At 37.5% G+C, this 107,617-nt stretch overlaps 2 protein-coding genes and 1 long non-coding RNA gene across 3 annotated transcripts; 1 reads left to right on the top strand and 2 right to left on the bottom strand.

Moving 5' to 3' along the window:
* The first annotated feature begins 22,071 nt into the window (after positions 1 to 22,071).
* LOC135157613 (uncharacterized) lies at positions 22,072 to 30,037 on the top strand. Its single transcript, XR_010296610.1, has 2 exons — positions 22,072 to 22,181; positions 26,863 to 30,037. It is a non-coding gene; the product is annotated as an uncharacterized LOC135157613 (long non-coding RNA).
* Positions 30,038 to 61,040: 31,003 nt separating this feature from the next.
* LOC129282382 (uncharacterized) lies at positions 61,041 to 88,182 on the bottom strand. The gene is made up of 19 exons (XM_064113825.1): positions 87,595 to 88,182; positions 83,198 to 83,452; positions 82,188 to 82,383; positions 77,322 to 77,393; positions 75,229 to 75,265; positions 74,278 to 74,430; positions 73,192 to 73,264; positions 72,098 to 72,232; positions 71,369 to 71,430; positions 70,677 to 70,851; positions 69,514 to 69,669; positions 68,517 to 68,687; positions 67,717 to 67,893; positions 66,879 to 66,953; positions 66,140 to 66,295; positions 65,602 to 65,703; positions 64,711 to 64,839; positions 63,936 to 64,089; positions 61,041 to 63,260 (listed from the first exon to the last, which is right to left on the bottom strand). The coding sequence occupies exons 1-19, from the start codon at positions 87,773 to 87,775 to the stop codon at positions 63,194 to 63,196; spliced, it is 2,526 nt and encodes an 841-aa protein (XP_063969895.1). The 5' UTR covers positions 87,776 to 88,182; the 3' UTR covers positions 61,041 to 63,193.
* Positions 88,183 to 91,293: 3,111 nt separating this feature from the next.
* Positions 91,294 to 97,864, bottom strand: LOC135157600 (centrosomal protein of 290 kDa-like). Its single transcript, XM_064113884.1, has 4 exons — positions 97,678 to 97,864; positions 96,192 to 96,294; positions 94,651 to 94,773; positions 91,294 to 93,850 (listed from the first exon to the last, which is right to left on the bottom strand). Exons 1-4 carry the CDS (start codon positions 97,827 to 97,829, stop codon positions 93,692 to 93,694), a joined length of 537 nt encoding a protein of 178 aa, XP_063969954.1. The 5' UTR covers positions 97,830 to 97,864; the 3' UTR covers positions 91,294 to 93,691.
* Positions 97,865 to 107,617: the final 9,753 nt, after the last annotated feature.

The raw sequence follows: 107,617 nt of genomic DNA on the forward strand, positions 1-107,617 counted from the left end.
ACATTTTACATAGTTTAAAATGTTATAGAACCACTCTACAATGCAATACAATGAAGTATTTTCTGTGTCCATGAAAGTGATCTCATACGTATCTGTATACCCCCACTTCGCTACCGCCAGCTATTAATGTTATAAATCAGAAAATCGCAGAAGCAATATCAATTCTTTATACAGTATAAAGTCTATGAAAAATCGATATGGGTCAAGGTCTAAATATTGCAATTTTGTGACAACACTTTCGCAATAACAAGTCGTAAAGAATGGTAAGTTGCAAAAGATAATTGGGAAATGTCAAATCGAATTTTTCTATCACACCTAAAAGCCTATGATATTTAGACCACCACGTTATGTGTCCATTGACCTTTGTTGACCTATATTAAATCGGTAGATAACGATTGACCAGTTGTAAATATTATTTCGATATACATGTAGGTGACGTAATTATAACATATTTGTGACATCCATATACGTACGTACACGAACTCCATGCCATCCACGCACCAACACTCTAAAAATTGAATGTTAAAACAACAGTTGAAAGGTTGAAGAAGTGGCAGCCGTTTCTAAATGTTGCATTTATCATTTAAAATGGTTCGACCCAACAGTTAAAGTGATTGGTTAACATTGGTTTGACTTTTAAAAATCTGAGCTAGAAGGTCACACTTGTCACCTGTGTCTGTGATATGTTACAAAAATGAAGCCCAGAAAAAATTGCGTTCGAAAATAATTATTTAGTGCTTCAAAAATTGAAATATAAAGTGACCGAAAACACCATCTTAATTTCATCCCATACACTTATGTGTACTATTTAGGCGACTATAAGACGCATATTTACAAAATCGGGGTTTGCCTTTTAGTTTTAGCTTTTCATTCTCAATAATGGTTGTTTTCAGGGTTTATTAGTTCTAATACATGCACTTGTACACATGTTTCATCTTGGTTTGATAATTTTTTAAATCGGCTGCTCACAAAGTTAAACAATACCTTTAACATGTTGGATTCAGCTGTATACAATGGTGGATATAACATTTGAAGAAAGAAAAGTTGTCACTCCTACAACCCTTCTTGAAAATGAAATGTTAAACATTTAAAATTGTTGATTTAACATTTCATTTGTTAGAGTAAACAACAGTAAGAACAGAGGACGCATTTTCGATGGCAAATAATGAAGGAGTAAGCTAATGGAGGCAAATCACAGATGTTTCTTAGTATAACTAAGTATATAAAGCAAACTTCAATATCTGGAGTCTAGTTTGCATACATAAACAAACATGCATACCTAGTTGTTGTGCCCATGGCCTAACTAGCCTCTCGAACGTTTTCACTCCATGTCCGCACTCACGGACCCAAGAGGTAAATAAATTTGCGATTTTTTTTTTTGAGATTACTTATAAGGAGAGAGAGAGGGGGGGGGGGGCGGAGTAGCGACCAAGCTCCTGGTGCCAAATTTGAAATTGAAGAATGTGGTGAACAATTTCAGATGAACATTGTAAAATTAGCAACAAAACTGAGATTTTAAGGATTTTGAAGAATTTAACATTCACTCTTAGCCTCTCTGAAGTGTTTCTGCGAGTAAATTCAAGCGATTTTATTCAAGTTGCATCACTGCCATTCTGGATTAGTATCCAACCCGACTCATGGAAAGATGATACATTTGGACAATTAAAGCAATTTTGAAAACATGTATGACTAATGATAATGGATTTGTAGCATTTCCGTCATATTTTCTTGATCGTTTCTTCCTTTTCCCCTGATATGCATTGAAGCCTTTTTTCGAATGAATGATGGCAATATGATAACGGTTCTATTATTGTACTCTTTTTGTCACCATTCCTATGTTAGCATAACAAAAAATACCTGTAACATATCCTTCATTTTAAGGTCCCGCCCCAGCGTTCCCAGTCCGTTGAATGAAAATGTATAACTTGGATATGATTCAATTACGCTGGCAACTATGGGAGAACAGACTATCTACGTTCCTTACTCGAGAGAATATCATTTGTTATCAGTATTATCATATGCAGGATATTCGAAGCTCCCTATATGTAAGCAAATATCCAGTAGACATATATAAGTTGTATTAAAAAAACTGCTAAATTTAAGAGAGGAAATCGATTCATGAAAATGCGCCTATTATTCCAATTCACTTAGGAATACCAGCGCATATTATTTTCAGGGTTTTGTTTCTCGGTTTTCAAGAATAAGGGTGTTAGTATTGTATTAGCAACAAAACGAGCGTTGGTACATTTATGACTCTGTTTGCACATAAAACGAAAAGTGTAAACGTGTACAGATATGCAACATCCTGTCACCCCTTCAAGGAGACGTCCGCCCCAACAACAAAAAAATGAATAAAAAGAGAAAAATCGAAAAAATATAACCTTGAAAAGGTCATCAAAATCGGCTACAAAATGGGAAAGTTGTATCATTCTAAGATTTTGATTTATTAAAAACAAGTAATTATATGCACATCCTGGGCCCCGTTGCATAAACGTTTCCATTGTGGTTACTTTAATTGCCTTTTTATGGCAACTTGCATCAATCCTTGATTCTGATTGGCTGTTACCATGGTAATTACCATTGATGCGCAAAGTTGCAATATATGGGCACTGGTCAGTATGCAAACGAATGGGACGATGACGTCATCCACTCACTATTTCTTTGTGTATTTTATTCCATGAAATAAGTTTTTTTTTCTCATTGTCCTATGAAACAAAACTTCATGGCTTCTGCCTAAAAACATGTATAAATACAATTACCAAAAAACATTTTGTTTCAATAAGAGGGTCCTTGTTTTAATATCTGTAAACATTTAAATGCAATTCTATAATTCAAGAAAATACCTAAAAAGAAAGGAGACCCAAACTCTGTTGGTTCGATGGTACGCCAGTATAGTATTTTTTGGTCGTATTGTATATATCGTATAATACGATGTTACATTTACCATGATGTCATTTTTTATTAAAAGTCGTAGCAGAAGTAGTAGTAGTAGTTTTCGTAGCAGATGTATCAGTAGTAGAAGTAGCAGTAGTCTGGTAGTAGTAGTAGTAGTAATATTATTATTATTATCATTATTATTATTAGAGGTAGTAGTAGTAGGAGTATAGTAAAAAATAGGAGTAGTAGTAGTAGTTGTTGTAGTAATAATAGTAGTAGAAGTAGAAGCAGTAGCAGTAGTAGTAGTAGTAGTAGTAGTAGTAGTAGTAGTAGTAGAATAGTAGTATAGTAGTAGTTAAAGAAGACGGAAACAAAAAACACGAAGGTAGAATTAAAACATAAATCAGTACAATAACTGCAACAAGGAGGGGAAAATAGTATTTAAAAAAATGTGGAACTAAAACAAGAGCTAACAGAAGAAAAAGAAGGAGACAAGAAATCGAAAAAAATTGGAAAGGAAAGATATAAAATAAGAAAGAAAAGAAGAAGACTAATAATTATGACTAGAAGTCCAATTAGACAAAGAGGCTGTTGTGATAATAGCTTATGATAAAAATTGATATTATTCATTACTTAGTTCTATCAAGCTTCTACATTTATATTATTAAAACATTATAACACTCCTTTGCAAAATTCTAGGCATATTCTCGTGTCTCGTTTAACTTCATTATAACATTTAATTCCATTAATAGATAAACCACTGGTGTATCATTTAAACATGACCCTTGTCTCATTAAAATGCACTTAAAAGATCGAAGTCAAGCCATAGTTTACACGTGACGCATGGATCGAACTAATCACCAACAAATTAAATGTCAAACTTAACGCACGCATGCTGCGAATAGGACGTCATTCTCATAATGTTGCAATTGATAATCAATCGCTCCGCGGGGGTCGTGGTAAATAGAATCCCGCAATGCTAAATGGTGATTGGCTTGTTATGTAACGCGCCCTCATCGATATGATAAGAACCGGGAAGGTCAACTCCCATGACAGCGATTTCGGGAGTGCAGAAAATAGTAATATCGATTAACTGACGCGATGAATTATTTATACCATGCTATATACGAATCATAATATACATTTATACATGGTGAACTGCGATTACTGAAAACGAAATGATGTTCTAGTACTTTACTGTAGCAACAGAAATGAGTTTTCACAACTACTACGAAACGCTTTTTGGAACGTAGATAATATGTTGTCAACAGATCCTGTTTCTGTTCATGGTATCTCCCGTAGGAACTCAACGGGACAGCGTTTTGCTGGTAAACGCCAAGCTGGTATATAAAACCATAGTAGGTCCATGATAAAACCGATTACCTCGGAAACATTTTACGTCTAGGTTAATCAGTCATAGTGGCTGAATTTTGTACGACTTGATGCGAGAGGTGGCACAACTAAGTAGTCGCATTTAATCGACTGGAGGTCGTACGACACTTACACATGTGCTAGCGACCTATAGAGACCAGCCTTGCGACTGGGTGCGAAAATATATAGGCCATAATACTGTTGTAAGACCGATCGCAACACGGCTTACAACATTGCACTACCGTTGCATTCGCATGTATGCGACCTTTCCTCGGTGTTATACAAAATAGGCGTTAAGAATAAATTAGCCCCTTTCACAATTGACGTACGACCAGATTACGACCGCCTGCAACAGTTTTTTATTGTTGTTGCACGATTGATCTCTTGGTGTCTTGCGAGAACTCGCAGTCGTTGTAGACGATCGCACGTACTTGATGTGGTCGTGACTGGTCGCATCTAAACTTTGAACATGTTCAAAATCCAAACGCGATCAAATACGATCGATTCACTCGCATCAGGTCGTACCATCGGTCGGGCGATCATCGTGTGAGTGTTGTTCAACGTTGTACGACTTGGCGCGAGAGGTGGCACAACTAAGTTGTCGCATTTAGTCGACTGGAGGTCGTACAACACTTGCACATGTGCTTGCGACCTACATGTACAGAGACCAGTCTTGCGACTGGGTGCGATAATATATAGGCCGTAAGACTGTTGCAAGACCGATCGCAACACGGCTTACAACATTGCACTACCGTTGCATTCGCATGTATGCGACTGTTCCTCGGTGTGATAAAATAGGAGTTAAAAATAGATAAAAGAGAGGGCAGAAAATATTAGAAAAAACTCCACGAAATTAAAGCTATGGCTGCTATTACATTGCTATGAGTTCGAATAGACCTCACATCAATCACACGAACACTCGCACTGGTTTCATTCAAACGTACGAGCAATCGCATTGTCTAACGTCGGCTCTCACGACTATGCAATCAGTCGTGCAACACTCGCATGTGATCGCACGAGCACAATAGGAGCATAAGCGACTTACTCGTGCAACGGGTTTTACTGGTTGTTTTTGTAGTACGACAGCTGTTGCAACTGTGAAAGCCTCTGTGCGATCTTATGACATGACTAGCGATTGATGCCTGTTGCAGCCTGTTGCACGACCGAAAGGTCGCAAATGGTCGTACGTCAATTGTGAAAGGGGCTTAAATGTTCATTGGTAATTGTTTTGTGCGTAAGAAATGTTCACCGGTCGTTTAAAGTTCATCTTAACCTACGAAAAGCTTTATGAAATACCCACCTGGTGCCTAATCACATTCTTCTCAGAGGGATACTAGGGACCGATCCCTTCGGAGTACACTGTACAACCTTATGGAGTGCATTATAGCTCCTTCTGGAGTGAACGGTGATCACTCACTCATCTAAGAGTGATACCAGGTACCCGAATCCCTTCAGAGTGAACTGTACATCCTTATGGAGTGCATTATAGCTCATTCTGGAGTTAACCGTGATCTCTCACTCATCTAAGAGTGATACCAGGTACCAATCCCTCCAGAGTGAACTGTCCATCCTTATGGAGTGCATTATAGCTCCTACTGGAGTGAACGGTGAATCTTTTAGAAGCATTTTCACTACAAAAAGTGGTAAATTCTACTCTCAAAACATGTAAATCTCACCCCGGAAAGGAGTCATTAGGGACCAGATGAGGACAAGACAACCCAAACCACTTTGAAAGTGGGGGGGGGGGGGGGGTGGGACGTAGATTTACTCAATATTATAATTTAAAACACCTAACATGCACATGTGTATGTTATTGAATAAGAATTAATCTAAGCTCTGTAGATACATATTATTTTTGTGTTATCTAAAAGTCAAATGTTTTATGTGAATTTTCATTTCACGTTTATATTATATAAATATACTTGTACTAGTGGAGCTCGGTTCCGTTGTAAAACAGTTTTTATAACTCAGACGAACCAACCTTCGCCTTAATCAATTTTATTATTTGTAATGAATGAAACGAATAAATGAATGAATAAACATATAAGAAAATATGTATTAATATAAAATCTCATGGCGATTTATTTTTTACACAGCATTGGTGATTTTCTCCGATTGATTGGATTGATAAGTAATAAACTGGGCTATGAGATTTGTGTCACTAAATCTTGCTGCATTATCAAATAGCATTACGAAGTGACAGATTACAAGCTCTGTTTAGCTTTAGCTTCTCACCAACCATGCCCACACACCAAACCAAACTTGGTATTAACTGGTACTTAATCCGTCAGATAAAGTTGTTAATGGCTGACATATTTCAAATGACAAGTTGTCCTCTGAAAGACCCTTTTAAGAGTGGGGGTGGACACTGCTAAGCATCGTTTGCATATTTAACTTTAGTCAGCGAACACGATGGACGCATGATTTACTGATAAAAGAACGACTGATTGAATTTGAAAATATTTTGCAGAAAGATATCTAGATTTATGTATTTGATAATATGTGCCCAATATAAAAGAACGCTAGATAACATAGCATTAATTAGTAAGACTCACATAAAGAAGGACATATTATATATCTTCTTTATGCCATTCTCACTAATGCTACATATTTTAGCGTTCATATATAGCTATAGCTGATGTTTCGAGATTCATTAAGATATCGAAACATCAACTACATGTATGGCTATATGGAAATTGTTATTAATGCATTCTTAAAATGTCATAGTGTAATGTATTCGTTGTATTCTTTTCGTTCACAAATAATTATTTTAAGTTAGTTAAGTTTCAATGGAGCGTTGTAGCCAAGTGTATTATTCTTCAGACCTTGAACCCAAGGAAAGTGGGTTCAAATCCCAGCTGTAAGTAGTAGCACAGCTGTAAGTAGTAATTTGAATACTGCGATACAATGTGGCCTGCACCTTTTTGTTGACAAAGGAATCAATTCTGCACTAACATTGTGCGTTATTGCCACAACATTGATACACTCTATTTAACTAATTTGCAGTAGATTATTTTGTCCGTGGAGGATGTATGTCCGCGCGCGTGTGTGTGTGTTAGGGGGCTGTTTGATATGCCGCATAAGACCCCCACACACAAACGCACACACAAAACAAATGAATAAATGTAAATTTACAAACAAAAAATTAATTAAGCAGGCAACAAAAATAAACGAATCGAAACTATAATAGAACAGAAACGAAGGCAATCAGGCAAAACGAAGCAAATCTAAACAATACCAAAATACGGCAACGGAAAAGCGCACAGCAAAAACTGTGGTGTTAAGCGGTGTACATAGAGGACCACACCAGTTATTTTACTCCGGTGTTAAATTGATGGTGTTAGTTTAACACCTATAGATGTTATTACAACACCTTTGGTTGTTACATTTACACTCTTTGGTGTTATATTCAATCTCTAGGGTGTAATTTTAACACCAGAGGGTGTGGTCCTCTATTAACACCAACCGGTGTCAGTTTTAACACCACAGTTTTTACAGTGAGAAAACAAAAGCAATGTTAATAATAACAGGATAAGCGCAGTAATCGTGGGTCGGTATACTTTCATGACGAGCAATATTTAATGAAGCTCGTCAGGTATTTTCATTCAGACATTTTGCAAATATCAAACCGGGACAGAATACATTGTTTAATCAATATTCATTTCCATTCAATGGCAAACGACTCTTGTAAATGGGTTTATCATCATTTGAATTACACTGTAAAAATGATTATGATTACTGAGTTATAGGCCTGTCCACACGCAACTGTCCCCATACCTGTGAAATTACTATTTTCTTTTATAAATTATATGGGATATTACAATGCTGTCGGAGCCATCATTCTCGCTGAACAGTCGTCGGTTTTTCCCCCTTTCTGCTTTTTTGTGTATAATCCACGCTCAAAAATGTACTTCTTATCACTTGAATAATAATGGGGGCATTCGTCTCCCTGTGGTGCCACACCTAACGTCCCAGTGAACTTTCAGGGAGTACTTTGGGTTGAGTTCTGTTTCATAAAAATAATCATGATGATGTTTTCAAACTCTGCCGTGCATCACAAGCCTGAAAGGATCCCGGTCTCGATCTTTAAAGCTTTTCGTTTTTGGTGCGGGTTTTGTTTTGTTAGGCATGTTAGGAACCGACGATGACACAGTTATATTCCTCCTAAAAAATGGGGCAGTGTGAACGGATTTCATTCATCCGACGTGATGTCGGCACATGGTGATGTTAAATGGGACTACATCATGAAATTATTACCTTCAAGACATTTAGGCGCTAGTGAAAAGCGGTTACAATCAGAGAAACAGATCAAAATATATGGGAAGCAGTGTGAACGAGAGCAAAGTCATTAAAAGAAAAAATAAACAATAATGCATTAACAATTTAAGAAAGGGAAACAGTGCATGTAGAAAGGGTATATTATGTCCATTTGTCTGTGTATGGTTCATGTCGTAACGCTACTTCGCTCAATCAATTTTGTAATGTGATTGCGAGGATGATGATGATCATGATAATGCTGATGATGGTAATGGAAAATTAATGACTATTGTGATAAGGAAAAATAGCAAAAGAGAGGGGAAGGTGCGAAGCGTACGTAGCTTTTTTTTCTTCTTACAAATGTGCATGCACTGATCGGGAAAATGTCGACCAATTTAAACGTTTCAGCGTTCAAATGATAATAAGAAATATATCATACGTGAAACCTTTCTTTTATCGATTTGGATAATCATTTCATAATCATGTTCCAATCTCGTCATTTCCAAAGCACGGTGGTAGCATCTTCTTTTCAACTCCCAAAAAGCCTCTCGAAAGCTATAAAAAGATATAACTTTTTAACTGGATAACACTAAGATATCCGCTTTTATAATTCACTCCTCGCCCGTTATTAAATCATGGAGAACGTTTTATCTGTAAGAATATGTCAAAGCGAAAACAAAAATTCATTATTGTCATGCTTATATCAACCTTGTCGTTGTTTGTTATTTCTATAAGTCATTTTCCTCTTCATTCTACAGTTCTAGTCATCCCAACATTTTGACAAGGCAGGAGTAATTATCTTGTCAGTGACATCTTGCATAGGCCTACATTTTAAAATCAGATCAGAAAATTTTATTCAGAATAGATGGAATTAAAGGCATACTGTTACAACTTGGGTTGATCAATACCGGAAGCAAGGGACTCATACAACATTACGTCAGATTTTCTTTAAAGTAAAAAGTGCTTTGTACAGATGTACCTATTAATGGTCGAGTGATCAATGACTCGAGTACTATAATGACTTTAGGATATTCACATTTCCACTTGTAAATTGATCTAAAATCGTACTTATTTTTACACGTTTTATACTTTGTTAATCTGCTTGGATATTCTATTCCTTAAATCCTCGGAAGAAAACGTGAGTATTATATCATTAAGCTAATGGATAGGGAACTTGTAATCCGTGGAACGTCCTTCTATCGAATCCTAAATCTCACTGGGGTGTGACTCAGCTTCTGTACCACTGAACCCCCATGAATCTACCAACTCAGGATTTTGGCGTTCCAAACTGGTGGTATTCCGTCTTTAAACATCCATACATGCGGGTACTCGGAAATTCTGTCGAAATATTTTATTCAAGACATGCAATGTGCGTGAAAAAGACGTTACTAACAAAGTGCGTCTGCAATACTAATAATGACATCTCTATATTGCTAAGTGCATCGGGGTAAGACGTAATTTTACAAAAGTAGTAAGTTTGATCATTTCTGTCAAATCCATTAAGTATTATTTCCTTCACATCAATATGCTTCTTACGAAGCAAGACAGGTTTTAATATTTGACTTTATGAATTGTCAATGCTATATCTGTCTCGAAACTTTGGCTGCCAAAGCACGTATACGCGTCATAGAGACGGAAAATGCATTAAGAGTTTTATTCTTATTACTATCATGCGCATGATTTTTAAGTAGGTCTATAGATGTTCTGTGAGATCCCTACCTCTGTTTGTTTTAATTTTTTTTTTCCACATTTATTTCTGGGGGATTAGTTGGGTATCGGGAAGACTAAATTTCTACAAAAGTGGTACTAATTTTGTTTAAGTCGTTAATTCGTATATTTCAAAATCTTATTTTTCGGGGATTTTGATTAATATCTGGCCGAAGACATTTTCGTTCAAGCCATGGTCTTGATGAAAGCGTTTTTTGTGATTTTCACTGAGCAAACTTCAGCAAATCAGAGACAACATTTACAGTAAGTTATGAACATATCACGAAATACACTCTAAAAACAAATCAGTAGAAATGACTATTTAATAGGGTCAGCTGTGTGCAACTGTTATTCTAGTCATATTTGACTATTTTCTAGTCATATTTGACTAGAAAACAGTTATTTCTGACTAAAATACATGTCAGAAATGTGACTATCAGTGATTTCCATATCACTTGCACCCAGATGGCTATTAACATGATCATTAATCTAGTTAATTTGACTGACTTGTTTTAAGAGTGTACCTGCTTGACCCGTTTCATGAAATACTTCAACTGTATGTGCATTCTCTACAAGGTAAGTCAATATACTTGCAGTATACTGCTTTCCTAAGAAAGTCTGTAAAACAAGGTTAATCGTTTCTTCCATCGTACGTCTAGATTCGGTACAGTGAAAAGCTGACAAAGCTGAAAACCGATCACCTTGAACGTTGCCACGTGGAACATTGTATTAAACATTATTATTGCCTGGAAAAGACCAGACATTTTGCTGAAATGTAATACCTAATATATTTTGCTAATTTTTCTGCAGTTGCACATATTTCCCCTTAATCCTTTGTCTTGTATGTATCTATTTATACATATAGACACTTTTGGTGGTCAATTTATTTTATAATGTCCGTACTCATTTTAAAATCGTTACAACTGGCATTTATCTTTAATTTTAATTGCCACTTACTGGGGAGCGTTTCATGAAAGGACTTGTCGGACGTTTTATCTGACAAGTTTTGTTTTATCCGACAGTTACCATAGTAACTGTGCTTTCCAGCCAATCAGAATCAAGGAAAGTTGTCAGATCTGACAACTTGTCGGACATAAATGTTGATGAAACGCTCCCCTGATGGGGCTCAATACCCCACTCTTTCCTTTTATGATTGTCATAACATGGAGTCATCTTGGGGAGAAAATGACACAACAAAAAGGGTGATGTCATGTCACACCTACAAATCTGTCTGATGCTCTGTCATAGGTAATAATGTAATAACTTTCGTTGACATCAGGTCGATCTGGCCGATGTGACCGTTCCATTAAAGTGCATGTTGACTGACACAGTGAATCAGGATATGAGACAGATAAGGCGGTGCTGCACCATCCCGAGTTTGCTCAATCTCGAGATTTTAGCCCGATCAGCCCTCTTCGCGATTAATCTCGAGATTCAAGAAACCCCGTCTGCACCATCCCACGACAGCGATTCCTGCTCGAGCGAGGCAACAAGCCCGATATTACGAGCATGCGCACTTTCGGATCTTGGAGTTTCAACGGCCCGCGCTTTTGAATAACTTCCCGCGATATGCAAGCAATGTACTCCTTTCACTAGCACTTTCGCCGAATTCAACCGGTGTTATGCAACAATCCTCTCAGCTCAGCGAGTGAAGAAGTGATGTATTCTTCGTTAAATATGATGGCGGAGTAGGAGGTAACGACAGAGAGAGAGAGAGGGAGAGAAGGAGGAAAGAAATGCTATTTGCTCACATTTTGCGAAGGAATAAGACAACACTGCTGTCAGTGTTGTTATTGAATATGACCATCGTCGATGAGCGCCTCCCCCTTCGGTCTGGTCTCTCCCAAAATCCATTCACTGGTGGGACACCATCGTTGCTTATGAACGCTATTCGCATGTATAACGTTGACTTCCGCACGTGTTTATGTTTTGACCAAGGCGGAAGTGGAACGCGAATTGCATTATGGACTGACGTCATGAATAAATTACCCCGAGTCCAATCTCGAGTGCGTCTGCACCGACGAATTAACGGGATAATTCGTAAAATAGCGCGCTATTTTGCAAATAAACCCGAGTTGACTTGGGATTGCAATCTCGAGATTAATCCTACGAACTAGCGCGATAATTGCGTCTGCACCGCCAACTATCTCGAGATTTTTCAGATCGGGATAATTTGCCGGATCAGAAATAGCGCGCTAATTTGAAACTTCGGGATGGTGCAGACGGCCCTATAGATATTTAAGAGAGATGGGGGGGGGGGCGTAGGAAGAGAGGCACAGAGTATCAGTGGTGGTGGGATAATAGGGAAAAAGATTGGATGAAAAGGAGACTAGAGTAGCGTGCATGGTATAACAGTTTTATCTTAACTTTGAGGTGTACGTTTTGATCCACCACGAAGGCAAGCACTATGGGGAGGGAGGGCGTCTTATAAAAATATAGGATACATATGATAGATACGTACACCGATATGTCGATCATAACATAGAAAAGGAAAGGGCAAACCTTAAGTTATTTTATCTTCATGTGTTTTTGCCTCTCAAAGGGGAAAAAACGAAAAGGCATCGATACAAAAGTTCATTGAATGAATCACAGCCGTTCGGTCAATACCGCATTTTACGCTCACTTGGGTGCATTTCACACTCGACTTGGCCGCCCGTTCGGCCCCGACCGTTGCGGAGGTAGCGGTTGCTTATACACCACTGCCGGATGTCAACGGGCGAAGAAGCGCGCTAAATGAAATTATCCCCACAAACTGTCAAGACAAACTTTTCCGGTTGGCGGCCCGCGATCAAATGAGGCTGAACGACCGTCAATCGTCATTGATCACATTTTCATCTTGAAAGCAAGAAAATGAGAGTTGATTGCTCAGAATCGGTTTCACGTTCATGTGTCCCTGTATACAAAACATCCCTTACATTGATTCTTGAAAACAAATAAATAAATAAATGTCAGAAAGTAATGATATTGTCATTATACTTCCGAATACACTAAGAGAATTCAACTAAATTATTAAACGCTCTCCTTTGTAATACACTTATTTTGGTTTCTTCTATCTTTTTCTGACGTTGCCTCCACTACTGTTGTTGATTCGTATCAGCCGTTTGACTTTTATCGATGTTAAAGAGCTACTCCAGGAGTCCGTTTCATAAAGACTTGTTATAATAACAGATACACAATTTCTATAACGGATTTACTATCAGCCATTAAAATTGAAGTATCTAAGTAGCTTTTTAACTGTTATAGAAAATGTGTTATTATAAAAGTTTTATGACACAGGTGCCTAGATGAGAATGTGGTTTGAACAGAAAGAGTACAACCAGACAAATAAAACACTGAACATTTTTACCAAAATCGGACAAGGAATAACAAAGTTTTGACAATTCAAAACGAGTTCTCGCGAGGTTATTGCGGACATATTGATATCAGCTGTATGTGCGGGTGTAAATTGTTGTGGGTGCGTGTGCGTGGGGGTGTGTGAGTGTGTGAGAGAGTGTGGGTTATACATTATAAGTGACTATATGTCTGTATACTGCTTCACTTTTCGCATTTACTACGGAGACACTCTCTACAACCCACCAATACCTTTGAAAATACAAGTCAAATCACAATGGAGAGCTGAGAGGTCTTTGTCGAAAATTGTGGAACGGGGCAGCATCGGAATCTCTTTACTTTTGACAACGACAAATTTGCAATTGTTCGTCCGGTGCAAATCTTCGGAGGATCTACTGTCCCAGTCCACCAACTTTCGACAAAAGCCTCTCAGCTCTCCATTGTGATTTTAATTGCATTTTCAAAGGAATCGATGCGTTGTAGAGTGTGGCTCCGTAGTAAATGCGAAAAGCCTTTAGTATCTTAATGGCAGAATTGGCAATTTCTAGCTAAAAACTAAATGATAGTTGCTCGAAGGAAGTCAAAACTAACACATTATATTTTTCTATTTTTCAGATTTCTTAATCATTCCTTATTTTACTTCATTCTTTTTTCTGGCTATATGGTCAACACACAGGAAGTTCGGCCATATTTGTTGAGAACATTCATCCGAAATTACTTTTTCCTTCTTCATTTATCCATTGACGTCATTCGTACTGCGTTTTCTCCTCAAAATAATTATCCACGGGTAATTATTGCTTGAAGACCAAAGTGACTTTGTACAGGCCTAATTCAATAAGTTTCAAGATATGCAACTTCAAGCATCATTAACATTCATTTTCCAAATGAAGATTATAGTTTTGAGAAAGGTCCATGACCCTAATTAGCGTTTATATTGGCATCGTAGGTAGGTTAAAATCATTCGTATATTGAAATCCGTTTTAAGTTCCAATTGATTATAAGATATTTATTTCATAAATTTGAAATAATTGTTAGATTGACGAAACTACCTTCATGCTAAAATACAGATTGTGCCACTTTGTAAAGGTAAGACATTTTCTAAAATTGACTGGGGTAACCGATTTCTTTTATATTTTATATTTCATATTCCCTTTTTTATTTATTTATTTGTTGTAGGGGGGCTGACTTATCTTCTACCAAAATCTGATAAATGTGCACAAGGCTTTCAGATGTGCTCCACCAACAATGTAATCTTTATCATTTCATTAACAAAGTCAAGCGTCTAAGGTTTTTGGAAAACTATTTGAGTACTCGAATTCAATATCCCGCAGTGCATTGCGCTTGCCGAAACGGTACTACGTCAGGTCAAGAATATTAATCTCAGTAAAATTGGTATCTTTACTCAGCCTGCGGAAAACAAATACGTTCAGTTTGGCAATGTTGCCACCCTGCTTTGCATTTGATCCCTTGTGGGCTGAGGATCGATATACTATTATACGAAGATACTTTGTTTTTCGCTGAACAGACATTCGCCTTGAATGAGGTCGTAATAAAGATGACACGATGGAAGGAACAATTGAAACAACCTGCTTATAGTGACGATTTTAATCACTATTTCGTGTAAAAGGAAAGTAAGATAGTTTACATTTAGAGAGAAACCTTTTTTGAGCTACCACTATTACTACTGAGATCATGGAGATGGCGACCACTGGTATTGTAGGCCTCCTTTTTTTTTACTATGACTTTTACGGAAATAGATTGAAGTTTGACCTGTTTTCCTCGCTTAAGTCAATTCCTTTAAAATTATCGCGACTGTTTTTTTTTATACAGAATCCCTATGTTGTATTATAAGCATCGCTCAAAAACATATTTTGTTCTGCCGGTATCTAACCGCCATTTGGTCGAAGGCAGAAAGTACTAAATGATGATTGAATTCTGCCTCTCGTAAACAACTCAATCATAATAAAATTGCCATTAGAATTTGTTTTGTTTTGTGCTTGTTCCTTCCCCTCGTACACATCTAGTGTCTTTACAAGACGTCAGGCAACTAAATCTAATGGGAAAATAAAATACACAGAATACACTCGTGCACCTGTGCTTGAAACGTAACATCTGAAAGGACCCGAAAGTCAACAGTCAAGGAATGCATATTTATTATATCATTTTTGTTTAAGATATGTAATGTTGTATACGTGTATATCAATCTCACTCAATATGGATTTAACTCCCTTTTGGAACGTTGCCCCCCCCCCCCTTTTTTTTTAAAGACTTGATAGTTGATCATGGAACACGGTGTTATATAAACGATATCAGTAGAAAAAGACGAGCCAACTTATTTTTATCTTCTCCCCCTTCCCAGGCGCCCCCCCCTTTGAGAAGCAAAATTCAAATTTGAAATGTAAAAATGCCATTAAAACCGAGGTGTGCCCCCTCTTTTGAAATTGAAGACCTTTTTTTCTTTTTCTTTGCTTGTCAAATTTTTTCGGGTACGAAATATCCTTAATTTGTGGTTGAAAAACTTTTTTTTTTTTTTTTTTTTTTTTTTTTGGGGGGGGGGGCTTGTCTAAATATTCCTCCGAAAAAATTGCCCCCCCCTTTGGAAAATCCTGGATCCGCCCCTTCCCCTTCATCCCCCTCTTTCTTTCCCCTTTCTCTTTCTCTATCTCTTCTTCACCCTTTTCTTACATATCTTCATTTAATTTCCTCTGTCCAGCACGTCTTCTACGATTCATTTCGACACAATGAATTATCTCATTCAACTTTTTATCTTCACTGCTTCCATTGCGGAAGAATCTGCCGTTTCTGTTTCTTCAAGTTCACTCCGGAATATAATGTTCATGCACTATACAAAAACGCAACGCCATTTTAACTTATCGCTCGCTCTCTCTGTGCATGTACTGTATTGTCAATTACTTCTATTTCATTTTTTTAGTGAAGGGGAACTATTTTGTAAGTAGCCAAGCTTCGTGTTCTGACGGTAGCAGTGTTACAATTGGTATGACTGTATGAAGGATTCCTATAAAAAAAAAAGATTGAACGAATCGAAATTCATAAAACTCATGAAATTCAAACTAGGCTACATGTATAGTGGAATTAAAAGGATATTTTCAATGATTTACAATGATTCGGGACGATTATTCAATTGAACATTATCATGAGAACATAGACACCATTTTCATACCAATAAAATAGTAAAAAAACAGTTCATAGTCACCACCATACATCATATCCTCACAAGAAGTCAGAGTTACATATCGTGTTCCATATTTGTTCCGGCGACGATTGCTCCGATGGAAAATACCTACGTCTTGCCAAACATAAAATTTAACCTCTAAAACTAAATAAAACCTCATCCGCATCTTTACATTATTCTGAACCAAAAATTATATTACAATCCTAGCTCTAACCCTATGTCCTCAAAGATATTAAGACCGGAGCATAATATGTCGCCGCAGCAGAAAATCGATGTCCTTACATTTTTTTACTAGAACTAATCGAAAGGGGGGATTTTTACTAGAAACAACCAAAAGGGGGAAATTTGATTTGTAAAGATATGGGTCAATGAGACGTGGGTTCGAGTTTGATATAAAAATAATGTGATGAGACACCTTTTAATCACTTTTCTGTAAGGATGTTGGACATTTTCCTACTACTAGTAGTTCTAAATTGTGTCTTTCATTATTGTTACAGATATTATATTTCAAGTGCATGCTAAGAAAAATGTGTGGCTTCTCAGCGCCTTACTTTACAGCTAGAATAAGCCGCCCGACTAAGACCGTTGTTAGAGACTGTATTTTATGAAACCTATCAATGATGTGTCTTGACAAAAATGCTTCAATTCTATGTTTCCTTCTATATATAATTTCAATCTATTTGTGAGAGAGCATCTTTTTAAGCCCGATCATGGCAAGACCACGCGAATCTTTCTTGCATTCCCGTCACGACTTCCAACACCAATGTCTTGGCCGTGTTCCCCACGCCACCAACAACCCCAAACTTAGCTATCGGAAGAACGATCCGTCACGCCTCGGCCCTCGCTAATCTACCCGTCAGAAATGGGATCAATGGAGGTGTTGATGAAATCTGATGGCGCCTGTCACAGAGCGCACCGCAGTACACGTACACAAACAACCGTCAATGGCGTAACGTCCACGGGCAGTGACCGGGTGCCATGCGTACTTTTGTTTTACTGGTATTCGGTTTTGGAGAAGTTGCGCAAGATTGATTGTATGCATATTCGGCTCGCTGCAGTCACATCAACGAAACCGACTCCAAACCGACAGATGATGCATCATTCGAAATAACGTAAATACATTGATCGGTCTTGAGTGGGTGCGCTGGTGTGGATTTAGTATTCATTCATTTGACATCATTCAACCGGTAGTTCTAGAAAGGGATTTCCGCGGGCATCCTCACAAGAAATTGATGGTTAAGGGTTGGGTTAGCCAAGGATGAGCATAGCTTTAACGTGTATCAGTGACCTAACAATCGTTATTGATGACAGTCTAAAGCCATGGGATATATATATAAATATGTATACATATATATATATAAAGAGCGTCTTGTATGTTTCTATAAAAAAAAATGCAATGGAAAAGGTGATTGTAAAATATATGGTTTTGAATTTATGTTGAGTCACAATAATTATTCGATGAAGGTCGACTCACAACCAAGCCGAATATGTATAACCTCATTATTCTCGTCATAAATTAAGCAAATGCAATGGAAGCGAATGCTAGGTCAGCTCCAGGAAAGCGTAGTCGCTACAGTAATCTTAATCGATTCGCATAGGCCTCCTGGTAAAATGGATAGCATAGGTGGAGTAATTTAACATGTCTGTAGACCCTTTGTCATTCCACTCATAGCAACCGCTACAAAGTGATTGGTAAAATTTTAATTTCTATCTATTCAGCGCGTTTTGTGAAGTTCATCTTTGTAATTCGTGGAAGGGAAAGAAAAAATTGATGGTAACCATGGCAATGATCTTAGGAGGAAGCGAATGAGAGCGATATAGTGAGGGAGAACGGTGAGAGAGGAAAGAAGATAGAGGAAGTTAGGAGATAGAGAGGAAGGGATATCGAGGGTAGAGATTGAGAGAGAAATACAGCGAGAGAGGGGAGAGAAGGGTGGGTGGGTGTCTCGGAAATTAAGGAGTTAATAATAATAATAATAATAACGATAATAATAATTGTTTCTTATTAAGCGCTTTTTCAAAAAAAGTTACAAAGCGAGTCGAACATGCAGAGGGGCTTAAACATTACAGGTTAAATTGTTGGTATGATATAAACATGATAAAAAAGAGGGATACCAAATAGTTACGATTGCATTGGAATAAAAGACAATAGTAAAACACCAAACCCTTACAATATTAATGTTCTTCTGCTTGGATATCACCAAATAACTTCTATTCATCATCGTCATCATTATCATCATCATCACCACCATCATTGTCATCATCGTTACCATCATCAGCATCATCACCGCTGCCCACCACCATCGTAATTACCATTACTAATGCCAACATAATAATGCCCGAGAAAGGCATAAAACCATGCACAAACAGCCGAAGGCTTCTTTTGCTCAAGCCACGTGAGCGATTTGGAGGTTACTATTCCGTAGCATTGTCCCCCATTTTTTATCCTCTTGCCATGTTACAACGGGGTAAATAATTGATTATTGCATGTGTTATCATCGCCGTCTAGTACGCCCTTCGCCGAAGGGATAATATGAAATCAATAAGAACATGGACAAGTTTGTGATCAAAATGAAGGATGGCACGAAAGTTGAGATGCAATAGAAAATTGCTGTTAACCTCATCCAAAATAAGCCATAGGGAAGGATATAATCTCCAGTTTGAAAACAAGTCAAACGGTCATTATAGATATATTTCGCTGGTTAACATTATGAAATAAGATATGGAGCAGGATATCACCAGGAGTGATACATTTGTAATCAAGAGATGTGGGTCGCAGACAAATATCAAAGCAGGTTATACAAAATAGAGACACGGGAATAAAAAGATCGGAAGCAGGGCGGAGAGGTTCATTCGAATTGTTCAATTGAGGGCACACAGGCCATTAAAAATAGTGTCGAACGTTAAGTGTAGCAGGTAATCTGTAAATGGTGTAAAAGAGTTTGGTTGCAAAAGGGGTTAGGTCCACTTTGGACCATTCCGATAAAAATCATGTTTTTTTATTCTCACTTATTGCAATATTCTTATGCGAAACTAAATGTTCGTGATACCCTACCATGTGAACATAAAATTGGGTATAGAAGTAATCTACCTGTCTTCAATGTTTTTCTATGTTTATATTTTTTAATATCATTGTGGACATGACCCCTTTTGCAAGAAAATTGAAATGAATACAATCCAATGTATAAAAAAGTGATTTGTCTTTGCCACTCTTATTCACTTTTTAATGGGAATTTCAACTTGTCTTGAGTATTATCTTATAGAGATACTACAGATTTATACATTGAGACAAAAAAAAAAAAATCAAATTTGATGACAAATGAACCCAACCCCTTTTGCAACTGAGCTCTTAACGTACATGTATTTATGTGTTTGCATAAATGCATTTCTTCAATTAAATATTTTGTCAAAATGAACGTTTATGGATCCAATCTATAGTTTAGTATAGTTTTGTACTAATGTATACGCCCACTAGGACACCTCAGGGGACCGTTTCATAAACATTATTGTCCGACAAGTTGTCAGGTCTGGTGGGTGTTTCATAAAGCTGTTCGTAAGTTAAGAGCGACTTTAAGAACGACTGGGGATCCTTTCTTATGGTAAATGGTATGCACCAAAATGTTCATTCATGATGATGGTTTCGCGCGCGAGAAATATTTACCAGTCGTTCTTAAAGTCACTCTTAACTTACGAACAGCTTTATCAAACGACTCCCTTACATCTTTCTTTGATTCTGATTGGCTTGGAAGCTCTGTTTCGACGATAGAACTAATCAGATACAACCTCCGACACGTACTTTCATGAAACGCCCCCTTGCTAGATCATTTTCCTTTTTTTTCTCAATATTCACATCACAATATTCGCCCCCCAAAATGCAGTTCGTCCAGGAATTTGTACTCTTCAATAAATATCGCTTGGCCATCATTGTTTTGTTCTATATGAAAGCTTATATATGTCAAGAATGATAATACACACGAGTTTACCATGTCTACGGCAGGATATGTACTGTGTGCTAGAGCTCTTTAAGTTTAGTTCTCCTTTAACCTCATTTTCATGTAGAATCGAAGGCCCAGCATTTGATCATCTAGACGGTATAGATAATACTAATCCCTGTCCCATGTGAATATCAGCTCACCAGATTTAAAAAGTAAGGATAAGTATTCCTTAACAAACAGATAAATGCTATAAAGTTAAGCAGGCAATCCATACGTAGGGCGAAATGCTGGAGTATATATATTTTTAAGTGATTTTATTTCTTTGTCGGTGATTCGGGCGTGGGCTATTTTATTATCGGTATGTCATTAAGTCACATCCCAATCGAATCGAATTTGGAATACTGCCCATTTCATGCTTCTTCATTGGCACAAATGTGACATTTAAGCTAAGGTACAAGGTGAACACATTTTGTAAGCTTTAACATTTCTTCATGATCATTTTCTTATCATTGTAAATACCATGGCAGTACGGATGCAATAGAATAAATTTCTTTTAAACTGCCGCATAATATACTCTTTGACCAAATAAATGTAAACCGTTTGTGATTTTTTTTCATGCTAGATTTCCTTACATTAAATTGTCTAAATGCAACAAATTAAACCCAAAACGTGTAAGGGTATCGGTGCAGTCAACAAACTAATAAAGTAAAAAAAAGTAGAAAAACTAGTGTTTAGCGCAAAATTTACGTCCTCAAACATTTGCTGACACGATGTTTATTTGAACTTTATTTTAATCATTTTTTTTTGCTCCCCTAACTCAACATAACCAGCCTAATAACCGATCAAAACTATTACGAATTCCGAATGGTGTATCATTCGATTTTAAATCGGTTTCGTTGGTAACCGACTCCATAACCGATGTAACCGATTCCAGGTCCGATCAAAGCTATCACTTATTTTGAATGGCGTATCGTCGTTCGATTGGAATCGGTTTCGTTGGTAACCGACGCCATAACCGATTCCAGGTCCGATTGAAGCTATTACCGTATTTCGGATGGTGTATGATTTGGAATCGGTTTCGTTGTTGGAGGTGCCGTGGCCGAATGGTCTGACACTCCTGTCTAAACGCGTGAAAGTCCGGGGTTCGATCCCCGGCGACTGCACCTGCACGTGAGCAAGGCATTTTATCAACGATGCTCTTTTATCCTACATCCAAATGAATGGAAATGCTATTCTTGGTTACTACGTGTGTGCTGGCCAGAAAGAAAATGATCAGTCAATTAGCAGTCTTTTATGATAGTTGCCATGTGATATAGATTCATGCAAATCGTTTGACTAGGATGCATTATTCAAAAAGCTTCGTATTAACCTATTTATTTTTCACCATCATTTTTCTTGACAGTTGTTGGGCAGGATACATGAAGACTTAAGGCAGAAGACAAACCAAGCAGCTGATCTAAGAGACTCAAATTCAAGAGGGTATGAACAAGTGGATTTAAAACAACTTTCAGGTAGGTAAACTTCTGCTGATAGACCTAATGCGTGTGACGTCATATTTTCATAGCGCCCTCCCTCAGAGGATATAGGAATAAGCGCAAAAGGATTTGTCAGAGATGCGCTAGATGCAGATCACCAACGCATGCAAAGCAATGGCTTCAGTCTCTAAGATGGCGGCGCGACGATAGTCTGCAGGCACAGACCCTTGGTTTTCGCCATCCGCATAGTGCATAATGCAGAGTCTGAAGTAGTGAGACTACAGTGCCGGCCGCGGGAAACGTCACGCCCGAGCACGCAAACACCCTAGGGGGCTTTTGCGTCTAACCGAGGGTATTCAAGGGGAGCAGACGAGGGCGTTTTCCCGGGCCCGCAGTTTCCTGCGTGCTATATAATATTGGCCGTGCCCGCATTTATCCTCGGGTGCCCTAGGGTACGTACATTGCATTATGTTTTTGTTGATTTTTTGGCCTGGCTCGGTCGATCCGATGGTACATAGTGCTTTGTCGATTGTCCCGTATTTAATTTTGTGAAATCTGGTCACCCTGGCTGGAACATCGAATTTATTGTATTTCATCTAATCAATCAATCTAATTTGATGCATTAGGTAAACTTTTTTCCTTACGCCTTACGTGGGAGGCATACGTGTATCATACAAACTTGTTTTAAAAAAAATAGGACACAATTGTGAGTTAATGTCATGGAGATCAATTCTCTATCTTTTGGGATATTTTTTCCATACGCACCCATTCCTCTCCCTTCAGCGTAAACAATACACCTAATCACATCTCCTTATTGTGAACAGTGTAAGAACTAGAAAACATTTGAAACATTCTTCCCTGAGTTTAACGGGGTGCACAGGGTGGAATCCGGAAAGAAGAAAGAAAGGGATATCAACAAAAAAATAATTAAAATAGATAAAAGGCATTAATAAGCAGACTTGATTTTTTTGTAAATCAAAATTGACATGTTATTAACATAGTGAATGTTAACAAACATTAATGACAAACTTGAAATAAAACAGAATTATGAATATCAAGGGCATTTGCGAATTCTCATTATGTTAAAACAAACGTGCGGTCAATATTGGGATCGTCAATTCGTTGACATGGTTGATACAACCCTAATAAAGGGAATGAAAGGTGAAAACGAATACTAGTATGACCAAGATCATACAAAGTAGACGTGCAAAAAGCAAACACCAGCAAAACTGGTTGTGCTCATCGATTTTTTATTTGGTTCTTTTGTTATTGTCAACAGTCTGGTAGAGTCTTGCTCCCCGCCCACACATTTGATCTCCTTTGATCACATCCGCTTCCCAATTTATGACAGGATGTTCATAGAAACGAGGAGGGGGATTAATTTGTTGATACGCTAACAACAATAAATGAGGATGTTCTTTTCATTTCGGTTCAAATCGGGTCTCTAAAACCCTCACCCTATAAAAAATGTAAATTTACCTAAATGCAATAGATGTAACAGATTTATCTTTTTGCTAAAACATCTGATTACATTACCTGCTCTCTATTGCGGTTTTTAAGTTACATTGGTAGATATTCGAATTGGGAAGAGATGAAAGTGGTGGAAATAATAAAGGAGAAGAAGGAAGAGGAGGATGAGAAAAATGAAAAGGGGTTGCAGCTTCATAGTGAGAACAACCACATATATTTCGCGCAATTTTATATAAAATTATAGATGGGATTAAAACGAATATTAATATCCCTGATACACCTACATGATGATAATAACACGAATAATTGACGTCGAAGTAAAGATTAAACTATCATATTTACGAACTGCGGTTTTATATTGTTAGATTTGTCGGACATCAATTAAAGTTATAAACATTGTTTATTAATTTTATTTCAGTAAAGCAAGATTTTCCTTCGAAATATATTTTGTTATATGAATTGGAAATGATAAAACCAAGTCACAACTTGGTATAATACAGAATTCAGTGTTATATGGTAGCTAAAAATAATAATACATGACATTTGCAAAGCGCACTTTCCATCTTGATTGGATGCTCAATGCGCTCCAGAGCAAAGCAGCAAAAGCTATTTACATAATGTAATTATATTTAAAAAATTTTTAGCACATTTAGCTTCACTGTTTGAACACATACCCAAGTAAAAGTATGTTTTCGAAAGCTACTATGACGTCGTGTGTGGAATGGGTACTTAACGAGTTAATTATCACTTGCCGACAAAACAAGAATGGAGCTATACAAACCATTCTTTTGTTAAGAGTTTTGGTGGGTGCTCACGCAAACGCTAACTATCAAATCTAACAATTCTTTTCGGGGAACAACGGAATTAGTCAAACCAAGTTAAAGAATGAAAGCCCCGTCCCGGTTCACCTCTATATAGTCGAAAGTCCTTTTAATCATCACGTGTGAGCATTACTGAGTAAAACAAGTTTCATAACTAAGTACCGCAGAACTATATGGTATCCATATTACCATGAAACAATAAGCCCCCTCTATTTTCTCTTTCTCCCCTTTCCCCTTCTTTTCTTCGTTCCCTTCTGCTTCTCTCACTTTTTATATTTTCCTTCTCATTTTCCCTCCATCCCTTCCTATTTGCCTTTTTTATAAATTTTTCTTTCTTGAATGAGCGGATGTTAATTCGGGACAAGTTTTTAATTGATGCAATGAGAGCAGGAAATTGTGAGCAAGGTGAGAGAAAATAATTACAAGATTGAGCGTAAGAATGTTTAATACTTGTCATCAGTGTAAAAATGGGCAGATGCGAGTTACTAACGTATTTTCTGATATGAAAAACTGGACAATTTTATTATGTCTCCCTTCTGCCTTTCATTTAATATCCCCCTCCTTATCATTCTCTCTTTCTCATTCTGTCCTTCCTTTTCTTCCTTTGACTCTTCTCCCCTTCGATTTTCAATCTATTTTCTTTCTGTTTCACCTTGTATTTTGTTATCCCCTCTGTTTTCTTCTCGATTTTCACCTTTTCCTTATTTTTTTCTTTACCCCCTCTCCCTCTTTCTCCTCTTCGCCCCCCTATTTTCTCTTTCTCCCCTTTCCCCTTCTCTCACTTTTTTCTATTTCTCTTATGTCTTTCCTTATCGTCTTCAATCCATCCCTTCATATTCGCCTTTTCTTTCATTTTTGGTTTTTTCTTCTTCTCCCTTTTATCTGCATCTCGTAGATCCGCGCCTGAAAGGCATGTCAGGGTATATAAAGAGGATGACCATGCAGGGAAACAATAGAGTAAATAGTTATAGGACGACCTCCGGAATGTAGGGTCAACATCGACAAATACCTGCTCCTTTGTCAGAAACTCATTTACAATCACGACTAACCATGTGAGTGAATGAAATAACGGACACCACGGAAAGAATATTGATATATAGGAAAGGACCCTCTATGCTGGTCCCAGTGTGTAATCGAACACAATAAGTAATTCGGTGAAAAAGCCTAAAATCACAGTTATCAACCCAAAACTTTGTAATTTTCATAACAGATTTTATCCACGATAAATATTCGAAAACTTATGCTTGATATGAGATATAAATCACATGCAGTCTTGAATATGTCAAATCAGTCCTCTTCTTTCGACCAAGAATGCACGGCCGAACATCTTACAGAAACACCCTAGGATAGACGCGGGGTAGTCCCCTAGGGCACTCATGTCCTAGGGGAGCGGACGCGGGCGTCTTCCCTCGTCCGCTCCCCTCAAATGTCCGCTACGGGCTACCGCGTTCGCCCTAGGGGGCACTGTGACGTTTCCCGCGGCCGGCACTGTAGATTCACTATGTACTGTGGCTGCCACATACTGAGCCTTTGGCGTCTATAGTCTTTACTCTAAATCTGTTATTGGTTAAAGTGTCAAATATGAGTCTGTACTTGCACACTTGCGCGATGACGTCGATGCATAAGGTCTACTGATGTTACAGTATAAACATAATCGACCCAAAATCGAAGGGCGATATATCATTGGAAATAACACAATAGCTTTGATTCGTCTGAAGTCGGTTTCCTCTTGGTGTGACTGTCCCATTCATAAACACTGCAAAAACCCTGGTGTTGATTTAACACCAGCCCGAAATCTATATATGTCCACACCAAGTATTGAAACAACACCAGTTTGGAATCAAACAGATGCTGTTTTAATACTAATTGGTGTTGTATAAACACCTATCTGGTGTTAGACAAAAACGAAACTGGTGTTGTTTAACACTTCTCCGGTGTGCACATATATAAATTCCGGGCTGTTGTTAAATCAACACCAGAGTTTTCGAAGTGTACGTTCTAGGACAGATATGCAAATTGATCTTTAAAAAAGCGTAATGATGATGTTAATGAAAATAGTGGTGGTGATAATGATGATAATAATGAATAAACTTATTAAAATAATAGTAATAATGCTAATTATAACACGAAGAGGAAGAAGAAGAAGAAGAAGGAAGAGGAGGAGAAGGGAGAAGAAGAAGAAGAAGGAGGAGAAGGGAGAAGGAGAAGAAGAAGGAGGAGGAGAAGTCTAACAGAAGAAGAAGAAAAAGAAGAAGAAGAATGAGGAGGAGAAGGGAGAAAAAACGGGAAAAGAAGAAGCTGAAGAAGAAGAAAAAAAACCAAAAAAAACAAGAATGAAAAATCGTCTAACATACATGGACCGGACAGCTTTTTGTCTTTTTCACATCATTGATTAATTGTGTATCCCATCTTTCTGTTCCACACAGATAACGGTGCCGGATTACAAGTACACGGAGTGCGGCAAACGAGAGGGAAATGTATGGGCAGGTTTGGGCCTTACATGCTTAACTGCAAAAGGAGCGGGCCAACGATTTAACAAAAATATTTATTTGGTAATCACCATTAAAATATCTATTGAAAAAGAAAGTTTTAAAAAATCACAAGAAAAACAAATATTTTCTTTCTCCCTTTAGTTATGTTCATTTTTTCATCCATTTGTATTTTTGGTCATATTTCTCAATTGGCTTATTCAGCAACTTGTATAAAAAGCAGATTTTTAATATTTACTTTCAATTCAAGCAATGAGTAGCTTATTAGGCTTTTACTAGGTCTGTAGTAGAGTATTGATTTGAACGACGGCGGGGGGGGGGGGGGTGCTGGGATTTTTCTGGTTTTGTTCTTTCAGTCCAGTAAAATCCCGCCTAACTCGTGAAAATCATCCCACGCCACCTTTGCAGGGCATTAAAAACAATGTTTTTTGTTTGTTTTATATTTCATCAGGCATAAAAAAAATTATTTACTGAATATAATTTTACATTGATAGTAATTATACATGGTACGAACTAAGCATACATAAAATGTGTTTTAAGGGCAGAGTCCATCATATAACATCTAACGTATAAGTAAATTGTTTAACCAAAACATGGCTCGAAAATAAACATTCATAAAAACCAGAAGAAAAAAAATGAATAGTAAAAAAAATAAGATCATGCCTCTATTGCAAATTAAGATGAAGACATTATTTGCATCTTGAATAAAATAGAAAACATATTCATGCACCTCAATTATGAAGAGTACTTTGGAGAAATATAATTCACGGTATTTGGAGACAAATAAGTCCTTCATATACTTCTTGAGTTGTAAAATGTATTACAAATTCGTATATTTAAAGTTAGTGAATTCCAAATTTAGGTCCTTTACATTTTATTAATTTGTGGGCTAGGCCACTTCTCGGAGTGAATAAATGAAAATCAAATGATTGCCTAGTTGGATGTCTATAAATGTCTACATTCAAAGTAAAGTAACCACAAAACGATAAAAGTAACTGATTTTTGGTTAAGCGATACATAAAAACTGCAATTGGCATTTCATGAATATAGTTTTTTTTCAGTGTTTTAAGTCAGAAAAATACAGGATCAGCATGGTCAAATGTCCAGTATATTAAAGGAAACTCTGGTTTTATTTAACGTGAATAGGCCATGGCATGTACGTGTGCTACATTATAATAAGTACATATCAAATTTTGTTTCCCGACAACTGTTCGTAATTTATTTGATGGTGAAGTAAATATTGTAGTTTTTATATCATAGTTTTAGGGTAATTTTCATTGATAAATTGTACGTCGAATGTTTATGATTTGATGATATTTTTCGTTACCCAGAACTAAAGTCGAGTTCGAAAAAATGAGCACAATGTAATTTTATTGCCAAAGTATGATATGATATGCCATACTTATGGATAATCATGATAATTTTGTTTTTATTCCACTTGCCTCCTTGAACACCTTCTTATTCTGTCTCCATATTCGACCCGATCTAATTACACCAGATCCACCATTGCGTTTTAATTGATGCGGGTTTTTATCCAAATGGAAAATTTACTCACGTATTTTAGCATTCTAAGTTCACTTTAGAGACGAAAACTTTCTCTTTTTAGATTGATTTCATATTGTTTTCTCCGCCAAATCACGTTTGTTATATTGATCAAAATAGTTTATAGGTATATCTGTCTATTTGTAAATGGTATACGATTTGCTTTAGTTCTGTAAAGATACAAGTATTTCATTTTACTTGCAAACCAACAACATGCAAAGAAAGAGTCCTCCTCTTCTATACATCTTTGGAATCTGGGAGGAATTGTTTATTATTGATTGCATGATGCAGATGCTATACATAGATCGTGTTGAATTTATTTTAAAGCTGGTGTGAGCTTGAAATAATCAACGCCCTCTGTCGTTTCTGTTAGCAAGCTGTCTGTAGACGTAATAGATCGAGCGAACAGGTGATCTAGGCCAGCGTCAGTTCAGCTTGGCGTTTCATATTCCGCTTGCTTGCCGTATTCATCATTCTCTTTTTTTTACAGTACGATTAACCACAAACTAGGTCGCGCCCCAGAATTGTAAATATTTCCGATTTTCCCCGAATAAGGCTTCGGGGAAGTTCGTCATCTTGCACCCCTTTTAAAGCATTGTAGTTGCACACACACACACTCAAACACAATTTTGCATCGTTTGAAATACATTTGTCTTTTATTGTAAGATTCAAGACTATTTCTATGATCATTTTGATTGCATATTATTCACATTATATTATGATATATTTTTGTCTAATCTAATTTTTTTTTAATTTTCAACTAAATATTATTAAAACGTCACGAAGTCCACATATAGTACTCTTATTGATATGTAAATATCAAAAAAAAATGTTTTAGTGTAGTATTACAGCGTTTTACATTCGGTATGGAATGATAATCCAAATCCAGTTAATCGGTGGTGGCACCAGGATGGTATTGCGGCATGGGAGAGGGGGTTACCCACCCCACCCCTCCGATTAACTCCTGATTTTACTGACCTTCACAGTAAAAAAAAATAGCACGTTGTTTAAACCTGTCACTCTAACAACAAGTTGTTTAAACTACTTTGTAATTGTTTAAACTGTTTAGACAACTTGTTTAAAAAAAGTTTAAACAATAGTTGTTACACTGTAAAAACTTTGGTGTTAAAACTGATACCATTTGGGGTTAATAGAGGACCACACCCTGAGGTGTTAAAATTACACACTAGAGATTGAACATAACACCAAAGAGTGTAAATGTAATAACCAAAGGTGTTGTATAACACCTATATGTGTTAAATTAACACTGTCAATCTAAAACCCGGTGTAAAATAACTGGTGTGGTCCTCTATGTACATCGGCTAACACCACATTTTTTTGCTGTGTAGAGTGACGGGCTTTTACAGTGTACACAATTCGTTGGGGCCGGAATGTTCTACTCAGACACAGCGCGTTTCGTCAAATCAATTTACGTCATCATCATTTTTCTCTATATTATGCCCCCCCATACGCATTTTGAACATCCTGATGCCGCCTCTAGGTTTGAGCATTCTGACATTATATATCTGTATAAAAATATATATTAAAGATGGAAATCATTCTTAAAATACATGCGTTTTATTTTGAGTATTGTTATAGCTTAAAGTGTCATTTTGGTGATGGGTACATTATCATTATTGTTATTATTATTATTGTTATTACCATTACACATGTTGTAATGATTTTATTCCTTTGATTGCAAAATCCTGCAAGATAACCAACCAACAAACATCGTACGAACAATTCCATACCATTAATTGCTATTGTGCTATAGTCACAAGCCATTCAAATACTTTTACTAACACCGTACGATTTTCTACATAGCAATATTATTAACGGTATGAAATAGTTTGTACGGTGTTCATAAAGGCATCTGTGACCATAGCATATTAAACTTTCCGTGCTTACGGTCTACAAACGGACTAGAGAACACTAAGTTCGTATGGCATTCTTGAAAAGTTCTAACGAAGTGGTCTAATAAATCGTTCGTACGGCGTTTGTAGCAGTTCTTGTTGGTATTTGTGACCGAACTACACTGCAAAAACTCGGTGTTGATCTAACACCAGTCTGGAATCTATATATGTCCACACCAGAGATTCTCTGGTGTTGACATATATAGATTCAGGGCTGGTGTTGAATCAACACCAGAGTTTTTGCAGTGTATGAAGTGTGAATTAAAGTCGAGCTTACTACCGACGTGAACATGACAAACGAGCAACAGGAAGTTTTCGCAACCACTATACACAGACGCCTTTTGGAACGCAGGTAATCTATTGTCAGAAGCCCTTCTTGACTAAGCAGCCTTTGTCGAAAATCGGTGAATCAAAACAGCAGTGTCGTCCTGGATTCGGCATATTTTGTCGGCGGTCATCCGAATCGTCGTATCACACATACAACCGTGCGATGCAAACCCATTTCAGAGAAAATCGACTTCAAAGTTTACTATATTTTTCATACTTGGTTCCCCAGCCTTACTACATATTCATTGCTAGAAAAAGTACATGGTTGGAAAGACCAAGGCAATTGCTAAACATTGGTTTCTTTATTTTTACACAAACCTAAAGGATCCGAAAAAATATCGCAAAAGAGCAACATGCTTTTAATTTCGGTTTGAGCGGCTTAGATTTTCCCTGTACAAAAACGCCATAGGGAAAAGGCGATGCGACGTTTTGACTGACCGCGATTTCATTGCGCGTGGTCAGCCAAACCGTCGTATCGGCACTTGGCACTGTATTGACTTTGCACGTGAAAAGCGATACGATGGTTTGGCTGATCGCGCGCATTGAAATCGCGGTCAGTCAAAACGTCGCATCGCTCTGTTACCATGGTTACAGTACATGTTTCCAATAGGATTTGCGCATCGCCGTGTAAATCCTCTTATATCTCAGAAAACAAAATAACTTGCTGCCTAGAAATTTAGTTATGAACTAGAGTAGGACTTGTACTTTCATTCTATGCAAAAATCTCAAAATCGACGGATCCGAATCATCGGACGATCTGCTGTCATGTCCACCAACTTTTGGCAAAAAGCTTTCAGCTTTCCATTGTAATTTGACTTTTATTTTCAAAGGAATTGATGCGTGGAACAAGCCTCGACGTAGTGAGTGCGAACATTTTCACCAATACGGCGATGCCTTAAATACCGTGCGCATAAATTACTTTTAAATATTTGTGAAACGCCCCTGATGTTCAAGCGGTTTGAAGTCCTGGACATTGCTATGAGTGAAGAAAGAAGCAAGCATACCTGTGATTCACTTCAAAGAGAGATTTAATTGGCTGAATCCCAAAGATGCAGCTCTGTTATATTCCCAGTGCTTTTCAAATCAACTGGTCTCAGCCAACTGTAATCACCCCCCAAGCTCTGGACAGGTTTACTCTAATTTACCAAGTATTGAAATTCCTGGTTTCGCGCTAACATGGAATACATTGTAGGCCAGTGCGTCCCAGGAAAAAGGAAACCCGCTTGTAGAGATATATTTCACAATCATTAGATATGTTTTTGTCTCACCTGCATAGCAGAGTGAGACTATAGGCGCCGCTTTTCCGTCAACACCAAATCATAAACGAAGGTTAAGTTTTTGAAATGTCATCATAACATAGAAAATAAATAGACCTAGTTCATGAAACTTAGACATACGGATAATCAAGTATTACTAAACATCCTGCATGAATTTCACGTCACATGACCGAGGTCAAAGGTCATTTAGGGTCAATGAACTTTGGCCAAATTGGGGGTATCTGTTGAATTACCATCATAACTTTAAAAGTTTATGAATCTGATTCATGAAACTTGGACATAAGAGTAAACAAGTATCACTAAACATCCTGTGTAAGTTTCAAGTCACATGATTAAGGTCAAAGATCATTTAGGGTCAATGAACTTTGGCCAAATTGGGGTATTTGTTGAATTACCATAACTTTGAAAGTATATTGGTCTAGTTCATAAAACCTGGACATAAGAGTAATAAAGTATCACTGAACATCCTTTGCGAATTTCAGGTTACATGACCAACGTCAACGGTCAATGAACTTTGGCAATATGGGGATATCTGTTGAATTACCATAATAACTTTGAAAGTTTATGGATCTGATCCAGGAAACTTGGAAATGGAAGTAATCAAGTATTCTTGAAGAGCCCGTCAAATTTTCAGGTCACATGACCAATGTCAAAAGGTCATTTAAGTTCATTGAACTTCTGCCATTTTAGAGGTAATCATTAGATTGCTGTCATAACTTTCAGAGCTTATGAAAATAGTGTATGAAATGTGGATATAGGGGTAATCAAGTATCACTGAAAAGTTTTATGTCACATGATCAAGGTCAAATGTCAATGATCGTAGTATTGTATCATTATATGAATGGCATTTTTTTTTAATAATGATTTTATAGTAGTTTTCAAAGTCAGCACTGCTACTATATTGAATCGCGTGATGCAGGTGAGACTACCAGAGGCATTCCACTTGTTACTATAAATGTCATACTTATGGTAAGAGTGGAGTCTCATCTTTAATTTGATACCAAACGCTTAGCAAATCGTCCACGCATGGCAGGTTAAAAGCAATTAAATAAAATATTAAGTGATATCAGAAACCATTTACGCAGAACCTCACGTGCGACTCTGAATCCACTCTCATTCCAAGTTTACTAACCCGATTAAATCCATTATTAATGTTTGTACAGAATATCTACTAATTACATAGAGTGATTATAAATTAAGGTGTATCGGTAAATCATCAATTAAAGTTGTGACAGCAATCTAATAATTACCTCGAAAAGGGCTAACGTTCAATGACCTTAAAATGACATTTGACCTTGGTCATGTGACCTGAAACTTGCACAGGATGTTTAATGATACTTGATTACTCTTATGTCCAAGTTTCATGAATCACATTTATAAACTTTCAAAGATTACACATACCCCCATCTTGGCCAAAGTTCGTTGACCTTAAATGACCTTTGACCTTGATCATGTGACCTGAAACCCACACAGGATGTTTAGTGATACTTGATTATTCTTATGTCCAAGTTTCATGAACTAGGTCAATATAATTTTTAAAGGTATGCTGTCATTTCAAATACTTAACCTTCGGATGAGATTTGGTGTTGTTACGATGGTAATTTAACAGAAACCCCAACATGGCCAAAGTTCATTGACCTTTGACCTTGGTCATGTGACCTGAAACTCGCACAGGATGTTCAACGATACTTGATTACTCTTATGTCCAAGTTTCATAAATCCGATTAATAAATTTTTCAAAGTTATGATGGTAATTCAACAGATATCCCCAACTTGGACAAAGTTCATTGACCCTAAATGACCTTTGACCTTGGTCATGTGACTTGAGACTCAAGCAGGATGTTTAGTAATACTTTATTACCTTATGGCCAAGTTTCATGAACTAGGTCAATATAATTTATAAAGTTATGCTGTCATTTCAAATACTTAACCTTCGGATGAGATTTGGTGTTGACGCCACCGCCGTCAAAAAAGCGGCGCCTATAGTCTCACTCTGCTTCGCGGGTGAGTCAAAAAATGTACATATAAAAATGTTACTGGGCATGGCTTTTTACCTGCAATTTAAGGGCAAAGCCCGGTAGGTACATAATTCACAGGCCACTATCTCCCAGCCATAATTTAAGTATTACAAAAAAACTAAATATAAAAAATGTATATATAAAAATATAACTGGGTGTGGCCTTTTACCTACAATTTAATGGAGTAAGCCCGGTAGGTACATAATGAACAGGCCAATATCTCCTAGCCAGAATATACTTATTACACAAACTAAATATTAAAAAGATGTATATCTAAAAAAATATAACTGTGCATGGCCGTCACCTACAATTTAAGGCGCAAAGCCCAGTAGGTACATAATTCACATGCCATCATCTCGCAGCCAGAATTTAGGTATTACTAAAGCTAAATATTAAAAAAATGTATATATAAAAATATAACTGGGTGTGGCCGTTCACCTACAATTTAAGGGGCAAAGCCCAGTAGGTACATAATTCACAGGCCACCATCTCCCAGCCAGAATTAAGGTATTACTACAGCTAAATATTTAAAAAAATGTATAATTTTTTTAAAAAATATAACTGGGTGTGGCCCTTTACCTACAATTTAAGGGGGTAAGCTCGGTAGGTACACAATTCCCAGGCCACCATCTCCCAGCCAGATTCTAATTATTACATAAACAAAATATTTAAAAAAAAATTATATATAAAAATGTAACTGGGCGTGGCCGTTCACCTACAATTTAAGGGGCAAAGCCCGGTAGGTACATAATTCACAGACCACCATCTCCCAGATAGAATCTACTGATTACAGAAACTAAATATAAAAAAATGAATACATAAAAATGTAACTGGGCGTGGCCGTTCACCTACAATCCAAGGAGCAAAGCCCGGTAAGTACATGATTCACAGGCCACCATCTCCCAGATAGAATCTACTGGTTACAGAAACTAAATATTAAAAAAATGAATACATAAAAATATAACTGGGTGTGGCCGTTAACCTACAATTTAAGGGGCAAAGCCCGGTAGGTACATAATTCACAGGCCACCATCCCCCAGATAGAATCTACTGGTTACAGAAACTAAATATTAAAAAAATGAATACATAAAAATATAACTGGGTGTGGCCGTTCACCTACAATTTAAGGGGCAAAGCCCGGTAGGTACATAATTCACAGGCCACCATCTCCCAGATAGAATTTAGGTATTACTAAAGCTAAATTTAAAAAAAATGTATATATGAAAATATAACTGGGTGTGGCTGTTCACCTACAATTTAAGGGGCAAAGCCCGGTAGGTACATAATTCACAGGCCACCATCTCCCAGCAAGAATCTACGTTTTAAAGAAACTAAATTTAAAAAAAAAATGTATATATATAAAAAAGTAACTTGGCAAGGCCTTTCACCTACAATTTAAAGGGATGGTCCGGGCTGAAAATATTTATATCCAAATAAATAGAATAAAATTCGCAGTGCGAAATGCGGCAAAAGGGGCAAAGCCCGGCAGGTACATAATTCATAGGCCACCATCTCCCAGATAGAATCTACTGATTACAGAAACTAAATATTAAAAAAAATTAATACATAAAATGTAACTGGGCGCGGCCGTTCACCTACAATCCAAGGAGCAAAGCCCGGTAAGTACATAATTCACAGGCCACCATCTCCCAGCCAGATTCTAATTATTACATAAACTAAATATTTAAAAAAATTGTATATATAAAATGTAACTGGGCGTGGCCGTTCACCTACAATTTAAAGGACAAAGCCCGGTAGGTACACAATTCCCAGGCCACCATCTCCAAGCCAGAATTTAGGTATTACAAGACTAAATATATAAAAAAATGTATACATACAAATGTAACTGGGCGTGGCCGTTCACCTACAATTTAAGGGGCAAAGCCCGGTAGATACATAATTCACAGGACACCATCTCCCAGCCAGAATCTACTTATTACAGAACCGAAATATAAACAAATGTATATATAAAATGTAACTTGGCATGGCCTTTCACCTACAATTTAAAGGGATGGTCCGGGCTGAAAATATTTATATCTCAATAAATAGAATAAAATTCGCAGTGCGAAATGCGGCAAAAGGGGCAAAGCCCGGCAGGTACATAATTCACAGGCTACCATCTCCCAGATAGAATCTACTGATTACAGAAACTAAATATTTAAAAAAATTAATACATAAAATGTAACTGGGCGTGGCCGTTCACCTACATCCAAGGAGCAAAGCCCGGTAAGTACATAATTCACAGGCCACCATCTCCCAGCCAGATTCTAATTATTACATAAACTAAATATTTAAAAAAAATGTATATATAAAATGTAACTGGGCGTGGCCGTTCACCTACAATTTAAAGGGCAAAGCCCGGTAGATACATAATTCACAGGACACCATCTCCCAGCCAGAATCTACTTATTACAGAACCGAAATATAAAAAAATGTATATATAAAAAGTAACTGGGCGTGGCCGTTCACTTACAATTTAAGGGGCAAAGCCCAGTAGGTACATAATTCACAGGACACCATCTCCCAGCCAGAATCTACTTATTACAGAACCGAAATATAAAAAAATGTATATATAAAATGTAACTTGGCATGGCCTTTCACCTACAATTTAAAGGGATGGTCCGGGCTGAAAATATTTATATCTCAATAAATAGAATAAAATTCGCAGTGCGAAATGCGGCAAAAGGGGCAAAGCCCGGCAGGTACATAATTCACAGGCTACCATCTCCCAGATAGAATCTACTGATTACAGAAACTAAATATTAAAAAAAATTAATACATAAAATGTAACTGGGCGTGGCCGTTCACCTACAATCCAAGGAGCAAAGCCCGGTAAGTACATAATTCACAGGCCACCATCTCCCAGCCAGATTCTAATTATTACATAAACTAAATATTACAAAAAAATGTATATATAAAATGTAACTGGGCGTGGCCGTTCACCTACAATTTAAGGGGCAAAGCCCGGTAGGTACACAAATCCCAGGCCACCATCTCCCAGCCAGAATTTAGGTATTACAAAAAGTAAATATATAAAAAAATGTATACATACAAATGTAACTGGGCGTGGCCGTTCACCTACAATTTGAGGGGCAAAGCCCGGTAGGTACATAATTCACAGGACACCATCTCCCAGCCAGAATCTACTTATTACAGAACCGAAATATAAAAAAATGTATATATAAAAAGTAACTGGGCGTGGCCGTTCACTTACAATTTAAGGGGCATAACCCGGTAGGTACATAATTCACGGGCCACCATCTCCCAGCCAGATTCTACTTATTACATGAACTAAATATTTAAAAAAAAATATATATAAAAATGTAACTGGGCGTGGCCGTTCACCTAAAATCCAAGGAGCAAAGCCCGGTAAGTACATAATTCACAGGCCACCATCTCCCAGCCAGATTATAATAATTACATAAACTAGATATTTAAAAAATGTATATATAAAATGTAACTGGGCGTGGCCATTCACCTACAATTTAAGGGGCAAAGCCCGGTAGGTACACAATTCCCAGGCCACAATCTCCCAGCCAGAATTTAGGTATTACAAACACAAAAATATATAAAAAAATGTTTACATACAAATGTAACTGGGCGTGGCCGTTCACCTACAATTTAAGAGGCATAGCCCGGTAGGTACATAATTCACAGGCCACCATCTCCAAGCCAGATTCTAATTATTACATAAACTAAATATCTAAAAAAAAAATTAAATATGTAACCGGGCGTGGCAATTCACCTACAATTTAAGGGGCAAAGCCCGGTAGGTACATAATTCACAGGCCACCATCTCCCAGATAGAATCTACTGATTACAGAAACTAAATATAAAAAAAATGAATACATAAAAATGTAACTGGGCGTGGCCGTTCACCTAAAATTTAAGGGGCAAAGCCCGGTAGGTACATATTTCACAGGCCACCATCTCCCAGCCAGATTCTAATTATTACATAAACTAAATATTACAAAAAAATGTATATATAAAATGTAACTGGGCGTGGCCGTTCACCTACAATTTAAGGGGCAAAGCCCGGTAGGTACACAATTCCCAGGCCACCATCTCCCAGCCAGAATTTAGGTATTACAAAAAGTAAATATATAAAAAAATGTATACATACAAATGTAACTGGGCGTGGCCGTTCACCTACAATTTGAGGGGCAAAGCCCGGTAGGTACATAATTCACAGGACACCATCTCCCAGCCAGAATCTACTTATTACAGAATCGAAATATAAAAAAATGTATATATAAAATGTAACTGGGCGTGGCCGTTCACCTACAATTTAAGAGGCATAGCCCGGTAGGTACATAATTCACGGGCCACCATCTCCCAGCCAGATTCTAATTATTACATAAACTAAATATCTAAAAAAAAATTATATATATAACCGGGCGTGGCAATTCACCTACAATTTAAGGGGCAAAGCCCGGTAGGTACATAATTCACAGGCCACCATCTCCCATATAGAATCTACTGATTACAGAAACTAAATATAAAAAAAATGAATACATAAAAATGTAACTGGGCGTGGCCGTTCACCTAAAATCCAAGGAGCAAAGACCAGTAAGTACATAATTCACAGTCCACCATCTCCCAGCCAGATTCTAATTATTACATAAACTAAATATTTAAAAAAAATGTATATATAAAAATGTAACCGGGCGTGGCCGTTCACCTACAATTTAAGGGGCAAAGCCCGGTAGGTACATAATTCACAGGCCACCATCTCCAAGCCAGATTCTAATTATTACATAAAACTAAAAAAAAAAAAATAATAAATATGTAACTGGGCGTGGCCGTTTACCTACAATTTAAGGGGCAAAGCCCGGTAGGTACATAATTCACAGGCCACCATCTCCCAGATAGAATCTACTGATTACAGAAACTAAATATAAAAAAACGAATGCATAAAAATGTAACTGGGCGTGGCCGTTCACCTAAAATCCAAGGAGCAAAGACCAGTAAGTACATAATTCACAGTCCACCATCTCCCAGCCAGATTCTAATTATTACATAAACTAAATATTTAAAAAAAAATGTATATATAAAAATGTAACCGGGCGTGGCCGTTCACCTACAATTTAAGGGGCAAAGCCCGGTAGGTACATAATTCACAGGCCACCATCTCCCAGATAGAATCTACTGATTACAGAAACTAAATATAAAAAAAATGAATACATAAAAATGTAACTGGGCGTGGCCGTTCACCTGAAATTTAAAGGGCAAAGCCCGGTAGGTACATATTTCACAGGCCACCATCTCCCAGCCAGATTCTAATTATTACATGAACTAAATATATTTAAAAAAATGTATACATACAAATGTAACTGGGCGTGGCCGTTCACCTACAATTAAGGGGCAAAGCCCGGTAGGTACATAATTCACAGGACACCATCTCCCAGCCAGAATCTACTTATTACAGAATCGAAATATAAAAAAATGTATATATAAAATGTAACTGGGCGTGGCCGTTCACCTACAATTTAAGAGGCATAGCCCGGTAGGTACATAATTCCTGGGCCACCATCTCCCAGCCAGATTCTAATTATTACATAAACTAAATATTAAAAAAAAATAATATATAAAAATGTAACTGGGCGTGGCCGTTCACCTACAATTTAAGGGGCAAAGCCCGGTAGGTACACAATTCCCAGGCCACCATCTCCCAGCCAGATTCTAATTATTACATAACACTAAATATTAAAAAAAAATTAAATATGTAACTGGGCGTGGCCGTTCACCTAAAATCCAAGGAGCAAAGACCAGTAAGTACATAATTCACAGGCCACCATCTCCCAGCCAGATTCTAATTATTACATGAACTAAATATTAAAAAAAAATGTATATATAAAAATGTAACCGGGCGTGGCCGTTCACCTACAATTTAAGGGGCAAAGCCCGGTAGGTACATAATTCACAGGCCACCATCTCCCAGATAGAATCTACTGATTACAGAAACTAAATATAAAACAAATGAATACATAAAAATGTAACTGGGCGTGGCCGTTCACCTAAAATTTAAGGGGCAAAGCCCGGTAGGTACATATTTCACAGGCAACCATCTCCCAGCCAGATTCTAATTATTACATGAACTTAATATTTAAAAAAAATGTATATATAAAATGTAACTGGGCGTGGCCGTTCACCTACAATTTAAGGGGCAAAGCCCGGTAGGTACACAACTCCCAGGCCACCATCTCCCAGCCAGAATTTAGGTATTACAAAAACTAAATATATAAAAAATGTATACATACAAATGTAACTGGGCGTGGCGTTCACCTACAATTTAAGGGGCAAAGCCCGGTAGGTACATAATTCACAAGACACCATCTCCCAGCCAGAATCTACTTATTACAGAATCGAAATATAAAAAAAATGTATATATAAAATGTAACTGGGCGTGGCCGTTCACCTACAATTTAAGAGGCATAGCCCGGTAGGTACATAATTCACGGGCCACCATCTCCCAGCCAGATTCTAATTATTACATAAACTAAATATTTAAAAAATAATAATATATAAAAATGTAACTGGGCGTGGCCGTTCACCTACAATTTAAGGGGCAAAGCCCGGTAGGTACATAATTCACAGGCCACCATCTCCCAGATAGAATCTACTGATTACAGAAACTAAATATAAGAAATGAAAACATAAAAATGTAACTGGGCGTGACCGTTCACCTACAATCCAAGGAGCAAAGCCCGGTATGTACATAATTCACAGGCCACCATCTCCCAACAAGATTCAAATTATTACATAAACCAGATATAAACAAAAAATGTATATATAAAATGTAACTGGGCGTGGCCATTCACCTACAATTGAAGGGGCAAAGCCCGGTAGGTACACAATTCCCAGGCCACCATCTCCCAGCCAGATTCTAATTATTACATAAAACTAAATAAAAATAAAAAATTAAATATGTAACTGGGCGTGGCCGTTTACCTACAATTTAAGGGGCAAAGCCCGGTAGGTACATAATTCACAGGCCACCATCTCCCAGATAGAATCTACTGATTACAGAAACTAAATATAAAAAAACGAATGCATAAAAATGTAACTGGGCGTGGCCGTTCACCTAAAATCCAAGGAGCAAAGACCAGTAAGTACATAATTCACAGTCCACCATCTCCCAGCCAGATTCTAATTATTACATAAACTAAATATTTAAAAAAAATGTATATATAAAAATGTAACCGGGCGTGGCCGTTCACCTACAATTTAAGGGGCAAAGCCCGGTAGGTACATAATTCACAGGCCACCATCTCCCAGATAGAATCTACTGATTACAGAAACTAAATATAAAACAAATGAATACATAAAAATGTAACTGGGCGTGGCCGTTCACCTGAAATTTAAGGGGCAAAGCCCGGTAGGTACATATTTCACAGGCCACCATCTCCCAGCCAGATTCTAATTATTACATGAACTTAATATTTAAAAAAAATGTATATATAAAATGTAACTGGGCGTGGCCGTTCACCTACAATTTAAGGGGCAAAGCCCGGTAGGTACACAACTCCCAGGCCACCATCTCCCAGCCAGAATTTAGGTATTACAAAAACTAAATATATAAAAAATGTATACATACAAATGTAACTGGGCGTGGCGTTCACCTACAATTTAAGGGGCAAAGCCCGGTAGGTACATAATTCACAAGACACCATCTCCCAGCCAGAATCTACTTATTACGGAATCGAAATATAAAAAAATGTATATATAAAATGTAACTTGGCGTGGCCGTTCACTTACAATTTAAGGGGCATAACCCGGTAGGTACATCATTCACGGGCCACCATCTCCCAGCCAGATTCTAATTATTACAATAAACTAAATATTAAAAAAAAATAATATATAAAAATGTAACTGGGCGTGGCCGTTCACCTACAATTTAAGGGGCAAAGCCCGGTAGGTACATAATTCACAAGCCACCATCTCCCAGATAGAATCTACTGATTACAGAAACTAAATATAAAAAATGAAAACATAAAAATGTAACTGGGCGTGACCGTTCACCTACAATCCAAGGAGCAAAGCCCGGAATGTACATAATTCACAAGCCACCATCTCCCAGCAAGATTCAAATTATTACATAAACCAGATATAAAAAAAAATTGTATATATAAAATGTAACTGGGCGTGGCCAGTCATCTACAATTTAAGAGGCAAAGCCCGGTAGGTACACACTTCCCAGGCCACCATCTCCCAGCCAGATTCTAATTATTACATAAAACTAAATAAATAAAAAAATTAAATATGTAACTGGGCATGGCCGTTCACCTAAAATCCAAGGAGCAAAGACCAGTAAGTACATAATTCACAGGCCACCATCTCCCAGATAGAATCTACTGATTACATAAACTAAATATAAAACAAATGAATACATAAAAATATAACTGGGTGTGACCGTTCACCTACAATTTAAGGGGCAAAGCCCGGTAGGTACATAATTCACAGGCCACCATCTCCCAGACAGAATCTACGTATTACAGAAAGTAAATATTAAGAAATGTATATCTAAAAATGTAATTGGGCGTGGCTTTCACCTACAATTTAAGGGACAAAGCCTGGTAGGTACACAATTCACAAGCCACCATCTCCCAGCCAGAACATACTTACACTGTATTACAGAAACTAAATATTAAAAAAAGTGTATATATAGAAATATAACTGGGTGTGGATTTTCACCTACATGTACAATTTAAGGGGCAAAGCCGGGTAGGTACATAATTCACAGGCCACCATCTCCCAGATAGAATCTACTGATTACAGAAACTAAATATAAGAAATGAAAACATAAAAATGTAACTGGGCGTGACCGTTCACCTACAATCCAAGGAGCAAAGCCCGGTATGTACATAATTCACAGGCCACCATCTCCCAACAAGATTCAAATTATTACATAAACCAGATATAAACAAAAAATGTATATATAAAATGTAACTGGGCGTGGCCATTCACCTACAATTGAAGGGGCAAAGCCCGGTAGGTACACAATTCCCAGGCCACCATCTCCCAGCCAGATTCTAATTATTATATAAAACTAAATAAAAATAAAAAATTAAATATGTAACTGGGCGTGGCCGTTTACCTACAATTTAAGGGGCAAAGCCCGGTAGGTACATAATTCACAGGCCACCATCTCCCAGATAGAATCTACTGATTACAGAAACTAAATATAAAAAAACGAATGCATAAAAATGTAACTGGGCGTGGCCGTTCACCTAAAATCCAAGGAGCAAAGACCAGTAAGTACATAATTCACAGTCCACCATCTCCCAGCCAGATTCTAATTATTACATAAACTAAATATTTAAAAAAAATGTATATATAAAAATGTAACCGGGCGTGGCCGTTCACCTACAATTTAAGGGGCAAAGCCCGGTAGGTACATAATTCACAGGCCACCATCTCCCAGATAGAATCTACTGATTACAGAAACTAAATATAAAACAAATGAATACATAAAAATGTAACTGGGCGTGGCCGTTCACCTGAAATTTAAGGGGCAAAGCCCGGTAGGTACATATTTCACAGGCCACCATCTCCCAGCCAGATTCTAATTATTACATGAACTTAATATTTAAAAAAAAATGTATATATAAAATGTAACTGGGCGTGGCCGTTCACCTACAATTTAAGGGGCAAAGCCCGGTAGGTACACAACTCCCAGGCCACCATCTCCCAGCCAGAATTTAGGTATTACAAAAACTAAATATATAAAAAATGTATACATACAAATGTAACTGGGCGTGGCGTCCACCTACAATTTAAGGGGCAAAGCCCGGTAGGTACATAATTCACAAGACACCATCTCCCAGCCAGAATCTACTTATTACAGAATCGAAATATAAAAAAATGTATATATAAAATGTAACTGGGCGTGGCTGTTCACCTACAATTTAAGAGGCATAGCCCGGTAGGTACATAATTCACGGGCCACCATCTCCCAGCCAGATTCTAATTATTACATAAACTAAATATTTAAAAGATAATAATATATAAAAATGTAACTGGGCGTGGCCGTTCACCTACAATTTAAGGGGCAAAGCCCGGTAGGTACATAATTCACAGGCCACCATCTCCCAGATAGAATCTACTGATTACAGAAACTAAATATAAAAAATGAAAACATAAAAATGTAACTGGGCGTGACCGTTCACCTACAATCCAAGGAGCAAAGCCCGGTATGTACATAATTCACAGGCCACCATCTCCCAACAAGATTCAAATTATTACATAAACCAGATATAAACAAAAAATGTATATATAAAATGTAACTGGGCGTGGCCATTCACCTACAATTTAAGGGGCAAAGCCCGGTAGGTACACAATTCCCAGGCCACCATCTTCCAGCCAGATTCTAATTATTACATAAAACTAAATAAAAATAAAAAATTAAATATGTAACTGGGCGTGGCCGTTTACCTACAATTTAAGGGGCAAAGCCCGGTAGGTACATAATTCACAGGCCACCATCTCCCAGATAGAATCTACTGATTACAGAAACTAAATATAAAAAAACGAATGCATAAAAATGTAACTGGGCGTGGCCGTTCACCTAAAATCCAAGGAGCAAAGACCACTAAGTACATAATTCACAGTCCACCATCTCCCAGCCAGATTCTAATTATTACATAAACTAAATATTTAAAAAAAATGTATATATAAAAATGTAACCGGGCGTGGCCGTTCACCTACAATTTAAGGGGCAAAGCCCGGTAGGTACATAATTCACAGGCCACCATCTCCCAGATAGAATCTACTGATTACAGAAACTAAATATAAAACAAATGAATACATAAAAATGTAACTGGGCGTGGCCGTTCACCTGAAATTTAAGGGGCAAAGCCCGGTAGGTACATATTTCACAGGCCACCATCTCCCAGCCAGATTCTAATTATTACATGAACTTAATATTTAAAAAAAATGTATATATAAAATGTAACTGGGCGTGGCCGTTCACCTACAATTTAAGGGGCAAAGCCCGGTAGGTACACAACTCCCAGGCCACCATCTCCCAGCCAGAATTTAGGTATTACAAAAACTAAATATATAAAAAATGTATACATACAAATGTAACTGGGCGTGGCGGTTCACCTACAATTTAAGGGGCAAAGCCCGGTAGGTACATAATTCACAGGCCACCATCTCCCAGATAGAATCTACTGATTACAGAAACTAAATATAAAACAAATGAATACATAAAAATGTAACTGGGCGTGGCCGTTCACCTGAAATTTAAGGGGCAAAGCCCGGTAGGTACATATTTCACAGGCCACCATCTCCCAGCCAGATTCTAATTATTACATGAACTTAATATTTAAAAAAAATGTATATATAAAATGTAACTGGGCGTGGCCGTTCACCTACAATTTAAGGGGCAAAGCCCGGTAGGTACACAACTCCCAGGCCACCATCTCCCAGCCAGAATTTAGGTATTACAAAAACTAAATATATAAAAAATGTATACATACAAATGTAACTGGGCGTGGCGGTTCACCTACAATTTAAGGGGCAAAGCCCGGTAGGTACATAATTCACAAGACACCGTCTCCCAGCCAGAATCTACTTATTACAGAACCGAAATATAAAAAAATGTATATATAAAATGTAACTTGGCGTGGCCGTTCACTTACAATTTAAGGGGCATAACCCGGTAGGTACATCATTCACGGGCCACCATCTCCCAGCCAGATTCTAATTATTACAATAAACTAAATATTAAAAAAAAATAATATATAAAAATGTAACTGGGCGTGGCCGTTCACCTACAATTTAAGGGGCAAAGCCCGGTAGGTACATAATTCACAAGCCACCATCTCCCAGATAGAATCTACTGATTACAGAAACTAAATATAAAAAATGAAAACATAAAAATGTAACTGGGCGTGACCGTTCACCTACAATCCAAGGAGCAAAGCCCGGAATGTACATAATTCACAAGCCACCATCTCCCAGCAAGATTCAAATTATTACATAAACCAGATATAAAAAAAAATTGTATATATAAAATGTAACTGGGCGTGGCCAGTCATCTACAATTTAAGAGGCAAAGCCCGGTAGGTACACACTTCCCAGGCCACCATCTCCCAGCCAGATTCTAATTATTACATAAAACTAAATAAATAAAAAAATTAAATATGTAACTGGGCATGGCCGTTCACCTAAAATCCAAGGAGCAAAGACCAGTAAGTACATAATTCACAGGCCACCATCTCCCAGCCAGATTCTAATTATTACATAAACTAAATATTAAAAAAAATGTATATATAAAAATGTAACCTGGCGTGGCCGTTCACCTACAATTTAAGGGCAAAGCCCGGTAGGTACATAATTCACAGGCCACCATCTCCCAGATAGAATCTACTGATTACATAAACTAAATATAAAACAAATGAATACATAAAAATATAACTGGGTGTGACCGTTCACCTACAATTTAAGGGGCAAAGCCCGGTAGGTACATAATTCACAGGCCACCATCTCCCAGACAGAATCTACGTATTACAGAAAGTAAATATTAAGAAATGTATATCTAAAAATGTAATTGGGCGTGGCTTTCACCTACAATTTAAGGGACAAAGCCTGGTAGGTACACAATTCACAAGCCACCATCTCCCAGCCAGAACATACTTACACTGTATTACAGAAACTAAATATTAAAAAAAGTGTATATATAGAAATATAACTGGGTGTGGATTTTCACCTACATGTACAATTTAAGGGGCAAAGCCGGGTAGGTACATAATTTACAGGCCACCATCTCCCAGCGAGAATCTATCGTACTTATTACAGAAACTTAAAAAAAATGTATATATAAAAATGTTACTCGGCGTGGCCGTTCACGTACATATTAAAGGGCTAAGCCCGATAGGTACATAATTCACAGGCCACCAGCTCCCAGCGAGAATCTATCGTACTTATTACAGAAACTAAATATTAAAAAAAATGTTCCTGGGCCTTTCACCTTAACTGGGCATGGCCTTACACCTCCAATTTAAGGGGCAAAGCCCGGTAGGTACATAATTCACAGGCCACCATCTCCCAGCCAGAATCCACTTATTACAGAACCGAAATATAAAAAAATGTATAAATAAAATGTAACTGGGCGTGGCCGTTCACCTACAATTTAAGGGGCAAAGCCCGGTAGGTACATAAATCACAGGCCACCATCTCCCAGACAGAATCTACGTATTACAGAAAGTAAATATTAAAAAATGTATATATAAAAATGTAATTGGGCGTGGCTTTCACCTACAATTTAAGGGACAAAGCCTGGTAGGTACACAATTCACAAGCCACCATCTCCCAGCCAGAACATACTTACACTGTATTACAGAAACTAAATATTTAAAAAAGTGTATATATAGAAATATAACTTGGTGTGGATTTTCACCTACAATTTAAGGGGCAAAGCCGGGTAGGTACATAATTTACAGGCCACCATCTCCCAGCGAGAATCTATCGTACTTATTACAGAAACTTAAAAAAAATGTATATATAAAAATGTAACTCGGCGTGGCCGTTCACGTACATATTAAGGGGCTAAGCCCGATAGGTACATAATTCACAGGCCACCAGCTCCCAGCGAGAATCTATCGTACTTATTACAGAAACTAAATATAAAAAAAAATGTTCCTGGGCCTTTCACCTTAACTGGGCATGGCCTTTCACCTCCAATTTAAGGGGCAAAGCCCGGTAGGTACATAATTCACAGGCCACCATCTCCCAGCCAGAATCTACTTATTACAGAACCGAAATATAAAAAAATGTATATATAAAATGTAACTGGGCGTGGCCGTTCACCTACAATTTAAGGGGCAAAGCCCGGTAGGTACATAATTCACAGGCCACCATCTCCCAGATAGAATATACTGATTACAGAAACTAAATATAAAACAAATGAATACGTAAAAATATAACTGGGTGTGACCGTTCACCTACAATTTAAGGGGCAAAGCCCGGTAGGTACATAATTCACAGGCCACCATCTCCCAGATAAAATCTACTGATTACAGAAACTAAATATAAAACAAATGAATACATAAAAATATAACTGGGTGTGACCGTTCACCTACAATTTAAGGGGCAAAGCCCAGTAGGTACATAATTCACAGGCCACCATCTCCCAGACAGAATCTACGTATTACAGAAAGTAAATATTAAAAAAATTATATCTAAAAATGTAATTGGGCGTGGCTTTCACCTACAATTTAAGGGGCAAAGCCTGGTAGGTACACAATTCACAAGCCACCATCTCCCAGCCAGAACATACTTACACTGTATTACAGAAACTAAATATTAAAAAAAGTGTATATATAGAAATATAACTGGGTGTGGATTTTCACCTACAACTTAAGGGGCAAAGCCGGGTAGGTACATAATTTACAGGCCACCATCTCCCAGCGAGAATCTATCGTACTTATTACAGAAACTTAAAAAAATGTATATATATAAATGTACATGTAACTCGGCGTGGCCGTTCACCTACATATTAAGGGGCTAAGTCCGATAGGTACATAATTCACAGGCCACCAGCTCCCAGCGAGAATCTATCGTACTTATTACAGAAACTAAATATTTAAAAAAATGTTCCTGGGCCTTTCACCTTAACTGGGCATGGCCTTTCACCTCCAATTTAAAGGGCAAAGCCCGGTAGGTACATAATTCACAGGCCACCATCTTCCAGCCAGAATTTAGGTATTACAGAAACTGAATATATAAAAAATGTATATATTAAAATGGAACACGGCGTGGCCGTTCACCTACAATTTAAGGGGCAAAGACCGGTAGGTACATAAGTCACAGGTCACCATCTTCCAGCCAAAATCTACGTATTACAGAAACTAAATATTAAAAAAGAATGTGACCTGAAAATCGCACTGGATGTTTAGGGATACATAATTGCTCATATGTCTAAGATTGATCAACTAGATCCATAAAATTTTAAAGTTATCATGACGATTCCACAACTACCCCCAACATGGTCAAAGTTCGTTGACCCTAAGTGACCTTTGACCTTAATCATGTGACCTGAAACTTAAGCAGGATCTTTAATGATACATTATTACCCTTATCTTAAAGTTTCATGAACAAGGTATATACACTTTCGAAGTTATGACGACATTTCAAAAACTTAACCTTGGTTAAGATTTTGATATTGATTCCCCCAACATGATCTAAGTTCATTGACCCTAAATGACGTTTGACCTTAATCATGTGACCTGAAACTCAAGCAGGATGTTCAGTGATACTTGATTACTCTTATGTCCAAGTTTCATGAACTAGGTTCATATACTTTCTAAGTTATGATGACATTTCAAAAACTTAACCTTGGTTAAGATTTCAATGTTGACGACGCCGCCGCCGTCGCCATCGAAAAAGCGGCGCCTATAGTCTCGCTCTGCTATGCAGGCGAGACAAAAATTGTCAAGTTTGCAACAACAAAAAATAAATTCAGTTGTTAATTTGTACTCTGCCGAGAATTGTTGGTCAGGCAAAGCTTATGTTATGTGGTATAGGCATATAGGTAATATCCACGTGAAGTAATACTTTTGTTAATGCACAGGACTTGACAGAATAGAAGGTAAAACTGGAATCAGTTCTCGCCTAAATCCACATTGATCCCACTAAATATCACAACTGCATAACGGGCGCTCAATACCCATTCCATCCCGTGCGACCGTAGATAGCAAGCCTCCTCATTTACATATCGAATCAATTCTTCTGTTTATAGGGTGAAATCTGTGAGGGTCTATATCATGTCCTCGTTTCTCCGTGTCCACCACCATTTTCCCTATTTCGCGAGAGACTTTGGCCGACCCGAATGGTACAGTATATTTTGGCCGGCGAAATGTGAATATTAGCGAGTTTTTGCATCCACTATGCACATGCTTTCTGGAACGTAGAGAATCTATTAAAAATTCCCATTAAATCACAATGAACAGATTAGTGGTCATTGTCGAAAGTTGTGAACAGGAGCAGCAAATCGTCCTAAGATTCGGACTGACGAAAAATTGCACATTTATGTCGTTTATCCAAAGTCCAAGACGCCACCGATGTTTGATTCACAGAGTTTCGACAAAGCCTGCTTTGTGACAAAAGGCTTTTCCCAAATGGTTCACAACGTTCCATAAAACGTCTGTGTAGCAGTTGCGGAAACTTCCTATTGTTGCCAAAGAGCCGGTCGCCAGCCAAAGTAGCTGTGGCGACCGCACAAGCAGACGCGACGTAACCCAGATATCCGAACTGGCCAAAATCTTTGTATTATTTCCCCACCAGTCGAGTCGGATCAAGCAGAATTCGAACCCACGATCCTGTGATTAACGATTAAGAGTCAGAACCACTGCATCAATAAGCTTCTAGTGCAATTTATGCATGACAATAGGCATGGCCATGATAGGGCAATAATAGCATATACTGTAACAGATTCCTGGCCAGAGCATTTGTTAAGATATAAGTTTGAATAATGTGTAAAAATAAACAGTTTAATTTTATAGGCATTTAAGTTAAAATTGGATCATGAAAATGGCATACAGTATTATACTTCTATTCAAAGAAGAAACACAGAAGGTAATTTTTTTTCGGAGACCCTTTAATTTTCTTTTAAGTTAGAAATTAATGTCAATATTCATCCTACATTTTAAATTTTATATGGCAGTTAAGATAAGGTAAACGATACATACTTTCGTTTCAACATTTCAAATATTTTCGAAATAAAATATTTGAAGTTTTCTCAAACATGAAGCAAAATTCTCCTTTAAAATCCCTTTAATCACCAAATGAGGATCAGACTTGTAATGCTTTTTCAAAAGGCATTGGCCTTGCCTTTACATTGAATGATATAGTCCTCGTGACAGCGTATCTATAAAATAATACCTTTTAATAGAATACAGGACAATGAAGGATAAAAAAGAACGGTTGAAGGTCACACACCGCCCTTTCACATGGTAAAAAAAAGTCGTCATTTGAATGATGATTGCAGTGAAAAATAAGGCTATTGACGAATTTTAAGCACGTGTGAAACCAAACTATATAGAATCACGAACGCTAATCACAATAATGAATTCAAACTCTACTCCGGAGGTGAATTCCAGTGAAGGTTCACTCAAATTACGGTACGAATTTTCCGTGTGAAAGGTCCGATGATTCTAAAGAAGAATTGCAAGCATCATTACAATGATGATTAAAGATTCACGTGTGAAAAGGCCCACAGTTTGAAAAAAAAAACCGATATAACAATATAGTAACCTCTATAGATTGCTCAGCGTATGATGTTTGCTGAAGTCAGGTAAAGGGTATCTAAATATAGCTTAGGCCTACTTTATACTGAAATAAAACATGCAGAAGTAATTGGTAGCGCTTCTGTGATGCTTGTACATAATATTTTTATCATTATTAGGAAAGGAATATTGTGCTAAAGGGTTATAAGGCTACTTAAACAATCCCTGTAGGAAATAACACATTGTCATACAGTGTGATCATATTGTGTTCATAGAGTTGACTAAGCGAGAATTATATTCACTATTAAATTGCTCAAATTCAACAGTGTGAAGATATTTCCAAACGGTTGACACCTCGACAGTGTGACTGTTAACTGCGTGTTCACATGGTCGACTGTGTGAATGTGTGATTCACACTGTTGAAATGCTCAGATTTAACAGTGTGTAGGTGATTTCATGCTGTGTTCCACACTGTGAACACACTGTGGCACAATGCCCTGGGAACGATTTTTGACTGGGGGTGCTGGTGTAAATTCGAAAAGAAAGAACAAATGTTTTCACTACAAAATGGAGATCCGATTGGTCCTCAGAAATTGGAAAAAGAAAAAGATTTAAAAGGGGGGGATTCACTACAAAAGTGAAAGTCATTTTGGTTACGGCTACATTTCTCCATTTTTACACATCTTCCAGAATAACTGGCGGTGATGCCTATATAGAGAATAATACACGCAGCACACCCAAGGAAATTTTGGGGGGTGCCTCCCAGGGCCATGCTGAGGGACACAGTGTCCTCATAGTATGGATGGAAGCACCCCTGTGTGTGTGTGGGGGGGGGGGGGGGAAGGGCATGAGAGGCGCAAACGGGGTATTAAAATGAAAACCATATGTGACTATGCATTCTCCGTAATGAGTCGAACCCTTACGGTCCCTTAATCAATTTTCAATGACACCACCCCGAATCTGCTCCATGAATGAAATTTAGCGCTTATTTACTAAGAATTGTAATTGCACGTATTTTGTACATGATCTGTCATAGACACACATTGGTGATAGTGATATGATTATTGAATCTATTCACGCTACATTACCCGGGGTGTTCCACTTAGATTTAAATATGACTGAGCGGGTGTTGCAAGAAAATATTTGCAATCAATTGCAAATTGAACTAGAGCAAGTTAATTTACAGTTATTGATAAAAGAATCGGTGATGCATCTAAACACAGCACGCAACCAGACATCAAAGTGCGACCCTCATGTGATGTTGCAAGACAATGGAGTTGCCGTTAACTATTTGTGAAAAACACCCTCCAGTGCTGAGTGGTGTAACAAGAACAGATAAGTGTAATTTACAATTGATTAGATTTTTTGTACACTCGTTCAGTCGTTGTAGTTGTTGATTCGGAACGTCTGGAAATCAAGCATTATTGTTTTGTGTTTGCATGCAGGGCAAACTCATCTGTATCATAATGTTACTTATCACACCAGTTTAAAGAAGGTACAATTTGCCTATATAACCATGCGTTCTTCTAAAGTGACGTTTTACTTTATAGCAACGATATTATTTTCATCCATCCGAAATGTCACTTCGCTTGCAAGGACTAGATAGATTTTAGAAACAAATCTATTTTTGCACCCCTTTTGCAAGTTCCATAGTATATACCATTTTCTCAAATCATGACAAGCTCAATTTCCGTTGGTAGGTTAGTGTCCCGTTAACACACATTAATTTGCCATGCAACTTGAGTCTCATTCTAATATGATAATTACATGATAATAACTAACAAAATAATGATAATGATAAATTCTCTGAAAAACATCGGTTTTTAACGATATGCAACAATAAATCATTATAGTATTATTTAGGTAAATAAAACTGATCGAGAATTCGAGGCTAACTAAGAAAAGAAACCACCTAAACATTGAAAGATTCAACTGATCTGTGAGTAGAAAGAAGCAAGACAACGTATTGTTTTGCACAGTCACGAATATTAGTAACGGAACGTCTGGTTACCACTTTTTTACAATTTCCTAATCTTGCCATTGCAATTCTAATAGGTCGGATCACTCAAATCAGGGCCACGATAAAATACGCTTGCTAATAAAGAAGCGAAATCGATGAATGTGGAACTGATTCATTTCGATTCGCATTGCATACATAATACAGCATTTCAGACTGGGAATTGTGTAATGTCTTGACATTTATTGTGCATAAATATGGATACTCTTTGATGACAAAGATTTCAATAGCCACTTGCTGCCGGAAGGCGGTTATGAAAATGCATTGCTGTAGATTTCTATGGTATTGATCAACCGGCATGCTTTTAAGTTAGAAGTTAAAAAACCACTTCATCTGTCATTATGGTTTCCGTACCTGGTTTTGTTTTTAGTCATTTTTGTTCCATTTTATTAGTTATTTGTTCGGTATTTTTTTAATTCTGGGTCGGGCCGAGTGGTCTTCAATTTCTGCATATTTTGATGCAAAATTACAATTATGTATTCTTTTTATCTTGTAACAAATGAATAAATCAAATCTTAAAGCTATATAATCATGATCATATGTACAGATTGTCGCTACTTGTCAAAATAATCTGAATAAAAAAGTGTCTCTAGTATTTAAGTAAATATGACAGTTATACAGTGCGTCCCAAAAAAAACTATACACTTTTGAAATGGCTGCCAAATAAAAAATATAGCATTTGGGGGAAAAAGACTTACATATATGGAAAGCCAATGAAGTCAACTTTCAAATGACACCAAAAAGTTGGAAAACTGTTCATGCTTGAGCGAGCACTGCCCACTGAAACAAAGGGTATGAAAATTAGGGTGGGCTGGAATTAGCCTTCCAATTTATGTCAGTTTTTAAGAGGCAAATCCCTTCGAACTTGCAAAGTTAAGGGCGTTGTGATAAATTAATGATCAACCGTGACCAGTTTTGGTTGCTTATGCAAATTTTATAAATTATTAAATTGAACTTTAATGCATGAGTGAACACAAATTACACTTTTGGGGCAGCATTTCAACTTTATCATTTGGATCTCTTTTTGGGCAGCATTTAAACTTTATCATGTGGATCTCAGCAGTGTGTTCATGGGAGTCAGGAGAATAGGGGGTGAGATAGGACTTAGGAGGGAGAAGTAGGTTGATGGAATAAGGATCAACAGAATATTCAGCCCCCTCCCTATTTCCCGCCCTCCCCTCCTGTTGAGAAACTGATGGCTATTGTCATGTACGCGTGAAGTCCAGAGCGGAATGTTGATTTAATGATTAATTCTGAATTGGGGCATCAACTTTTTCCTATCAATCATTTCATCAACAATTTATCAGTAAATCAACTCATTCAATGTGCAATGTGATCAATCAAACATTCAGTTTTTTGTTCAATAAATTATTTCATTAATCATCATAATCATTAAATTTCTTGGTAATAATTCAATAAAAAAGTGACCATCAGCCACCGGTCACTTGGCAGCTAAGTTTTGAATAGGCTACACATCCAGGAAGTGAGACAGAGAGGGGGGCTGGGAAAGGGAGGTGCAGAGGGGAGGGTACATAATTATGACTTCTAATTTGTAAAAGGACAAAAAGAAGAGGAATGCCCTTTTAACCAAGTCTTAGCATATATCGCCCTCTTGCTTGTAACAGGTACCATCACATTACTCTGACTCTCACGAACACACTTCTGAGGTCCACAAGATGAATATGCTACACTAAAATTTCAATTCCTGTTCACTCATGCATTAAATTTCAATTTAGTAACTCATGAAATTTGCCTAAGAAACCAAAACTTATCTCACTCATTAATTTAGCTTAGCAAGTTCCAAAGGACTAACCACTAAAAAAAATTGTAAGGCTAATTCCTGCCCAGCCTAGCCGAGCTTAGTGTCTGAGGAGGAGAGAAGCAGGGGGGGGGGATTCAGATGGAGGGAGGGGTTGCTAAATGTTCTGTTGACCTTTATCCCATCAACGTACTTCACCTACCTAAGTCATATTACCCCCTCTTCTCCTGACTTTCATAAACACATTGTTGAGATCCACATGATAAAGACAAAATGCTGCACTAAAATTGCAATTCACGATCACTCATGCATTAAAGTTCAATGTAATAAATTCAATTCAATAACGCATTAAATTTTCACAAACAACAAACTGATCACAACTGATCTTTAATTCACCAAATAACCCTCAACTTTGCAAGTACCAAACAAAAAACCTGAAAGAAATTGGAAGGCTAATTCCGGCCCACCCTAATTTTCATACCCTTTGTTTCAGTGGGCAGTGCTCGCTCAAGCATGAATAGTTTTCCAACTTTTTGGTGTCACTTGAAAGCTGACTTTATTGGCTTTCCATATCTATAAGTTATTTCCCCCAAAGTGCTATATTTTTTATTTGGCAGCCATTTCAAAAGTGTATAGTTTTTTTTGGGACGCACTGTATTTTTGTTTTATTCAAGTCGCTCCTTGAAATTTTCTCGTTTTATCATAGGCTGACACACGTTGTCCAGAGTCAAAACATGATGATGAGGATGATCATTATGATGATGATGATGATGATAATGATGGTGATGAGGGTGCCGATGATGGTGATGATAGTGAAGATGATCAGGGGTTGATCCAGGATTTTTCCAAAAGGGGGGCGGGCACCTTTTCCCGAGGAAAAATTGACAAGCAATACATTTAAAAAAAAAGGTTTTCACCAAAATTTGAAGGTCATTTCGTTCACATAAATTTGACAGGCAAACAAAGAAAGATTTTCACAAAAAATTTAAGGTCATTTCGTCCACTTAAAATTTGACAAGCAAAAAAAATGAATAACGATTAGATTTGATCATCTGAGCTTACTGTTTGGAACGGAGAACAGTTCACGTCCTATCCGGGACGCTTCTTCAGCTCGTCTAAACTGGCAGGAAATCATCGTTGCCGCTTAGTGGCGACGCACAATAGATGTTATTGTCGTTGAGACGTCGAGGAATTGTCCGGATTGTAACTGGGGTGTAAATTCAAGAGAAGTTGAGACGTAAAAATCTTGGTTGATGCGATTGTTCTTGATCGCGGGTTCGGTTGCTGTAATGTAGTCTACGTACGGTATACCCTCCGCGGCGACCGCGAAATTTAAGCCACAAGCTAGCACCCATTTCTAGGCTTTGCTCAACTGTTTATTCGAAAGATCTCTCACCCACACTGCGCTCTTGTCCACAGAATTGTCATACGACTTACGATTCCTCCAATTTTGGTCCTTGTCCACTTCTGTAGGATGATTTTCTTTCCTAACTAGCCTCGCGAACTTGTTGATTTGACGGTTTTTGAGCGGCCATGTTGGATCAACTGCGCATTCTCGGTGAACTTTAACACGCGTTCATCGATATCATGTGGTAGGCTTTTCACTAGCCGTTTCCTTAAATTGTCAAGTTTTCCGTGCAGAACGTCAATAGTAAAATTTGCTTGTCTGATACGTTCGTTCAATAAAGCTCTCTCTGCATGCTTTATGAATGATATTACATGCACGAAATCATTTGACGGCAAGTTTGATCCATAAATGTGTGGTGTAATGTTTGATGATTATCATTTTAATGCCTTGTAGATACATAATGATGTGATCGGGGAAGGTATTGTGGGGGTTGGCTTGAAGTGACCAACTCACATGTATGACCATTGTATCTTGCCGATTCTAAATATCTTCATTTTATTTTTACCATTGATTTTCTGACCTGCATGGAGTTGGTGAGGTTTGGGAAGAAAGACATGTGGGTTATGGCTATTAAGTTAGCCCTTTCCATACCAGGGGTCGCGGAACGGTTTTCAAAGTGGGGGGGCTGACCATGCAAAAAATCACAATCGTATGGTAATTTTTACGTTTTTGTTCATGGTTTTGGAAAAAAGTGGGGGGCTGAAGCCCCCCATTCCGCGGCCCCTGCATACCCCGCAGGCAGCCTCTATACAACTCTCATCCAGGTCTTATTTTCTCTATCATGTAAAGTTTTGATTGATCTTGTCTCTGATTTGTTTGTATTAACTATGCTTTTTAAAATGCCAAATAAAATAATAATAATGTCCGACTGCAATTGCGATTGTCCGCTAATTTCCTCGACGTGTTTTTGAATTCCCGCACCAAAATCTGGCAATCTTTGTCAATATGACTCTCAACAAACTAATATATGTTTTGATTCAGGCATGAAGAAAGATAAATAACAATATTAGAGATAAATCTGATCATCTGGACTTACTGTTTGAAACGGTGTATGAACAACGTATTCCAAATAAAAATACATGCCTTGACTTTCAAAGTGAGGGGGAGGGGACACTTGTGTAATAATGGCATATTTACATTAATGTTTTTATCATGGTTCTCAAAGTGGGGGGGGGGGGGCACGGGCCAAATGTGCCCCCTCCCTGGATCCGCCCTGACGATGATGGTGGTGGTAGTAGTGGCGATGATGACGGCGACGCGATGATGGTGGTGATGATGATGGTGGTGAAGGTGATGATGATGATATTAACTGTGATTGATAGTGATGATGTTGATGGCGTTATTAAAAAATACATGGAGACTGAGGGTATACAAATTGTAGAGCCTAATGGTTCCTTACGTATTTCAATGTTCCTCTATAATTTCTTTATATCTGCTTTCAATCCAATGTTTCCACTTTGAAGACATTTTAAAAAATCCCAGGAAATCGAAAACATAAAAAACGAAAGGAATGGAAAACATAAAAAAGTCACAGGTTTCCCTACAAATTAAGGTCATTCACAAGAAAAAAAAGGTGCTCACTTGTGAATAAACGATATTCCTATCACAAAATAGACTATGACTCTCAAAAGTGAGGAGGGGGGGGGGGGGGGGGGGCAGATGTACCCCCTTGGATCCAGCACTGTTTATCGGCTTTAAGAAATAAGGAAAATCAAGTTTTGAAGTTTGGAGCATACTGTGCAGTCTTTGGTCACAAAGAATAATTGCATCCTGTCTTTGATATTTAGCTTAACAACTTTATTTTTTTACAGCATGAAGAAGAGGAATTACTTATTTAGATAAGAATAATTTCTCATTTAACTTTCTAAAGACCAAATTTATATTTTGGCTATTTACAGAGAACCTTTCCTAGCGTCTTATTGTTGGTTTCGAGGTTGTAGTTCACAAATAATGCAGGCTTTCGTGCATGTATAAAAAATAAAAAAAAAACTTGGAAAGGATAATTTTTGTACCCTTCGCCTCTGAAGGACCATATTGCAAAGCAAGCAAGGTGTTGAAATAAAGTTGAGGAGTGAATTAATTATTCAGAATAGAACTTAAAAGATTATATATATATATATATATATATAAAAGGGTGTGTGTGTGTGTGTGTGAGTGTGTGTGTGTCCTTGATATTGCTGACCCTTGAACTTCGGTAACCTTTCATAAAACACCCTAGGCTTTGTATGTAACGGAGTAAGTGGTATTTTAGATTTCAGACTGTTGTCTTTTAAATCTACATGCATGATGACAGACATTGCTTTCCCCATGCTGTTTAAAGTAGCATATTTACCCCGTTTTTTGTGTGTACCGAGAAAAAGAATATCTGTCCAGGTCACAATATACTATTAATATCTATCATTTACTATTACAAATTAGCCATCGCAATAAATCATACGTCTGTAGCCATAGCAACTTCCGCTCCGCTATGAATAATTTTAACCCCATTCCATTGCCGTGGAAAAGAAAATTGGTTAGGGGAGAAATACACGACATGCAGAAGAAGTGGTGTTGTCTCGGCCTCTTAATTCTGATTATTTTAGAAATGACCTTTGGAGATCTGTACTTCAGTTCAGGAGAAAGCTGGAAATAATTCGTCCATTTCTGCCTAAATAGAATAAGAGTCTTCACTAATTAATTTACAGCCTTGGAGAATGGGTATGGTATCCGCAGTACTGCAGCCACCCCTCTTCCGGAGCTCTACGCGTGAACAAGATTAGTTATAAAATAATAACAAAAAAAGGCCATCTTATTAAAGGCGTTTTCCTCCCCCCTCCTTTACCCCACCCCCTCTCCATATACATTTTACATTTAATGTTTGCCTTACTTTTACTTTATTTCTACATTTACCCCCAAATTCATTTTTTTCCTTCAATATTTCATCTTCTTACCTATACATATTTCCTGCATTTCTTGGCATATTAGGGGCTAAGAGATGATAAACTAACACAAAGGGTATCTCACATCCATCTCCACCCCCCCCCCCCACACACGAACATACAAAATTATTTTCTTACAAATTGCACGGTAGATAAATAATGATTTAAAAAAATCCCTCCCTCTCTTTCCCCCTCTCTCTATTTCTCTCATTCACTTTCTCTTGATATACACATTTCATGTATCCTTTTCAATCCTCACCTTCCTGCATTCTTATTTCTCTTGTTATTCCTTAAGTTTATCTCCCCTCTTTTTTATTTTGTCTGTCTATGCCCCACCCCCCCCCCCCCCCTCTCCCGCTATCTCTCTCTCACACTCTGTCTCCCTTTTGTCACCTTCTGTCCTACAAAGCACAGTCTATTGATCCCCTCCCTTTCTTCCCTTATTTTCCGCGCTTCGGGTAAACAAATTTCCATGTTGATGAAAACACTCTTGGTCGGTAACGAGCCGATAACGAAATTAGCCCATGTAGTGAAGGGGGTAATTTGGCGGAAAGACATACTAAACGCTCCATTCCAGCGCATAGGTGGTGAGCTCTTCTCTACCAAGTCAGCCGCGAAATATAATTTGAAGTTAGCGGGGCTCTTTTTTAGCAACCGGCGCTGAGGGTAGGAAGTGTGGTGGCTGCGAGAAAGCTAATCGCAAATCGAATATGTCGATACGAGGTTTTACGAGTGAACAACGACTCTTGCCCTCGGGCGGCCAACAAACTGGACACGAAATTACGAAAATGGGTCTATAGGTGGCGCTGTATCATTATGTCTCCCGCAATTTAGGTTAAAAGGTCTTCTCCCTTTGATCTTTTAATCTCCGTTCCTAATGGTATGTTTGCCATCCAATGGTAACTACCATGGTAACGATGGTCAACAGCCAATCAAGTTCAAGTATTCCTTGCAAGTTACCACCGCATGGCAAAGTTACAATAATGGTAAATTTTATGCAACGGGGCCCTTGTTCTGCAACGGGAAGTGGATAAGACGATGGATTGATTGGAAGAACTTGTTGCACATGCAATGTGTTTTACTTGGCACTGAAATCTTGTGCATGATGTGAATGGGGTCTTTGGTGTGCGTCAGGGTATGTGTACAAATGTTTGTGTGTGCATCGGAAAGAGGATGGATGTGTGCGTGAGTGAGTGGGAGAGAAAGAAGGAGAGTGCAGGAGAGAAAAGGGGATGTAGAAAGAGAAAGATGAAAAACAAAGAGGGGAAATACTATGGAAACGTGTATGGTTATGCAAGAGAAAGGCATACCATGCTGTCTGAAAGTGATATGTGCCCCGTCTTACAAAGAGTTACGATTGATCCCATCAAACGTAATTCTGGAAATCCATCACTGTCATAATTTTTTTCTATAGGAAATTGGCACAATGTCCTTTGTTAACAAAGAGAAGCACAGTGAATTTTCCAAAAAACAATGAATGCATGATTATACATCAAAGTTAGAAAATATTTTGAACAAAGATGCATAATACATGTTGATGCTGCGGGCCGTCCATAGCCGCGACTGATCGGATCAATCGTAACTCTTTGTAAGACGAGGCCATGAACATACATAACACAAGGAAGAGTATGGGAGAGAGCGGGAGAAAGAGCGACGAAGGAAGAGAGTAGAGAGGGAGGGGGGGGGAGTGAAAAGTGGATAAGTCTAAGGGGCTCTGTACGCATTTGGCTATGGAAGATAAAGGCATATCATGCTATATAAGGAAGATATGAACATACATAACAGAAAGACTATGGGAGAGAGAGAGAGGGAAAAAGAGAGACGAAGGAAGAGAGTAGAGGGGAGGGGGTTCGGGGGGGGGGGGGGAGAGAAAGTGGAAGAGTCTAAAGGGTTCTGTAGGCCTATGGCCATGGAAGATAGAGGCACATCAAGCTATCTAAGGGAGATATGAACCTATAGATTGGCATCATACTTTGAGGGGGGTGGAGAGGGATGAGGGTCGAAGCCTATATTAGGCTCTGTATGTTTATACAAAATAAAATAATTTAGTGCTGTCATAAGTTAGATGTGTGTTTGTGTGTAAGTTTGTGCGTTGCGTTTTGTTTGCGTTTGAATAAACCTGGGCGTGTATGTTCTGGGGACATCTCCATACATTTTACCCATCCAGCGGAACTTCCTGCAAATGTGAATATCCCCGATCCTGATAACGGTACCAATGGACTCCTCATCTCATTCCGAACGGTTTTGTATCATTAATGCCCTATTTCCAAAACGTTCCCGCTAGGCAAAATCACATCAAGCTGTGTGTGTACGGGGTTGGAAGCTTCCTCGGAAATCGAACTTATGATATGTCCGAAAATAATCCTGTTTAGTGGATTAAATCCAATCCTTTGATGTACCAGACCACAAACACACGTCCCCACTTTGGCGGTTAATGATAGTGCGTCCCCGATTGTCAATTACAAGATGGTGTGTGTATGCGCGCGTGAGGTTGTGCGTGTGTGTGAGATAGACAGGGAAGAATATGGTAATTTGCAATAGCAAATGTGTTACCATAATCTTCTCTTAACTTTATTGTTTTATACGAATGGAAAGGAATGTAATATTTGTAATAAAATGCTGAGTGAGAATTGAAATCGCACTTAGAATGTTGTGCAGTATCATATAACAGTTTGTTTCACTTCACTTTACTCGTATTTGCAACATAAAATGCATATATTATTCAAACAAAACAATGTACAGTGATAATATAGAGATACAATCAATCAAATGTGTATTATAAATAAATGTTCAAAATAGATATGAACCGAACTAATACAAAATGCACACAATACAACATTCTTTAAGACGAGGATGCTAAAATTTGAGCTTTTACATTGCATTTGTCCCTTACATGTAACAAACATAAAGAAATCGTTATTACATCGTAGACCTAATTTATACAATATATAAGAACATATCATATTCCTCATAAAAATAATATACATATTAACATTAAAATTGAAGTACAAATAATTTCAAAGATAATCATAATTTATAGTGAATGTATTGACATGACATCTAAATAGATCAAGAGAGATAGAAAGAGAGGAGGGAGTAGACAAGAAATTACCACATTCTCAAGTAGCAAATGAAATTTATTTGGCCCTCGAGTAAGATGGTCGCAATTTTTTTCACAAAATACTTCGTCAAGTTGTAAAAATTCGAAAGTTACAAATTATGCATTTTTTTAAACAATCGCGTGTATACGTAGTTTATGATATTTGTACAAAGTTACAAATAGTATATAACTTTCTACGAATATCTTAGAACAATCACACGTTCACGATCGGACCTCTACTACAAGCCCTAGTTCAGAGTAGACAGGCCAGTTCCCGTGGAACGACTTTTTTTTACAGACGGGTGCTAACTTAAATTTGACAAGCAGAAAAAAAAGGTTTCACTACAAAATGAACATCATTTTTGGTCACGAGAAATGTTACAAGCAAAAAAAAAAGGGAAAGAAACAAGTTTACTACAGAAATGAAGGTTATTTTTATTATACTTTTCCATTTTTGCAAACCTCTACATAATTTCAGAGGTTGCTTGCCTATGGAGAATAACACACGCGGCACTAAAATATTGGGAGTGCTTTTCACTCAAATGTGCATTGACGCCACATTTTTGCTAACTTCTGGTACTATTCGCCCAGTTGTCTGTACTTAATATATTGCATTGAAAAGTACAAGATATCCCCGCACCCCCGATTCTCAGGGCCATGAATACAGGCCATCGGCTTTGAGAAAGGGCACAGAGCCAACATTGATCATTGAAGACTGCTAGCTTTCACTGCTGGTATTCGTCATCATGCAGAATCATTCACACTGCTGCATCATCCTTCTTCTTCTTTTGTCTTTTCCGCTTTTTCTGGAACTTGGTGAAAACTCTGACATCAAATAATTAAAAAAAAAAAATACAAGTAAAACACTATGTGAATCATAAAACCAAATTATTAAAGTTTTGAGAATCGTGAAAGCTAAACCCGGCAAATAACGCAATAACATTAAAGTTAATATACATGGTAAGTTTGAATAACTTTCTGGCTTTTTTTTCCATTATTATCTTATCAAATTTGGAATTCAGGGAAGCGTTTAATGAAAGGACCTGTCGTCGTTTACCCGACAGTTACCATGGTTACCCGGCTCCACAGCCAATCATATTAAAGGAAAGTTATCAGATTTGACGAGTTGTTGGACAACTGTTGATGAAATGCTCCACAGAAAACCTTGTCGCTGTGAGAAAAAAAAAAACCTTTAGATCTTTATATACAGCGGTGCTAAAAGGTTAGTGAACCCAACCAGTAAATGCACTCCTTCATGCCGAGTGTTGGACCCTAGAATAGACACCAATGCTACAATGTCCAGGCGAGCCCAGAGAAACAAACTACATGTATATAAAATGTAATATTCTATCACCCGACTTCAAATCAAATATCGAAAAGATTACAGAATTTGAACACTTTTTGGATATGATCATTTTCTGGTAGGTTCAGTTACTTCTAGCACCAAATGTAAAACTACAAACACATCGAACGTAGTAGTTTTCGTCAAAGGCAACTTACATCTTTCCCATGTAGCCAATTGCCCCAAGGGCTGCTATCGATCCCACCCCGAGAGCACTGCTTTCACCAGCGGCTGCACCTCTTTCCCTCGCCATGTTCTGTGGCGCCTGCATCGGTGGTCCCCACTGCGCACCTCCCTGTGCCCATGGAGGTACTATATAGAGCATCGAGAGACACAAGACACATGGCAAATAGATAGTCCATTCAAGTTCCAAATGAAAGCGGCACATCTCCGTATGCCAATAGACTGCGAGTACCCTCAACCCTATGCAAATATTACTCACATCGTTTATTACTTAATTACCTCATAATGCTCAAATTCCTTAAATGGTTCATTTGTATACTATACTAACAATTAAATGACAAAACAAATGCAGATCAAAAGGGTTTTTTATTCAACAGCTACTGGTGTTTAGAAATGCTCGACACCCATCGAAGTCTGTTCCAGCAGCTGGTTTATTTCAGGTTCGGTGTCGTGACAAGAAAAAAAAAATGGGTCGGGCACTTAACACCAGCACCATTTCAAGTTCGGTGCTGTATTCGGTGTAAGATAGATAAAACACCAACACCAGCTTGGCTTTAAGTTCGATAATGTGACCGGTGTAATATTCGGGCGAAGACTAATAAATCCCTATTTCAAGATAAAGTCGGTCAAACACTACACCAACCCTGCGCGTTACAGAACCTGTCAACAACAAACTTGAAACTACTGGCTATGCAATAAAAAGAACAGTAAAAAAATGAAATAAATAGTATTAAAAAAAAGTGAATTCACCTGCGTCCTTTTGCTCTTCTTTAGGCTTCTCCTTTTCTTCTTGTTTTTCTTCCTCTTGTAATTCGCCACATCCATCTGCTTCACAAGGTACCGATTGAGAAGACTTGCCAGGACATGCCTCACGGAACTCTGATAAAGAATGTAAAACATGTAAAAGATGAAAATTATTAACTGGGGATCAATGCGAGTGCCGACTGTAACTAAAGGCATATTAAAAGAAAGACGAACCGACTTAGTCATCCTTAAGTCACGCCTAAAAACCCGTCTCCAAACCGACTGTCTGTCATTGGCAATAGTTAATAGATTTTTGTTGGCCTGGGATCATTTTGCAGGTGTCACCTTATGGCGCAGTTTTCGCAGCGGTCGAAATGTGTGCATGGACCGCATCACTGATGCAGCCACTACGCAGACTCTATATGGAACGTTGGGAATCTATTGAAGAAGCCCTTCATCACAAAGCAGCCTTTGTCGAAAATCAGTGAATGAAAACAGCAATGTCGTCCTGGACAAATGACAGATTTTCAATTTTCGTCAGCTCATGATTTCACGACGATCTGCTGTCTCAGTTCACCAATTTTCGACAATGAACTCTAAGCCTTTCACTGTGATTTGACAAGCACTTAAAAGTTTCAATAGATTTTAAACGTTCCTGAAAGCGTCTGCTTTGTGGTTGAGAAAACTCGGTTATTGGATCTCTATACTACTCAAGAGTAAAGACTGAAGAACATGAGATCCTTGTAAATAAAAGAGGTCAGGTAGTTTATCAAGACATTCGTGGTTCATACTCATATCCAGTGCTTAAACCTATTAGTGTTTTTATTTTCTACCTCCCTCTCTCTCTTTTACTTTACGTCCCTTTTATGGAAAATGAGAAATGTATACTTGAGCTACCTTCATCAGTGATGCTGTAAGGGCATTCACGATATCTGTAGCAGAAATCGACGTCTTCTTCGCATTTCGTCCAGTAAGTCCACGATCCCCATGGAAGAAACCCTGATAGAAAAAGGAAAAAAGTGGCAATATGCATAATTACCATAAAAACAAGAAAGGTATATATCAGAGGGTATTTTTCAAAGAAAGACATTGATTGGTCGTATAAATATCCCTAAACATCCACGATAAGTTATTGTAAAATAAACCATCAATTCAGTGATGCAATGTTCATCCTCGAAAGCGTCATAATAATAAAAAATGTATTTAGCATGAGAGCTGCAGACAATAATATCATCCAATAAAGTCTAATTTCGAAATGAAATATGCTATAAATAGCTCATTTGCAATTACAGTTTAAAGCTTACTGAGATCATTCCATTTGAAAACTTCTTATTAAACTGTACATGTGTTATCATAACAAGTCTTTAGGAAACATGACATAGTGGTTCATTAAAAGCATTCGCATAAACCATGTAAACCATGATCTTCCTTTGACCTGCTTCTTTGTCACAGTGTTTCAAGTTGCAATCCTCGATTTCCTCTGAACTTCCTACACAAGCACCGATGCTGCTGAGACAAACCCGATTCCTCGACCGGAAACCGACATCGCATGTCGTTGAACAGTCGGCCCAGGAATTCCATGCGCCCCAATCTGAGATCACCAAACAAAACAAATTTACAAAAATAAAATAATAATGTTTCAAAATGATGTCCGCTACCAAATGGCATTGGTTTTTAAAACAAAGAATGACATGAAATCATAGAAAGCTGATGATAAAGCTCTTTGATTGGTACAAATTCAAGAATTCAAGATGCTGGAGGGGGGGGGGGGGGGGGGGGCTACACAAGTGCCACTTTGTTTGTACTGTAAAGTATTTGCATGATATCAATTGTTTAAAGTTTTGGAATATATTTGACTGTAACTAAAACTTCTTCATTTATGGTCAGTTCAACTGTTCGAACTTAAAACGGAATGAATAGCAATTTCCCTGATTTACAGATAAAATGTGTCTAACAGTTTAAATATATTTAAGCGAACGTTTATGGTAACATCTATGGTCTTATTTCAATTCGATTATCAATTTCAATTTAGTCAACTATCAGATACCAAGAAATATTACATAATTCATGAATCATAACAAACAAAAAATGGACGAGCTGCATTTGAAAGCCGTAGCTTGGCGGCAGGGGCTATGAACACATTCCGCCCCTTCTCAAGAAGAAGAAATACATACCTCCTGCAGCATTGTCCGTCTGGCTGACAATGGTCCGTGCTAAACTGTTTATATTTACCCTTAGCCATCGTTTATCTGTAATTATAATTATAGTAAAATTCAGCTGCATTACATCAATTATTTCTTATTTCTGTATGATTGTCATATTTTTCAATGATTTTAGTTTTACATTTAGACGATATACAGAACAACGAAAAAATGAAATTAAAGGGGAAGATGTACCTGAATGCTGTTTTTTACTGCAGGAATCCGCACGCGGCTCCTTTTCAAGCCCCTTTCACAGTTAGTTTGCGAACATGCGCAACCGTTTGGTCCCAAGCCAGGCTGCCACTAGTCTGCTATGCAGACTCTGAATGGCTCGTGAGGTGGGATCTCAGCGCGCAAAGCGCTGCTGCTGCTGGTTTGCAAAGCAAACCAGCCTGAAAGGGCGAGCGAATCGCGCCACATCTGCAGCCACAGTAGACCTAGTCTGCTATGCAGACTCCTTGAATCAGCTGTGGTACACACACTGCAGATGTGGGTCTACATTTGTAGACTAGCATGAATCGCTATATCTATCTCACAAGATAGCACAAAGGCATTCGCAAATGCTTGTTAGGAGGCTCTTTATCAACAATAGTCGTCTTTAGTGATATGGCCTATTCAAAATTCTCATGGCATTAGAAAAATTAGTTTGCTTATATCTTTGAGAAAAAAATGTTCTGTAAATAAGCAATTGACACACAAAACATCTTCAATTATAGCATGCGAGCGGGACACTGAGAAGGAAAAGTTGCATGGTATAGTTCCAATTAATTAAGAGCGTGAAAATTTTTTATCAAAGCGAACAATGTGATACCTGATTTTGAGCAGCTCATGATGTTACAGTCTGCGTAAACGATGGCCCTTCCCTCGCACGACTTGCCGAAAGCTTCCGGGTCATCAGAATCGTATTCACAGTTTCGCGCCTGGATGTAGTGTCCTCCGCCACAGTTATAGGAGCAGTCGGTAACCTTTATCCATTCGCCCCATACACCTATAGCGAGGAGAAATGGGACAAAGTTTCATATCGTTTCATATATAGTTTAAATAACCCATATGCCCGTATTCTGAACTCGGGTTGAACTAAGACCGTGGTCTCACTCTGGACTAAAATTATGGGAAGACTTCAGATTACGGGCAACAGAGTCACAATAAAAGTATTACAAGAACTATTTATTTTTATAGCGTTTCCTAAGGTAGGAGCAGATGTAAAAATAATTAATTAGAAATAATTTATTTTTTTTAGGCATTCTGGAGGCTAATCATCACTGACTTATCTCTCTTTTTATTTTCTGGTGTTTTTTTTTTTATTTTCTCTTAAAACCAGAGCCCTGTTTCACAAAAGTTACTATCATGGTAACTTTGCCATCCAATAGTAACTACCATGGCAACGAAACTAAACAGACAATCAAAAGTATTCCATGCAAGTTACCATTGTTTGGCGAATTACCATATAAATAGTTAATGTTATGGCGGAGCCTGGAAGTAAATACTAACCGATTAAATCGATTCCAAGAAACCAATATTATTGATTATCACCTCAATTGATTTGAGATGCTAGTGACCCCCTTGCCCCCCCCCCCCCCCCCATGCGATAAGCTGGCAATCTGTTCTTACCGTCGACTTTGCAAACGGGTCCGTTGCAGACGGCATGCTCTTCATCGGTTCCGGGCCCGCAGAAGACCGCGTCTTTATGGTCACAGTCCCGCTTCCGTATTCGGGTACCATCATAGCCGCAAGATACGGAGCACTTGCTCCAAGGTTGCCACATCGTCCACGAAGGCATCGCTGAGGTCGGTGATGATGTGGCACAGTGACCAATCGACGGTGGTCATTGACCATGCACAGAGCGTGAAAAGAACATATTCATATTCTGACTTTGCTTCAACTCCATATTCAGCAGTTCAGAGCATTCAAAATATTGCCAGACACGTTCCTTTTTGGCTGACACAAAAAGCGCATCGTCCTAGACGTTACTTTTTATACTGTATCTTAAAACATGTTAAAATGTTACTATCAATGTCAAGCAATGGCAATTTTATATGGGAAAGACGTATTCTTTTTTATCCCTCTTATTTTTGCTACCTGCGACTTTTAAAAATTGTGATTATCTTTTGACTTATGTACACTGTTGCATCCCCCTTCTTCTCTTGCGCACAGGCCGTTTAAGGAAATTTCCTCCGAGATACTCAATACTTTATCAAACTCGAATGTAGCACAGTGTGGATAGATATCTTTATAAAGAGGTAGATTGTGATCATACATGATGACAACCCCATTCAATTTAGGGTATACTTCATCCAAAAATCTTTTTAACGGAGTGTTCCTAGACATGCTAGATAAGGTTAAGGCATAGGCGGCGGAAGCGGGGGGGGGGGCGGGAGGACGTGTCCCCCCTAAATTTGAAATGGGGGACGATCCCCCCTAAATTTTTTGATGACTTTTTTTTTTTTGTCAAAATATTTTGGTTATCCCTCCCTAAAATTGATAACCTTTTTTTTTTTTTTTTTTTTTTTTTTTTTTTTTGGGGGGGGGCTTGTAAAATTTTATTAATAATCCCCCCCCTAAATTTTTTGGCTTCTGCCGCCAATGGGTTAAGGTACAGTACACTTACGTTCATTACACGTGTCCCCTCGCCATTCTTCAGTGCATATGCAGGTTGCTTCGCGCTGTGACTTGGAAGCCTGGCATTCTCCACCGTTCAAACACACCACGTTGTCGCAAACCTGGTTCTTTCGCTTGCAGTCTCGGCCTTCCTGGGCAGGGTCATCTGAAATAAAAATAGGTAGAGAGGTGTCAATTGCCATCACACATGACACAATCGGTTATTAGTGTTTATAATGTAAACATGAAATGTGGACAGTGTTTATACAAAAATAGAAAGGAATATTGAAATCACGTGGCAGAATTTACTCCCCTTTCTAAAAATCATAATTTATCAACTCTAAAAATGTGGAGCAAAATAAAGTGGCAGGAATGTTTTCTATAAACGTAATTATTTTTTGAAAATAATTTAATTTAATATATGTGAATGATGTTTATTCTGAATAAACATTTATTCTTTTACAAAAAGATTGTCGAAGAGTGCAGTTCCCTCCGAGAAGGAAAAACAGTGGCGTATTTGGACAGGTCGATCTAGCGAGGTGATTATACAGGCTCCCTTTAGCACCAGCGATGCCCTTTATCGTGTAATTAATTTTATTTTCCCAAACACCCTTTTTTATATTCGTTGATGTGCCAAGATCATGAAAGGTATGACCGGCTGGTAATGTACTTGGTCATCGCTGAAGGTAAACATTATAGGCCCTAGCACGCTTCCCTGAGGTACAACATTTTATTTTTGAATACCTTCTTTTTCACCCCTATATCTTCTACTGTTCTAACTGTTTCATTGCAATTTTGAATTCACTTTAAAGTTCACCTAGTTCTATGCATGAACCCAAAATCTATTTCCTCGTTTTAATTTCCATTATAAAACCATAAAAGCATTAAATGAATAACCAGCATGACCAATAATCAGTCATGTTTCTTTGTATAAATGATGATTTTCCTTGATAGATTACATGTTATCAACATCCCATAAAAGTGATACACTAAAATTGGACAAAGAAAAGAGTCCTTAAGGCGGGGAAAATATTGAAAAGAGCGGTGTTAAAATTATAGCACATAACACTAAAGTCCCCAAGATTTCTGATTGGATGAGCCAAAAGTTGTAATTCATTTCTCAAGTTGCATTTTGATTGCAACTCTCTTTCTGCGACAGGGGCCATGTCTCACCTCCCCATCCTTCCATGCACTTGCACGTCCATGTCCTCTGTCCTGCGTGCGCCGTACAGATTCCGTACTGACCGCAAGGGTTGTCGTAATCGACGCAAGCGTCGTAGGGCTTCTCGCAACGGGGTCCCATCCACATCCGGTTGCAAACGCATTCGTGTTTGTACCCTTCTTTCTCCTGTTCTCGCGACATGATAGTTTTGAGACGTTATAAACAAAACAAAGGAGGATATCATTGGAAGTATGAGACAGCAATTTTCGGTTAATGTTAACTGATTGTTTTCTTTGGGTTCATTAATAATAAGAAAAAAAAAACATGAAATGAGCAATTGTCTAGCGATTGCGTACAAACATGGACCTACTGCAACATGGTATCCATTGGGATTGACTTCATTGTCACCCTCACCCTTACCCCACCCCCCCTGAAATAATAATAATAATGACAAAAATGAATAAATATAAAGTATAACATGCACCGTATTATTTTGGCGTCAGCAATTAAACACACAATAAGTGTCAAAACAATCCCGGTAAAAAATAACGGTTCCAATAGGATCTTCTAAGGAATTATTCCTAAAAGTGTGATTATATGTGCTAGTATGATGCGAATGACAATAGACATGTCAGTCAGTGTCATTTGATTTATTCACCAAAAAAGTAATGCAATTATCCTTCGCCAAAAAAGTTAAACTTACCACACACTCAATCGTATTAGTCTTGGAACACTGTTCTTTCGCTGTTCCGCATACATTTAAATCTGTTCAATAAGGATAAGGATAATGACAATGTTTATTTTAATATGATAATGATTGTATTAATAACTGATGGTGGTGAGGAAATGATACCATTAGTCTCCACCCCCTTCGTCTTCACGCTAATACAATTACCATGACTACAACTACCATGACTACTACTGCTAGTGCTACTACTACTACTACTATTACTACTACTACTACTACTACTAGTACTGCTGCTGCTACTACTACTGCTACTACTACTGCTGCTGCTGCTGCCATTACTACTGCGACTATTTCTACTACTGCTATTACCATTGCTGATGCTACTACTAGTACTAATATTGCTACTACTACTACTACTACTACTACTACTACTACTACTACTACCAATACTACTACTACTACTATACTACTACTACTACTACTACTAATAATAATATTATTACTACAGCAATAACTATTACTACTACTACTACTACTACTACTACTACTACTACTACTACTACTACTACTACTACCTCAACTACGACCACTGCTACTACTAAGTGCTGATGCAACTACTACTACTACTACTACTGCTGCTGCTGCTGCTGCTACTGCTACTACTTCTACTACTGCTGGTGCTACTACTACTTCTACTACTGCTGGTGCTACTACTACTACTACTACTACTATACTACTACTTACCATCGCATTTTTTCGCCCTTGAATTATATGTCCAGCCAGGATTACAATGACACGTGTATGATTTTGAAACATCGGTTCCAGTCTCAGAACATCTACTCATGTGAGGGCCATTACATGGATTGCTAGAACAAGGCTCTAGAAGAAAATTTTGAAACCTGCTACATTATTCAAGAATTAAGATGGTTCTTGATAGTCTCGAAGAAATGTGAAGTGATTTCAGTGCAGAGTCTATCAAACTTCACTCGCTTAGACATTTCCTATTCATTGCCGTACACATTTTTTTTTTTTTTTACCAGGGGCCCATTTCATAAAGAATTAAAGTTGCTATAATAGCAAGTCTGGTGGATAGCAACTTTTACATTTGCATTTTTAAAAAGAAACTCGAAAGCAAAAGAGTGAAGAGATTTTTATTTCCCCGTCAATACTTTTTCACCCGACACAAGAGGGCTGTTCTGAATGCTTATGCGATACTCGAACATACGCATGGGCGTAATAAGCTGAACATTTTGAGGGGGCTCAATATGGCGTATCACATAAAATAAAAAGAGTTGGGAGCGAGCAAAAGATTTGACATTTTTATTACAAAATCCAACCAAGTGTGTGATAGATTTTGACATAATATTCAGAAAACAATATGTTTCATTCTTATCCCTTTCTTTTCTTTCCCTTTTTCCTTGGTCGTGAATTTTTTTATATTTATTTTTTATTTTTTTGGGGGGAGGGGCAAGAGCCCCCCCCCCCCCCCCCCCCCCGGCCAGCACCTCCATCTGTACGCCGGTGAACCTGCCTCCATTAATTCGATTGCAGGATCGCTGATCGATGGGTCAGAAATTACGCTATACCCTAGCGTTTCGTATCGCTATGAATATTACAAAGGCGCAGTCTGACTAAAATTTAATAGACCGTATTATATCGTCATTCAATAGACTTATTCGTGAAAAAGATGCGGCCATGGTATACTGCCCTCTGGCGTCGGGTACACAAGTACTGACGGTCGAAAAAAATCGCCGGCGGGAATCTGATTTGATTTGTGCTTCTTACACCAACACCCAACACCGACACGGCCAGGGACATATGATTATGGCATGGCTTACTTGGGCAGTTGTCCCTTTTGGCATGAGGATCATCAGTATTCCTTAAACAGTTGATGTAGGCCATAGTCGCACTCTGAAAAATAAGAATTTTTTTGTTGTTTATTTATGGTGATTTCTTAAAGGCAAACCAAATGTACATGTAAATGACTGGACCAGCCTTATGGGACATGAACAGACGGTCCTCGACCGTCTTTAAAAGAATTTATGACATTTTCGTGAACATTGGATCGGGTGGTTGAATCGTGGTCCTACTTCAATGAAAAGTTAATCCTGATGTCAGCTTGTTTTTTATAAGATTAAGAAATAATCATATGGAGTGTCGATTAAGTGTTTGGTAAACTCCAACAGAGCAACAGCGAGAAAGAAAGAGAGAGAGGGGATGGGGGAGGGGGAGCGCCCCATTTTTTTATCATAGGCAATTGATTAACTGATGGGGGAGGATGATTTCATTTTGATTTTTCAATGAAAACAAAAATATTGGCTCATCGGACACGACACGGATCACTTTTGTAATTGATCAGTTTTCTTTCAAATGTTATCCTTTCCCTATTTTCCTTTCAAGTCTTTATCACACAAAAAATGTTAAGGTAATAAAGCCTTGACGCCCTTTCCCCCACACCACTTACACATTCCAAGAATTGTTTCAAATTGAACAGGGGGGGGGGGGCTAGTTTTGTTTTGCCAGCCCATCTCTGGTGAAGTACATCAGTGGAATCGTTTATGAGACATCCATTTTTCTTGTAGTGTAAAATTGGAGAGATGTATGACGTAAAGCGGATAGAACACTTCATTTTAACTTAATTGTAACAATAGTTTCATTAAGCGCTGTGTAAGTCTATCTATTTATTTGTTTTTACTATTATTACTACTATTATTATCATCATTATCATTATTATATTATTATTGTTATTGTTTCCATTCTAACTTAATTGTTATAATATATTCATTAAGCGCTGTGTAAGTCTATTTATTTGTTTTTATTATTATTATTCCTACTTTTATTATCATCTTTATTGTTATCATTATTATTATTAATATTATTATTATTATCATTATCACCATCATCAACATTATTAATATTCTTACTGCGAACTCGTAGGTGAAGCCCTCATCGTGGTGATCTTTGTGGATCTCGTAGACCTCCTCCCATTTACACCACTTCCGCCATCGATTCTTTCCGAGGATGCCTTCGAATTTGCGTCCTTTCTTGTACACGCACATCTCCCAAACCTCTACGTACTGGGAGAAAACAGAGGAGCGCCTTTATTATAAATCACATATTCAGTTAGATTCGTGTTAATAATACTGAGTTTCGGCAAACACTACGCAGACACTTGTTGGAGCGTTGAGAATCTATTGTCAATAGCCCTCTATGAGAAAGCAGCACTTGTCGAAAATCGGTGAATCAAAACAGCAGTGTCGTCCAGTGCAGGCCGCACAGAAACGTTGTTAGCCTAACAGAGCGCCGAGGGGTAAGCCCAGTCACATCTTTCGGATTGTGAAGTCAAAGCATTTATGTCAAATACGGATTCTCATTCGGTGTCCAGTTTGGACCGGTAGTGGTCTTTAATTGGTCTTTTAACTTCTTATACCGATAGAAAAACCTCCCATTTAAACTCCAGAAAAAAAGATTGTTCAAATTAACCAACAATGTATTGGTGAATTGTCCGACTGACAAAAATAGTCAAACTCGTCCAATTACATATCATCGTAGATTTTGACCTTTTTACCGGTCGGACACCTCTTACCAACATGGGCCCCGTTTCATAAAGGAATTGCAACTGTTGTAACTTTGCCATCATGGCAACTACCATGGTAACCTTGATTTTGATTGGCTGCAAATCCCTGTTGCCATGGTCGTTGTCACAATGGCAAAGTTACAACAATTGCAACTCTTCATGAAACGGGCCCTGCAGATTGGTTTCCTTGGCCAATCCTTCATAAGGTATAATTTTGTTTTAACAAAAAATTAGGACTACTATCCTTCATATCAATATATGATTTATATCAAATGTTGATAAATTCAAGAATACCTACTGAAGGAAACCACTCTATTCTCTCTGGAAATCTGAATCTGTAAAATCAATCAATAAATAAAATAAACGAATGAATAGATTAATTTATAAGCAGATAAATACATGGATAAGGAATTATTAAAGAGGTGAATAAATAAATAAATAAATATATGAATAAATAAACAAATAAAACAAAGTGATTACCAGTGTAAAGCATGATGCTGAAAGTATCAGCCTAAAACTGTTATTTAAATCAAGGCCCCGTTTCATAAAACTGGTTGTAATTACCGTTAATAGCTACTGACATCCTTCAACCTTATTGGCTGATATTCAATTTGCCATATATACTTTGCATTTGTTATTATAACAAGTCTTCATGAAAAGGGATCCAGACTGGGGAACATTTCATGAAAACACTTGCGAATGTTGTATCAGACACAGTCTGTTGAATCCGACAGTTACCATGGCAACTGCGCCGTCTCCACTAATCGAAATAATAAAGGAAAGTTGTCAGATCTGGCAACTTATCAGACGAGAACTCTTGATGAAACCGTGCTGGAAAGAACACAGAGTTACATAGTGTGTTTACATAGTGGACTATGTGAAAATATTATTCACACTGTTCAAATACTAAAAGTATAAGATATGTTCACACTGCGGACACTTTGACCAGGGAAGTGTTATAACACTTCCCTGCTTTGACAGTGTGACAGTTCACAGAGTGTTCACATGGTCGACTATGCTGTGTGAATATGTGATTCACACTGTTTGAAATGCTCAAATTTAACAGTGTGAAGGTGATTTCACATTGTGTTCCACACTGTAAACTCACTGTGGCACACATTATGGGACACTGTCTTCTTTCCGGTAGGGAATGCTGTGTTAAGCAAAATTTCACTATTGGTGTTGACAGTCGGATGATGTACCGTGTTGATTTATCTTTTTTGAACCAACACCAGCACGGAAGATATAGAAAAACTACAGCAAACGTCATGATGTATCACTTTCATATTAATAATTACTATATACTCAACTGCGCATTACATTATTTTTTCCATTATTTCACCAGCTGCCTAGAGGCCCTTTGGCATGCGAGGAATTTCTTCCCACTGGGTATTCAACTCACCTGGTTTGAGTGCAGCACTATGTGGGTAAATTTCCTGCCGAAGGAAAACACGCCATGACTGGGAATTGAACCCACGTCCCTCAGATTGAAAGACGAGAGTCATGAACCACAAGACCACGACGCCCCCACGACCACGATGGGGACATTTTCTTACAATAGATGATGATCTAGTCGTAAAATACAATATATTCTCTTTTGGAGACACTTGGGGACTTACAGAAAGAATATTCTCATAAGAGTATCCAATATTTCAATACTAGGGCCCGTATTCTGAACTCGAGGTTGAATTACACCCTAGTTTAAAGTTGAGGTTTAACTATGGAGAGCCAATTGGAGCACAAATCCCTAACAGTACACATTCAATTTATTAACTCATATGACACCCAAATTGTTTATAACTGTCTGGGAGTGATAACTGAAGTATTTTCTTCGTTATGAAAGCAAAAGGAAACAAAATAGTAAACATAAGAAATATACAATATAAAAAGAATTTTTAACTGTTGGCTCCCCATAGTTTTAGCACAGATATAGACCGTGGTCTAAGTTAAACCGGATTTCAGAATACGAGCCTATAAGATAATTAATACTTCATATTAACATAAAGATTTACATACCATGGGCTACAAAATACACAACAAAATAGCGAAAATATCAAATAAATTGGAAAGGGGAGGACGAACTAAAGGGAAATTAAAAAAAAAAAAACGGATTTAGGCCTGTATTTCATAACACTTCTTCATTAAAGTTTATCCTAAATGTGAGCAATCACGAATTAGACACACAAAAAAGGAAACCAACACAGAATGTATAGCTTTGATATGAAGTATACTTCAGTTTACTATTCCTCATTCCTTAGAAAAATTATCGCTTTTGTATACCGATAAAATTTACATATAGAGGAGTTAGAAAGGTTGTCGTTGGTAAAATCAAATTAAATTCAAATTCTGGATAAACTATCGGACATACAAATTGGCCTATTGGAAACTTACCTGAAATTTTTAAATTTGTCTGTGTTTAAATCTTTTATTGGAATAGGCCCTTTATTGGGTTCATGTCTTGCTCTGTAGAAGATGAGAATAACATTACATAAATAATTATTCTTATCATATTATTGATTTTACTCGAATATACACATTTCTGTTTAAGTAAGGGAAAATATGTACTCATTAGAAGTGTTTAGTTTCTGTTAAATTTGTTTACATTTATTTATTAATTCATTATTACCATTATCATTATTATCATTGTTGTTGATGTTATTACTATTATTTGGGGTGGTGATAAATTTAAAATAGGCGTCTCAGGCTTATATGTTACTCATCGTTTTTTACTGTATCCTTTGAATTTTCCTCTTTCTCAAAAAAAAGGAGAGAAACTTTATTCCGCATTTAGAGTCAGAATTCATTCTTGCTCTTAATGTAGGTGATAATCAGGGGAGTGTTTCATCAACATTTTCATCCGACAAGTTGTCAGATCTGACATCTTTCTCTGATGTTGATTGGCTGAGAGGTACTGTTACTATGGTAACTGTCGGATAAAATGGGACTTGTCGGATAAAACGTCCGACAAGTCCTTTCATGAAACGCCCCCCTGTACTCAAATTTACGTAGATATTTTCAAACGAACATGTGCCTTAAAGGGATGGTCCGGGTTGAAAATATTCATAGCTTAATAAATAGAGTAGAATTCACTGAGCAAAATGCCGAATATTTTATCAAAATCGGATAACAAATAACAAAATTATTGTATTTTAAAGTTTAGCAATATTTTGTGAAAACAATCGTCATGAATATTCATTAGGTGGGCTGATGATGTCACATCTCCACTTGTTCTTTTGTATTTTATTATATGAAATTAGGTTTATTCAAATTTTCCCTCCAAGAACTAGAAAAATTGGATTGACAACTGATTTAGTGCATTAGACATTTATTGCTGCAACTTATTTCATTATAAGGGAAACATATTATTCACACAAGTATGAAATAATGAAAAAAAATATGATTTTATGTAAAAACATAAGAAAACGGAAAGTGGGGATGTGACATCATAAGCCTACCTAATGAATATTCATGACGACTGTTTTCACAAAATATTGCTAAACTTTAAACTTAAAGGAGAATAAAACCCTTGAAACTAGCTGAATCCATATCAAAGAGAAAAATCAAAGAAACATATTGTTGAAAGTTTGAGGAAGATTGAATGAATAATAAGAAAGTTATGAGCATTTGAATATTGAGATCACTAGTGCCATGTAGATCCTCCCATCGGCAATGCGACCAAGATCTGTGATATCACACACGTACAACTCCCTCATTACTTTAGTACTTATTTCACTTATATTCTCACTTTTATAGAGTCTATCACAAGGTTAGGTGTTTTCTTTATGAGATGACAAGTACAGAGGTTTCACAACATTATATCATTGATGAATCGTTTGTCATATGATTAGAATGAGCAAAAAGAGATGTTTTGGGGTATATTTTCAGTGTCCGAATGGGAGAGTTGTACGTGTGTGACATCACAGATCTTGGTCGCATTGCCAATGAGAGGATCTCCATAGCATTAGTGATCTCGACATTCAAATGCTCATAACTCTTTTATTGCTAGTCCTATTTTACTCAAAGTTTTGTTGATCTTATTCTTTGATTTTTCTGCTTTCACAAAAGCTAACTTGCTCCAAGAGTTTCATTCTCCTTTAAATAACTTTATTATCTGTTATCCGATTTTTATGAAATTTTCAGCATTTTGCTCAGTGACCTGTATTCTATGTATTAAGATATGAATATTTTCAGCTCGGACCATCCCTGTAATACTATTTACGAAATAATATCATCGCGTCCAAATTATTGACCTATATGAATTCTTTCATTGTTCAGGCCCTGTGATATTCCCTTTATTTCTTATGAATCTTACAATGTATGTTCCATAGTTAAATAACCGTGTTTAATTTATTGAGAATTGAAAATTGAAATTGCAAGCTTTGTTAAGATTTTAAACACTTGTTTATACTCTTTAAACTACTGTAAGGTTCATTAGTAAACAGCGTTGTATTAAAAGATAATTTAAACAACATTTTACTGTGTAGAAGAAATGGAACTATTAGATTTGGACATCACACATCATTTTCATTATGCTGAAAGTAAGACAGACCTATTTCAGTCCATAAAATTCTAAAAATAATTCACGATTAATCCCCGGAATACAACCTACCACTCACCCAATAAACTAACTAACCAGACAACTAACCAACTAGACAACCAACCAACCTACCAGCAAGCCAGCCAGACAACAAACCAACAATCCAGACAACCAAACAACCATCCAACCAACCATACAACCAACCAACCAACCAACCAACCAGCCAAACCACCAATCAATCAATCAATCAATCAATCAATCAATCAATCAATCAATCAATCAATCAATCAATCAATCAATCAATCAGTCAATGAATAAATAAATAAATAAATAAATCAACCAACCAAACAACCAGCCAACCAACCAACCAATCATACAACCAACCAACCACTGAACCAGCCAAACCACCAATCAATCAATCAATCAATCAATCAGTCAATGAATAAATAAATAAATAAATAAATCAACCAACCATCCAATCAACCAACCATCCAACTAACCAACCAGAAAACCAACCAACCACCCAACGAGACAACCAGTCAAACAACCAACCAACCAGAAAACCAACCAACCACCCAACCAGCAAGACAACAACCACCTACCCAGACAACGAACCAACCAACCAACCAACCATCCAATCAATCAGACAACCAACCTATACCACCAACCATCCAATCAGACAACCAACCACCAAACCAGACAGCCAACCAACCAACCAACCACCCATCAATTCAACGAACCAACCAACCAACCAATCAGAAAACCGTCTACCACCATCCATCCAACCAACCAACCTACCAAACAACCAATCAATCAGACAACCAACCTATACCACCAACCAGACAACCAACCAACCACCAAACCAGACAGCCAACCAACAACTAGCGTACCTACGGGGGGGGGGCAGGGGGGGGGGCACTCTGCCCCCCCCCCCCTGACGAGCCACAACCCATACAAAAGACATATACCTGCTCCCCCTGACGAGCTTAAAAGACCTTTTTTGCCCCCCCTGACGAGCTTGAAGACCTTTATTGCCCCCCCCCTGATGAGCTTGAAGACCAAACAACCAGCAAACCAACCAATCATACAACCAACCAACCACTGAACCAGCCAAACCACCAATCAATCAATCAATCAGTCAATGAATAAATAAATAAATAAATCAATCAACCAACCATCCAACTAACCAACCAGAAAACCAACCAACCACCCAACGAGACAACCAGTCAAACAACCAACCAACCAGAAAACCAACCAACCACCCAACCAGCAAGACAACAACCACCTACCCAGACAACGAACCAACCAACCAACCAACCATCCAATCAATCAGACAACCAACCTATACCACCAACCATCCAACCAACCACCAAACCAGACAGCCAACCAACCAACCAACCACCCATCAATTCAACGAACGAACCAACCAACCAATCAACAAGACAACCCGTCAAACAACCAACCAACAAGACAACAACCACCTACCCAGACAACGAACCAACCAACCATCCAATCAATCAATCAATCAGACAACCAACCTATACCACCAACCATCCAATCAGACAACCAACCACCAAACCAGACAGCCAACCAACCAACCAACCAACCACCCATCAATTCAACGAACCAACCAACCAACCATCCAATCAATCAGACAACCAACCTATACCACCAACCATCCAATCAGACAACCAACCACCAAACCAGACAGCCAACCAACCACCCATCAATTCAACGAACCAACCAACCAACCAATCAACAAGACAACCCGTCAAACAACCAACCAACAAGACAACAACCACCTACCCAGACAACGAACCAACCAACCAACCATCCAATCAATCAGACAACCAACCTATACCACCAACCATCCAATCAGACAACCAACCACCAAACCAGACAGCCAACCAACCAACCAACCACCCATCAATTCAACGAACCAACCAACCAACCAATCAGAAAACCGTCTACCACCATCCATCCAACCAACCAACCTACCAAACAACCAATCAATCAGACAACCAACCTATACCACCAACCAGACAACCAACCAACCAACCACCAAACCAGACAGCCAACCAACAACTAGCGTACCTACGGGGGGGGGGGGGGCAGGGGGGGCACTCTGCCCCCCTGACGAGCCACAACTCATACAAAAGACATATACCTGCCCCCCCTGACGAGCTTAAAAGACCTTTTTTGCCCCCCCTGACGAGCTTGAAGACCTTTTTTTTTTTTTTTTTTTTTTTTTTTTTTTTTTTTTTTTGCTTGTCAATTTTTTTGGCGGCCGATTTTGCCCCCCCTGTGAAAAATCCTAGGTACGCCACTGCAACCAACCAACCAACCACCCATCAATTCAACCAACCAACCAACCAACCAATCAGAAAACCGTCTACCACCATCCATCCAACCAACCAACCAACCAACCAACCTACCAAACAACCAACCAACCAATCAATCAGACAACCAACCAACCACCAAACCAGACAACCAACCAACCAACGATCAAACCAACCAATCAGACCACCAACCACCCGCGAATCAACCCTGTTGGAAAAAAAACAGTGTCACACAGTGTGATCACAGTATGATCACAATAATGCTCGAATGCAACAGTGTAAAGATATTTTCACAACGTGTTCCACACTGTGAACACACTGTGGCACAAACTGCGGGACACTGTGCTCTTTACAGTAGGGAAATATTAGGAGATCACTAACCTTCGCCGTTCGCGACCTATCCCCAAGAACGATGAGCTTACTTCTTTAGATATGAAGATATCTTCGGGGCGAAGCTTACGTGGTTTAATTCTGTGATATATATGTTTCTCTAGAGATGATATCATCTCTGTCGGTGGCGATCCCGCGCCAACATTCGAGTTATTAGTAAAACCTTCATCCTCTCCGTTATAGGCTCCTTTAATCGATATGAATTAAAGGGAAAATGTTTGCAATTAAAGACATTATATCATTTGTAAACCTTGCAAGTCACAGAGCTGATAATAATGAAAATAATAATAATAATAGAATAACAAATAAGAAAAATAATCCGGATTTTGAAAATAAAATACATGAAAAAAATAAACGTAAGTTATTACGAAGCCATGCTTCTAGTATAGGTTAATTTGAACTGAATAGAAGAACTGACTTTCTGAAAACTCTGACCGACTGGTAAGGGCTCACCTCCCCCCCCCCCCCCACAAAAAAAATGCAAACCAACAAAAACAAAGCAAAACACAAAAGAAATTACATAAAATGCAAGTAATGAACACAACATACAATTAAGTCAGACACTATAGAAAAATAGATAAATCGATAAATAAGTCGCTTAATCAATGAATCAGTTAACAAGCAATCGATCATAATTATTTACAGCCAGACATTCAATCAATCAGTCATTTAATCGACACAATGTTGAGGGATTCAGACTCGAACTCAGACTCGGATTCGAAGTCCCGGGCCCGGTTTCGGACTCGCATAGTTGGACTCGACTAACACACTCTCTATAAGCCAGCCAATCAGACAATATATCAGTAATTAATAAATCAGTCTTCCATTTAATAGACACGTTAATCAATCAATTAATCAGTCTGTCAATCAGTAAATAAGTCATTCAATCAATCAGTTCATTGACTTTCCAACCAAACAATGGATGAAGAAATTAATTAATAATTGAATGAAGTTTTCAATAAATAAATCAATCACGTCTGTAGTCCACTTTCTAAAATTACCTGTTGATATGAAGCCAGCAGACCTATTATCGATCTCCCCCGGATAAGTCGAATTTATGTAGTATGCATCCGAATCCACACTTGAGGGTGATATTTTCTGCCTATTGCGATGTGACTTGCTCCTATCGTCGGTATAGATTTCAGCTGGAACAGATGAAGTATTTTTATCACCATCCCCTATGTGATCATGAAGTCCAAGTTGAGCGCCAATCATTGAATTCCCATCGTCGATCACACTCCCAAAAGGCCCTGTACCTGTGTCGTGCGAAAAAAAAAAAATTCATCTGGGGCTAAGGGGTGTTGCTAGAAAATATTTGCAATCAATTGCAAATATTCTGTTGTAATTCTTCAGTCGATAGATCAACATAAGCTGCAGCAAATCGGATTACACTCCTCTTTTTTCAAGAAGTACATTGTCAATCATTCACGATAGTGCAATTAATTGCAAGACATAATTATGATTGATCTAGGGACCAAAAAAAGACTTCCAATAAATATTGATCGCAAGTTTCTTGCAACACCCCATTAATCATGTATATTCATTCAATCTAGGCCTGATCGGGTAATTCTAAATTAATGAAATAGTTGTGAATTGACCTAGATTGAAATAAATTCGATCGTGACAACTAGGGCTTCAAAATCTTTATATTTATTTCTTCAAAGTTGATATTTGTATTTGTATTTTGTTTAGAAAAGTAAAACATACAAAGTAAAACTTGTCAAGGGATATTAAAAAAAGGTTTAAAAAAGCGTAGGTCCTACAAGTTTGAATCCTAATAAAATGTCATTGCAATAACGTAGCATAAAGATAAAACAAAAATTTAACAAGAGAAAACTTTAAAAATTGTAAATAACCATCGAAAAGGGCAGACAACATTAAGGCCCTTTAGATTTATTTAACAATTTAAAATAATCAAAAAGTGACATGTGAGCAAAATAATAGAACATATATAAAATAGATAACATAATATGACAAAATATAATGAATTAATATGGGCAAATCTTTTTGAGTTATGGTTTCAGACAAAAATGTACATTATATGACAAAATTATTATGAATTAATTGTGAGGAATTGTTGATTGACCGCTATATGAGCTTTGACATTCGCTTAGTGACCTGAAATTCAATTCTTCATCCGTTTGCTGTATAATTAATAGCCATTATATGAAATTTTTATGAAACTGAGATTCATACTTTCGAAATTTCTTGAAATGAAAAAAAAATTCAACCTTGGTTTAATTTTTTTTTATTATTGATAGCACAACGTAGTCAAATTTCATTGGCCCAAAATGACCCCTGACCTTGACATTTGACCTACATCTTGTACATGATGATTAGTGATAGTTGATACCCACATGTCCAAGCTTCATGAACTAGGTCCATACACTTCCTCTTAAAGTTACGACATTTCAAAATCATAACCTTGCATGGTTAAAGGTCAAGTCCACCCCAGAAAAATGTTGATTTGAATAGAGAGAGGAAAATCAAACTAGCATAACGCTGAAAATTTCATCAAGATCTGATGTAAGAAAGTTATAACATTTTAAAGTTTCGCTTATTTTTCACAAAACAGTGATATGGAAAATTCAGTGTCATGCAAATGAGGCAGTCGATGATGTCCTTCACTCACTATTTCTTTTGTTTTTTATTGTTTGAATTATGCAATATTTCATTTTATACATAGGCCTATATGACAATAAGGACCAACTTGACTGAACCATATAGTATTGAACAATGATAATTCCACATGTTCAGGGAGGAATTATTCGTTGTTTCACTTGACAATGAGGAGAAAATTAGAATATTTCATATAATAAAATACAAAAGAAATAGTGAGTGGATGACGTCATCAGTCTCCTCATTTGCATACTAACCAGGATGTGCATATAACTGTTTTTTTAAATTAAGCAAAACTTTAAAATGTCATAACTTTCTTATTTTACATCAGATTTTAATGGAATGTTATGCTTGTTGAACTTTTCTCTTTTTATTCAAATCAACTGTTTGTTTGGGTGGAAATTTTCATTTTTATTATACCCCAACATGTTAAAAGTTCATTGACCTAAATTGAGCTTTGACCTGGATCACGTGACCTGCACTGTAAAAACGCTGTTTAAGATTTTATACAACGCTGTTTACTATATGAACCTTACAGTATTTGTTTAACCGTTTAAACAATCATGTTTAATTTATTGAAAATTAGATATTGAAAATTACACTTTGTTGCTTAAGATTTAAACACTTGTTTGAACTGTTTAAACAATTACTGTAAGGTTCATATATTAAACAGCGTTGTATAATAATTTGTTTACTGTGTGTAACTCGTGCAAGATGATCCGTCATACCTGATTATAGTCTAACCTTATGTCCACGTTTAATGGAAAAATGATAACATGTCTAAAATGTCCATAATAAGCTTCATAAGATATGAGGACATTAGGACTACAAAAACGTAACCTTAATTAACTCATTTCACTGTTTTGCTTTCAAAAGAGTTCAAAGCTTATAAACATTTTATTACCAAACAGCTAGGTTAGAGAGACATCCATCAAAAATAGCCTTTCGGTTTGGATTAAACATTTCTCTCTCTTTATTCATTCATTTCTCCATTAATATTGTTTATTTATTTGTTTATTAATTTATTAATTTATTTATGTCTTATTTGTCATTTGTTTTAAAAGTTTACAATAAAGCACCCTGGCCTAACATTGTTTTCGAATGTTGGTTGGTCAAAAATTATGGCGGAATAAGTTCGCCATATTTGCGAGGACATTCCATAGCATATGGTGGACATGGTTTACACCACCTGACCACTGCTACATTGTAGAATCATATTGTGATATTGCAAGGGTTTGTTATTAGGACTAGGAATGTAGGTAACATACTTTTGAACAAATATTTAATTCACATTATAATGCTAGTGCTCAACCATAGCAATATATAATGTATGTTATGTAATCTAGGTTCCAAAAATACAAAGCCCTGTTTATATAATTCCCATGAAAGGAATCATTCAAACGCTATTGGCCTTATATGCATATCCATTATCTCCTCATAAAGAACAGTGAATGCAAATTGAGTAGTGGTTGTGGCAAAGATAGTGTTCAAGAAGGAAGGCTTGCCAACATGCAGTTATAGGAATGTTCATAGTTGAATAAATATATTATGATGGCATGGATGGTGCACGGGAACCCGCATTTCGACTCGAGTTATGCAGTCATACATGGTATAGGTTAGTTGAAAACTAGGCTGAAAACGCAGCCTATATATATATCAATCAATCTTTGCTGAAATCATTTATTTATTAGCGCAGACATAATGAAGATGACATGTTTTTTTTGGAAGATTTAATAGCATGCAAAATGTAGGAAACATCAATTAAGTAAGTATATCGTTCACACACCTTTTATGGTGAAAAACAGGCCAAGAATGCATGATTTCTATATACATTATATTGAAAAGGGGGCTGAAACCACAGTCTATAATGTCATTTCAAATTACTGACACATTTTCTAAAAGCAGAGATATAGACAAAGAGAATGATATTATGCTTGACAGGAAATATATCCAAGTACACTAAAACAAAAAACAAAAAATTCTTAATCGATTTTCGACAATTTTTGAAGCAAGAAATCTCCCAAACTAATAATATGCAAAATTCATGACTAAATTTGCGTAAACAGTAATATTTGTTACTAACATTTTGCATGTTTCTTAAGCATTACTCGAACAATATATTTTGAAAGTTTCATAAAAAACAAACATTGTTTGCTTGAGATATTCTCCCTTGAATTCATGCTATGTGTAGCCTTGTGAAATAGGGCCATTTTGTAGTGACGTCATATATTACGTCATTTCGGCGGGAAGACCACGGATAATACGCGGCAGCCATGCATTTTTGTAAACTAATTCAGGGTCCATGCCATCCAGCTATGGAGTCGTTTGCTTGTCCGGCTTTCGGTCGAATAAGCCGGCCTGTATTTTGAGCCCCGTAAAAGTGGCGTCCGAGGCACGTGCCCCCTAGATACGCCACTGCTATCAAGACCCTAAAATGAGATCAAGGCCTATTTCTCAAAGGTTTCATTTGACATTGCTTTTTTTCATTTAATTTTGAAGAGTAGACATTTGTAAGAGTGCCAAAAATCATATAAAAATTTGAGCAAACTAAACATGAGTTGCCTAAGAAATTATTTTCGCTTGTTTAGTAAGGAATATAAAAATGATAATAGTTTCTTAGGCAAAGAATCTTACTGAAATAATTAATTATGGAGGTTCACGTCTGCCTATCCATTCATGCGATCAAGAATAAAAAAAATATGTGGATAGATGAAAATACATAAATAAGTCCACCGTATTTATCATACCGAACACTGATCATCAATTAATACTCTCCTACCTGTTGTGAAATCGAAATGATCCTTCTTGTATTTTCTGACAGGTGCCACCTCACTTGCTTCCGACGTTTTATGTGTGGTCTGTTGCTCTTGACCAGAAACCTGAAAGTATTCGTGTTGGCGCGAGGATAAAATCTCAATCAAAAATACTGTCACAAGTTGAAGAACACGAAAGACATCCATTGCTAAAAAGCGATAGATCGGCTAGATTTATTTCATCAATCTTGGTCGTGTGGATTTACTCCATGTGATTTCAACGCCGTGTAATGTGCGAGATTTGTTGTGCCAATCTAGACAAATAAATACGATAGGGCGTGTCGTCATGAATGGGAAAAATGCAATGAACTGAAAAGTGAAATAAAAACAACTCGGCCGGGTGGAAAAAAAGAAAGAAAATAAATACGAGCTCCTCCACAGTTCTTATAAGCCTACATGCGCCTCGCTGCCTGAAACGCAGCAAGCTTTAAAGCGCATTGCGCAATGAATGCGCTCTCAGCGCACTGTGAGCTGTGAATACAAAAAAAGATCGCGCATTTTTATGAAAATCCACCAGAATACGCGCTCAAAATAAAACTGGCGTTCTAGATCCTAAAATAGTTCCCCGCATGGAGCATGACGGAGGAAGCGATGACTGACGTCACCACCACGACTGAATTGCGTGTCATTTTCTCATCAACTAAATCCCTCAAAAAAGATCTGCAACTCAAGTTTGAGGGATTATATAGTTTGTTACTGAAGTATTAAAGTGAAATTAGTATCATTTGAAAGCTTCGTTATTCTTCTTTACAACGATTTGCCATTTAAATCATGAAATGTATATTTCCCTGAATAAAGGGCGAAGTCAGAAGTGAACCAGTCTCCATATCTTTAGAATTCTGCCCCGGATGCAGGTGTCAGTGAATGTTTGTGAGTCTTCTTTAAGATTGAACGGAGTGGTTTGGGGGTTAGCGTTGTTGAAGAGATGTGCGGCGACTGTTGCCGTGATTTAGTGTTTGCTTGAAGTGAAAGCTTTCATAAATTTAAGATTTTAAACATCAATGAAACCAACATTCTCATCTTTTGTAAATTCAACATCTTAAAACTTTTTTGAAATGACAGGGTTCAACATTATTCCAAACACTTTCAATCGGTGAGAAATGAGAGTTCCTGCATCACTACATCAATACCATTTAAACTCGGTCCATCCTCGAAACGATTGGAAATTCACGATTAGAAACAACGATCTTGCAACATTTAATATATGGTATTGCTGCTTATCTATCAAGTCTAATCATTCCATGATAACATTATCATTGCAAATGACACATCATTGTAAAGTGGAATGATCATGCTTTCCAATGATACCATATTTACATTATGATAATGGCACACTTTTATTACCCTTCAAAATTGAGTTGAAGAACTATTTTGAGGGGTTTATTATAATAGCCACTATTATATACTTATGATTATCATCACCATTAGCAGCATCATCATCATCACCCTCCTCCTCATCATCACCATCGTCATCATCATCGTAATCATGCATCATCCTCATATAACTATCAACATCGTCATCATCATAATAACCATTATCACCATCATAATCATCATCATAACCATGATGACCATCACCATCATCATCATCACCAACATCATTATCATCATCATATATCATCTCCATGAATAGCATCGCCATCAGTATCATCATCAACATCATCATCACCATCACCACCACCACCGCCGCCGCCACCACCACCACGTACTACCACCACCACCATCATCATCATTATCATTATCATCACCATCATCTTCATCATCATCATCTTCACCATGCAACTATCAACATCACCATCATCACCATCATGATGACGATGATTATGATCATCATCATCTTTATCATCTTTATCATCACCATCATCATGATCTTTATCATGATCTTTATCATGATCTTTATCATCATCATCATCTTTATCATCATGGGCATCATGACTGAAAGACATTTAATGACATTCGGGAATGACGTAGAAGAATATTCATCGAGTTTGAACGGGTTCGGGCTTATTACAAGGCCTATGATGGGGTATTCACTATTTCTTTGTATTTTGCCATAGTTTTCCTCATAATATGAAATTAAGTTAGATTTCTCTCTCAACCTGATGAATTACCATACCTTTACTCTTTTGTGATTCAATGAAGATGGTCCTTATTGCCAAGTCTGCCCCAAAAATATTGCAATATTTTCTTTATTTGGCACAATAAAATACCAATAAAATAGACGGTGACAATATCAGCTCTCTCATTTGCATATCATCTGTGTCGCCAATTTTTTGTTTAATAGACCTTATACATGTGATATAGCGCCCTCCCTCAGAGGATATAGGAATATGTTTAAACGGGATTGCCAGAGATGTGCCAGCTGCAGATCACCAACGCATGAAAGGCAATGGCACTGACCTCTAAGATGGCGGTACGTTTACATCATTGCATATACATGTAGCTCTACATAAATGTTTTGTGAAAATAACGGAACTTTGAAATGTCATAACTTTATTTTTCATCCGATTTTGAGAAAATATTCAGCATTAAACTTGTTTGACTTCTTATCAAGATGAACTTTTTTTTTTTGGGGGGGGGGGGCGGGGTGGTTGGAGGATGCTGAATTGCCCGCTCTGATAAACCAAGAATTTTGTTCAATATCCCATGAAAATCATATTGGTAATTATCATTTCTAATATTCTGCTATGGAAGTCAAATATGTTATCAAAATATTAAGAGCAAACAATGTGGATTTCTCATGGAAAAAATGATGCTCTTGTTTTTATTTTTAGAGTGCATCTGAAAGGAATATAGGTAACTGCAGGGTCGGATCCAGGATTTTCCAAAAAAAGGGGGGGGGGGCACATTTTCCCCGAGCAAAAATTTGACAAGCAAAAAAAAGAAAAAAAAGTTTTCACTTTCAAGGGGGGGGGGGGCACACTTCTGTTTTTAACGGCACTTTTACATTACAAATTTAAATTGTGCCTCTCAAAGGGGGGGGGGGGGCACATGCTGGCTGTGCCCCCCCCCCCCCCCGGGATCCGCCAGTTGGTGACTCTGTCTTCATAGGCATTCATTTTACACACATTCAAGACTTTTGTTGAGGAGAACGCATTTTCACTTCTTTACCCATTCCCCATGTATGTATCTGTCTAACTATTCAAGATGAGTGTTAGTTTCCACACAAGATAATATGTCTTGTATTTTACAGTAATGTAGTGAACTTAGATCTCTCTTCATGTTTCTATTTCTATTCAGTTCTCTCTCTTTCTTCACCCTCCCCCTCTCTCTCTTTCTGTCTCTCTTATTCTCCTTCTATCCTTTAAATTTGGCCTAGCATGGATCATTGTTTGCTTTCAATAAGCCATTGTATAATTATGTATTTCATTTTCCTTCTCTTTTTTGGACATCATTTTCAAGCTCCTACAGCTCATGATGAACCTGCCATGTATATATTATCTGAATGATTATACCAATGACAGATATTATGTAATGTTGACAATTATTAATCATACATATGTGAATAAAATCAAATCAATGAAAAGTTTGCTGTTGTCTCCTGTGATTAGTGTCACACATACAGGGGCATCGCACAGGAATTATTGGACACTGATTCCTCTGTAAATAAAAACCAAAGATTTGACTCATAATGTAAAAAAAAAAAAAGAATCACAGTCAATATCTAAATCTGAGATAATATTTAATATCATAAATTAATTTTTTCCTGTATTTATGATAGAAACATATACAGTTATGTACAATACAACAATATTAAACGATAAGATATACCTTTATCATATAACATAAATTCACATACTATTTACAAGTACATTGGAAATACAAACAGCTCAAGGTGATATTTGAAAGGCATTTTGTATCAACATGATATAAATCAAGTTTGAATCTCTAAACAAAACAATGTGCAGTGAAGACAATGCCAGAGCTGTCGATCTTAACTGTGAAAAAATCCTATTCTCTATCTTTTTTAATCCTATTTTCAAGCCTATAAGCATATTGCTCTTTAAAAATTTTGAAAAAATAACCAAAAAGTCTTCATTCTTAACATTTTCAAAAATCTAATTTCTAGGGGAACAATCCTACTAAATAGGGTGAAATCCTGATTGGCAGCTCTGCATTGAAAATGATAAGATGCTTGACAAGTTGACACACAAACAGATATTTCCTGTTATGTAACCAATAACATATTGTTACCAATATTATGCCAAGTGAATCCTAAAATTTGATACTTGTCACACATTTGACCATATCAAAATAAAATGATTGACGAATATTAATGTAAAGTAATCCAGGGGGTGTTTCACAAAAGAGTTAAGTGAGACCTAAAGTTATGCTTGAATGGCGACGCCCAAGTGATAAGCAACATGCAATCCTATTGATTGATTCGTATTAGCGCGCATCCTCTTGATGTAACCAATGCAGCAATGCCTTTAATACTGTAGGCAACTTAGAATTTAAGTGCGACTCTAAGTCACACTTAAAGGCCCTGTCACATCGTTCTGTGCAAGCCTTGCTTGTGAGTTGCGGGAAACTATTTTTGTTACCCGCAAGTTGCCCGCATTGACAGTGTCTCGCACGTATCCCACACAGTTGCCCGCAGAAGCGTACGCAAGCCTGATTTACACACCGAAAAATCTTGATCGTGCTCAAAACTTAGGTGTGGGTGACTTGCGGGCAATCACCCACAAGACTTGCACGAAACAATGTGATACGGTCTTTACTCTCTGTGAAACTGCCCTAGGACTTACCAAAAAACATCCTGAAAAAAAGGGGAAAATTCACACAGGAAACACAGTCTTGAAAGCATGATAATATTGCTTTCATTCATATCTTGTGAAACTGCTTCATGGGAAAAGAATCGGGATATCGTATCACCAATTGATTGGATGGCTTTCATGTTTTTTTTTATTTGTTTCCACATTTTTTAACCAAACCATTAAAATGCATCATATGATTTAACATTGGCAATTCTGGCATTATTTCATTATCTCATCAATGAATCAATTTATTTATTGTCCAAAAGATCAAAGGAGCACTAAAACACACAAAAGGGCAAATTTATGAATGTTGTCATTACTGACAAATCATCTGTTTCTGACAATTACAGTAAAATGCTTGGATTTTGTTGGCTGAAAAGTTGGTGTGATTGTTGCTATAGTAACTGTCACTGATCAACCATCATGGAGAGAACTTGTTTATTGATATAAGGAATACTACCCGACTTGATTGGGTTTATTTCCGATTGGTCTAATGCCAATTCATCCTATTCCCAACTCGTCTACTATCATTTGGTCTACCATCAGTTCGTCCACTCACCACATGGTCTAATTGCCATTTTGTCCACTCGCCATTTCGTCTTATACCCAGTTGGTCCAATAGCTGTTTAGTCCATATACCATTTTGTCTAACTGGATTAAAAGTTAATTTGGGCAAACTGAATGAAAAGAAAATGGGTATTAGACCAACTGGTTAGAAGATGAAATGGCCATAGACGAACTGGTGATGAGACAAAGTGATGATTAGACCAAATGGTTCTTGAACCAAATGGCTGTTAGACAAATATTAATGGACAGAATGGCATTAGACTAAACAAAGGTAGACCATGTGATGAGTGGATGAGTTGGCACAAGACGAATCAGCATTTTACCACATGATTGATTGATTACTAATGAGGGGAGTGAGGGAGCGAGTTACCTCAGTCGGTAAAGCGCCTGCCTGTCGAACCAAGGGTCGTGGGTCTTAGTCCAGCCCGGGCGGATAATTGAAGCCTACAATGTGTGTAAACCCGTCCCTCCCCTTTTCCGGAGATGCAGGCTATTTACAGTTGAAAACCGTCCCTCGTATATGACGTTAAATGTAGGTCTCGTGTAGAGGAGAGTCACCACCTTTGCACGTTAAGAATCCACTGCACTTTCGAAAAGGGGAAACCCCAGTGCAGTGGTCCACCTGCATCCCTCAATCAGTTATATTGGGAGAAGAGACCTGCGGGTCATGCTGATTAAGTTTGCTTTTCGCCTCCCAGGAACAAGTGACGTAAAACAAATACTAATAATAATAAAGAGTTCAAGGGGGTATATTGACTTGAATACCAAACTGTTGACCTAAATTTCTCAGTTCTTCTTCATATTGCACATTCCTCTGTACCACCTCTCGGTAGTTAAATTTCAGATCCTCGATTTCCTCAAAGAAAGACGGGTCGAACTGCTCCAACTCTTTCCGAAGCTGCAAGCAAACACAAAATATGAATCACTGACAGTTTTTGAAAATGTATATCTACTCAATTTCCAAGGAAAGTGTTCGTAAGTTACACACAACCAATTCCAATCTTATTTATCTACAGTGTTCATTTGGTATACAAAAATCTGAGGGCTTTGCGTTGTATAGTATGGAAAAAGTAGTGGTGTTGATGCCAAATAATTCAGACCTTGTAGGTGTAAATATGATGCAATAGGACTTCAATTTTAATCCTTTGAAAGTTACAATTTGCTCCTAAGGTTTGAAAATGAATTCAGCATTCGGCTGGTCACTATTTGCTGTCAGTCCAGATTTGTCTGGCATCCTTGAAATGTTGAGAGTACTTGTGGCATGTGTCTCACTCTACTGACTTCTAAAAAAATAATGTTTACTTTTAGATATTACTTGCCCCTTTTTAGATGTATATAGTTTTACACTGCTCTTCTAAGTTGTTTTTATTGCTTTTTATATTGATGTTATATGGACATACATTCTAATTATCCAAACCATAAATAAATGATACCTGCCAAAAAATTTATAATCACAGAGCAATGAGAAAATGAAGATCATAAACATTACTGGCATATGCCTGTCTATTTATAGTGTGGTCCCACATGTTTTTTCCGGGAAAAGCATATGGCAATGAAATGAATACAGTTTCAAGCAAGCCTCAATGATTTCAATTAAACTTCGTTGGTAAAAAAAATCCTTTAGGATTGCTTCCAACCAATTCCTATCCAAATAAGATTTTTATACCAGAACTCAAACTCGGCTATAATTGTACTTACCTTATCATTCTCCTTGCGGAGCCTCTCCTTATCTAGCTCCATAGTCTGTAGCTCCATGCGGATCCTAACATTATCCTCCATCACTGAGTTATAGTTATGAAGCCGCTCCACTAACTCATCATCCTGGTGAGGAGGGGGGGGGGGGGGGCGAGTGGAAAAAAAAACAATTCACTAGAAGTAAAGCATAACTCTTACAAAAGATTAAAACACTAGTTGGATTCTCGGGGGCATACAGTTGAAGTTTATGCCTCCGCAATAATCCAAAATCAGCTCTATTGCATACTTTATTCTGATATTGTGGAAACCCTCAAAATTATCTAATCACATTGTTAATCACGTCGTAAAAATAAGAAAAATAATTTCTGATACATTCCATATATTCTCATTATTTGAAAACAAGTAGAATTTTATAGATTTAATGGGATCTGTGCGCTTGATCATTGACCTTGACACCACAAACTAATGAGACCATTATCACTCTTCACGCATCCATGATTTACAGATGAAGCTGTACACACAGCATTCTATTTAAAAAATTTGTATCAGGGCAAAAATAATTTTTTGATGATACAACTTATTGGAACTAAATGTTCGGTAAGTAGAGCCATCAAGAAATAGTAAGACAAGGATGAAGAGGAACACATTTAAATAAATGTGAGTGTAGGCTGACTGAAAGTCAAACGTGATGTTAGGGGTTTGGGAGAAAGGCATAACTTTACAGGGGTTGGAAGAGATGCTCGTATCATTTATCTGTGCTTAATGGTATTAGTAGGCTTAATTCCACTTTGGTGATTCATTGATTAGCTTGATCAGAGATAGAACTATTTAAATTTCTGTTAAAGTCTGCCTTTCTCCTAGAATAATAAGCCCACATCTTTGAATTGTATCACTGTCATTCCTTTTTGATTTCATACTTAAGTTAACCCACGTTTGAAGTCAGTGCTTCAAACACTTTTGAATTATCACAAAAATTATATATTAGTGGTACAGCCCGGGGTGGACTTAGACCCACGACCCTTCGTTCGATAGGCAGACGCTTTACCGACTGAGCAAACTCGCTCCCTCACTCCCATTGTTAGTAATCCATCAATCAAGATGTATGACCTCTGTGACATTTGACCTTTGATCTCTGTGCCCCAAAAACCAATCAGATCATTGCCACTCGAGTAGGCATACATCTCCCTATTTTGAAGTTGATACCTCAAATGGTCAATGAGCTATCACAAGTACATGGCATTTTAATACCCAGTTCCCACTGTTTCACGATTTGCCCCACGATTGAAACGGTGATCTTAATCGCATGATAATCGTAGCTATCGTATCAGACCATATAAGATCAGTTGTGGAAATCGTACTGATCACATAAAAAATTTGAATAGTTCAAAAATTCACATGATCAGTTACGGAAGGAAAATCTTGGCGTTCGTACCCAATCGGACCACAGTGGCAACGAGGCATAAGCTATATAATGACCTCTGTGACCTTGAACCTTTGACCCAGTGACCTGCCCTTGATGAAAATGCATCGTAAATGGTACCTACCTGCATAGTCGTTGATTCACCCTGGGACACCCCCTTCAGGCGAAATAGTTTTAGTTCATTAAGAAGCTCAGCTTTCTCATTCTCCAGTCTGTGATTGGTTAATCTAAATGAAAAAAAAAAGGAAAAAAAAACAACATTGATTTCATTCTATAAACTTACACACCTGCTAAAATATTAGGTACATTTTCTCGCTCTCCAGCCATTGACCTGTGAAAATTTTTCCCAGGCAAAGAAAAAATGTAAAATGAATATATATATTTTTTTACTTTATGATGATCTATGCTCTCTTCAATTAATATTTTGACCTTTCCCAGTCTTTGTAGGTAACTATCGACAAATGGCTTTCATTTGTAAGGTCTTACTACCCTACCAAGGAGGCTCCTGCGATAATACACGGCGAGTTGTATGCGGACTATGCTTAAGTTATTGACAAATTTTAATTCCGTCAAAGCAGTAATTTTAAGTAAAAATTAGATTATCGTTAGTGAGGAAAGCTACAAAATATCAGCCGGGCCAGACCGGTTACCAGTGGAGTAAAGTGCCGCTGGCATGGCTGGGCTCGTATCGTAAGAATAAGACATCATTTGTTTTAAATGTTATGTATTTCTCAATTTTGCCGATAGTCTTGATATCTGCAAATAATTCAGGGTTCAAAGGATCAACTTGACAAATTTTGTCGCTATGCCGCCGCGCATAAATTTTGGACCGCGCCACTCTTTGACTATTTACTTGCGCATCTTTTGAGACCAAATTGCGACGCCCGGGTACGCGGTTCTGAAATTACGCAATATTTGAAGGAGCAGGTCAGTCCCAAAATTGCTTAAAAACATGATTCCGCGTAGAAAGTCAATGCAAATTGTGTTTTTCAACCAAAAATCATAAATGTATGATTATTTTTACTTTTGTTGTTTTAGATGGATTTATTTTGTTATTCATGGTTGCAAAAGTGTCCCGGACAAAGTTCATAAAAAAAAAACAATAAACACCAAAAGTTTGAAAAAACATGGAAATACATAAGAATTACATAAACAATAAAATACATAGGAAATTAATAAACAATAAAATACATAGGAAATTAATTTTTTTGTGCAATTTTTTGGAGATTTTTTTTAGAAATGCAAAAATTGATATGTTCACCAAAATTAGCATTCTACTACATGTAGCTATGTAAAATGGGTTAAAGGCAAAAACATACACATAGAACAAATTTAGGGCAAATTTCATATGCTTATTTGCATAATTAATCAATTTTTTGAAAATGTTACTGTTCATCCGGCTCTACGCGCGTGCAAATTTTCGTGGCCATCGTGCAATCAACAACCGAGATCTGAGGGAGGGGGTGAAATTGACCCCCCAGTAATGTTGGTCCCAAATAGCCCAGTTAAGATAGGGATATGGGGTACCAGGAAGTCTGTGAATAATGCCAGATACTCAAGCCTGCCAACTATAGGGCATGTTGAGCTATCTATCAATTCAAAGACAATACCTTGTCTGTTGGAGTTGCTGAAACACGTCACCTTCCATCCTGCTACCTTCCACCGGGAATCGCTCTAAGATATTAATCTTCTCTTTCAGTTCTCCCATCTCTGTGATCATCAATTGTTCGCGCTGGGCGGAATCCTTCAGAAGCTGCTTCATATCAGCAATGACACCATTCTGGAGAAAAAAATACAACAGAATAATGACAATTATAATTTAAATAATTCTAAATGATAACATTTCATTCCAAACTCATTTCAACACCGAACATTCCAGGGACTTGTTGCAGAAATAGTTAAAATAAAACATAAAGTTTAATAATCCAACACAACTGGACTTTTGACCAATAATATGCACATATCAGATGTTTGCGCTTTATTTCTAATTTTGTTACATTTTCTGCAACAGGCTATACTTAGGCGAGGCGTCAAAAGCCCAAATGCGTTCCAACGCGTGCATAGCCATTGTTCCTTAATGAGAGTGTGCAAAGGAGTTCCAAGAGATTAGTACGAAGTACCGTTATATTCTACATTAAAGCTAATTTGCATAATCCGTACACGCTGGGGAACGGGGCAATTATTATCTCGATCGCTATTGGCTAATCCGCCGGAGCGTCGCACGAGAATACACTGAATAGTGCAAGTTCACATACACACACACACACAGCGCGCTAGCGTACACTTCACATAAAATGAGGTCAGTGTTCGGCGTGCACGTCGGATCAACATTTGCAGCGAAGCTTTGCAGCGAATGCAGCGCGTGAGGTGCGGGCGGATCTATACGAGAGGGGGAATAGGGGTTGCTTGGGGCAAGCTTCCTGTACAAAGTACCAATTAAAAAAAAAATATAAAATCCCGTGTTTACGAGAGTCGCGCAAGCAAAACGGTGGCGGATCAGGACATGCTTTTAAATTGTTTTGAGGGGCGAACGAGTGAAAATATATTTTGTATACCTTTCGTTATGAACTCCCGTTCTCCATGACGAAATATAATTGACGAAAGGAAAGTAAAACAGAATAGAAGTCACAAACATCTCAGATGGGTGTGCGATCTATCACAACATGTTTTAAAGTTGTTTTTAGGGGTCAACAAGTTAAAATATATTTGATATGCCTTTTGTTTTGATCCCTTGTTATCCGTTAAGAAATATTAAATACGTCTTTTCTCGACGATGTTGGAAACGTAAATAAAACAGAATAAAAGTCACAAACATCTCAGAATAGTGAGCGATCTATCACGACATGTTTTAAAATTGTTTTTAGGTGTCAACAAGTTAAAATATATTTGATATACCTTTCGTTGTGATCCCTTGTTGTCCGTTAAGAAATATTAATTACGTCTTTTCTCGACGATGTTGGAAACGTAAATAAAACAGAGTAGAAGTCACAAACATCTCAGATGGGTGTGCGATCTATCACAACATGTTTTAAAGTTGTTTTTAGGGGTCAACAAGTTAAAATAGATTTGATATACCTTTCGTTATGATCCCCTGTTCTCCGTAAAAAATTATTAAAGATGCATTTTCTCGACAAAGTTGGAAATGTAGATAAAATAAAATAGAAGTTGGTAGCATCTCATATTTATTGGTGATACATATTTTTCGAGGGGTCAACAAGTTAAAATATATTTGATATACCTTTCGTTTTGATCCCTTGTTGTCCGTTAAGAAATATTAAATACGTCTTTTCTCGACGATGTTGGAAACGTAAATAAAACAGAATAGAAGTCACAAACATCTCAGAATAGTGAGCGATCTATCACGACATGTTTTAAAATTGTTTTTAGGTGTCAACAAGTTAAAATATATTTGATATACCTTTCGTTATGATCCCCTGTTATCCGTTAAGAAATATGAAAGATGCATTTTCTCGACAAAGTTGGAAACGTAGATAAAACAAAATAGAAGTCACAAACATCTCAGATGGGTGTGCGATCTATCAGGGCATGATTGAAAATTTTTCGAGGGGTCAACAAGTTAAAATAGATTTGATATACCTTTCGTTATGATCCCTTGTTCTCCGTTAAGAAATATTAAATACGTCTTTTCTCGACGATGTTGGAAACGTAAATAAAACAGAATGGAAGTCACAAACATCTCAGATTGGTGTGCGATCTATCAGGACATGTTTTAAAATTGTTGTTAGGGGTCAACAAGACAAAATAGATTTGATATGCCTTTCGTTATGATCCCTTAAAGGGGAATCCAGCCCTGGCCATACAATGTTGTGTTGGGAAGGAGAAAAATAAATTAAACAGAATGGTGAAAGTTTGAAAGAAATCGGACAAGCATTAAGAAAATTATATCTGTTTTAAAATTGAGATCACTAATACTATGTAGATTTCAAAATGGCAATTGGGTAAGTAAATTATGACAAGGGGCAAGGACAACTTTCCCATAGGCCATGTACTTTACTATCAGGGATTTGTGGTTTTCTCCTAAGTACCCATTTCCCTTGGGTAGTAATCTAAATATAACCCAGGTAGTATATTGTTTTATGTCCTCATGAAAGAAATATATAATTTAAAATAAAACTTTTGGGAAAAATGACATTTTAGCCATAATATGCATTGGAGTACATGGAAGAGTAGTCCTTGCCTTACATCACTATGACATCCCATATGCGGCCAATTTGAAGTCTCCATGGGTATAGTGATTACCAATATTTACAACTTTTAAAAATTCATAACTTTCTTGTTGTTTGTCCAATTTTGTTCAAACTTCCACCTATCAACTTGTCTGATTTTTCTTTTCCTTATAAAAACAAGTTTTTATTTGGGTTGGATTCCCCTTTAATTGTTCTCCGTTAAGAAAATAATATCAAAGATGCATTTTCTCGACAAAGTTGGAAACGTAAATATAAGACAAAATAGAAGTTGGTAGCCTTTCATATTTGCGATCTATCAGGACATCTTTTAAGATTGTTTGAAGGTGACAACAGGTTAAAATATATTCTATATGCATTTCGTTATGATACCTTGTTTTCCACAAAGCATAGGCGGTTCGGGGGGCGAGGGACCCCCCCCCCCCCTCTTGGTCGAGCAAAAAAAAGATAGAAAAAAGGGAAAAGAGGAGGGAAAAGAGAGGAGAATAAAGAAGAGGAAGACGAGTGAATAAAATAAGATGAGGGAAAGACTTGGGGAAAAAAATCTTTCATGTCACTATACAATTTTCGCTCGCGCTTTGCCCTTGCAGCATTGCCTGTTAGGTGATTTTCATATCTTGTTCAATGAGTTTAGGTATCAAGTTTGGAAGTTAATTTACAAAACACATTTCACCTCGGAAATTGAACTTCATTATTTTGTGTGATTTACAAACTGATTTTTTAAAAGTGCTCTATAAACATGTCAGTTTTATGGTCTGAATATTAATATTTTCTGTTCGTGCTGCGCGCTCGCGAATTTTGATTGGTACCTATCATTCTCGTGCATTCCATACATTTTCAAAATATCCCTTTTCGGGTCTGATTGTCAAATCGTATCAGGTTATACCGAGTATGTTTTACGTGACTGCTAAGAAAGCACGAATGCCTGTGAGCAAGCAATCAGGGGACCAACGGCTTAAGGTCCTCTCCGAGGGACCTGGTAATGAGGATAAATGCCTTACCAAAGGGCACTCGCGCACCACTTGGGAATCGAACCCGGTTCACCGGAATCCGAAACCCCCGCTCTACGACTGAGCTATCGCGCCTCAGCTAGCGCTGCACGCTCGCATTTTGATTGGCGATTTATGTATGTCTCAATATTGATTATACAACAAACTACTTGAAATCCCCTTTTCATGACAGAATGACAAAAAATTGGCTCACGGTTCGCGTTCGCATTAATGGTTAAATATATGCATCATATTTATAGTTACAAAGGTGCTTGAAATGTCCAGATTTCAGGCCATACTATCAGATTTCGCGCCCTCATTATGCATTAATGAATATTTAAGATATTTCGGGTGATTTCATGCAACGGTCTAGAGTGGGCCATAATGTGCCTGCACTGTACATCTATAGGTCCTTGGTTGAAGTCAACGACCCTATATAGCTATAACACCCCTTGAACCTGAATTGGGTCAATTACGCCGTCTAGCACGTTTTGAGAACAATAGATGAAGGTGTGAAAATCACAAAGCAGCTAACAATAGGAAAAATCCGTTTCAATTGAAGTTATGCTATAGATTGCGTGTAGCTGTTTGAATGTGAAACCCTGAACATGCTGAATGCCTCATTGTCTGTATGTTAACTACTGCTGTGTACTAGTAGGTCCATGGTTATAGATCAGTTGCGTGCATGTCTTCTCCAAGCCGATTCATAGCTTGTCGGTGGCTTTAATGCACGTAAAATACAAATATACATGTAACTCTCTGTCCCATTATAGGGCATTTTGACTCGCCGATGAGATAATTTTGACAAAACAAAAATGAATCACACTAATTATGCAGCAGCTATGTTTCTAAACATTACATGATCAAAGAAAAGACACGGGATGATATTTATTAAATTTGTTAATGGCGGCTGGTCTTTATGATAAAAACATAGGTCTATTTTATCTTTAAGACATGAGAAAAAAAATAAATCAATTATATAATTAATGTGTGTGTTTTACTTTTTACAAACGTGTATCAATCGAACATGCTGACTGCATGAAGAGTGTCGAGGTCCATTACATGATTTATTGGTATTTACACCGAGTTATCAAATAATGGTACACGATTTTAGAAAAGAAGTTTTGAGTGTCATCTCGTGTACGTCAAATCTTAGCAAATGTTAAAAAGTTTCTGAAATGTCAATACTGTGAAAGTATATGCACTTCATTAAACGTGGACATCAGCAGGGTGGTCTCCATTAAAAGGAATTTTTTTTTTGCCCTGTCGATGTGTACCTCTCGATGTAAGAAGGCGATCGGAGCTGCACCCCTTCCATATTGTCAGTGAGAAAGGAAGAAAGTGATTACTCGAGATGGAGGGTGAAAAAGAGGAAGAGGATCTGTAATGGGAGGAAGAAACATAATAGAACGGTAGGGCCGGAAGGAGAGGTTGGCCATATAAAATTATGAAAACATTCAGGTCACTATTATCAAAATCAAGTTCAAGTTTATTTAATACAGGATATAGATGCTAATCTACAAAATCCCCAAAAGAGAGAAAAGAGTTGATATAAGGTTAAGAATTCAGACTATAGAACGGAATACCATTTACAAACACAAAATAGGCTATGCACAAGCACTTCCACCCGTATGCAATACTTTAATGAGGGTCTTCATCCGTCCAATGACATGCAAAAAGTACAAAATTTCCCTTCGTGTACTTCTCTTCATTTTGTGAAGAGAAGTACATCCTTTTTCCCCAGTGATTAATTGATTACAGTGATTAATTTTATTATGTCACAATAAACCTAATTATGGCAATTTATGCACCCCCAAGAAATAGTGTTGAAGGCCCGGTCTATCTCTACACACAGACCACACACACTTCGCACAGTTCAGTCAAGGCGGTACCAAACGGCCGGTGCCAAATATACGGAAATTGTGAGGAGCGCTTTTCCTATAAAAGGAATTGATATGCATTATAAGGGCTTAAAACTTGACCAAAAATTTATCACCCCAAATTTGAGAATATGGACCCCGGATATGGACCCATGTTTAAGGCCAATATCTAAAAATTGGGGGCATGAACCCATGTATCTAAAAGCAAGTATCTAAAAATTGGGGCCATGCATGTTTAGGGATTTTCCAGCATAAAACCATACCCCATGTTTAGAGATTTCCCGGAGATTTCTTCCAAAAGAGCGACCCATTTCAGCGGCACATCCCCGTATACCTTATTTCGTAAGTACCCCCCCCCCCCTGGCTCTATATGTATTCAAAATTTTCTGAACTCTAAGATATTTGACTTGCACGTAATTAATTTCCTCGTAATTTTTCTCTTATGGCTCGACTGTATTGATCTTTTATTTTCACTTTGCCGATACCATAATAAGACTCGAAAATGTGTAGATTATCTAGTAATATCTTAAAGTCAGATCCGACTTGGAGAGAAGCGATTATCACATAAAGGGTCGTAATCAGTCATGCATTAAAGTTTTATATCTACCGGTATTAGAAATATGTATTTGTACCCGACTTTGTTACATTTCTCTTAATGCTGGCTTCCAATCGTAAATTTTGTGAGTGGAATTGTTTTGCACAAGTCCGGCTGCCTCCGACTGCACAAGCGTTGACTACCGGTAGATCCACGGGCAACCGTCGCGACGTCTCGGCTCTACTGGGTACTGGAGAAGTACCAGGCCAGGGTCGAGTCACTTGTACAAGAGCAAGTTCTGCATTTGCCTGACTTTTGAAAGAGCCTCTATTTTGAGGCTCGGGTTGTGGAGTATGGATTTTCGTTTATTTGGTTCTCTGGTTATTTTATCATTTTTTCTTTTACGGCCGGCATTATAATTATTCCCTTCTACTACCACAGTGCGCCCCCCAAATATATCACTTTGGGGGGAAAGACTTACATGTTATGGAAGCCATTAAAATCAACTTTCATATGACACCAAAAAGTTGAAATACTATCACGTTTGAGCGAACACTGCCTATTGAAACAAAGGGTATGAAAATTATGCTGGGCTGGAATTAGCCTTCCATTTTTTGTCAGTTTTTGAGGGGCAAATTATTTGGCTTTGGAACTTGCAATGTTATGGGCGTTGTGATAAATTATTGATCAACCAGTTAGGAATGTTTAAGCAAGTTTTATGAATTATTAAATTGAACAAAAATTACACATCTTGGGCAACATTTCAACATTATCATGTGGCTCTCAGCAATGTGTTCATATTGGAGTCAGGAAAATAGGGGGTGAGATTGGACGTAAGTGGGATAAGTAGGTTGATGGAAAAAGGGTCAACATAACATTTTAGCCCCCCTCCCTCTCTCTCGCACTCCCCTTCTGTTGAGTGACTGATTTTTATTGTCATGCATGTACGCGTGAAGTCCAGAGCAGAATGTTAATTTAATTATAATGATAATTGGGCCATCAACTTTTTCCTATCAACAATTTATCAATAAATCAACTATTTCAATGGGCAATGTAATCAATCAAACATTCAGTTTTTCAATAAAGTATTTCATAAATTATAATCAAGTCAATTTCTTGGTAATCATTCAATAAAAAGAAAGAAAAAAAATGACTATCAGCCACCGGTCACTTCAGTGGCAAATAAGTTTTGAATAGGCTACCCCCGGGAGGCTACCATCCAGGAAGTGAGAGGGGTCTGGAAAATTGAGGGGGGGGTGGAGATACATAAGAATTTTATTTGTAAAATTACAAAAAGATGATGAATGCCCTTTCAACCAAGTCTTACCATATCTCGCTTGTAACAGGTACCATCACATTACTCCGACTCACAAAACACACTGCTTAGGTCTACAAGATGAATAGGCTACACTAAATTTAAAATTCCTGTTCACTCAACCATCATTCTTACAAGTTTCAAAAATCATATTTGTTGGGGAAAATCCAGCATAAGTGTTACCTTCCCCTTAAAAATCCCAAACTTAGGATTTTTTTAAGAAGTCACCATGCAATCAAATTTTGCCTCATTGTGATGTCAACCATACGATAAATAGACATAGGGAGAACAATTTGTCCTTAATTGACATCGTATACAATTATGTTACCTGGTTATTGATCATTCGTTCTCTGTATATGAGGTTCATGGGTCGAATCTCGAACCAACTGAAGAGAGTTGCAGCTCCGTAATTAGCTTGAAGTAGAAGTTCGCCTTGGTGAGAAACACTCATGAAACTGTTCAGTCTAGGACCTACCTTTAATTTTCAAATGAAATTCAATCTCGACAAACATGCCCCTTCCCCCACTGTCGTTCCATCACAATCGCCATAATCATAATCATAATCATTGTAATCATCAAAACTAGGATTATTATCATAATTAATCTCAGCACCTTCATCACTGTCATTATCACCGTCATCATCATAAAACATTAATCATCACCGCGGGCGGCGGAGCAGAAGATATATCCTTTGTTCATAGGGTGCATCATTATTGTCCCCCACAGCAAAATATTATCCTCTGATCATCACTATTATTGCTACCATAATCACCAATCTTGTCGTAATAAATATTCTCGTGATCAATTACGATCATTATACCATCATCATTATATCAACATTATAATTATTATCACCATTCTTGTCATTGCCATCATCGTTGGGATTACAATCATAATCATCACCATTATCATAATCAGCCATCATTACCTTTCTTTTCGATATCATCATCACGATCATAATGTCTTGTTTTTTTATTCACACATCATTATGTTTATAAATTAAAAAAAAAAAAAAATTATTATCGTCATCATTATTACCACCGCTTTCATCCTCATCCTCCTTATCCTTCTTCATTAACACCAACATCATTATTACCATCACCATTATATCATCCTCGATCATCATTCCGTTTTCACAAACGCTGACTACTTGTAGTAGTTCCGTGATTGTATGGACAATGTGGTTTGGGAGGATTCATTGGGGTCAAGAAAGCACAATTAGAGATTATCAGAGATCGTTGCGTAACTTCAGTTGAAACGGATTCTTCCTATTGTTAGTTGTTAATTTTTTTTCACACCTTCTTTGTTCGCAACACGTGCGAGAAGGTGTAGTTAATAGAACCCATTCAAGTCGCTCCGGGGCATTCACTTCAAAAGCTTCAAAGGGAAGATAAGAGTTATCTTTCCTAAAACGAAGTAACTCAAGTGCATTGGGGTCTTGAGAATAAGAACGAATAACAAAGGAGATTGAGAACTGAACATGACTGGGAAATGGGAATGGATGAGGATTTCAATAAGTTGTATGCATAAATACGAATGCTAGTACCCATGATGAGCATTGGAGGACGCAGGGGGGGGGGGGCACAGTCGGTCCATGCCCCCCATTTGAGAAGCAAAATAAAAATTTGTAATGTTAAAATGCAAGTCAATCTTCATCATTTCATAATTTCAAATCAATACTCGTTTCTTCATCATTTTGAGTTATTTTAAGAAATATACAATTAATTTGCTCAGCCATTTCATGATATTAAGAGAAGTCATAACAAATATTGAATAATGAACATTGCTTTATCCAAGTTTCCATCATCATGATTTTGCATTCCTAATGCCTCGGTCATATTTGCTCTACGGCGGCCGTACGGTGAGTAGGAAACACCTGTTTTATCCTTTTTTATTCAGACCACGTGTTTGTAGCTATTACACACAAAAAATGTTAAAACGGTTGATTTTTACTCGCCGTACGGCCGTCATAGAGCAAAAATGACCGCGGTAAGGTCAGGGAATGTTGCAGGAGTTCACCCCCCCCCCTCCACTTAGATAAAAAAATTGCTTGTAATTTTTTTGTTTTGTTATGAAAAGACCCAATGGGGGGGGGGGGGGCGAAAACCTCTGTCAAATTTTCATTCAACTCGAACTCTACCTTTCAAAAATCCTGCGTACGCTACTGCGAAAGCTAGAGTTATTGGAGCTATATATATACGTAGCGTAAAGAGAATTTTGTTTCATAGCGGCAAAGCTCTGCCTCAAGTACCTTGTATTGTGTATGCTTGCGCGCACATGGTATCTATAAAACTGATATTAAGCGTGCGGGTATACAGCAAGAACGATACGGAGTCGTGACTAAACTTTTCTGAGGACTAATTCGGAGGAATCACGCGTACCAGTGACAATGCGGCCGTATTTGTCAGCGCTTTTGGAATTATTAGGCATGGTTGTAATCACATCTTCAGGAGCGAACAGAGCTCTGCAAGCTGATTCAGTGGGTCCAGCGCCTGTAGACGTTGTGCGCGGTCGCCGCGATTGATCGAATGCTTTGACGGATCGCATTTTACTTCCGCTGGTAGCCAAAACAAAATTTATTTCCCTTTCCATCTTTGTCAGGAATTTACTGGAATTATATACATAT

This window comes from Lytechinus pictus, chromosome 19 (genome assembly GCF_037042905.1).
Source record: "Lytechinus pictus isolate F3 Inbred chromosome 19, Lp3.0, whole genome shotgun sequence".
Taxonomy (NCBI): Eukaryota; Metazoa; Echinodermata; class Echinoidea; order Temnopleuroida; family Toxopneustidae; genus Lytechinus; species Lytechinus pictus.

What these genes read in the sequence shown, in the direction of transcription:
- LOC129282382 (XM_064113825.1), bottom strand. Translation starts at nt 87,775, where the DNA reads ATGGATGTCTTTCGTGTTCTTCAACTTGTGACAGTATTTTTGATTGAG. An exon ending in GCTTCACCTACGAGTTCGCA is followed by an intron (nt 73,265 to 74,277) that starts GTAAGAATATTA and finishes CTTATTTTTCAG; the next exon opens with AGTGCGACTATGGCCTACAT. An exon ending in GACGGACAATGCTGCAGGAG is followed by an intron (nt 66,296 to 66,878) that starts GTATGTATTTCT and finishes TGGTGATCTCAG; the next exon opens with ATTGGGGCGCATGGAATTCC.
- LOC135157600 (XM_064113884.1), bottom strand. Translation starts at nt 97,829, where the DNA reads ATGAAGCAGCTTCTGAAGGATTCCGCCCAGCGCGAACAATTGATGATC. An exon ending in GTGAATCAACGACTATGCAG is followed by an intron (nt 94,774 to 96,191) that starts GTAGGTACCATT and finishes CCTCCTCACCAG; the next exon opens with GATGATGAGTTAGTGGAGCG. An exon ending in TCCGCAAGGAGAATGATAAG is followed by an intron (nt 93,851 to 94,650) that starts GTAAGTACAATT and finishes GTTTGCTTGCAG; the next exon opens with CTTCGGAAAGAGTTGGAGCA.